Source organism: Elephas maximus, chromosome 11 (assembly GCF_024166365.1).
Source record: "Elephas maximus indicus isolate mEleMax1 chromosome 11, mEleMax1 primary haplotype, whole genome shotgun sequence".
NCBI classification, from domain to species: domain Eukaryota; kingdom Metazoa; phylum Chordata; class Mammalia; order Proboscidea; family Elephantidae; genus Elephas; species Elephas maximus.
The window spans coordinates 2,009,444-2,138,659 of record NC_064829.1 but is presented as its reverse complement, the minus strand read 5'-3'; positions in this window follow the sequence as shown (position 1 = coordinate 2,138,659).

Genomic DNA, 129,216 nt, shown 5'->3' with positions numbered 1-129,216 from the left:
GTTAGTGTTGTTTGTTGTTAGGGTGTTAGGGTTGTTTGTTGTTAGTGGGTTAGGGTTGTTTGTTGTTAGTGGGTTAGTGTTTTTGGTTTTCAGGGGTTAGGGTTGTTTGTTGTTTGGGGGTTAGTGTTTGTTTTTAGGGGGTTAGGGTTGTTTGTTGTTAGGGTGTTAGTGTTCTTTGATGTCAGGGGTTTAGGGTTGTTTGTTGTTAGGGGGTTAGGGTTGTTTGTTGTTAGGGTGTTAGTGTTGTTTGTTGTTAGGGTGTTAGGGTTGTTTGTTGTTAGGGTGTTAGTGTTGTTTGTTGTTAGTGGGTTAGGGTTTTTTGTTGTTTGGTTAGGGTTGTTTGTTGTTAGGGGGTTAGTGTTGTTTGTTGTTAGGGGTTTAGGGTTGTTTCTTGTTGGGGTTTAGTGGTTTTTGTTGTTAGGGTGTTAGTGTTTACTGTGGTTAGGGGGTTAGTGTTGTTGGTTGTTCGGGGGTTAGGATTGTTTGTTGTTGGGTGTTAGGGTTGTTTGTTGTTAGGGGGTTAGTGTTGTTTGTGGTTAGGGTGTTAGGGTTGTTTGTTGTTAGTGGGTTAGGGTTGTTTGTTGTTAGTGGGTTAGTGTTTTTGGTTTTTAGGGGTTACGGTTGTTTGTTGTTTGGGGGTTAGCGTTTGTTGTTAGGGGTTTAGGGTTGTTTGTTGTTAGGGTGTTAGTGTTCTTTGATGTTAGGGGTTTAGGGTTGTTTGTTGTTAGGGGGATAGTGTTGTTTGATGTTAGGGGTTTAGGGTTGTTTGTTGTTAGGGGGTTAGTGTTGTTTGTTGTTAGGGTGTTAGGGTTGTTTGTTGTTAGTGGTTTAGGGTTGTTTGTTGTTAGTGGGTTAGTGTTTTTGGTTTTTAGGGGTTAGGGTTGTTTGTTGTTTGGGGGTTAGTGTTTGTTTTTAGGGGGTTAGTGTTGTTTGTTGTTAGGGTGTTAGTGTTCTTTGATGTTAGGAGTTTAGGGTTGTTTGTTGTTAGGGGGTTAGTGTTGTTTGTTGTTAGGGGGTTAGGGGTGTTTGTTGTTAGGGTGTTAGTGTTGTTTGTTGTTAGTGGGTTAGGTTTGTTTGTTGTTTGCTTAGGGTTGTTTGTTGTTAGGGCGTTAGTGTTGTTTGTTGTTAGGGGTTTAGGGTTGTTTCTTGTTGGAGTTTAGTGGTTTTTGTTGTTAGGGTGTTAGTGTTTACTGTGGTTAGGGGGTTAGTGTTGTTGGTTGTTCGGGGGTTAGGATTGTTTGTTGTTAGGGGGTTAGGGTTGTTTGTTGTTTGGGGGTCAGTGTTGTTTGTTGTTACGGGGTTAGTGTTGTTTGTTGTTACGGGGTTAGGGTAGATTCTTGTTAGGGGTTTAGTGTTGTTTGTTGTTGGGGGTTAGTGTTTGTTGTTAGGGGTTTAGGGTTGTTTCTTGTTGGGGTTTAGTGGTTTTTGTTGTTAGGGTGTTAGTGTTGTTTGTTGTTAGGGTGTTAGTGTTTTGTGTTGTTAGGGGGTTAGTGTTGTTTGGTGTTAGGGGTTTAGGGTTGTTTGTTGTTAGGGGGTTAGGGTTGTTTGTTGTTAGGGGGTTAGTGTTGTTTGTGGTTAGGGTGTTAGGGTTGTTTGTTGTTAGTGGGTTAGGGTTGTTTGTTGTTAGTGGGTTAGTGTTTTTGGTTTTTAGGGGTTACGGTTGTTTGTTGTTTGGGGGTTAGCGTTTGTTGTTAGGGGGTTAGGGTTGTTTGTTGTTAGGGTGTTAGTGTTCTTTGATGTTAGGGGTTTAGGGTTGTTTGTTGTTAGGGGGATAGTGTTGTTTGATGTTAGGGGTTTAGGGTTGTTTGTTGTTAGGGGGTTAGTGTTGTTTGTTGTTAGGGTGTTAGGGTTGTTTGTTGTTAGGGTGTTAGTGTTGTTTGTTGTTAGTGGGTTAGGGTTTTTTGTTGTTTGGTTAGGGTTGTTTGTTGTTAGGGGGTTAGTGTTGTTTGTTGTTAGGGGTTTAGGGTTGTTTCTTGTTGGGGTTTAGTGGTTTTTGTTGTTAGGGTGTTAGTGTTTACTGTGGTTAGGGGGTTAGTGTTGTTGGTTGTTCGGGGGTTAGGATTGTTTGTTGTTGGGTGTTAGGGTTGTTTGTTGCTAGGGGGTTAGTGTTGTTTGTGGTTAGGGTGTTAGGGTTGTTTGTTGTTAGTGGGTTAGGGTTGTTTGTTGTTAGTGGGTTAGTGTTTTTGGTTTTTAGGGGTTACGGTTGTTTGTTGTTTGGGGGTTAGCGTTTGTTGTTAGGGGGTTAGGGTTGTTTGTTGTTAGGGTGTTAGTGTTCTTTGATGTTAGGGGTTTAGGGTTGTTTGTTGTTAGGGGGATAGTGTTGTTTGATGTTAGGGGTTTAGGGTTGTTTGTTGTTAGGGGGTTAGTGTTGTTTGTTGTTAGGGTGTTAGGGTTGTTTGTTGTTAGTGGTTTAGGGTTGTTTGTTGTTAGTGGGTTAGTGTTTTTGGTTTTTAGGGGTTAGGGTTGTTTGTTGTTTGGGGGTTAGTGTTTGTTTTTAGGGGGTTAGTGTTGTTTGTTGTTAGGGTGTTAGTGTTCTTTGATGTTAGGAGTTTAGGGTTGTTTGTTGTTAGGGGGTTAGTGTTGTTTGTTGTTAGGGGGTTAGGGGTGTTTGTTGTTAGGGTGTTAGTGTTGTTTGTTGTTAGTGGGTTAGGTTTGTTTGTTGTTTGCTTAGGGTTGTTTGTTGTTAGGGCGTTAGTGTTGTTTGTTGTTAGGGGTTTAGGGTTGTTTCTTGTTGGAGTTTAGAGGTTTTTGTTGTTAGGGTGTTAGTGTTTACTGTGGTTAGGGGTTTAGTGTTGTTGGTTGTTCGGGGGTTAGGATTGTTTGTTGTTAGGGGGTTAGGGTTGTTTGTTGTTCGGGGGTTAGTGTTGTTTGTGGTTAGGGTGTTAGGGTTGTTTGTTGTTAGTGGGTTAGTGTTGTTTGTTGTTAGTGGGTTAGTGTTTTTGGTTTTTAGGGGTTAGGGTTGTTTGTTGTTAGGGGGTTAGTGTTGTTTGTTGTTAGGGGTTTAGGGTTGTTTCTTGTTGGGGTTTAGTGGTTTTTGTTGTTAGGGTGTTAGTGTTGTTTGTTGTTAGGGTGTTAGTGTTTTGTGTTGTTAGGGGTTTAGTGTTGTTTGTTTTTAGGGTGTTAGGGTTGTTTGTTGTTAGTGGGTTAGGGTTGTTTGTTGTTAGTGGTTTAGTGTTTTTGGTTTTCAGGGGTTAGGGTTGTTTGTTTTTTGTTGGTTAGTGTTTGTTGTTAGGGTGTTAGTGTTGTTTGTTGTTAGGGTGTTAGTGTTCTTTGATGTTAGGGGTTTAGGGTTGTTTGTTGTTAGGGGGTTAGTGTTGTTTGTTAGGGGGTTTGGGTTGTTTGTTGTTAGGGTGTTAGTGTTGTTTGTTGTTTGGGGGTTAGGGTTGTTTGTCGTTAGGGTCTTAGTGTTGTTTCATGTTAGTGGGTTAGGTTTGTTTGTTGTTTGGTTAGGGTTGTTTGTTGTTAGGGGGTTAGTGTTTTTTGTTGTTAGGGGTTTAGGGTTGTTTCTTGTTGGCGTTTAGTGGTTTTTGTTGTTCGGGTGTTAGTGTTTATTTTGGTTAGGGGGTTAGTGTTGTTGGTTGTTCGGGGGTGAGGATTGTTTGTTGTTAGGGGGTTAGGGTTGTTTGTTGTTTGGGGGTTAGGGTTGTTTGTTGTTACGCGGTTAGGGTAGTTTCTTGTTAGGGGTTTAGTGTTGTTTGTTGTTAGGGGGTTAGTGTTTTGTGTTGTTAGGGGTTTAGTGTTGTTTGATGTTAGGGGTTTAGGGTTGTTTGTTGTTAGGGGGTTAGTGTTGTTTGTTGTTAGGGTGTTAGGGTTGTTTGTTGTTAGTGGGTTAGGGTTGTTTGTTTTTAGTGGTGTAGTGTTTTTGGTTTTCAGGGGTTAGGGTTGTTTGTTGTTTGGGGGTTAGTGTTTGTTGTTAGGGGGTTAGGGTTGTTTGTTGTTAGGGTGTTAGTGTTCTTTGATGTTAGGGGTTTAGGGTTGTTTGTTGTTAGGGGGTTAGTGTTGTTTGTTGTTAGGGGGTTAGGGTTGTTTGTTGTTAGGGTGTTAGTGTTGTTTGTTCTTAGGGGGTTAGGGTTGTTTGTTGTTTGGGGGTTAGGGTTGTTTGTTGTTACGGGGTTAGTGTTGTTTGTTGTTACGGGGTTAGGGTAGTTTCTTGTTAGAGGTTTAGTGTTGTTTGTTGTTAGGGGGTTTGTGTTTGTTGTTAGGGGTTTAGGGTTGTTTCTTGTTGGGGTTTAGTGGTTTTTGTTGTTAGGGTGTTAGTGTTGTTTGTTGTTAGGGTGTTAGTGTTTTGTGTTGTTAGGGGGTTAGTGATGTTTGATGTTAGTGGTTTAGGGTTGTTTGTTGTTAGGGGGTTAGTGTTGCTTGTTGTTAGGGTGTTAGGGTTGTTTGTTGTTAGTGGGTTAGGGTTGTTTGTTGAAAAGGGGTTAGGTTTTGTGTTGTTAGGGGTTTAGTATTGTTCGTTGCTGGGGGTTAGTGTTGTTTGTTCTTAGGGCGTTAGTGTTGTTTGTTCTTAGGGGTTAGGGTTGGTTGTTGTTAGGGTGTTAGTGTTTTGTGTTGTTAGGGGGTAGTGTTGTTTGATGTTAGGGGTTTAGGGTTGTTTGTTGTTATTGGGTTAGTGTTTTTTGTTGTTAGGGTGTTAGGGTTGTTTGTTGTTAGTGGGTTAGGGTTGTTTGTTGTTAGGGGGTTAGTTTTGTTTGTGGTTAGGGTGTTAGGGTTGTTTGTTGTTAGTGGGTTAGGGTTGTTTGTTGTTAGTGGGTTAGTGTTTTTGGTTTTTAGGGGTTAGGGTTGTTTGTTGTTTGGGGGTTAGCGTTTGTTGTTAGGGGGTTAGGGTTGTTTGTTGTTAGGGTGTTAGTGTTCTTTGATGTTAGGGGTTTAGGTTTGTTTGTTGTTAGGGGGTTAGTGTTGTTTGATGTTAGGGGTTTAGGGTTCTTTGTTGTTAGGGGGTTAGTGTTGTTTGTTGTTAGGGTGTTAGTGGTTTGTGTTGTTAGGGGGTTAGTGATGTTTGATGTTAGTGGTTTAGGGTTGTTTGTTGTTAGGGGGTTAGTGTTGCTTGTTGTTAGGGTGTTAGGGTTGTTTTTTGTTAGTGGGTTAGGGTTGTTTGTTGATAAGGGTTTAGGTTTTGTGTTGTTAGGGGTTTAGTATTGTTCGTTGCTGGGGGTTAGTGTTGTTTGTTCTTAGGGCGTTAGTGTTGTTTGTTCTTAGGGGTTAGGGTTGGTTGTTGTTAGGGTGTTAGTGTTTTGTGTTGTTAGGGGGTAGTGTTGTTTGATGTTAGGGGTTTAGGGTTGTTTGTTATTAGGGGGTTAGTGTTGTTTGTTGTTAGGGTGTTAGGGTTGTTTGTTGTTAGTGGGTTAGGTTTGTTTGTTGTTAGTGGGTTAGTGTTTTTGGTTTTCAGGGGTTAGGGTTGTTTGTTGTTTGGGGGTTAGTGTTTGTTGTTAGGGGGTTAGGGTTGTTTGTTGTTAGGGTGTTAGTGTTCTTTGATGTCAGGGGTTTAGTGTTGTTTGTTGTTAGGGGGTTAGGGTTGTTTGTTGTTAGGGTGTTAGTGTTGTTTGTTGTTAGGGGGTTAGGGTTGTTTGTTGTTAACGTGTTAGTGCTGTTTGTTGTTAGTGGGTTAGGGTTTTTTGTTGTTTGGTTAGGGTTGTTTGTTGTTAGGGGGTTAGTGTTGTTTGTTGTTAGGGGTTTAGGGTTGTTTCTTGTTGGGGTTTAGTGGTTTCTGTTGTTAGGGTGTTAGTGTTTACTGTGGTTAGGGGGTTAGTGTTGTTGGTTGTTCGGGGGTTAGGATTGTTTGTTGTTAGGGGGTTAGGGTTGTTTGTTGTTTGGGGGTTAGTGTTTGTTGTTAGGGGGTTAGGGTTGTTTGTTGTTAGGGTGTTAGTGTTCTTTGATGTTAGGGGTTTAGGGTTGTTTGTTGTTAGGGAGTTAGTGTTGTTTGTTGTTAGGGGGTTAGTGTTTTGTGTTGTTAGGGGGTTAGTGTTGTTTGATGTTAGGGGTTTAGGGTTGTTTGTTGTTAGGGGGTTACGGTTGTTTGTTGTTAGTGGGTTAGGGTTGTTTGTTGTTAGTAGGTTAGTGTTTTTGGTTTTTAGGGGTTAGGTTTGTTTGTTGTTTGGGGGTTAGTGTTTGTTGTTAGGGGGCTAAGGTTGTTTGTTGTTAGGGTGTTAGTGTTGTTTGTTCTTACGGGATTAGTGTTGTTTGTGGTTGGGGGTTATTGTTGTAGGTTGTTAGAGGGTTAGGATTGTTTGTTGTTAGGGGTTTAGGGGTGTTTGCTGTTAGGGGGTTAAGGTTGTTTGTTGTTAGGGGGTTAGTGTTGTTTGTTGTTAGGGGTTTAGGGTTGTTTCTTGTTGGGGTTTAGTGGTTTTTGTTGTTAGGGTGTTAGTGTTTATTGTGGTTAGGGGGTTAGTGTTGTTGGTTGTTCGGGGGTTAGGATTGTTTGTTGTTAGGGTGTTAGTGTTTTGTTTTGTTAGGGGGTAAGTGTTGTTTGATGTTAGGGGTTTAGGGTTGTTTGTTGTTTGGGGGTTAGTGTTTGTTGTTAGGGGGTTAGGGTTGCTTGTTGTTAGGGGGTTAGGGTTGTTTGATGTTAGGGGTTTAGGGTTGTTTGTTGTTAGGGGGTTAGTGTTGTTTGTTGTTTGGGGGTTAGGGTTGTTTGTTGTTACGGGGTTAGTGTTGTTTGTTGTTACGGGGTTAGGGTAGTTTCTTGTTAGGGGTTTAGTGTTGTTTGTTGTTAGGGGGTTAGTGTTTGTTGTTAGGGGTTTAGGGTTGTTTCTTGTTGGGGTTTAGTGGTTTTTGTTGTTAGGGTGTTAGTGTTTACTGTGGTTAGGGGGTTAGTGTTGTTGGTTGTTCGGGGGTTAGGATTGTTTGTTGTTTTGGGGGTTAGGGTTGTTTGTTGTTAGGGGGTTAGTGTTGTTTGTGGTTAGGGTGTTAGGGTTGTTTGTTGTTAGTGGGTTAGGGTTGTTTGTTGTTAGTGGGTTAGTGTTTTTGGTTTTTAGGGGTTAGGGTTGTTTGTTGTTTGGGGGTTAGTGTTTGTTGTTAGGGGGTTAGGGTTGTTTGTTGTTAGGGTGTTAGTGTTCTTTGATGTTAGGGGTTTAGGGTTGTTTGTTGTTAGGGGGTTACTGTTGTTTGTTGTTAGGGGTTAGGGTTGTTTGTTGTTAGGGTGTTAGTGTTGTTTGTTGTTAGGGGGTTGGGGTGTTTGTTGTTAGGGTGTTAGTGTTGTTTGTTGTTAGTGGGTTAGGTTTGTTTGTTGTTTGCTTAGGGTTGTTTGTTGTTAGGGCGTTAGTGTTGTTTGTTGTTAGGGGTTTAGGGTTGTTTCTTGTTGGAGTTTAGTGGTTTTTGTTGTTAGGGTGTTAGTGTTTACTGTGGTTAGGGGGTTAGTGTTGTTAGTTGTTCGGGGATTAGGATTGTTTGTTGTTAGGGGGTTAGGGTTGTTTGTTGTTTGGAGGTTACTGTTGTTTGTTGTTACGGGGTTAGTGTTGTTTGTTGTTACGGGGTTAGGGTAGTTTCTTGTTAGGGGTTTAGTGTTGTTTTTTGTTAGGGGGTTAGTGTTTGTTGTTGGGGTTTAGGGTTGTTTCTTGTTGGGGTTTAGTGGTTTTTGTTGTTAGGGTGTTAGTGTTGTTTGTTGTTAGGGTGTTAGTGTTTTGTGTTGTTAGGGCGTTAGTGTTGTTTGATGTTAGGGGTTTAGGGTTGTTTGTTGTTTGGGGGTTAGTGTTTGTTGTTAGGGTGTTAGTGTTGTTTGTTGTTAGGGTGTTAGTGTTCTTTGATGTTAGGGGTTTAGGGTTGTTTGTTGTTAGGGGGTTAGTGTTGTTTGTTAGGGGGTTAGGGTTGTTTGTTGTTAGGGTGTTAGTGTTGTTTGTTGTTTGGGGGTTAGGGTTGTTTGTCGTTAGGGTCTTAGTGTTGTTTCATGTTAGTGGGTTAGGTTTGTTTGTTGTTTGGTTAGGGTTGTTTGTTGTTAGGGGGTTAGTGTTTTTTGTTGTAGGGGTTTAGGGTTGTTTCTTGTTGGGGTTTAGTGGTTTTTGTTGTTCGGGTGTTAGTGTTTATTTTGGTTAGGGGGTTAGTGTTGTTGGTTGTTCGGGGGTGAGAATTGTTTGTTGTTAGGGGGTTAGGGTTGTTTGTTGTTTGGCGGTTAGGGTTGTTTGTTGTTACGCGGTTAGGGTAGTTTCTTGTTAGGGGTTTAGTGTTGTTTGTTGTTAGGGGGTTAGTGTTTGTTGTTAGGGGTTTAGGGTTGTTTCTTGTTGGGGTTTAGTGGTTTTTGTTGTTAGGGTGTTAGTGTTTTGTGTTGTTAGGGGGTTAGTGATGTTTGATGTTAGTGGTTTAGGGTTGTTTGTTGTTAGGGGGTTAGTGTTGCTTGTTGTTAGGGTGTTAGGGTTGTGTGTTGTTAGTGGGTTAGGGTTGTTTGTTGATAAGGGGTTAGGTTTTGTGTTGTTAGGGGTTTAGAATTGTTCGTTGCTGGGGGTTAGAGTTGTTTGTTCTTAGGGCGTTAGTGTTGTTTGTTCTTAGGGGTTAGGGTTGGTTGTTGTTAGGGTGCTAGTGTTTTGTGTTGTTAGGGGTTTAGAGTTGTTTGTTGTTAGGGGGTTAGTGTTTGTTGTTAGGGTGTTAGTGTTTTGTGTTCTTAGGGGGTTAGTGTTGTTTGATGTTAGGGGTTTAGGGTTGTTTGTTGTTAGGGGGTTAGTGTTGTTTGTTGTTAGGGTGTTAGGGTTGTTTGTTGTTAGTGGGTTAGGGTTGTTTGTTGTTAGTGGGTTAGTGTTTTTGGTTTTCAGGGGTTAGGGTTATTTGTTGTTTGGGGGTTAGTGTTTGTTGTTAGGGGGTTAGGGTTGTTTGTTGTTAGAATGTTAGTGTTCTTTGATGTTAGAGGTTTAGGGTTGTTTGTTGTTAGGGGGTTAGGGTTGTTTGTTGTTAGGGTGTTAGTGTTGTTTGTTGTTAGGGGGTTAGGGTTGTTTGTTTTTAGGGTGTTAGCGTTGTTTGTTGTTAGTGGGTTAGGGTTTTTTGTTGTTTGGTTAGGGTTGTTTGTTGTTAGGGGGTTAGTGTTGTTTGTTGTTAGGGGTTTAGGGTTGTTTCTTGTTGGGGTTTGGTGGTTTTTGTTGTTAGGGTGTTAGTGTTTACTGTGGTTAGGGGGTTAGTGTTGTTGGTTGTTCGGGGGTTAGGATTGTTTGTTGTTAGGGGGTTAGGGTTGTTTGTTGTTAGGGGGTTAGTGTTGTTTGTGGTTAGGGTGTTACGGTTGTTTGTTGTTAGTGGGTTACGGTTGTTTGTTGTTAGTGGGTTAGTGTTTTTGGTTTTCAGGGGTTAGGGTTGTTTGTTGTTTGGGGGTTAGTGTTTGTTGTTAGGGGGTTAGGGTTGTTTGTTGTTAGGGTGTTAGTGTTCTTTGATGTTAGGGGTTTAGGGCTGTTTGTTGTTAGGGGGTTAGTGTTGTTTCTTGTTAGGGGGTTAGGGTTGTTTGTTGTTAGGGGGTTAGTGTTGTTTGTTGTTAGGGGGTTAGGGTTGTTTGTTGTTAGGGTTTTAGTGTTGTTTGTTGTTAGTGGGTTAGGGTTTTTTGTTGTTTGGTTAGGGTTGCTTGTTGTTAGGGGGTTAGTGTTGTTTTTTGTTAGGGGTTTAGGGTTGTTTCTTGTTGGGGTTTAGTGGTTTTTGTTGTTAGGGTGTTAGTGTTTACTGTGGTTAGGGGGTTAGTGTTGTTGGTTGTTCGGGGGTGAGGATTGTTTGTTGTTAGGGGGTTAGGGTTGTTTGTTGTTAGGGGGTTAGTGTTGTTTGTGGTTAGGGTGTTAGGGTGGTTTGTTGTTAGTGGGTTAGGGTTGTTTGTTGTTAGTGGGTTAGTGTTTTTGGTTTTTAGGGGTTAGGGTTGTTTGTTGTTAGGGGGTTAGTGTTGTTTGTTGTTAGGGCTTTAGGGTTGTTTCTTGTTGGGGTTTAGTGGTTTTTGTTGTTAGGGTGTTAGTGTTGTTTGTTGTTAGGGTGTTAGTGTTTTGTGTTGTTAGGGGTTTAGTGTTGTTTGTTTTTAGGGTGTTAGGGTTGTTTGTTGTTAGTGGGTTAGGGTTGTTTGTTGTTAGTGGTTTAGTGTTTTTGGTTTTCAGGGGTTAGGGTTGTTTGTTGTTTGGGGGTTAGTGTTTGTTGTTAGGGGGTTAGGGTTGTTTGTTGTTAGGGTGTTAGTGTTCTTTGATGTTAGGGGTTTAGGGTTGGTTGTTGTTAGGGTGTTAGTGTTGTTTGTTGTTAGGGGGTTAGTGTTGTTTGTTGTTAGGGGGTTAGTGTTGTTTCTTGTTAGGGGGTTAGTGTTGTTTGTTGTTAGGGGTTTAGGGTTGTTTCTTGTTGGGGTTTAGTGGTTTTTGTTGTTAGGGTGTTAGTGTTGTCTGTTGTTAGGGTGTTAGTGTTTTGTGTTGTTAGGGGGTTAGTGTTGTTTGTTGTTAAGGGGCTAGTGTTGTTTGTTGTTAGGGTGTTAGTGTTCTTTGATGTTAGGGGTTTAGGGTTGTTTGTTGTTAGGGGGTTAGTGTTGTTTGTTGTTAGGGGGTTAGGGTTGTTTGTTGTTAGGGTGTTAGTGTTGTTTGTTCTTAGGGAGTTAGGGTTGTTTGTCGTTAGGGTGTTAGTGTTGTTTGTTGTTAGTGGATTAGGTTTGTTTGTTGTTTGGTTAGGGTTGTTTGTTGTTAGGGGGTTAGTGTTTTTTGTTGTTAGGGGTTTAGGGTTGTTTCTTGTTGGGGTTTAGTGGTTTTTGTTGTTCGGGTGTTAGTGTTTATTGTGGTTAGGGCGTTAGTGTTGTTGGTTGTTCGGGGGTTAGGATTGTTTGTTGTTAGGGGGTTAGGGTTGTTTGTTGTTTGGGGGTTAGGGTTGTTTGTTGTTACGGGGTTAGTGTTGTTTGTTGTTACGGGGTTAGGGTAGTTTCTTGTTAGAGGTTTAGTGTTGTTTGTTGTTAGGGGCTTTGTGTTTGTTGTTAGGGGTTTAGGGTTGTTTCTTGTTGGGGTTTAGTGGTTTTTGTTGTTAGGGTGTTAGTGTTGTTTGTTGTTAGGGTGTTAGTGTTTTGTGTTGTTAGGGGGTTAGTGATGTTTGATGTTAGTGGTTTAGGGTTGTTTGTTGTTAGGGGGTTAGTGTTGCTTGTTGTTAGGGTGTTAGGGTTGTTTGTTGTTAGTGGGTTAGGGTTGTTTGTTGAAAAGGGGTTAGGTTTTGTGTTGTTAGGGGTTTAGTATTGTTCGTTGCTGGGGGTTAGTGTTGTTTGTTCTTAGGGCGTTAGTGTTGTTTGTTCTTAGGGGTTAGGGTTGGTTGTTGTTAGGGTGTTAGTGTTTTGTGTTGTTAGGGGGTAGTGTTGTTTGATGTTAGGGGTTTAGGGTTGTTTGTTGTTAGGGGGTTAGTGTTGTTTGTTGTTAGGGTGTTAGGGTTGTTTGTTGTTAGTGGGTTAGGGTTGTTTGTTGTTAGTGGGTTAGTGTTTTTGGTTTTCAGGGGTTAGGGTTGTTTGTTGTTTGGGGGTTAGTGTTTGTTTTTAGGGGGTTAGGGTTGTTTGTTGTTAGGGTGTTAGTGTTCTTTGATGTCAGGGGTTTAGGGTTGTTTGTTGTTAGGGGGTTAGGGTTGTTTGTTGTTAGGGTGTTAGTGTTGTTTGTTGTTAGGGTGTTAGGGTTGTTTGTTGTTAGGGTGTTAGTGTTGTTTGTTGTTAGTGGGTTAGGGTTTTTTGTTGTTTGGTTAGGGTTGTTTGTTGTTAGGGGGTTAGTGTTGTTTGTTGTTAGGGGTTTAGGGTTGTTTCTTGTTGGGGTTTAGTGGTTTTTGTTGTTAGGGTGTTAGTGTTTACTGTGGTTAGGGGGTTAGTGTTGTTGGTTGTTCGGGGGTTAGGATTGTTTGTTGTTGGGTGTTAGGGTTGTTTGTTGTTAGGGGGTTAGTGTTGTTTGTGGTTATGGTGTTAGGGTTGTTTGTTGTTAGTGGGTTATGGTTGTTTGTTGTTAGTGGGTTAGTGTTTTTGGTTTTTAGGGGTTACGGTTGTTTGTTGTTTGGGGGTTAGCGTTTGTTGTTAGGGGTTTAGGGTTGTTTGTTGTTAGGGTGTTAGTGTTCTTTGATGTTAGGGGTTTAGGGTTGTTTGTTGTTAGGGGGATAGTGTTGTTTGATGTTAGGGGTTTAGGGTTGTTTGTTGTTAGGGGGTTAGTGTTGTTTGTTGTTAGGGTGTTAGGGTTGTTTGTTGTTAGTGGTTTAGGGTTGTTTGTTGTTAGTGGGTTAGTGTTTTTGGTTTTTAGGGGTTAGGGTTGTTTGTTGTTTGGGGGTTAGTGTTTGTTTTTAGGGGGTTAGTGTTGTTTGTTGTTAGGGTGTTAGTGTTCTTTGATGTTAGGAGTTTAGGGTTGTTTGTTGTTAGGGGGTTAGTGTTGTTTGTTGTTAGGGGGTTAGGGGTGTTTGTTGTTAGGGTGTTAGTGTTGTTTGTTGTTAGTGGGTTAGGTTTGTTTGTTGTTTGCTTAGGGTTGTTTGTTGTTAGGGCGTTAGTGTTGTTTGTTGTTAGGGGTTTAGGGTTGTTTCTTGTTGGAGTTTAGTGGTTTTTGTTGTTAGGGTGTTAGTGTTTACTGTGGTTAGGGGGTTAGTGTTGTTGGTTGTTCGGGGGTTAGGATTGTTTGTTGTTAGGGGGTTAGGGTTGTTTGTTGTTTGGGGGTCAGTGTTGATTGTTGTTACGGGGTTAGTGTTGTTTGTTGTTACGGGGTTAGGGTAGATTCTTGTTAGGGGTTTAGTGTTGTTTGTTGTTGGGGGTTAGTGTTTGTTGTTAGGGGTTTAGGGTTGTTTCTTGTTGGGGTTTAGTGGTTTTTGTTGTTAGGGTGTTAGTGTTGTTTGTTGTTAGGGTGTTAGTGTTTTGTGTTGTTAGGGGGTTAGTGTTGTTTGGTGTTAGGGGTTTAGGGTTGTTTGTTGTTAGGGGGTTAGGGTTGTTTGTTGTTAGGGGGTTAGTGTTGTTTGTGGTTAGGGTGTTAGGGTTGTTTGTTGTTAGTGGGTTAGGGTTGTTTGTTGTTAGTGGGTTAGTGTTTTTGGTTTTTAGGGGTTACGGTTGTTTGTTGTTTGGGGGTTAGCGTTTGTTGTTAGGGGGTTAGGGTTGTTTGTTGTTAGGGTGTTAGTGTTCTTTGATGTTAGGGGTTTAGGGTTGTTTGTTGTTAGGGGGATAGTGTTGTTTGATGTTAGGGGTTTAGGGTTGTTTGTTGTTAGGGGGTTAGTGTTGTTTGTTGTTAGGGTGTTAGGGTTGTTTGTTGTTAGGGTGTTAGTGTTGTTTGTTGTTAGTGGGTTAGGGTTTTTTGTTGTTTGGTTAGGGTTGTTTGTTGTTAGGGGGTTAGTGTTGTTTGTTGTTAGGGGTTTAGGGTTGTTTCTTGTTGGGGTTTAGTGGTTTTTGTTGTTAGGGTGTTAGTGTTTACTGTGGTTAGGGGGTTAGTGTTGTTGGTTGTTCGGGGGTTAGGATTGTTTGTTGTTGGGTGTTAGGGTTGTTTGTTGCTAGGGGGTTAGTGTTGTTTGTGGTTAGGGTGTTAGGGTTGTTTGTTGTTAGTGGGTTAGGGTTGTTTGTTGTTAGTGGGTTAGTGTTTTTGGTTTTTAGGGGTTACGGTTGTTTGTTGTTTGGGGGTTAGCGTTTGTTGTTAGGGGGTTAGGGTTGTTTGTTGTTAGGGTGTTAGTGTTCTTTGATGTTAGGGGTTTAGGGTTGTTTGTTGTTAGGGGGATAGTGTTGTTTGATGTTAGGGGTTTAGGGTTGTTTGTTGTTAGGGGGTTAGTGTTGTTTGTTGTTAGGGTGTTAGGGTTGTTTGTTGTTAGTGGTTTAGGGTTGTTTGTTGTTAGTGGGTTAGTGTTTTTGGTTTTTAGGGGTTAGGGTTGTTTGTTGTTTGGGGGTTAGTGTTTGTTTTTAGGGGGTTAGTGTTGTTTGTTGTTAGGGTGTTAGTGTTCTTTGATGTTAGGAGTTTAGGGTTGTTTGTTGTTAGGGGGTTAGTGTTGTTTGTTGTTAGGGGGTTAGGGGTGTTTGTTGTTAGGGTGTTAGTGTTGTTTGTTGTTAGTGGGTTAGGTTTGTTTGTTGTTTGCTTAGGGTTGTTTGTTGTTAGGGCGTTAGTGTTGTTTGTTGTTAGGGGTTTAGGGTTGTTTCTTGTTGGAGTTTAGAGGTTTTTGTTGTTAGGGTGTTAGTGTTTACTGTGGTTAGGGGTTTAGTGTTGTTGGTTGTTCGGGGGTTAGGATTGTTTGTTGTTAGGGGGTTAGGGTTGTTTGTTGTTCGGGGGTTAGTGTTGTTTGTGGTTAGGGTGTTAGGGTTGTTTGTTGTTAGTGGGTTAGTGTTGTTTGTTGTTAGTGGGTTAGTGTTTTTGGTTTTTAGGGGTTAGGGTTGTTTGTTGTTAGGGGGTTAGTGTTGTTTGTTGTTAGGGGTTTAGGGTTGTTTCTTGTTGGGGTTTAGTGGTTTTTGTTGTTAGGGTGTTAGTGTTGTTTGTTGTTAGGGTGTTAGTGTTTTGTGTTGTTAGGGGTTTAGTGTTGTTTGTTTTTAGGGTGTTAGGGTTGTTTGTTGTTAGTGGGTTAGGGTTGTTTGTTGTTAGTGGTTTAGTGTTTTTGGTTTTCAGGGGTTAGGGTTGTTTGTTTTTTGTTGGTTAGTGTTTGTTGTTAGGGTGTTAGTGTTGTTTGTTGTTAGGGTGTTAGTGTTCTTTGATGTTAGGGGTTTAGGGTTGTTTGTTGTTAGGGGGTTAGTGTTGTTTGTTAGGGGGTTTGGGTTGTTTGTTGTTAGGGTGTTAGTGTTGTTTGTTGTTTGGGGGTTAGGGTTGTTTGTCGTTAGGGTCTTAGTGTTGTTTCATGTTAGTGGGTTAGGTTTGTTTGTTGTTTGGTTAGGGTTGTTTGTTGTTAGGGGGTTAGTGTTTTTTGTTGTTAGGGGTTTAGGGTTGTTTCTTGTTGGCGTTTAGTGGTTTTTGTTGTTCGGGTGTTAGTGTTTATTTTGGTTAGGGGGTTAGTGTTGTTGGTTGTTCGGGGGTGAGGATTGTTTGTTGTTAGGGGGTTAGGGTTGTTTGTTGTTTGGGGGTTAGGGTTGTTTGTTGTTACGCGGTTAGGGTAGTTTCTTGTTAGGGGTTTAGTGTTGTTTGTTGTTAGGGGGTTAGTGTTTTGTGTTGTTAGGGGTTTAGTGTTGTTTGATGTTAGGGGTTTAGGGTTGTTTGTTGTTAGGGGGTTAGTGTTGTTTGTTGTTAGGGTGTTAGGGTTGTTTGTTGTTAGTGGGTTAGGGTTGTTTGTTTTTAGTGGTGTAGTGTTTTTGGTTTTCAGGGGTTAGGGTTGTTTGTTGTTTGGGGGTTAGTGTTTGTTGTTAGGGGGTTAGGGTTGTTTGTTGTTAGGGTGTTAGTGTTCTTTGATGTTAGGGGTTTAGGGTTGTTTGTTGTTAGGGGGTTAGTGTTGTTTGTTGTTAGGGGGTTAGGGTTGTTTGTTGTTAGGGTGTTAGTGTTGTTTGTTCTTAGGGGGTTAGGGTTGTTTGTTGTTTGGGGGTTAGGGTTGTTTGTTGTTACGGGGTTAGTGTTGTTTGTTGTTACGGGGTTAGGGTAGTTTCTTGTTAGAGGTTTAGTGTTGTTTGTTGTTAGGGGGTTTGTGTTTGTTGTTAGGGGTTTAGGGTTGTTTCTTGTTGGGGTTTAGTGGTTTTTGTTGTTAGGGTGTTAGTGTTGTTTGTTGTTAGGGTGTTAGTGTTTTGTGTTGTTAGGGGGTTAGTGATGTTTGATGTTAGTGGTTTAGGGTTGTTTGTTGTTAGGGGGTTAGTGTTGCTTGTTGTTAGGGTGTTAGGGTTGTTTGTTGTTAGTGGGTTAGGGTTGTTTGTTGAAAAGGGGTTAGGTTTTGTGTTGTTAGGGGTTTAGTATTGTTCGTTGCTGGGGGTTAGTGTTGTTTGTTCTTAGGGCGTTAGTGTTGTTTGTTCTTAGGGGTTAGGGTTGGTTGTTGTTAGGGTGTTAGTGTTTTGTGTTGTTAGGGGGTAGTGTTGTTTGATGTTAGGGGTTTAGGGTTGTTTGTTGTTATTGGGTTAGTGTTTTTTGTTGTTAGGGTGTTAGGGTTGTTTGTTGTTAGTGGGTTAGGGTTGTTTGTTGTTAGTGGGTTAGTGTTTTTGGTTTTCAGGGGTTAGGTTTGTTTGTTGTTTGGGGGTTAGTGTTTGTTGTTAGGGGGTTAAGGTTGTTTGTTGTTAGGGTGTTAGTGTTCTTTGATGTCAGGGGTTTAGGGTCGTTTGTTGTTAGGGGGTTAGGGTTGTTTGTTGTTAGGGTGTTAGTGTTGTTTGTTGTTAGGGTGTTAGGGTTGTTTGTTGTTAGGGTGTTAGTGTTGTTTGTTGTTAGTGGGTTAGGGTTTTTTCTTGTTTGGTTAGGGTTGTTTGTTGTTAGGGCGTTAGGGTTGTTTGTTGTTAGGGGGTTAGTGTTGTTTGTTGTTAGGGGTTTAGGGTTGTTTCTTGTTGGGGTTTAGTGGTTTTTGTTGTTATGGTGTTAGTGTTTACTGTGGTTAGGGGGTTAGTGTTGTTGGTTGTTCGGGGGTTAGGATTGTTTGTTGTTAGGGGGTTAGGGTTGTTTGTTGTTAGGGGGTTAGTTTTGTTTGTGGTTAGGGTGTTAGGGTTGTTTGTTGTTAGTGGGTTAGGGTTGTTTGTTGTTAGTGGGTTAGTGTTTTTGGTTTTTAGGGGTTAGGGTTGTTTGTTGTTTGGGGGTTAGCGTTTGTTGTTAGGGGGTTAGGGTTGTTTGTTGTTAGGGTGTTAGTGTTCTTTGATGTTAGGGGTTTAGGTTTGTTTGTTGTTAGGGGGTTAGTGTTGTTTGATGTTAGGGGTTTAGGGTTCTTTGTTGTTAGGGGGTTAGTGTTGTTTGTTGTTAGGGTGTTAGTGGTTTGTGTTGTTAGGGGGTTAGTGATGTTTGATGTTAGTGGTTTAGGGTTGTTTGTTGTTAGGGGGTTAGTGTTGCTTGTTGTTAGGGTGTTAGGGTTGTTTTTTGTTAGTGGGTTAGGGTTGTTTGTTGATAAGGGTTTAGGTTTTGTGTTGTTAGGGGTTTAGTATTGTTCGTTGCTGGGGGTTAGTGTTGTTTGTTCTTAGGGCGTTAGTGTTGTTTGTTCTTAGGGGTTAGGGTTGGTTGTTGTTAGGGTGTTAGTGTTTTGTGTTGTTAGGGGGTAGTGTTGTTTGATGTTAGGGGTTTAGGGTTGTTTGTTATTAGGGGGTTAGTGTTGTTTGTTGTTAGGGTGTTAGGGTTGTTTGTTGTTAGTGGGTTAGGTTTGTTTGTTGTTAGTGGGTTAGTGTTTTTGGTTTTCAGGGGTTAGGGTTGTTTGTTGTTTGGGGGTTAGTGTTTGTTGTTAGGGGGTTAGGGTTGTTTGTTGTTAGGGTGTTAGTGTTCTTTGATGTCAGGGGTTTAGTGTTGTTTGTTGTTAGGGGGTTAGGGTTGTTTGTTGTTAGGGTGTTAGTGTTGTTTGTTGTTAGGGGGTTAGGGTTGTTTGTTGTTAACGTGTTAGTGCTGTTTGTTGTTAGTGGGTTAGGGTTTTTTGTTGTTTGGTTAGGGTTGTTTGTTGTTAGGGGGTTAGTGTTGTTTGTTGTTAGGGGTTTAGGGTTGTTTCTTGTTGGGGTTTAGTGGTTTCTGTTGTTAGGGTGTTAGTGTTTACTGTGGTTAGGGGGTTAGTGTTGTTGGTTGTTCGGGGGTTAGGATTGTTTGTTGTTAGGGGGTTAGGGTTGTTTGTTGTTTGGGGGTTAGTGTTTGTTGTTAGGGGGTTAGGGTTGTTTGTTGTTAGGGTGTTAGTGTTCTTTGATGTTAGGGGTTTAGGGTTGTTTGTTGTTAGGGAGTTAGTGTTGTTTGTTGTTAGGGGGTTAGTGTTTTGTGTTGTTAGGGGGTTAGTGTTGTTTGATGTTAGGGGTTTAGGGTTGTTTGTTGTTAGGGGGTTACGGTTGTTTGTTGTTAGTGGGTTAGGGTTGTTTGTTGTTAGTAGGTTAGTGTTTTTGGTTTTTAGGGGTTAGGTTTGTTTGTTGTTTGGGGGTTAGTGTTTGTTGTTAGGGGGCTAAGGTTGTTTGTTGTTAGGGTGTTAGTGTTGTTTGTTCTTACGGGATTAGTGTTGTTTGTGGTTGGGGGTTATTGTTGTAGGTTGTTAGAGGGTTAGGATTGTTTGTTGTTAGGGGTTTAGGGGTGTTTGCTGTTAGGGGGTTAAGGTTGTTTGTTGTTAGGGGGTTAGTGTTGTTTGTTGTTAGGGGTTTAGGGTTGTTTCTTGTTGGGGTTTAGTGGTTTTTGTTGTTAGGGTGTTAGTGTTTATTGTGGTTAGGGGGTTAGTGTTGTTGGTTGTTCGGGGGTTAGGATTGTTTGTTGTTAGGGTGTTAGTGTTTTGTTTTGTTAGGGGGTAAGTGTTGTTTGATGTTAGGGGTTTAGGGTTGTTTGTTGTTTGGGGGTTAGTGTTTGTTGTTAGGGGGTTAGGGTTGCTTGTTGTTAGGGGGTTAGGGTTGTTTGATGTTAGGGGTTTAGGGTTGTTTGTTGTTAGGGGGTTAGTGTTGTTTGTTGTTTGGGGGTTAGGGTTGTTTGTTGTTACGGGGTTAGTGTTGTTTGTTGTTACGGGGTTAGGGTAGTTTCTTGTTAGGGGTTTAGTGTTGTTTGTTGTTAGGGGGTTAGTGTTTGTTGTTAGGGGTTTAGGGTTGTTTCTTGTTGGGGTTTAGTGGTTTTTGTTGTTAGGGTGTTAGTGTTTACTGTGGTTAGGGGGTTAGTGTTGTTGGTTGTTCGGGGGTTAGGATTGTTTGTTGTTTTGGGGGTTAGGGTTGTTTGTTGTTAGGGGGTTAGTGTTGTTTGTGGTTAGGGTGTTAGGGTTGTTTGTTGTTAGTGGGTTAGGGTTGTTTGTTGTTAGTGGGTTAGTGTTTTTGGTTTTTAGGGGTTAGGGTTGTTTGTTGTTTGGGGGTTAGTGTTTGTTGTTAGGGGGTTAGGGTTGTTTGTTGTTAGGGTGTTAGTGTTCTTTGATGTTAGGGGTTTAGGGTTGTTTGTTGTTAGGGGGTTACTGTTGTTTGTTGTTAGGGGTTAGGGTTGTTTGTTGTTAGGGTGTTAGTGTTGTTTGTTGTTAGGGGGTTGGGGTGTTTGTTGTTAGGGTGTTAGTGTTGTTTGTTGTTAGTGGGTTAGGTTTGTTTGTTGTTTGCTTAGGGTTGTTTGTTGTTAGGGCGTTAGTGTTGTTTGTTGTTAGGGGTTTAGGGTTGTTTCTTGTTGGAGTTTAGTGGTTTTTGTTGTTAGGGTGTTAGTGTTTACTGTGGTTAGGGGGTTAGTGTTGTTAGTTGTTCGGGGATTAGGATTGTTTGTTGTTAGGGGGTTAGGGTTGTTTGTTGTTTGGAGGTTACTGTTGTTTGTTGTTACGGGGTTAGTGTTGTTTGTTGTTACGGGGTTAGGGTAGTTTCTTGTTAGGGGTTTAGTGTTGTTTTTTGTTAGGGGGTTAGTGTTTGTTGTTGGGGTTTAGGGTTGTTTCTTGTTGGGGTTTAGTGGTTTTTGTTGTTAGGGTGTTAGTGTTGTTTGTTGTTAGGGTGTTAGTGTTTTGTGTTGTTAGGGCGTTAGTGTTGTTTGATGTTAGGGGTTTAGGGTTGTTTGTTGTTTGGGGGTTAGTGTTTGTTGTGAGGGGGCTAGGGTTGTTTGTTGTTAGGGTGTTAGTGTTCTTTGATGTATAGGGGTTTAGGGTTGTTTGTTGTTAGGGGGTTATTGTTGTTTGTTGTTAGGGTGTTAGGGGTGTTTGTTGTTAGTGGGTTAGGGTTGTTTGTTGACAGGGGGTTAGGTTTTGTGTTGTTAGGGGTTTAGTATTGTTCGTTGCTGGGGGTTAGTGTTGTTTGTTCTTAGGGCGTTAGTGTTGTTTGTTCTTAGGGGTTAGGGTTGGTTGTTGTTAGGGTGTTAGGGTTGTTTATTGTTAGTGGTTTAGGTTTGTTTGTTGTTAGTGGGTTAGTGTTTTTGGTTTTTAGGGGTTAGGGTTGTTTGTTGTTTGGGTGTTAGTGTTTGTTCTTAGGGGGTTAGAGTTGTTTGTTGTTAGGGTGTTAGTGTTCTTTGATGTTAGGGGTTTAGGGCTGTTTGTTGTTAGGGGGTTAGTGTTGTTTGTTGTTAGGGGGTTAGGGTTGTTTGTTGTTAGGGTGTTAGTGTTGTTTGTTGTTAGTGTGTTAGGGTTTTTTGTTGTTTGGTTAGGGTTGCTTGTTGTTAGGGGGTTAGTGTTGTTTTTTGTTAGGGGTTTAGGGTTGTTTCTTGTTGGGGTTTAGTAGTTTTTGTTGTTAGGGTGTTAGTGTTTACTGTGGTTAGGGGGTTAGTGTTGTTGGTTGTTCGGGGGTTAGGATTGTTTGTTGTTTTGGGGGTTAGGGTTGTTTGTTGTTAGGGGGTTAGTGTTGTTTGTGGTTAGGGTGTTAGGGTTGTTTGTTGTTTGTGGGTTAGGGTTGTTTGTTGTTAGTGGGTTAGTGTTTTTGGTTTTTAGGGGTTACGGTTGTTTGTTGTTTGGGGGTTAGCGTTTGTTGTTAGGGGGTTAGGGTTGTTTGTTGTTAGGGTGTTAGTGTTCTTTGATGTTAGGGGTTTAGGGTTGTTTGTTGTTAGGGGGATAGTGTTGTTTGATGTTAGGGGTTTAGGGTTCTTTGTTGTTAGGGGGTTAGTGTTGTTTGTTGTTAGGCTGTTAGGGTTGTTTGTTGTTAGTGGTTTAGGGTTGTTTGTTGTTAGTGGGTTAGTGTTTTTGGTTTTTAGGTGTTAGGGTTGTTTGTTGTTTGGGGGTTAGTGTTTGTTTTTAGGGGGTTAGTGTTGTTTGTTGTTAGGGTGTTAGTGTTCTTTGATGTTAGGAGTTTAGGGTTGTTTGTTGTTAGGGGGTTAGTGTTGTTTGTTGTTAGGGGGTTAGGGGTGTTTGTTGTTAGGGTGTTAGTGTTGTTTGTTGTTAGTGGGTTAGGTTTGTTTGTTGTTTGCTTAGGGTTGTTTGTTGTTAGGGCGTTAGTGTTGTTTGTTGTTAGGGGTTTAGGGTTGTTTCTTGTTGGAGTTTAATGGTTTTTGTTGTTAGGGTGTTAGTGTTTACTGTGGTTAGGGGTTTAGTGTTGTTGGTTGTTCGGGGGTTAGGATTGTTTGTTGTTAGGGGGTTAGGGTTGTTTGTTGTTCGGGGGTTAGTGTTGTTTGTGGTTAGGGTGTTAGGGTTGTTTGTTGTTAGTGGGTTAGGGTTGTTTGTTGTTAGTGGGTTATTGTTTTTGGTTTTTAGGGGTTAGGGTTGTTTGTTGTTAGGGGGTTAGTGTTGTTTGTTGTTAGGGGTTTAGGGTTGTTTCTTGTTGGGGTTTAGTGGTTTTTGTTGTTAGGGTGTTAGTGTTGTTTGTTGTTAGGGTGTTAGTGTTTTGTGTTGTTAGGGGTTTAGTGTTGTTTGTTTTTAGGGTGTTAGTGTAGTTTGTTGTTAAGGTGTTAGTGTTTTGTGTTGTTAGGGGGTTAGTGATGTTTGATGTTAGTGGTTTAGGGTTGTTTGTTGTTAGGGGGTTAGTGTTGCTTGTTGTTAGGGTGTTAGGGTTGTGTGTTGTTAGTGGGTTAGGGTTGTTTGTTGATAAGGGGTTAGGTTTTGTGTTGTTAGGGGTTTAGTATTGTTCGTTGCTGGGGGTTAGAGTTGTTTGTTCTTAGGGCGTTAGTGTTGTTTGTTCTTAGGGGTTAGGGTTGGTTGTTGTTAGGGTGCTAGTGTTTTGTGTTGTTAGGGGGTTAGTGTTGTTTGATGTTAGGGGTTTAGGGTTGTTTGTTGTTAGGGGGTTAGTGTTGTTTGTTGTTAGGGTGTTAGGGTTGTTTGTTGTTAGTGGGTTACGGTTGTTTGTTGTTAGTGGTTTAGTGTTTTTGGTTTTCAGGGGTTAGGGTTGTTTGTTGTTTGGGGGTTAGTGTTTGTTGTTAGGGGGTTAGGGTTGTTTGTTGTTAGGTTGTTAGTGTTCTTTGATGTTAGAGGTTTAGGGTTGTTTGTTGTTAGGGGGTTAGGGTTGTTTGTTGTTAGGGTGTTAGTGTTGTTTGTTGTTAGGGGGTTAGGGTTGTTTGTTTTTAGGGTGTTAGTGTTGTTTGTTGTTAGTGGGTTAGGGTTTTTTGTTGTTTGGTTAGGGTTGTTTGTTGTTAGGGGGTTAGTGTTGTTTCTTGTTAGGGGTTTAGGGTTGTTTCTAGTTGGGGTTTGGTGGTTTTTGTTGTTAGGGTGTTAGTGTTTACTGTGGTTAGGGGGTTAGTGTTGTTGGTTGTTCGGGGGTTAGGATTGTTTGTTGTTAGGGGGTTAGGGTTGTTTGTTGTTAGGGGGTTAGTGTTGTTTGTGGTTAGGGTGTTAGGGTTGTTTGTTGTTAGTGGGTTACGGTTGTTTGTTGTTAGTGGGTTAGTGTTTTTGGTTTTCAGGGGTTAGGGTTGTTTGTTGTTTGGGGGTTAGTGTTTGTTGTTAGGGGGTTAGGGTTGTTTGTTGTTAGGGTGTTAGTGTTCTTTGATGTTAGGGGTTTAGGGCTGTTTGTTGTTAGGGGGTTAGTGTTGTTTCTTGTTAGGGGGTTAGGGTTGTTTGTTGTTAGGGGGTTAGTGTTGTTTGTTGTTAGGGGGTTAGGGTTGTTTGTTGTTAGGGTGTTAGTGTTGTTTGTTGTTAGTGGGTTAGGGTTTTTTGTTGTTTGGTTAGGGTTGCTTGTTGTTAGGGGGTTAGTGTTGTTTTTTGTTAGGGGTTTAGGGTTGTTTCTTGTTGGGGTTTAGTGGTTTTTGTTGTTAGGGTGTTAGTGTTTACTGTGGTTAGGGGGTTAGTGTTGTTGGTTGTTCGGGGGTTAGGATTGTTTGTTGTTAGGGGGTTAGGGTTGTTTGTTGTTAGGGGGTTAGTGTTGTTTGTGGTTAGGGTGTTAGGGTGGTTTGTTGTTAGTGGGTTAGGGTTGTTTGTTGTTAGTGGGTTAGTGTTTTTGGTTTTTAGGGGTTAGGGTTGTTTGTTGTTAGGGGGTTAGTGTTGTTTGTTGTTAGGGGTTTAGGGTTGTTTCTTGTTGGGGTTTAGTGGTTTTTGTTGTTAGGGTGTTAGTGTTGTTTGTTGTTAGGGTGTTAGTGTTTTGTGTTGTTAGGGGTTTAGTGTTGTTTGTTTTTAGGGTGTTAGGGTTGTTTGTTGTTAGTGGGTTAGGGTTGTTTGTTGTTAGTGGTTTAGTGTTTTTGGTTTTCAGGGGTTAGGGTTGTTTGTTGTTTGGGGGTTAGTGTTTGTTGTTAGGGGGTTAGGGTTGTTTGTTGTTAGGGTGTTAGTGTTCTTTGATGTTAGGGGTTTAGGGTTGGTTGTTGTTAGGGTGTTAGTGTTGTTTGTTGTTAGGGGGTTAGTGTTGTTTGTTGTTAGGGGGTTAGTGTTGTTTCTTGTTAGGGGGTTAGTGTTGTTTGTTGTTAGGGGTTTAGGGTTGTTTCTTGTTGGGGTTTAGTGGTTTTTGTTGTTAGGGTGTTAGTGTTGTCTGTTGTTAGGGTGTTAGTGTTTTGTGTTGTTAGGGGGTTAGTGTTGTTTGTTGTTAAGGGGCTAGGGTTGTTTGTTGTTAGGGTGTTAGTGTTCTTTGATGTTAGGGGTTTAGGGTTGTTTGTTGTTAGGGGGTTAGTGTTGTTTGTTGTTAGGGGGTTAGGGTTGTTTGTTGTTAGGGTGTTAGTGTTGTTTGTTCTTAGGGAGTTAGGGTTGTTTGTCGTTAGGGTGTTAGTGTTGTTTGTTGTTAGTGGATTAGGTTTGTTTGTTGTTTGGTTAGGGTTGTTTGTTGTTAGGGGGTTAGTGTTTTTTGTTGTTAGGGGTTTAGGGTTGTTTCTTGTTGGGGTTTAGTGGTTTTTGTTGTTCGGGTGTTAGTGTTTATTGTGGTTAGGGCGTTAGTGTTGTTGGTTGTTCGGGGGTTAGGATTGTTTGTTGTTAGGGGGTTAGGGTTGTTTGTTGTTTGGGGGTTAGGATTGTTTGTTGTTACGGGGTTAGTGTTGTTTGTTGTTACGGGGTTAGTGTAGTTTCTTGTTAGAGGTTTAGTGTTGTTTGTTGTTAGGGGCTTTGTGTTTGTTGTTAGGGGTTTAGGGTTGTTTCTTGTTGGGGTTTAGTGGTTTTTGTTGTTAGGGTGTTAGTGTTGTTTGTTGTTAGGGTGTTAGTGTTTTGTGTTGTTAGGGGGTTAGTGATGTTTGATGTTAGTGGTTTAGGGTTGTTTGTTGTTAGGGGGTTAGTGTTGCTTGTTGTTAGGGTGTTAGGGTTGTTTGTTGTTAGTGGGTTAGGGTTGTTTGTTGAAAAGGGGTTAGGTTTTGTGTTGTTAGGGGTTTAGTATTGTTCGTTGCTGGGGGTTAGTGTTGTTTGTTCTTAGGGCGTTAGTGTTGTTTGTTCTTAGGGGTTAGGGTTGGTTGTTGTTAGGGTGTTAGTGTTTTGTGTTGTTAGGGGGTAGTGTTGTTTGATGTTAGGGGTTTAGGGTTGTTTGTTGTTATTGGGTTAGTGTTTTTTGTTGTTAGGGTGTTAGGGTTGTTTGTTGTTAGTGGGTTAGGGTTGTTTGTTGTTAGTGGGTTAGTGTTTTTGGTTTTCAGGGGTTAGGTTTGTTTGTTGTTTGGGGGTTAGTGTTTGTTGTTAGGGGGTTAGGGTTGTTTGTTGTTAGGGTGTTAGTGTTCTTTGATGTCAGGGGTTTAGGGTTGTTTGTTGTTAGGGGGTTAGGGTTGTTTGTTGTTAGGGTGTTAGTGTTGTTTGTTGTTAGGGTGTTAGGGTTGTTTGTTGTTAGGGTGTTAGTGTTGTTTGTTGTTAGTGGGTTAGGGTTTTTTGTTGTTTGGTTAGGGTTGTTTGTTGTTAGGGGGTTAGTGTTGTTTGTTGTTAGGGGTTTAGGGTTGTTTCTTGTTGGGGTTTAGTGGTTTTTGTTGTCATGGTGTTAGTGTTTACTGTGGTTAGGGGGTTAGTGTTGTTGGTTGTTCGGGGGTTAGGATTGTTTGTTGTTAGGGGGTTAGGGTTGTTTGTTGTTAGGGGGTTAGTTTTGTTTGTGGTTAGGGTGTTAGGGTTGTTTGTTGTTAGTGGGTTAGGGTTGTTTGTTGTTAGTGGGTTAGTGTTTTTGGTTTTTAGGGGTTAGGGTTGTTTGTTGTTTGGGGGTTAGCGTTTGTTGTTAGGGGGTTAGGGTTGTTTGCTGTTAGGGTGTTAGTGTTCTCTGATGTTAGGGGTTTAGGTTTGTTTGTTGTTAGGGGGTTAGTGTTGTTTGATGTTAGGGGTTTAGGGTTCTTTGTTGTTAGGGGGTTAGTGTTGTTTGTTGTTAGGGTGTTAGGGTTGTTTGTTGTTAGTGGTTTAGGGTTGTTTGTTGTTAGTGAGTTAGTGTTTTTGGTTTTTAGGGGTTAGGGTTGTTTGTTGTTTGGGGGTTAGTGTTTGTTTTTAGGGGGTTAGTGTTGTTTGTTGTTAGGGTGTTAGTGTTCTTTGATGTTAGGAGTTTAGGGTTGTTTGTTGTTAGGGGGTTAGTGTTGTTTGTTGTTAGGGGGTTAGGGGTGTTTGTTGTTAGGGTGTTAGTGTTGTTTGTTGTTAGTGGGTTAGGTTTGTTTGTTGTTTTCTTAGGGTTGTTTGTTGTTAGGGCGTTAGTGTTGTTTGTTGTTAGGGGTTTAGGGTTGTTTCTTGTTGGAGTTTAGTGGTTTTTGTTGTTAGGGTGTTAGTGTTTACTGTGGTTAGGGGGTTAGTGTTGTTGGTTGTTCGGGGGTTACGATTTTTTGTTGTTAGGGGGTTAGGGTTGTTTGTTGTTTGGGGGTCAGTGTTGTTTGTTGTTACGGGGTTAGTGTTGTTTGTTGTTACGGGGTTAGGGTAGTTTCTTGTTAGGGGTTTAGTGTTGTTTGTTGTTGGGGGTTAGTGTTTGTTGTTAGGGGTTTAGGGTTGTTTCTTGTTGGGGTTTAGTGGTTTTTGTTGTTAGGGTGTTAGTGTTGTTTGTTGTTAGGGTGTTAGTGTTTTGTGTTGTTAGGGGGTTAGTGTTGTTTGGTGTTAGGGGTTTAGGGTTGTTTGTTGTTAGGGGGTTAGGGTTGTTTGTTGTTAGGGGGTTAGGGTTGTTTGTTGTTAGTGGCTTAGTGTTTTTGGTTTTTAGGGGTTAGGGTTGTTTGTTGTTTGGGGGTTAGTGTTTGTTGTTAGGGGGCTAGGGTTGTTTGTTGTTAGGGTGTTAGTGTTCTTTGATGTATAGGGGTTTAGGGCTGTTTGTTGTTAGGGGGTTAGTGTTGTTTGTTGTTAGGGTGTTAGGGTTGTTTGTTGTTAGTGGGTTAGGGTTGTTTGTTGATAAGGGGTTAGGTTTTGTGTTGTTAGGGGTTTAGTATTGTTCGTTGCTGGGGGTTAGTGTTGTTTGTTCGTAGGGCGTTAGTGTTGTTTGTTCTTAGGGGTTAGGGTTGGTTGTTGTTAGGGTGTTAGTGTTGTTTGTTGTTAGGGGGTTAGGGTTGTTTGTTGTTAGGGTGTTAGTGTTGTTTGTTGTTAGTGGGTTAGGGTTTTTTGTTGTTTGGTTAGGGTTGTTTGTTGTTAGGGGGTTAGTGTTGTTTTTTGTTAGGGGTTTAGGGTTGTTTCTTGTTGGGGTTTAGTGGTTTTTGTTGTTAGGGTGTTAGTGTTTACTGTGGTTAGGGGGTTAGTGTTGTTGGTTGTTCGGGGGTTAGGATTGTTTGTTGTTAGGGGGTTAGGGTTGTTTGTTGTTAGGGGGTTAGTGTTGTTTGTGGTTAGGGTGGTAGAGTTGTTTGTTGTTAGTGTGTTAGGGTTGTTTGTTGTTAGTGGGTTAGTGTTTTTGGTTTTTAGGGGTTAGGGTTGTTTGTTGTTAGGGGGTTAGTGTTGTTTGTTGTTAGGGGTTTAGGGTTGTTTCTTGTTGGGGTTTAGTGGTTTTTGTTGTTAGGGTGTTAGTGTTGTTTGTTGTTAGGGTGTTAGTGTTTTGTGTTGTTAGGGGTTTAGTGTTGTTTGTTTTTAGGGTGTTAGGGTTGTTTGTTGTTAGTGGGTTAGGGTTGTTTGTTGTTAGTGGTTTAGTGTTTTTGGTTTTCAGGGGTTAGGGTTGTTTGTTGTTTGAGGGTTAGTGTTTGTTGTTAGGGGGTTAGGGTTGTTTGTTGTTAGGGTGTTAGTGTTCTTGATGTTAGGGGTTTAGGGTTGTTTGTTGTTAGGGGGTTAGTGTTGTTTGTTAGGGGGTTAGTGTTGTTTGTTAGGGGGTTAGGGTTGTTTGTTGTTAGGGTGTTAGTGTTGTTTGTTGTTAGGGGGTTAGTGTTGTTTGTCGTTAGGGTCTTAGTGTTGTTTGTAGTTAGTGGGTTAGGTTTGTTTGTTGTTTGGTTAGGGTTGTTTGTTGTTAGGGGGTTAGTGTTTTTTGTTGTTAGGGGTTTAGGGTTGTTTCTTGTTGGGGTTTAGTGGTTTTTGTTGTTCGGGTGTTAGTGTTTATTTTGGTTAGGGGGTTAGTGTTGTTGGTTGTTCGGTGGTTAGGATTGTTTGTTGTTAGGGGGTTAGGGTTGTTTGTTGTTTGGGGGTTAGGGTTGTTTGTTGTTACGGGGTTAGGGTAGTTTCTTGTTAGGGGTTTAGTGTTGTTTGTTGTTAGGGGGTTAGTGTTTGTTGTTAGGGGTTTAGGGTTGTTTCTTGTTGGGGTTTAGTGGTTTTTGTTGTTAGGGTGTTTGTGTTGTTTGTTGTTAGGGTGTTAGTGTTTTGTGTTGTTAGGGGGTTAGTGATGTTTGATGTTAGTGGTTTAGGGTTGTTTGTTGTTAGGGGGTTAGTGTTGCTTGTTGTTAGGGTGTTAGGGTTGTTTGTTGTTAGTGGGTTAGGGTTGTTTGTTGCTAAGGGGTTAGGTTTTGTGTTGTTAGGGGTTTAGTATTGTTCGTTGCTGGGGGTTAGTGTTGTTTGTTCTTAGGGCGTTAGTGTTGTTTGTTCTTAGGGGTTAGGGTTTGTTGTTGTTAGGGTGCTAGTGTTTTGTGTTGTTAGGGGGTTAGTGTTGTTTGATGTTAGGGGTTTAGGGTTGTTTGTTGTTAGGGGGTTAGTGTTGTTTGTTGTTAGGGTGTTAGGGTTGTTTGTTGTTAGGGGGTTAGTGTTGTTTGTTGTTAGGGGTTTAGGGTTGTTTCTTGTTGGGGTTTCGTGGTTTTTGTTGTTAGGGTGTTAGTGTTTACTGTGGTTAGGGGGTTAGTGTTGTTGGTTGTTCGGGGGTTAGGATTGTTTGTTGTTAGGGGGTTAGGGTTGTTTGTTGTTAGGGGGTTAGTGTTGTTTGTGGTTAGGGTGTTAGGGTTGTTTGTTGTTAGTGGTTTAGGGTTGTTTGTTGTTAGTGGGTTAGTGTTTTTGGTTTTCAGGGGTTAGGGTTGTTTGTTGTTTGGGGGTTAGTGTTTGTTGTTAGGGGGTTAGGGTTGTTTGTTGTTAGGGTGTTAGTGTTCTTTGATGTCAGGGGTTTAGGGTTGTTTGTTGTTAGGGGGTTAGGGTTGTTTGTTGTTAGGGTGTTAGTGTTGTTTGTTGTTAGGGGGTTAGGGTTGTTTGTTGTTAGGGTGTTAGTGTTGTTTGTTGTTAGTGGGTTAGGGTTTTTTGTTGTTTGGTTAGGGTTGTTTGTTGTTAGGGGGTTAGTGTTGTTTGTTGTTAGGGGTTTAGGGTTGTTTCTTGTTGGGGTTTAGTGGTTTTTGTTGTTAGGGTGTTAGTGTTTACTGTGGTTAGGGGGTTAGTGTTGTTGGTTGTTCGGGGGTTAGGATTGTTTGTTGTTAGGGGGTTAGGGTTGTTTGTTGTTAGGGGGTTAGTGTTGTTTGTGGTTAGGGTGTTAGGGTTGTTTGTTGTTAGTGGGTTAGTGTTTTTGGTTTTTAGGGGTTAGGGTTGTTTGTTTTTTGGGGTTAGCGTTTGTTGTTAGGGGGTTAGGGTTGTTTGTTGTTAGGGTGTTAGTGTTCTTTGATGGCAGGGGTTTAGGCTTGTTTGTTGTTAGGGGGTTAGGGTTGTTTGTTGTTAGGGTGTTAGTGTTATTTGATGTTAGGGGTTTAGTGTTGTTTTTTGTTAGGGGGTTAGTGTTGTTTGTTCTTACGGGATTAGTGTTGTTTGTGGTTGGGGGTTATTGTTGTAGGTTGTTAGAGGGTTAGGATTGTTTGTTGTTAGGGGTTTAGGGGTGTTTGTTGTTAGGGGGTTAAGGTTGTTTGTTGTTAGGAGGTTAGTGCTGTTTGTTGTTATGGGGTTAGGTTAGTTTCTTGTTAGGGGTTTAGTGTTGTTTGTTGTTAGGGGGATAGTGTTTGTTGTTAGGGGTTTAGGGTTTGTTTCTTGTTGGGGTTTAGTGGTTTTTGTTGTTAGGGTGTTAGTGTTGTTGTTAGGGTGTTAGTGTTTTGTGTTGTTAGGGGGTTAGTGTTGTTTGATGTTAGGGGTTTAGGGTTGTTTGTTGTTGAGGTTTAGTGGTTTTTGTTGTTCGGGTGTTACCGTTTATTGTGGTTAAGGGGTTAGTGTTGTTGGTTGTTCGGGGGTTAGGATTGTTTGTTGTTAGGGTGTTAGTGTTTTGTTTTGTTAGGGGGTAAGTGTTGTTTGATGTTAGGGGTTTAGGGTTGTTTGTTGTTTGGGGGTTAGTGTTTGTTGTTAGGGGGTTTGGGTTGTTTGTTGTTAGGGTGTTAGTGTTGTTTGTTGTTAGGGGGTTGGGGTGTTTGTTGTTAGGGTGTTAGTGTTGTTTGTTGTTAGTGGGTTAGGTTTGTTTGTTGTTTGCTTAGGGTTGTTTGTTGTTAGGGCGTTAGTGTTGTTTGTTGTTAGGGGTTTAGGGTTGTTTCTTGTTGGAGTTTAGTGGTTTTTGTTGTTAGGGTGTTAGTGTTTACTGTGGTTAGGGGGTTAGTGTTGTTGGTTGTTCGGGGGTTAGGATTGTTTGTTGTTAGGGCGTTAGGGTTGTTTGTTGTTTGGAGGTTAGTGTTGTTTGTTGTTTCGGGGTTAGTGTTGTTTGTTGTTACGGGGTTAGGGTAGTTTCTTGTTAGGGGTTTAGTGTTGTTTGTTGTTAGGGGGTTAGTGTTTGTTGTTAGGGGTTTAGGGTTGTTTCTTGTTGGGGTTTAGTGGTTTTTGTTGTTAGGGTGTTAGTGTTGTTTGTTGTTAGGGTGTTAGTGTTTTGTGTTGTTAGGTTGTTAGTGTTGTTTGATGTTAGGGGTTTAGGGTTGTTTGTTGTTAGGGGGTTTGGGTTGTTTGTTGTTAGTGGGTTAGGGTTGTTTGTTGTTAGTGAGTTAGTGTTTTTGGTTTTTACGGGTTAGGGTTGTTTGTTGTTTGGGGGTTAGTGTTTGTTGTTAGGGGGCTAGGGTTGTTTGTTGTTAGGGTGTTATTGTTCTTTGATGTATAGGGGTTTAGGGTTGTTTGTTGTTATGGGTTTATTGTTGTTTGTTGTTAGGGTGTTAGGGGTGTTTGTTGTTAGTGGGTTAGGGTTGTTTGTTGATAAGGGGTTAGGTTTTGTGTTGTTAGGGGTTTAGTATTGTTCGTTGCTGGGGGTTAGTGTTGTTTGTTCTTAGGGCGTTAGTGTTGTTTGTTCTTAGGGGTTAGGGTTGGTTGTTGTTAGGTTGTTAGGGTTGTTTATTGCTAGTGGTTTAGGTTTGTTTGTTGTTAGTGGGTTAGTGTTTTTGGTTTTTAGGGGTTAGGGTTGTTTGTTGTTTGGGTGTTAGTGTTTGTTCTTAGGGGGTTAGAGTTGTTTGTTGTTAGGGTGTTAGTGTTCTTTGATGTTAGGGGTTTAGGGCTGTTTGTTGTTAGGGGGTTAGTGTTGTTTCTTGTTAGGGGGTTAGGGTTGTTTGTTTTTAGGGTGTTAGTGTTGTTTGTTTTTAGGGGGTTAGGGTTGTTTGTTGTTAGGGTGTTAGTGTTGTTTGTTGTTAGTGGGTTAGTGTTTTTTGTTGTTTGGTTAGGGTTGCTTGTTGTTAGGGGGTTAGTGTTGTTTTTTGTTAGGGGTTTAGGGTTGTTTCTTGTTGGGGTTTAGTGGTTTTTGTTGTTAGGGTGTTAGTGTTTACTGTGGTTAGGGGGTTAGTGTTGTTGGTTGTTCGGGGGTTAGGATTGTTTGTTGTTAGGGGGTTAGGGTTGTTTGTTGTTAGGGGGTTAGTGTTGTTTGTTGTTAGGGGTTTAGGGTTGTTTCTTGTTGGGGTTTAGTGGTTTTTGTTGTTAGGGTGTTAGTGTTGTTTGTTGTTAGGGTGTTAGTGTTTTGTGTTGTTAGGGGTTTAGTGTTGTTTGATGTTAGGGGTTTAGGGTTGTTTGTTGTTAGGGGGTTAGTGTTGTTTGTTGTTACGGGGTTAGGGTAGTTTCTTGTTAGGGGTTTAGTGTTGTTTGTTGTTAGGGGGTTAGTGTTTGTTGTTAGGGGTTTAGGGTTGTTTCTTGTTGGGGTTTAGTGGTTTTTGTTGTTAGGGTGTTAGTGTTTACTGTGGTTAGGGGGTTAGTGTTGTTGGTTGTTCGGGGGTTAGGATTGTTTGTTGTTTTGGGGGTTAGGGTTGTTTGTTGTTAGGGGGTTAGTGTTGTTTGTGGTTAGGGTGTTAGGGTTGTTTGTTGTTAGTGGGTTAGGGTTGTTTGTTGTTAGTGGGTTAGTGTTTTTGGTTTTTAGGGGTTAGGGTTGTTTGTTGTTTGGGGGTTAGTGTTTGTTGTTAGGGGGTTAGGGTTGTTTGTTGTTAGGGTGTTAGTGTTCTTTGATGTTAGGGGTTTAGGGTTGTTTGTTGTTAGGGGGTTACTGTTGTTTGTTGTTAGGGGTTAGGGTTGTTTGTTGTTAGGGTGTTAGTGTTGTTTGTTGTTAGGGGGTTGGGGTGTTTGTTGTTAGGGTGTTAGTGTTGTTTGTTGTTAGTGGGTTAGGTTTGTTTGTTGTTTGCTTAGGGTTGTTTGTTGTTAGGGCGTTAGTGTTGTTTGTTGTTAGGGGTTTAGGGTTGTTTCTTGTTGGAGTTTAGTGGTTTTTGTTGTTAGGGTGTTAGTGTTTACTGTGGTTAGGGGGTTAGTGTTGTTGGTTGTTCGGGGATTAGGATTGTTTGTTGTTAGGGGGTTAGGGTTGTTTGTTGTTTGGAGGTTACTGTTGTTTGTTGTTACGGGGTTAGTGTTGTTTGTTGTTACGGGGTTAGGGTAGTTTCTTGTTAGGGGTTTAGTGTTGTTTTTTGTTAGGGGGTTAGTGTTTGTTGTTGGGGTTTAGGGTTGTTTCTTGTTGGGGTTTAGTGGTTTTTGTTGTTAGGGTGTTAGTGTTGTTTGTTGTTAGGGTGTTAGTGTTTTGTGTTGTTAGGGCGTTAGTGTTGTTTGATGTTAGGGGTTTAGGGTTGTTTGTTGTTAGGGGGTTAGGGTTGTTTGTTGTTAGTGGGTTAGGGTTGTTTGTTGTTAGTGGGTTAGTGTTTTTGGTTTTTACGGGTTAGGGTGGTTTGTTGTTTGGGGGTTAGTGTTTGTTGTGAGGGGGCTAGGGTTGTTTGTTGTTAGGGTGTTAGTGTTCTTTGATGTATAGGGGTTTAGGGTTGTTTGTTGTTAGGGGGTTATTGTTGTTTGTTGTTAGGGTGTTAGGGGTGTTTGTTGTTAGTGGGTTAGGGTTGTTTGTTGACAGGGGGTTAGGTTTTGTGTTGTTAGGGGTTTAGTATTGTTCGTTGCTGGGGGTTAGTGTTGTTTGTTCTTAGGGTGTTAGTGTTGTTTGTTCTTAGGGGTTAGGGTTGGTTGTTGTTAGGGTGTTAGGGTTGTTTATTGTTAGTGGTTTAGGTTTGTTTGTTGTTAGTGGGTTAGTGTTTTTGGTTTTTAGGGGTTAGTGTTGTTTGTTGTTTGGGTGTTAGTGTTTGTTCTTAGGGGGTTAGAGTTGTTTGTTGTTAGGGTGTTAGTGTTCTTTGATGTTAGGGGTTTAGGGCTGTTTGTTGTTAGGGGGTTAGTGTTGTTTCTTGTTAGGGGGTTAGGGTTGTTTGTTGTTAGGGTGTTAGTGTTTGTTGTTAGGGGGTTAGGGTTGTTTGTTGTTAGGGTGTTATTGTTGTTTGTTGTTAGTGTGTTAGGGTTTTTTGTTGTTTGGTTAGGGTTGCTTGTTGTTAGGGGGTTAGTGTTGTTTTTTGTTAGGGGTTTAGGGTTGTTTCTTGTTGGGGTTTAGTGGTTTTTGTTGTTAGGGTGTTAGTGTTTACTGTGGTTAGGGGGTTAGTGTTGTTGGTTGTTCGGGGGTTAGGATTGTTTGTTGTTAGGGGGTTAGGGTTGTTTGTTGTTAGGGGGTTAGTGTTGTTTGTGGTTAGGGTGTTAGGGTGGTTTGTTGTTAGTGGGTTAGGGTTGTTTGTTGTTAGTGGGTTAGTGTTTTTGGTTTTTAGGGGTTAGGGTTGTTTGTTGTTAGGGGGTTAGTGTTGTTTGTTGTTAGGGGTTTAGGGTTGTTTCTTGTTGGGGTTTAGTGGTTTTTGTTGTTAGGGTGTTAGTGTTGTTTGTTGTTAGGGTGTTAGTGTTTTGTGTTGTTAGGGGTTTAGTGTTTTTTGATGTTAGGGGTTTAGGGTTGTTTGTTGTTAGGGGGTTAGTGTTGTTTGTTGTTAGGGTGTTAGGGTTGTTTGTTGTTAGTGGGTTAGGGTTGTTTGTTTTTAGTGGTGTAGTGTTTTTGGTTTTCAGGGGTTAGGGTTGTTTGTTGTTTGGGGGTTAGTGTTTGTTGTTAGGGGGTTAGGGTTGTTTGTTGTTAGGGTGTTAGTGTTCTTTGATGTTAGGGGTTAGGGTTGTTTGTTGTTAGGGGGTTAGGGTTGTTTGTTGTTAGGGGTTTAGGGTTGTTTCTTGTTGGGGTTTAGTGGTTTTTGTTGTTCGGGTGTTAGTGTTTATTGTGGTTAGGGGGTTAGTGTTGTTGGTTGTTCGGGGGTTAGGATTGTTTGTTGTTAGGGGGTTAGGGTTGTTTGTTGTTTGGGGGTTAGGGTTGTTTGTTGTTACGGGGTTAGTGTTGTTTGTTGTTACGGGGTTAGGGTAGTTTCTTGTTAGAGGTTTAGTGTTGTTTGTTGTTAGGGGCTTTGTGTTTGTTGTTAGGGTTTTAGGGTTGTTTCTTGTTGGGGTTTAGTGGTTTTTGTTGTTAGGGTGTTAGTGTTGTTTGTTGTTAGGGTGTTAGTGTTTTGTGTTGTTAGGGGGTTAGTGATGTTTGATGTTAGTGGTTTAGGGTTGTTTGTTGTTAGGGGGTTAGTGTTGCTTGTTGTTAGGGTGTTAGGGTTGTTTGTTGTTAGTGGGTTAGGGTTGTTTGTTGAAAAGGGGTTAGGTTTTGTGTTGTTAGGGGTTTAGTATTGTTCGTTGCTGGGGGTTAGTGTTGTTTGTTCTTAGGGCGTTAGTGTTGTTTGTTCTTAGGGGCTAGGGTTGGTTGTTGTTAGGGTGCTAGTGTTTTGTGTTGTTAGGGGGTAGTGTTGTTTGATGTTAGGGGTTTAGGGTTGTTTGTTGTTAGGGGGTTAGTGTTGTTTGTTGTTAGGGTGTTAGGGTTGTTTGTTGTTAGTGGGTTAGGGTTGTTTGTTGTTAGTGGGTTAGTGTTTTTGGTTTTCAGGGGTTAGGGTTGTTTCTTGTTTGGGGGTTAGTGTTTGTTTTTAGGGGTTTAGGGTTGTTTGTTGTTAGGGTGTTAGTGTTCTTTGATGTCAGGGGTTTAGTGTTGTTTGTTGTTAGGGGGTTAGGGTTGTTTGTTGTTAGGGTGTTAGTGTTGTTTGTTGTTAGGGTGTTAGGGTTGTTTGTTGTTAGGGTGTTAGTGTTGTTTGTTGTTAGTGGGTTAGGGTTTTTTGTTGTTTGGTTAGGGTTGTTTGTTGTTAGGGGGTTAGTGTTGTTTGTTGTTAGGGGTTTAGGGTTGTTTCTTGTTGGGGTTTAGTGGTTTTTGTTGTTAGGGTGTTAGTGTTTACTGTGGTTAGGGGGTTAGTGTTGTTGGTTGTTCGGGGGTTAGGATTGTTTGTTGTTGGGGGTTAGGGTTGTTTGTTGTTAGGGGGTTAGTGTTGTTTGTGGTTAGGGTGTTAGGGTTGTTTGTTGTTAGTGGGTTAGGGTTGTTTGTTGTTAGTGGGTTAGTGTTTTTGGTTTTTAGGGGTTACGGTTGTTTGTTGTTTGGGGGTTAGCGTTTGTTGTTAGGGGGTTAGGGTTGTTTGTTGTTAGGGTGTTAGTGTTCTTTGATGTTAGGGGTTTAGGGTTGTTTGTTGTTGGGGGATAGTGTTGTTTGATGTTAGGGGTTTAGGGTTGTTTGTTGTTAGGGGGTTAGTGTTGTTTGTTGTTAGGGTGTTAGGGTTGTTTGTTGTTAGTGGTTTAGGGTTGTTTGTTGTTAGTGGGTTAGTGTTTTTGGTTTTTAGGGGTTAGGGTTGTTTGTTGTTTGGGGGTTAGTGTTTGTTTTTAGGGGGTTAGTGTTTTTTGTTGTTAGGGTGTTAGTGTTCTTTGATGTTAGGAGTTTAGGGTTGTTTGTTGTTAGGGGGTTAGTGTTGTTTGTTGTTAGGGGGTTAGGGGTGTTTGTTGTTAGGGTGTTAGTGTTGTTTGTTTTTAGTGGGTTAGGTTTGTTTGTTGTTTGCTTAGGGTTGTTTGTTGTTAGGGCGTTAGTGTTGTTTGTTGTTAGGGGTTTAGGGTTGTTTCTTGTTGGAGTTTAGTGGTTTTTGTTGTTAGGGTGTTAGTGTTTACTGTGGTTAGGGGGTTAGTGTTGTTGGTTGTTCGGGGGTTAGGATTGTTTGTTGTTAGGGGGTTAGGGTTGTTTGTTGTTAGGGGGTTAGTGTTGTTTGTGGTTAGGGTGTTAGGGTTGTTTGTTGTTAGTGGGTTAGGGTTGTTTGTTGTTAGTGGGTTAGTGTTTTTGGTTTTTAGGGGTTAGGGATGTTTGTTGTTAGGGGGTTAGTGTTGTTTGTTGTTAGGGGTTTAGGGTTGTTTCTTGTTGGGGTTTAGTGGTTTTTGTTGTTAGGGTGTTAGTGTTGTTTGTTGTTAGGGTGTTAGTGTTTTGTGTTGTTAGGGGTTTAGTGTTGTTTGTTTTTAGGGTGTTAGGGTTGTTTGTTGTTAGTGGGTTAGGGTTGTTTGTTGTTAGTGGTTTAGTGTTTTTGGTTTTCAGGGGTTAGGGTTGTTTGTTGTTTGGGGGTTAGTGTTTGTTGTTGGGGGTTAGGGTTGTTTGTTGTTAGGGTGTTAGTGTTCTTTGATGTTAGGGGTTTAGGGTTGTTTGTTGTTAGGGGGTTAGTGTTGTTTGTTAGGGGGTTAGGGTTGTTTGTTGTTAGGGTGTTAGTGTTGTTTGTTGTTTGGGGGTTAGGGTTGTTTGTCGTTAGGGTCTTAGTGTTGTTTGATGTTAGTGGGTTAGGTTTGTTTGTTGTTTGGTTAGGGTTGTTTGTTGTTAGGGGGTTAGTGTTTTTTGTTGTTAGGGGTTTAGGGTTGTTTCTTGTTGGGGTTTAGTGGTTTTTGTTGTTCGGGTGTTAGTGTTTATTTTGGTTAGGGGGTTAGTGTTGTTGGTTGTTCGGGGGTTAGGATTGTTTGTTGTTAGGGGGTTAGGGTTGTTTGTTGTTTGGGGGTTAGGGTTGTTTGTTGTTACGGGGTTAGGGTAGTTTCTTGTTAGGGGTTTAGTGTTGTTTGTTGTTAGGGGGTTAGTGTTTGTTGTTAGGGGTTTAGGGTTGTTTCTTGTCGGGGTTTAGTGGTTTTTGTTGTTAGGGTGTTAGTGTTGTTTGTTGTTAGGGTGTTAGTGTTTTGTGCTGTTAGGGGGTTAGTGATGTTTGATGTTAGTGGTTTAGGGTTGTTTGTTGTTAGGGGGTTAGTGTTGCTTGTTGTTAGGGTGTTAGGGTTGTTTGTTGTTAGTGGGTTAGGGTTGTTTGTTGATAAGGGGTTAGGTTTTGTGTTGTTAGGGGTTTAGTATTGTTCGTTGCTGGGGGTTAGTGTTGTTTGTTCTTAGGGCGTTAGTGTTGTTTGTTCTTAGGGGTTAGGGTTGGTTGTTGTTAGGGTGCTAGTGTTTTGTGTTGTTAGGGGGTTAGTGTTGTTTGATGTTAGGGGTTTAGGGTTGTTTGTTGTTAGGGGGTTAGTGTTGTTTGTTGTTAGGGTGTTAGGGTTGTTTGTTGTTAGTGGGTTAGGGTTGTTTGTTGTTAGTGGGTTAGTGTTTTTGGTTTTCAGGGGTTAGGGTTGTTTGTTGTTTGGGAGTTAGTGTTTGTTGTTAGGGGGTTAGGGTTGTTTGTTGTTAGGGTGTTAGTGTTCTTTGATGTTAGAGGTTTAGGGTTGTTTGTTGTTAGGGGGTTAGGGTTGTTTGTTGTTAGGGTGTTAGGGTTGTTTGTTGTTAGGGGGTTAGGGTTGTTTGTTTTTAGGGTGTTAGTGTTGTTTGTTGTTAGCGGGTTAGGGTTTTTTGTTGTTTGGTTAGGGTTGTATGTTGTTAGGGGGTTAGTGTTCTTTGTTGTTAGGGGTTTAGGGTTGTTTCTTGTTGGGGTTTAGTGGTTTTTGTTGTTAGGGTGTTAGTGTTTACTGTGGTTAGGGGGTTAGTGTTGTTGGTTGTTCGGGGGTTAGGATTGTTTGTTGTTGGGGGTTAGGGTTGTTTGTTGTTAGGGGGTTAGTGTTGTTTGTGGTTAGGGTGTTAGGGTTGTTTGTTGTTAGTGGGTTAGGGTTGTTTGTTGTTAGTGGGTTAGTGTTTTTGGTTTTTAGGGGTTACGGTTGTTTGTTGTTTGGGGGTTAGCGTTTGTTGTTAGGGGGTTAGGGTTGTTTGTTGTTAGGGTGTTAGTGTTCTTTGATGTTAGGGGTTTAGGGTTGTTTGTTGTTAGGGGGATAGTGTTGTTTGATGTTAGCGGTTTAGGGTTGTTTGTTGTTAGGGGGTTAGTGTTGTTTGTTGTTAGGGTGTTAGGGTTGTTTGTTGTTAGTGGTTTAGGGTTGTTTGTTGTTAGTGGGTTAGTGTTTTTGGTTTTAGGGGTTAGGGTTGTTTGTTGTTTGGGGGTTAGTGTTTGTTTTTAGGGGGTTAGTGTTTTTTGTTGTTAGGGTGTTAGTGTTCTTTGATGTTAGGAGTTTAGGGTTGTTTGTTGTTAGGGGGTTAGTGTTGTTTGTTGTTAGGGGGTTAGGGGTGTTTGTTGTTAGGGTGTTAGTGTTGTTTGTTTTTAGTGGGTTAGGTTTGTTTGTTGTTTGCTTAGGGTTGTTTGTTGTTAGGGCGTTAGTGTTGTTTGTTGTTAGGGGTTTAGGGTTGTTTCTTGTTGGAGTTTAGTGGTTTTTGTTGTTAGGGTGTTAGTGTTTACTGTGGTTAGGGGGTTAGTGTTGTTGGTTGTTCGGGGGTTAGGATTGTTTGTTGTTAGGGGGTTAGGGTTGTTTGTTGTTAGGGGGTTAGTGTTGTTTGTGGTTAGGGTGTTAGGGTTGTTTGTTGTTAGTGGGTTAGGGTTGTTTGTTGTTAGTGGGTTAGTGTTTTTGGTTTTTAGGGGTTAGGGTTGTTTGTTGTTAGGGGGTTAGTGTTGTTTGTTGCTAGGGGTTTAGGGTTGTTTCTTGTTGGGGTTTAGTGGTTTTTGTTGTTAGGGTGTTGTGTTGTTTGTTGTTAGGGTGTTAGTGTTTTGTGTTGTTAGGGGTTTAGTGTTGTTTGTTTTTAGGGTGTTAGGGTTGTTTGTTGTTAGTGGGTTAGGGTTGTTTGTTGTTAGTGGTTTAGTGTTTTTGGTTTTCAGGGGTTAGGGTTGTTTGTTGTTTGGGGGTTAGTGTTTGTTGTTAGGGGGTTAGGGTTGTTTGTTGTTAGGGTGTTAGTGTTCTTTGATGTTAGGGGTTTAGGGTTGTTTGTTGTTAGGGGGTTAGTGTTGTTTGTTAGGGGGTTAGGGTTGTTTGTTGTTAGGGTGTTAGTGTTGTTTGTTGTTTGGGGGTTAGGGTTGTTTGTCGTTAGGGTCTTAGTGTTGTTTGATGTTAGTGGGTTAGGTTTGTTTGTTGTTTGGTTAGGGTTGTTTGTTGTTAGGGGGTTAGTGTTTTTTGTTGTTAGGGTTTTAGGGTTGTTTCTTGTTGGGGTTTAGTGGTTTTTGTTGTTCGGGTGTTAGTGTTTATTTTGGTTAGGGGGTTAGTGTTGTTGGTTGTTCGGGGGTTAGGATTGTTTGTTGTTAGGGGGTTAGGGTTGTTTGTTGTTTGGGGGTTACGGTTGTTTGTTGTTACGGGGTTAGGGTAGTTTCTTGTTAGGGGTTTAGTGTTGTTTGTTGTTAGGGGGTTAGTGTTTGTTGTTAGGGGTTTAGGGTTGTTTCTTGTCGGGGTTTAGTGGTTTTTGTTGTTAGGGTGTTAGTGTTGTTTGTTGTTAGGGTGTTAGTGTTTTGTGCTGTTAGGGGGTTAGTGATGTTTGATGTTAGTGGTTTAGGGTTGTTTGTTGTTAGGGGGTTAGTGTTGCTTGTTGTTAGGGTGTTAGGGTTGTTTGTTGTTAGTGGGTTAGGGTTGTTTGTTGATAAGGGGTTAGGTTTTGTGTTGTTAGGGGTTTAGTATTGTTCGTTGCTGGGGGTTAGTGTTGTTTGTTCTTAGGGCGTTAGTGTTGTTTGTTCTTAGGGGTTAGGGTTGGTTGTTGTTAGGGTGCTAGTGTTTTGTGTTGTTAGGGGGTTAGTGTTGTTTGATGTTAGGGGTTTAGGGTTGTTTGTTGTTAGGGGGTTAGTGTTGTTTGTTGTTAGGGTGTTAGGGTTGTTTGTTGTTAGTGGGTTAGGGTTGTTTGTTGTTAGTGGGTTAGTGTTTTTGGTTTTCAGGGGTTAGGGTTGTTTGTTGTTTGGGAGTTAGTGTTTGTTGTTAGGGGGTTAGGGTTGTTTGTTGTTAGGGTGTTAGTGTTCTTTGAGGTTAGAGGTTTAGGGTTGTTTGTTGTTAGGGGGTTAGGGTTGTTTGTTGTTAGGGTGTTAGGGTTGTTTGTTGTTAGGGGGTTAGGGTTGTTTGTTTTTAGGGTGTTAGTGTTGTTTGTTGTTAGCGGGTTAGGGTTTTTTGTTGTTTGGTTAGGGTTGTATGTTGTTAGGGGGTTAGTGTTCTTTGTTGTTAGGGGTTTAGGGTTGTTTCTTGTTGGGGTTTAGTGGTTTTTGTTGTTAGGGTGTTAGTGTTTACTGTGGTTAGGGGGTTAGTGTTGTTGGTTGTTCGGGGGTTAGGATTGTTTGTTGTTGGGGGTTAGGGTTGTTTGTTGTTAGGGGGTTAGTGTTGTTTGTGGTTAGGGTGTTAGGGTTGTTTGTTGTTAGTGGGTTAGGGTTGTTTGTTGTTAGTGGGTTAGTGTTTTTGGTTTTTAGGGGTTACGGTTGTTTGTTGTTTGGGGGTTAGCGTTTGTTGTTAGGGGGTTAGGGTTGTTTGTTGTTAGGGTGTTAGTGTTCTTTGATGTTAGGGGTTTAGGGTTGTTTGTTGTTAGGGGGATAGTGTTGTTTGATGTTAGGGGTTTAGGGTTGTTTGTTGTTAGGGGGTTAGTGTTGTTTGTTGTTAGGGTGTTAGGGTTGTTTGTTGTTAGTGGTTTAGGGTTGTTTGTTGTTAGTGGGTTAGTGTTTTTGGTTTTAGGGGTTAGGGTTGTTTGTTGTTTGGGGGTTAGTGTTTGTTTTTAGGGGGTTAGTGTTTTTTGTTGTTAGGGTGTTAGTGTTCTTTGATGTTAGGGGTTTAGGGTTGTTTGTTGTTAGGGGGTTAGTGTTGTTTGTTGTTAGGGGGTTAGGGGTGTTTGTTGTTAGGGTGTTAGTGTTGTTTGTTTTTAGTGGGTTAGGTTTGTTTGTTGTTTGCTTAGGGTTGTTTGTTGTTAGGGCGTTAGTGTTGTTTGTTGTTAGGGGTTTAGGGTTGTTTCTTGTTGGAGTTTAGTGGTTTTTGTTGTTAGGGTGTTAGTGTTTACTGTGGTTAGGGGGTTAGTGTTGTTGGTTGTTCGGGGGTTAGGGTTGTTTGTTGTTAGGGGGTTAGGGTTGTTTGTTGTTAGGGGGTTAGTGTTGTTTGTGGTTAGGGTGTTAGGGTTGTTTGTTGTTAGTGGGTTAGGGTTGTTTGTTGTTAGTGGGTTAGTGTTTTTGGTTTTTAGGGGTTAGGGTTGTTTGTTGTTAGGGGGTTAGTGTTGTTTGTTGCTAGGGGTTTAGGGTTGTTTCTTGTTGGGGTTTAGTGGTTTTTGTTGTTAGGGTGTTGTGTTGTTTGTTGTTAGGGTGTTAGTGTTTTGTGTTGTTAGGGGTTTAGTGTTGTTTGTTTTTAGGGTGTTAGGGTTGTTTGTTGTTAGTGGGTTAGGGTTGTTTGTTGTTAGTGGTTTAGTGTTTTTGGTTTTCAGGGGTTAGGGTTGTTTGTTGTTTGGGGGTTAGTGTTTGTTGTTAGGGGGTTAGGGTTGTTTGTTGTTAGGGTGTTAGTTTTCTTTGATGTTAGGGGTTTAGGGTTGTTTGTTGTTAGGGGGTTAGTGTTGTTTGTTAGGGGGTTAGGGTTGTTTGTTGTTAGGGTGTTAGTGTTGTTTGTTGTTTGGGGGTTAGGGTTGTTTGTCGTTAGGGTCTTAGTGTTGTTTGATGTTAGTGGGTTAGGTTTGTTTGTTGTTTGGTTAGGGTTGTTTGTTGTTAGGGGGTTAGTGTTTTTTGTTGTTGGGGTTTTAGGGTTGTTTCTTGTTGGGGTTTAGTGGTTTTTGTTGTTCGGGTGTTAGTGTTTATTTTGGTTAGGGGGTTAGTGTTGTTGGTTGTTCGGGGGTTAGGATTGTTTGTTGTTAGGGGGTTAGGGTTGTTTGTTGTTTGGGGGTTAGGGTTGTTTGTTGTTACGGGGTTAGGGTAGTTTCTTGTTAAGGGTTCAGTGTTGTTTGTTGTTAGGGGGTTAGTGTTTGTTGTTAGGGGTTTTGGGTTGTTTCTTGTCGGGGTTTAGTGGTTTTTGTTGTTAGGGTGTTAGTGTTGTTTGTTGTTAGGGTGTTAGGGTTGTTTGTTGTTAGTGGGTTAGGGTTGTTTGTTGTTAGTGGGTTAGTGTTTTTGCTTTTCAGGGGTTAGGGTTGTTTGTTGTTTCGGGGTTAGTGTTTGTTGTTAGGGGGTTAGGGTTGTTTGTTGTTAGGGTGTTAGTGTTCTTTGATGTTAGAGGTTTAGGGTTGTTTGTTGTTAGTGGTTTAGTGTTTTTGGTTTTCACGGGTTAGGGTTGTTTGTTGTTTGGGGGTTAGTGTTTGTTTTTAGGGGGTTAGGGTTGTTTGTTGTTAGGGTGTTAGTGTTCTTTGATGTCAGGGGTTTAGTGTTGTTTGTTGTTAGGGGGTTAGGGTTGTTTGTTGTTAGGGTGTTAGTGTTGTTTGTTGTTAGAGTGTTAGGGTTGTTTGTTGTTAGGGTGTTAGTGTTGTTTGTTGTTAGTGGGTTAGGGTTTTTTGTTGTTTGGTTAGGGTTGTTTGTTGTTAGGGGGTTAGTGTTGTTTGTTGTTAGGGGTTTAGGGTTGTTTCTTGTTGGGGTTTAGTGGTTTTTGTTGTTAGGGTGTTAGTGTTTACTCTGGTTAGGGGGTTAGTGTTGTTGGTTGTTCGGGGGTTAGGATTGTTTGTTGTTGGGGGTTAGGGTTGTTTGTTGTTAGGGGGTTAGTGTTGTTTGTGGTTAGGGTGTTAGGGTTGTTTGTTGTTAGTGGGTTAGGGTTGTTTGTTGTTAGTGGGTTAGTGTTTTTGGTTTTTAGGGGTTACGGTTGTTTGTTGTTTGGGGGTTAGCGTTTGTTGTTAGGGGGTTAGGGTTGTTTGTTGTTAGGGTGTTAGTGTTCTTTGATGTTAGGGGTTTAGGGTTGTTTGTTGTTGGGGGATAGTGTTGTTTGATGTTAGGGGTTTAGGGTTGTTTGTTGTTAGGGGGTTAGTGTTGTTTGTTGTTAGGGTGTTAGGGTTGTTTGTTGTTAGTGGTTTAGGGTTGTTTGTTGTTAGTGGGTTAGTGTTTTTGGTTTTTAGGGGTTAGGGTTGTTTGTTGTTTGGGGGTTAGTGTTTGTTTTTAGGGGGTTAGTGTTTTTTGTTGTTAGGGTGTTAGTGTTCTTTGATGTTAGGAGTTTAGGGTTGTTTGTTGTTAGGGGGTTAGTGTTGTTTGTTGTTAGGGGGTTAGGGGTGTTTGTTGTTAGGGTGTTAGTGTTGTTTGTTTTTAGTGGGTTAGGTTTGTTTGTTGTTTGCTCAGGGTTGTTTGTTGTTAGGGCGTTAGTGTTGTTTGTTGTTAGGGGTTTAGGGTTGTTTCTTGTTGGAGTTTAGTGGTTTTTGTTGTTAGGGTGTTAGTGTTTACTGTGGTTAGGGGGTTAGTGTTGTTGGTTGTTCGGGGGTTAGGATTGTTTGTTGTTAGGGGGTTAGGGTTGTTTGTTGTTAGGGGGTTAGTGTTGTTTGTGGTTAGGGTGTTAGGGTTGTTTGTTGTTAGTGGGTTAGGGTTGTTTGTTGTTAGTGGGTTAGTGTTTTTGGTTTTTAGGGGTTAGGGTTGTTTGTTGTTAGGGGGTTAGTGATGTTTGTTGTTAGGGGTTTAGGGTTGTTTCTTGTTGGGGTTTAGTGGTTTTTGTTGTTAGGGTGTTAGTGTTGTTTGTTGTTAGGGTGTTAGTGTTTTGTGTTGTTAGGGGTTTAGTGTTGTTTGTTTTTAGGGTGTTAGGGTTGTTTGTTGTTAGTGGGTTAGGGTTGTTTGTTGTTAGTGGTTTAGTGTTTTTGGTTTTCAGGGGTTAGGGTTGTTTGTTGTTTGGGGGTTAGTGTTTGTTGTTAGGGGGTTAGGGTTGTTTGTTGTTAGGGTGTTAGTGTTTTGTGTTGTTAGGGGGTTAGTGATGTTTGATGTTAGTGGTTTAGGGTTGTTTGTTGTTAGGGGGTTAGTGTTGCTTGTTGTTAGGGCGTTAGTGTTGTTTGTTCTTAGGGGTTAGGGTTGGTTGTTGTTAGGGTGTTAGTGTTTTGTGTTGTTAGGGGGTTAGTGTTGTTTGTTGTTAAGGGGCTAGGGTTGTTTGTTGTTAGGGTGTTAGTGTTCTTTGATGTTAGGGGTTTAGGGTTGTTTGTTGTTAGGGGGTTAGTGTTGTTTGTTGTTAGGGGGTTAGGGTTGTTTGTTGTTAGGGTGTTAGTGTTCTTTGTTCTTAGGGGGTTAGGGTTGTTTGTCGTTAGGGTGTTAGTGTTGTTTGTTGTTAGTGGATTAGGTTTGTTTGTTGTTTGGTTAGGGTTGTTTGTTGTTAGGGGGTTAGTGTTTTTTGTTGTTAGGGGTTTAGGGTTTTTTCTTGTTGGGGTTTAGTGGTTTTTGTTGTTCGGGTGTTAGTGTTTATTGTGGTTAGGGCGTTAGTGTTGTTGGTTGTTCGGGGGTTAGGATTGTTTGTTGTTAGGGGGTTAGGGTTGTTTGTTGTTTGGGGGTTAGGGTTGTTTGTTGTTACGGGGTTAGTGTTGTTTGTTGTTACGGGGTTAGGGTAGTTTCTTGTTAGAGGTTTAGTGTTGTTTGTTGTTAGGGGGTTTGTGTTTGTTGTTAGGGGTTTAGGGTTGTTTCTTGTTGGGGTTTAGTGGTTTTTGTTGTTAGGGTGTTAGTGTTGTTTGTTGTTAGGGTGTTAGTGTTTTGTGTTGTTAGGGGGTTAGTGATGTTTGATGTTAGTGGTTTAGGGTTGTTTGTTGTTAGGGGGTTAGTGTTGCTTGTTGTTAGGGTGTTAGGGTTGTTTGTTGTTAGTGGGTTAGGGTTGTTTGTTGATAAGGGTTTAGGTTTTGTGTTGTTAGGGGTTTAGTATTGTTCGTTGCTGGGGGTTAGTGTTGTTTGTTCTTAGGGCGTTAGTGTTGTTTGTTCTTAGGGGTTAGGGTTGGTTGTTGTTAGGGTGTTAGTGTTTTGTGTTGTTAGGGGTAGTGTTGTTTGATGTTAGGGGTTTAGGGTTGTTTGTTATTAGGGGGTTAGTGTTGTTTGTTGTTAGGGTGTTAGGGTTGTTTGTTGTTAGTGGGTTAGGTTTGTTTGTTGTTAGTGGGTTAGTGTTTTTGGTTTTCAGGGGTTAGGGTTGTTTGTTGTTTGGGGGTTAGTGTTTGTTGTTAGGGGGTTAGGGTTGTTTGTTGTTAGGGTGTTAGTGTTCTTTGATGTCAGGGGTTTAGGGTTGTTTGTTGTTAGGGGGTTAGGGTTGTTTGTTGTTAGGGTGTTAGTGTTGTTTGTTGTTAGGGGGTTAGGGTTGTTTGTTGTTAGGGTGTTAGTGTTGTTTGTTGTTAGTGGGTTAGGGTTTTTTGTTGTTTGGTTAGGGTTGTTTGTTGTTAGGGTATAGTGTTGTTTGTTGTTAGGGGTTTAGGGTTGTTTCTTGTTGGGGTTTAGTGGTTTTTGTTGTTAGGGTGTTAGTGTTTACTGTGGTTAGGAGGTTAGTGTTGTTGGTTGTTCGGGGGTTAGGATTGTTTGTTGTTAGGGGGTTAGGGTTGTTTGTTGTTTGGGGGTTAGTGTTTGTTGTTAGGGGGTTAGGGTTGTTTGTTGTTAGGGGGTTAGTGTTCTTTGATGTTAGGGGTTTAGGATTGTTTGTTGTTAGGGAGTTAGTGTTGTTTGTTGTTAGGGGGTTAGTGTTTTGTGTTGTTAGGGGGTTAGTGTTGTTTGATGTTAGGGGTTTAGGGTTGTTTGTTGTTAGGGGGTTACGGTTGTTTGTTGTTAGTGGGTTAGGGTTGTTTGTTGTTAGTGGGTTAGTGTTTTTGGTTTTTAGGGGTTAGGGTTGTTTGTTGTTTCCGGGTTAGTGTTTGTTGTTAGGGGGCTAAGGTTGTTTGTTGTTAGGGTGTTAGTGTTGTTTGTTCTTACGGGATTAGTGTTGTTTGTGGTTGGGGGTTATTGTTGTAGGTTGTTAGAGGGTTAGGATTGTTTGTTGTTAGGAGTTTAGGGGTGTTTGCTGTTAGGGGGTTAAGGTTGTTTGTTGTTAGGAACTTAGTGTTGTTTGTTGTTACGGGGTTAGGTTAGTTTCTTGTTAGGGGTTTAGTGTTGTTTGTTGTTAGGGGGATAGTGTTTGTTGTTAGGGGTTTAGGGTTTGTTTCTTGTTGGGGTTTAGTGGTTTTTGTTGTTAGGGTGTTAGTGTTGTTTGTTGTTAGGGTGTTAGTGTTTTGTGTTGTTAGGGGGTTAGTGTTGTTTGATGTTAGGGGTTTAGGGTTGTTTGTTGTTGGGGTTTAGTGGTTTTTGTTGTTCGGGTGTTACTGTTTATTGTGGTTAGGGGGTTAGTGTTGTTGGTTGTTCGGGGGTTAGGATTGTTTGTTGTTAGGGTGTTAGTGTTTTGTTTTCTTAGGGGGTAAGTGTTCTTTGATGTTAGGGGTTTAGGGTTGTTTGTTGTTTGGGGGTTAGTGTTTGTTGTTAGGGGGTTAGGGTTGCTTGTTGTTAGGGGGTTAGGGTTGTTTGATGTTAGGGGTTTAGGGTTGTTTTTTGTTAGGGGGTTAGTGTTGTTTGTTGTTTGGGGTTAGGGTTGTTTGTTGTTACGGGGTTAGTGTTGTTTGTTGTTACGGGGTTAGGGTAGTTTCTTGTTAGGGGTTTAGTGTTGTTTGTTGTTAGGGGGTTAGTGTTTGTTGTTAGGGGTTTAGGGTTGTTTCTTGTTGGGGTTTAGTGGTTTTTGTTGTTAGGGTGTTAGTGTTTACTCTGGTTAGGGGGTTAGTGTTGTTGGTTGTTCGGGGGTTAGGATTGTTTGTTGTTTTGAGGGTTAGGGTTGTTTGTTGTTAGGGGGTTAGTGTTGTTTGTTGTTGTGGGGTTAGGTTAGTTTCTTGTTAGGGGTTTAGTGTTGTTTGTTGTTAGGGTGATAGTGTTTGTTGTTAGGGGTTTAGGGTTTGTTTCTTGCTGGGGTTTAGTGGTTTTTGTTGTTAGGGTGTTAGTGTTGTTTGTTGTTAGGGTGTTAGTGTTTTGTGTTGTTAGGGGGTTAGTGTTGTTTGATGTTAGGGGTTTAGGGTTGTTTGTTGTTAGGGGGTTAGTGTTGTTTGTTTTTAGGGTGTTAGGGTTGTTTGTTGTTAGTGGGTTAGGGTTGTTTGTTGTTAGTGGGTTAGTGTTTTTGGTTTTCAGGGGTTAGGGTTTTTGTTGTTTGGGGGTTAGTGTTTGTTTTTAGGGGGTTAGGGTTGTTTGTTGTTAGGGTGTTAGTGTTCTTTGATGTCAGGGGTTTAGTGTTGTTTGTTGTTAGGGGGTTAGGGTTGTTTGTTGTTAGGGTGTTAGTGTTGTTTGTTGTTAGAGTGTTAGGGTTGTTTGTTGTTAGGGTGTTAGTGTTGTTTGTTGTTAGTGGGTTAGGGTTTTTTGTTGTTTGGTTAGGGTTGTTTGTTGTTAGGGGGTTAGTGTTGTTTGTTGTTAGGGGTTTAGGGTTGTTTCTTGTTGGGGTTTAGTGGTTTTTGTTGTTAGGGTGTTAGTGTTTACTGTGGTTAGGGGGTTAGTGTTGTTGGTTGTTCGGGGGTTAGGATTGTTTGTTGTTGGGGGTTAGGGTTGTTTGTTGTTAGGGGGTTAGTGTTGTTTGTGGTTAGGGTGTTAGGGTTGTTTGTTGTTAGTGGGTTAGGGTTGTTTGTTGTTAGTGGGTTAGTGTTTTTGGTTTTTAGGGGTTACGGTTGTTTGTTGTTTGGGGGTTAGCGTTTGTTGTTAGGGGGTTAGGGTTGTTTGTTGTTAGGGTGTTAGTGTTCTTTGATGTTAGGGGTTTAGGGTTGTTTGTTGTTGGGGGATAGTGTTGTTTGATGTTAGGGGTTTAGGGTTGTTTGTTGTTAGGGGGTTAGTGTTGTTTGTTGTTAGGGTGTTAGGGTTGTTTGTTGTTAGTGGTTTAGGGTTGTTTGTTGTTAGTGGGTTAGTGTTTTTGGTTTTTAGGGGTTAGGGTTGTTTGTTGTTTGGGGGTTAGTGTTTGTTTTTAGGGGGTTAGTGTTTTTTGTTGTTAGGGTGTTAGTGTTCTTTGATGTTAGGAGTTTAGGGTTGTTTGTTGTTAGGGGGTTAGTGTTGTTTGTTGTTAGGGGGTTAGGGGTGTTTGTTGTTAGGGTGTTAGTGTTGTTTGTTTTTAGTGGGTTAGGTTTGTTTGTTGTTTGCTCAGGGTTGTTTGTTGTTAGGGCGTTAGTGTTGTTTGTTGTTAGGGGTTTAGGGTTGTTTCTTGTTGGAGTTTAGTGGTTTTTGTTGTTAGGGTGTTAGTGTTTACTGTGGTTAGGGGGTTAGTGTTGTTGGTTGTTCGGGGGTTAGGATTGTTTGTTGTTAGGGGGTTAGGGTTGTTTGTTGTTAGGGGGTTAGTGTTGTTTGTGGTTAGGGTGTTAGGGTTGTTTGTTGTTAGTGGGTTAGGGTTGTTTGTTGTTAGTGGGTTAGTGTTTTTGGTTTTTAGGGGTTAGGGTTGTTTGTTGTTAGGGGGTTAGTGATGTTTGTTGTTAGGGGTTTAGGGTTGTTTCTTGTTGGGGTTTAGTGGTTTTTGTTGTTAGGGTGTTAGTGTTGTTTGTTGTTAGGGTGTTAGTGTTTTGTGTTGTTAGGGGTTTAGTGTTGTTTGTTTTTAGGGTGTTAGGGTTGTTTGTTGTTAGTGGGTTAGGGTTGTTTGTTGTTAGTGGTTTAGTGTTTTTGGTTTTCAGGGGTTAGGGTTGTTTGTTGTTTGGGGGTTAGTGTTTGTTGTTAGGGGGTTAGGGTTGTTTGTTGTTAGGGTGTTAGTGTTTTGTGTTGTTAGGGGGTTAGTGATGTTTGATGTTAGTGGTTTAGGGTTGTTTGTTGTTAGGGGGTTAGTGTTGCTTGTTGTTAGGGCGTTAGTGTTGTTTGTTCTTAGGGGTTAGGGTTGGTTGTTGTTAGGGTGTTAGTGTTTTGTGTTGTTAGGGGGTTAGTGTTGTTTGTTGTTAAGGGGCTAGGGTTGTTTGTTGTTAGGGTGTTAGTGTTCTTTGATGTTAGGGGTTTAGGGTTGTTTGTTGTTAGGGGGTTAGTGTTGTTTGTTGTTAGGGGGTTAGGGTTGTTTGTTGTTAGGGTGTTAGTGTTCTTTGTTCTTAGGGGGTTAGGGTTGTTTGTCGTTAGGGTGTTAGTGTTGTTTGTTGTTAGTGGATTAGGTTTGTTTGTTGTTTGGTTAGGGTTGTTTGTTGTTAGGGGGTTAGTGTTTTTTGTTGTTAGGGGTTTAGGGTTTTTTCTTGTTGGGGTTTAGTGGTTTTTGTTGTTCGGGTGTTAGTGTTTATTGTGGTTAGGGCGTTAGTGTTGTTGGTTGTTCGGGGGTTAGGATTGTTTGTTGTTAGGGGGTTAGGGTTGTTTGTTGTTTGGGGGTTAGGGTTGTTTGTTGTTACGGGGTTAGTGTTGTTTGTTGTTACGGGGTTAGGGTAGTTTCTTGTTAGAGGTTTAGTGTTGTTTGTTGTTAGGGGGTTTGTGTTTGTTGTTAGGGGTTTAGGGTTGTTTCTTGTTGGGGTTTAGTGGTTTTTGTTGTTAGGGTGTTAGTGTTGTTTGTTGTTAGGGTGTTAGTGTTTTGTGTTGTTAGGGGGTTAGTGATGTTTGATGTTAGTGGTTTAGGGTTGTTTGTTGTTAGGGGGTTAGTGTTGCTTGTTGTTAGGGTGTTAGGGTTGTTTGTTGTTAGTGGGTTAGGGTTGTTTGTTGATAAGGGTTTAGGTTTTGTGTTGTTAGGGGTTTAGTATTGTTCGTTGCTGGGGGTTAGTGTTGTTTGTTCTTAGGGCGTTAGTGTTGTTTGTTCTTAGGGGTTAGGGTTGGTTGTTGTTAGGGTGTTAGTGTTTTGTGTTGTTAGGGGTAGTGTTGTTTGATGTTAGGGGTTTAGGGTTGTTTGTTATTAGGGGGTTAGTGTTGTTTGTTGTTAGGGTGTTAGGGTTGTTTGTTGTTAGTGGGTTAGGTTTGTTTGTTGTTAGTGGGTTAGTGTTTTTGGTTTTCAGGGGTTAGGGTTGTTTGTTGTTTGGGGGTTAGTGTTTGTTGTTAGGGGGTTAGGGTTGTTTGTTGTTAGGGTGTTAGTGTTCTTTGATGTCAGGGGTTTAGGGTTGTTTGTTGTTAGGGGGTTAGGGTTGTTTGTTGTTAGGGTGTTAGTGTTGTTTGTTGTTAGGGGGTTAGGGTTGTTTGTTGTTAGGGTGTTAGTGTTGTTTGTTGTTAGTGGGTTAGGGTTTTTTGTTGTTTGGTTAGGGTTGTTTGTTGTTAGGGTATAGTGTTGTTTGTTGTTAGGGGTTTAGGGTTGTTTCTTGTTGGGGTTTAGTGGTTTTTGTTGTTAGGGTGTTAGTGTTTACTGTGGTTAGGGGGTTAGTGTTGTTGGTTGTTCGGGGGTTAGGATTGTTTGTTGTTGGGGGTTAGGGTTGTTTGTTGTTAGGGGGTTAGTGTTGTTTGTGGTTAGGGTGTTAGGGTTGTTTGTTGTTAGTGGGTTAGGGTTGTTTGTTGTTAGTGGGTTAGTGTTTTTGGTTTTTAGGGGTTACGGTTGTTTGTTGTTTGGGGGTTAGCGTTTGTTGTTAGGGGGTTAGGGTTGTTTGTTGTTAGGGTGTTAGTGTTCTTTGATGTTAGGGGTTTAGGGTTGTTTGTTGTTGGGGGATAGTGTTGTTTGATGTTAGGGGTTTAGGGTTGTTTGTTGTTAGGGGGTTAGTGTTGTTTGTTGTTAGGGTGTTAGGGTTGTTTGTTGTTAGTGGTTTAGGGTTGTTTGTTGTTAGTGGGTTAGTGTTTTTGGTTTTTAGGGGTTAGGGTTGTTTGTTGTTTGGGGGTTAGTGTTTGTTTTTAGGGGGTTAGTGTTTTTTGTTGTTAGGGTGTTAGTGTTCTTTGATGTTAGGAGTTTAGGGTTGTTTGTTGTTAGGGGGTTAGTGTTGTTTGTTGTTAGGGGGTTAGGGGTGTTTGTTGTTAGGGTGTTAGTGTTGTTTGTTTTTAGTGGGTTAGGTTTGTTTGTTGTTTGCTCAGGGTTGTTTGTTGTTAGGGCGTTAGTGTTGTTTGTTGTTAGGGGTTTAGGGTTGTTTCTTGTTGGAGTTTAGTGGTTTTTGTTGTTAGGGTGTTAGTGTTTACTGTGGTTAGGGGGTTAGTGTTGTTGGTTGTTCGGGGGTTAGGATTGTTTGTTGTTAGGGGGTTAGGGTTGTTTGTTGTTAGGGGGTTAGTGTTGTTTGTGGTTAGGGTGTTAGGGTTGTTTGTTGTTAGTGGGTTAGGGTTGTTTGTTGTTAGTGGGTTAGTGTTTTTGGTTTTTAGGGGTTAGGGTTGTTTGTTGTTAGGGGGTTAGTGATGTTTGTTGTTAGGGGTTTAGGGTTGTTTCTTGTTGGGGTTTAGTGGTTTTTGTTGTTAGGGTGTTAGTGTTGTTTGTTGTTAGGGTGTTAGTGTTTTGTGTTGTTAGGGGTTTAGTGTTGTTTGTTTTTAGGGTGTTAGGGTTGTTTGTTGTTAGTGGGTTAGGGTTGTTTGTTGTTAGTGGTTTAGTGTTTTTGGTTTTCAGGGGTTAGGGTTGTTTGTTGTTTGGGGGTTAGTGTTTGTTGTTAGGGGGTTAGGGTTGTTTGTTGTTAGGGTGTTAGTGTTTTGTGTTGTTAGGGGGTTAGTGATGTTTGATGTTAGTGGTTTAGGGTTGTTTGTTGTTAGGGGGTTAGTGTTGCTTGTTGTTAGGGCGTTAGTGTTGTTTGTTCTTAGGGGTTAGGGTTGGTTGTTGTTAGGGTGTTAGTGTTTTGTGTTGTTAGGGGGTTAGTGTTGTTTGTTGTTAAGGGGCTAGGGTTGTTTGTTGTTAGGGTGTTAGTGTTCTTTGATGTTAGGGGTTTAGGGTTGTTTGTTGTTAGGGGGTTAGTGTTGTTTGTTGTTAGGGGGTTAGGGTTGTTTGTTGTTAGGGTGTTAGTGTTCTTTGTTCTTAGGGGGTTAGGGTTGTTTGTCGTTAGGGTGTTAGTGTTGTTTGTTGTTAGTGGATTAGGTTTGTTTGTTGTTTGGTTAGGGTTGTTTGTTGTTAGGGGGTTAGTGTTTTTTGTTGTTAGGGGTTTAGGGTTTTTTCTTGTTGGGGTTTAGTGGTTTTTGTTGTTCGGGTGTTAGTGTTTATTGTGGTTAGGGCGTTAGTGTTGTTGGTTGTTCGGGGGTTAGGATTGTTTGTTGTTAGGGGGTTAGGGTTGTTTGTTGTTTGGGGGTTAGGGTTGTTTGTTGTTACGGGGTTAGTGTTGTTTGTTGTTACGGGGTTAGGGTAGTTTCTTGTTAGAGGTTTAGTGTTGTTTGTTGTTAGGGGGTTTGTGTTTGTTGTTAGGGGTTTAGGGTTGTTTCTTGTTGGGGTTTAGTGGTTTTTGTTGTTAGGGTGTTAGTGTTGTTTGTTGTTAGGGTGTTAGTGTTTTGTGTTGTTAGGGGGTTAGTGATGTTTGATGTTAGTGGTTTAGGGTTGTTTGTTGTTAGGGGGTTAGTGTTGCTTGTTGTTAGGGTGTTAGGGTTGTTTGTTGTTAGTGGGTTAGGGTTGTTTGTTGATAAGGGTTTAGGTTTTGTGTTGTTAGGGGTTTAGTATTGTTCGTTGCTGGGGGTTAGTGTTGTTTGTTCTTAGGGCGTTAGTGTTGTTTGTTCTTAGGGGTTAGGGTTGGTTGTTGTTAGGGTGTTAGTGTTTTGTGTTGTTAGGGGTAGTGTTGTTTGATGTTAGGGGTTTAGGGTTGTTTGTTATTAGGGGGTTAGTGTTGTTTGTTGTTAGGGTGTTAGGGTTGTTTGTTGTTAGTGGGTTAGGTTTGTTTGTTGTTAGTGGGTTAGTGTTTTTGGTTTTCAGGGGTTAGGGTTGTTTGTTGTTTGGGGGTTAGTGTTTGTTGTTAGGGGGTTAGGGTTGTTTGTTGTTAGGGTGTTAGTGTTCTTTGATGTCAGGGGTTTAGGGTTGTTTGTTGTTAGGGGGTTAGGGTTGTTTGTTGTTAGGGTGTTAGTGTTGTTTGTTGTTAGGGGGTTAGGGTTGTTTGTTGTTAGGGTGTTAGTGTTGTTTGTTGTTAGTGGGTTAGGGTTTTTTGTTGTTTGGTTAGGGTTGTTTGTTGTTAGGGTATAGTGTTGTTTGTTGTTAGGGGTTTAGGGTTGTTTCTTGTTGGGGTTTAGTGGTTTTTGTTGTTAGGGTGTTAGTGTTTACTGTGGTTAGGAGGTTAGTGTTGTTGGTTGTTCGGGGGTTAGGATTGTTTGTTGTTAGGGGGTTAGGGTTGTTTGTTGTTTGGGGGTTAGTGTTTGTTGTTAGGGGGTTAGGGTTGTTTGTTGTTAGGGGGTTAGTGTTCTTTGATGTTAGGGGTTTAGGATTGTTTGTTGTTAGGGAGTTAGTGTTGTTTGTTGTTAGGGGGTTAGTGTTTTGTGTTGTTAGGGGGTTAGTGTTGTTTGATGTTAGGGGTTTAGGGTTGTTTGTTGTTAGGGGGTTACGGTTGTTTGTTGTTAGTGGGTTAGGGTTGTTTGTTGTTAGTGGGTTAGTGTTTTTGGTTTTTAGGGGTTAGGGTTGTTTGTTGTTTCCGGGTTAGTGTTTGTTGTTAGGGGGCTAAGGTTGTTTGTTGTTAGGGTGTTAGTGTTGTTTGTTCTTACGGGATTAGTGTTGTTTGTGGTTGGGGGTTATTGTTGTAGGTTGTTAGAGGGTTAGGATTGTTTGTTGTTAGGAGTTTAGGGGTGTTTGCTGTTAGGGGGTTAAGGTTGTTTGTTGTTAGGAACTTAGTGTTGTTTGTTGTTACGGGGTTAGGTTAGTTTCTTGTTAGGGGTTTAGTGTTGTTTGTTGTTAGGGGGATAGTGTTTGTTGTTAGGGGTTTAGGGTTTGTTTCTTGTTGGGGTTTAGTGGTTTTTGTTGTTAGGGTGTTAGTGTTGTTTGTTGTTAGGGTGTTAGTGTTTTGTGTTGTTAGGGGGTTAGTGTTGTTTGATGTTAGGGGTTTAGGGTTGTTTGTTGTTGGGGTTTAGTGGTTTTTGTTGTTCGGGTGTTACTGTTTATTGTGGTTAGGGGGTTAGTGTTGTTGGTTGTTCGGGGGTTAGGATTGTTTGTTGTTAGGGTGTTAGTGTTTTGTTTTCTTAGGGGGTAAGTGTTCTTTGATGTTAGGGGTTTAGGGTTGTTTGTTGTTTGGGGGTTAGTGTTTGTTGTTAGGGGGTTAGGGTTGCTTGTTGTTAGGGGGTTAGGGTTGTTTGATGTTAGGGGTTTAGGGTTGTTTTTTGTTAGGGGGTTAGTGTTGTTTGTTGTTTGGGGTTAGGGTTGTTTGTTGTTACGGGGTTAGTGTTGTTTGTTGTTACGGGGTTAGGGTAGTTTCTTGTTAGGGGTTTAGTGTTGTTTGTTGTTAGGGGGTTAGTGTTTGTTGTTAGGGGTTTAGGGTTGTTTCTTGTTGGGGTTTAGTGGTTTTTGTTGTTAGGGTGTTAGTGTTTACTCTGGTTAGGGGGTTAGTGTTGTTGGTTGTTCGGGGGTTAGGATTGTTTGTTGTTTTGAGGGTTAGGGTTGTTTGTTGTTAGGGGGTTAGTGTTGTTTGTTGTTGTGGGGTTAGGTTAGTTTCTTGTTAGGGGTTTAGTGTTGTTTGTTGTTAGGGTGATAGTGTTTGTTGTTAGGGGTTTAGGGTTTGTTTCTTGCTGGGGTTTAGTGGTTTTTGTTGTTAGGGTGTTAGTGTTGTTTGTTGTTAGGGTGTTAGTGTTTTGTGTTGTTAGGGGGTTAGTGTTGTTTGATGTTAGGGGTTTAGGGTTGTTTGTTGTTAGGGGGTTAGTGTTGTTTGTTTTTAGGGTGTTAGGGTTGTTTGTTGTTAGTGGGTTAGGGTTGTTTGTTGTTAGTGGGTTAGTGTTTTTGGTTTTCAGGGGTTAGGGTTTTTGTTGTTTGGGGGTTAGTGTTTGTTGTTAGGGGGTTAGGGTTGTTTGTTGTTAGGGTGTTAGTGTTCTTTGATGTTAGGGGTTTAGGGTTGTTTGTTGTTAGGGAGTTAGTGTTGTTTGTTGTTAGGGGGTTAGGGTTGTTTATTGTTAGGGTGTTAGTGTTGTTTGTTGTTAGAGGGTTAGGGTTGTTTGTTGTTAGGGTGTTAGTGTTGTTTGTTGTTAGTGGGTTAGGTTTGTTTGTTGTTTGGTTAGGGTTTTTTGTTGTTAGGGGGTTAGTGTTGTTTGCTGTTAGGGGTTTAGGGTTGTTTCTTGTTGGGTTTTAGTGATTTTTGTTGTTAGGGTGTTAGTGTTTATTGTGGTTAGGGGGTTAGTGTTGTTGGTTGTTCGGGGGTTAGAATTGTTTGTTGTTAGGGGGTTAGGGTTGTTTTTTATTTGGGTGTTAGGGTTGTTTGTTGTTACGGGGTTAGTGTTGTTTGTTGTTACGGGGTTAGGGTAGTCTCTTGTTGGGGGTTAGTGTTGTTTGTTGTTAGGGGGTTTGTGTTTGTTGTTAGGTGTTTAGGGTTGTTTCTTGTTGGGGTTTAGTGGTTTTTGTTGTTAGGGTGTTAGTGTTGTTTGTTGTTAGGGTGTTAGTGTTTTGTGTTGTTAGGGGGTTAGTGATGTTTGATGTTAGTGGTTTAGGGTTGTTTGTTGTTAGGCGGTTAGTGTTGCTTGTTGTTAGGGTGTTAGGGTTGTTTGTTGTTAGTGGGTTAGGGTTGTTTGTTGATAAGGGTTTAGGTTTTGTGTTGTTTGGGGTTTAGTATTGTTCGTTGCTGGGGGTTAGTGTTGTTTGTTCTTAGGGCGTTAGTGTTGTTTGTTCTTAGGGGTTAGGGTTGGTTGTTGTTAGGGTGTTAGTGTTTTGTGTTGTTAGGGGGTAGTGTTATTTGATGTTAGGGGTTTAGGGTTGTTTGTTATTAGGGGGTTAGTGTTGTTTGTTGTTAGGGTGTTAGGGTTGTTTGTTGTTAGTGGGTTAGGTTTGTTTGTTGTTAGTGGGTTAGTGTTTTTGGTTTTCAGGGGTTAGGGTTGTTTGTTGTTTGGGGGTTAGTGTTTGTTGTTAGGGGGTTAGGGTTGTTTGTTGTTAGGGTGTTAGTGTTCTTTGATGTCAGGGGTTTAGGGTTGTTTGTTGTTAGGGGGTTAGGGTTGTTTGTTGTTAGGGTGTTAGTGTTGTTTGTTGTTAGGGGGTTAGGGTTGTTTGTTGTTAGGGTGTTAGTGTTGTTTGTTGTTAGTGGGTTAGGGTTTTTTGTTGTTTGGTTAGGGTTGTTTGTTGTTAGGGTATAGTGTTGTTTGTTGTTAGGGGTTTAGGGTTGTTTCTTGTTGGGGTTTAGTGGTTTTTGTTGTTAGGGTGTTAGTGTTTACTGTGGTTAGGAGGTTAGTGTTGTTGGTTGTTCGGGGGTTAGGATTGTTTGTTGTTAGGGGGTTAGGGTTGTTTGTTGTTTGGGGGTTAGTGTTTGTTGTTAGGGGGTTAGGGTTGTTTGTTGTTAGGGGGTTAGTGTTCTTTGATGTTAGGGGTTTAGGATTGTTTGTTGTTAGGGAGTTAGTGTTGTTTGTTGTTAGGGGGTTAGTGTTTTGTGTTGTTAGGGGGTTAGTGTTGTTTGATGTTAGGGGTTTAGGGTTGTTTGTTGTTAGGGGGTTACGGTTGTTTGTTGTTAGTGGGTTAGGGTTGTTTGTTGTTAGTGGGTTAGTGTTTTTGGTTTTTAGGGGTTAGGGTTGTTTGTTGTTTGGGGGTTAGTGTTTGTTGTTAGGGGGCTAAGGTTGTTTGTTGTTAGGGTGTTAGTGTTCTTTGATGTTAGGGGTTTAGGGTTGTTTTTTGTTAGGGGGTTAGTGTTGTTTGTTCTTACGGGATTAGTGTTGTTTGTGGTTGGGGGTTATTGTTGTAGGTTGTTAGAGGGTTAGGATTGTTTGTTGTTAGGGGTTTCGTTGTGTTTGTTGTTAGGGGGTTAAGGTTGTTTGTTGTTAGGAGGTTAGTGCTGTTTGTTGTTACGGGGTTAGGTTAGTTTCTTGTTAGGGGTTTAGTGTTGTTTGTTGTTAGGGGGATAGTGTTTGTTGTTAGGGGTTTAGGGTTTGTTTCTTGTTGGGGTTTAGTGGTTTTTGTTGTTAGGGTGTTAGTGTTGTTTGTTGTTAGGGTGTTAGTGTTTTGTGTTGTTAGGGGGTTAGTGTTGTTTGATGTTAGGGGTTTAGGGTTGTTTGTTGTTGGGGTTTAGTGGTTTTTGTTGTTCGGGTGTTACTGTTTATTGTGGTTAGGGGGTTAGTGTTGTTGGTTGTTCGGGGGTTAGGATTGTTTGTTGTTAGGGTGTTAGTGTTTTGTTTTGTTACGGGGTAAGTGTTGTTTGATGTTAGGGGTTTAGGGTTGTTTGTTGTTTGGGGGTTAGTGTTTGTTGTTAGGGGGTTTGGGTTGTTTGTTGTTAGGCGGTTAGTGTTGTTCGTTGTTAGGGTGTTAGGGTTGTTTGTTGTTAGGGGGTTTAGGGTTGTTTGTTGTTAGGGGGTTAGGGTTGTTTGTTGTTAGGGTGTTAGTGTTGTTTGTTGTTAGGGGGTTAGGGTTGTTTGTTGTTAGGGTGTTAGTGTTGTTTGTTGTTAGGGGTTTAGGGTTGTTTCTTGTTGGGGTTTAGTGGTTTTTGTTGTTAGGGTGTTAGTGTTTACTGTGGTTAGGGGGTTAGTGTTGTTGGTTGTTCGGGGGTTAGGATTGTTTGCTGTTGGGTGTTAGGGTTGTTTGTTGTTAGGGGGTTAGTGTTGTTTGTGGTTAGGGTGTTAGGGTTGTTTGTTGTTAGTGGGTTAGGGTTGTTTGTTGTTAGTGGGTTAGTGTTTTTGGTTTTTAGGGGTTACGGTTGTTTGTTGTTTGGGGGTTAGCGTTTGTTGTTAGGGGGTTAGGGTTGTTTGTTGTTAGGGTGTTAGTGTTCTTTGATGTTAGGGGTTTAGGGTTGTTTGTTGTTAGGGGGATAGTGTTGTTTGATGTTAGGGGTTTAGGGTTGTTTGTTGTTAGGGGGTTAGTGTTGTTTGTTGTTAGGGTGTTAGGGTTGTTTGTTGTTAGTGGTTTAGGGTTGTTTGTTGTTAGTGGGTTAGTGTTTTTGGTTTTTAGGGGTTAGGGTTGTTTGTTGTTAGGGGGTTAGTGTTGTTTGTTGTTAGGGGTTTAGGGTTGTTTCTTGTTGGGGTTTAGTGGTTTTTGTTGTTAGGGTGTTAGTGTTGTTTGTTGTTAGGGTGTTAGTGTTTTGTGTTGTTAGGGGTTTAGTGTTGTTTGTTTTTAGGGTGTTAGGGTTGTTTGTTGTTAGTGGGTTAGGGTTGTTTGTTGTTAGTGGTTTAGTGTTTTTGGTTTTCAGGGGTTAGGGTTGTTTGTTTTTTGGGGGTTAGTGTTTGTTGTTAGGGTGTTAGTGTTGTTTGTTGTTAGGGTGTTAGTGTTCTTTGATGTTAGGGGTTTAGGGTTGTTTGTTGTTAGGGGGTTAGTGTTGTTTGTTAGGGGGTTAGGGTTGTTTGTTGTTAGGGTGTTAGTGTTGTTTGTTGTTTGGGGGTTAGGGTTGTTTGTCGTTAGGGTCTTAGTGTTGTTTCATGTTAGTGGGTTAGGTTTGTTTGTTGTTTGGTTAGGGTTGTTTGTTGTTAGGGGGTTAGTGCTTTTTGTTGTTAGGGGTTTAGGGTTGTTTCTTGTTGGGGTTTAGTGGTTTTTGTTGTTAGGGTGTTAGTGTTGTTTGTTGTTAGGGTGTTAGTGTTTTGTGTTGTTAGGGGGTTAGTGATGTTTGATGTTAGTGGTTTAGGGTTGTTTGTTGTTAGGGGGTTAGTGTTGCTTGTTGTTAGGGTGTTAGGGTTGTTTGTTGTTAGTGGGTTAGGGTTGTTTGTTGAAAAGGGGTTAGGTTTTGTGTTGTTAGGGGTTTAGTATTGTTCGTTGCTGGGGGTTAGTGTTGTTTGTTCTTAGGGCGTTAGTGTTGTTTGTTCTTAGGGGTTAGGGTTGGTTGTTGTTAGGGTGTTAGTGTTTTGTGTTGTTAGGGGGTAGTGTTGTTTGATGTTAGGGGTTTAGGGTTGTTTGTTGTTATTGGGTTAGTGTTTTTTGTTGTTAGGGTGTTAGGGTTGTTTGTTGTTAGTGGGTTAGGGTTGTTTGTTGTTAGTGGGTTAGTGTTTTTGGTTTTCAGGGGTTAGGTTTGTTTGTTGTTTGGGGGTTAGTGTTTGTTGTTAGGGGGTTAGGGTTGTTTGTTGTTAGGGTGTTAGTGTTCTTTGATGTCAGGGGTTTAGGGTTGTTTGTTGTTAGGGGGTTAGGGTTGTTTGTTGTTAGGGTGTTAGTGTTGTTTGTTGTTAGGGTGTTAGGGTTGTTTGTTGTTAGGGTGTTAGTGTTGTTTATTGTTAGTGGGTTAGGGTTTTTTGTTGTTTGGTTAGGGTTGTTTGTTGTTAGGGGGTTAGGGTTGTTTGTTGTTAGGGGGTTAGTGTTGTTTGTTGTTAGGGGTTTAGGGTTGCTTCTTGTTGGGGTTTAGTGGTTTTTGTTGTTATGGTGTTAGTGTTTACTGTGGTTAGGGGGTTAGTGTTGTTGGTTGTTCGGGGGTTAGGATTGTTTGTTGTTAGGGGGTTAGGGTTGTTTGTTGTTAGGGGGTTAGTTTTGTTTGTGGTTAGGGTGTTAGGGTTGTTTGTTGTTAGTGGGTTAGGGTTGTTTGTTGTTAGTTGGTTAGTGTTTTTGGTTTTTAGGGGTTAGGGTTGTTTGTTGTTTGGGGGTTAGCGTTTGTTGTTAGGGGGTTAGGGTTGTTTGTTGTTAGGGTGTTAGTGTTCTTTGATGTTAGGGGTTTAGGTTTGTTTGTTGTTAGGGGGTTAGTGTTGTTTGATGTTAGGGGTTTAGGGTTCTTTGTTGTTAGGGGGTTAGTGTTGTTTGTTGTTAGGGTGTTAGGGTTGTTTGTTGTTAGTGGTTTAGGGTTGTTTGTTGTTAGTGGGTTAGTGTTTTTGGTTTTTAGGGGTTAGGGTTGTTTGTTGTTTGGGGGTTAGTGTTTGTTTTTAGGGGGTTAGTGTTGTTTGTTGTTAGGGTGTTAGTGTTCTTTGATGTTAGGAGTTTAGGGTTGTTTGTTGTTAGGGGGTTAGTGTTGTTTGTTGTTAGGGGGTTAGGGGTGTTTGTTGTTAGGGTGTTAGTGTTCTTTGATGTTAGGGGTTTAGGGCTGTTTGTTGTTAGGGGGTTAGGGTTGTTTGTTGTTAGGGTGTTAGTGTTGTTTGTTGTTAGTGGGTTAGGGTTTTTTGTTGTTTGGTTAGGGTTGCTTGTTGTTAGGGGGTTAGTGTTGTTTTTTGTTAGGGGGTTAGGGTTGTTTCTTGTTGGGGTTTAGTGGTTTTTGTTGTTAGGGTGTTAGTGTTTACTGTGGTTAGGGGGTTAGTGTTGTTGGTTGTTCGGGGGTTAGGATTGTTTGTTGTTAGGGGGTTAGGGTTGTTTGTTGTTAGGGGGTTAGTGTTGTTTGTGGTTAGGGTGTTAGGGTGGTTTGTTGTTAGTGGGTTAGGGTTGTTTGTTTTTAGTGGGTTAGTGTTTTTGGTTTTTAGGGGTTAGGGTTGTGTGTTGTTAGGGGGTTAGTGTTGTTTGTTGTTAGGGGTTTAGGGTTGTTTCTTGTTGGGGTTTAGTGGTTTTTGTTGTTAGGGTGTTAGTGTTGTTTGTTGTTAGGGTGTTAGTGTTTTGTGTTGTTAGGGGTTTAGTGTTGTTTGATGTTAGGGGTTTAGGGTTGTTTGTTGTTAGGGGGTTAGTGTTGTTTGTTCTTAGGGTGTTAGGGTTGTTTGTTGTTAGTGGGTTAGGGTTGTTTGTTTTTAGAGGTGTAGTGTTTTTGGTTTTCAGGGGTTAGGGTTGTTTGTTGTTTGGGGGTTAGTGTTTGTTGTTAGGGGGTTAGGGTTGTTTGTTGTTAGGGTGTTAGTGTTCTTTGATGTTAGGGGTTTAGGGTTGTTTGTTGTTGGGGGTTAGTGTTGTTTGTTGTTAGGGGGTTAGGGTTGTTTGTTGTTAGGGTGTTAGTGTTGTTTGTTCTTAGGGGGTTAGTGTTGTTTGTCGTTAAGGTGTTAGTGTTGTTTGTTGTTAGTGGATTAGGTTTGTTTGTTGTTTGGTTAGGGTTGTTTGTTGTTAGGGGGTTAGTGTTTTTTCTTGTTAGGGGTTTAGGGTTGTTTCTTGTTGGGGTTTACTGGTTTTTGTTGTTCGGGTGTTAGTGTTTATTGTGGTTAGGGCGTTAGTGTTGTTGGTTGTTCGGGGGTTAGGATTGTTTGTTGTTAGGGGGTTAGGGTTGTTTGTTGTTTGGGGGTTAGGGTTGTTTGTTGTTACGGGGTTAGTGTTGTTTGTTGTTACGGGGTTAGGGTAGTTTCTTGTTAGAGGTTTAGTGTTGTTTGTTGTTAGGGGGTTAGTGTTTGTTGTTAGGGGTTTAGGGTTGTTTCTTGTTGGGGTTTAGTGGTTTTTGTTGTTAGGGTGTTAGTGTTGTTTGTTGTTAGGGTGTTAGTGTTTTGTGTTGTTAGGGGGTTAGTGATGTTTGATGTTAGTGGTTTAGGGTTGTTTGTTGTTAGGGGGTTAGTGTTGCTTGTTGTTAGGGGGTTAGGGTTGTTTGTTGTTAGGGTGTTAGTGTTCTTTGATGTTAGGGGTATAGGTTTGTTTGTTGTTAGGGGGTTAGTGTTGTTTGATGTTAGGGGTTTAGGGTTCTTTGTTGTTAGGGGGTTAGTGTTGTTTGTTGTTAGGGTGTTAGGGTTGTTTGTTGTTAGTGGTTTAGGGTTGTTTGTTGTTAGTGGGTTAGTGTTTTTGGTTTTTAGGGGTTAGGGTTGTTTGTTGTTTGGGGGTTAGTGTTTGTTTTTAGGGGGTTAGTGTTGTTTGTTGTTAGGGTGTTAGTGTTCTTTGATGTTAGGAGTTTAGGGTTGTTTGTTGTTAGGGGGTTAGTGTTGTTTGTTGTTAGGGGGTTAGGGGTGTTTGTTGTTAGGGTGTTAGTGTTCTTTGATGTTAGGGGTTTAGGGCTGTTTGTTGTTAGGGGGTTAGTGTTGTTTCTTGTTAGGGGGTTAGGGTTGTTTGTTGTTAGGGTGTTTGTGTTGTTTGTTGTTAGGGGGTTAGGGTTGTTTGTTGTTAGGGTGTTAGTGTTGTTTGTTGTTAGTGGGTTAGGGTTTTTTGTTGTTTGGTTAGGGTTGTTTGTTGTTAGGGGGTTAGTGTTTTTTGTTGTTAGGGGTTTAGGGTTGTTTCTTGTTGGGGTTTAGTGGTTTTTGTTGTTCGGGTGTTAGTGTTTATTGTGGTTAGGGCGTTAGTGTTGTTGGTTGTTCGGGGGTTAGGATTGTTTGTTGTTAGGGGGTTAGGGTTGTTTGTTGTTTGGGGGTTAGGGTTGTTTGTTGTTACGGGGTTAGTGTTGTTTGTTGTTACGGGGTTAGGGTAGTTTCTTGTTAGAGGTTTAGTGTTGTTTGTTGTTAGGGGCTTTGTGTTTGTTGTTAGGGGTTTAGGGTTGTTTCTTGTTGGGGTTTAGTGGTTTTTGTTGTTAGGGTGTTAGTGTTGTTTGTTGTTAAGGTGTTAGTGTTTTGTGTTGTTAGGGGGTTAGTGATGTTTGATGTTAGTGGTTTAGGGTTGTTTGTTGTTAGGGGGTTAGTGTTGCTTGTTGTTAGGGTGTTAGGGTTGTTTGTTGTTAGTGGGTTAGGGTTGTTTGTTGAAAAGGGGTTAGGTTTTGTGTTGTTAGGGGTTTAGTATTGTTTGTTGCTGGGGGTTAGTGTTGTTTGTTCTTAGGGCGTTAGTGTTGTTTGTTCTTAGGGGTTAGGGTTGGTTGTTGTTAGGGTGTTAGTGTTTTGTGTTGTTAGGGGGTAGTGTTGTTTGATGTTAGGGGTTTAGGGTTGTTTGTTGTTAGGGGGTTAGTGTTGTTTGTTGTTAGGGTGTTAGGGTTGTTTGCTGTTAGTGGGTTAGGGTTGTTTGTTGTTAGTGGGTTAGTGTTTTTGGTTTTCAGGGGTTAGGGTTGTTTGTTGTTTGGGGGTTAGTGTTTGTTTTTAGGGGGTTAGGGTTGTTTGTTGTTAGGGTGTTAGTGTTCTTTGATGTCAGGGGTTTAGAGTTGTTTGTTGTTAGGGGGTTAGGGTTGTTTGTTGTTAGGGTGTTAGTGTTGTTTGTTGTTAGGGTGTTAGGGTTGTTTGTTGTTAGGGTGTTAGTGTTGTTTGTTGTTAGGGGTTTAGGGTTGTTTCTTGTTGGGGTTTAGTGGTTTTTGTTGTTAGGGTGTTAGTGTTTACTGTGGTTAGGGGGTTAGTGTTGTTGGTTGTTCGGGGGTTAGGATTGTTTGCTGTTGGGTGTTAGGGTTGTTTGTTGTTAGGGGGTTAGTGTTGTTTGTGGTTAGGGTGTTAGGGTTGTTTGTTGTTAGTGGGTTAGGGTTGTTTGTTGTTAGTGGGTTAGTGTTTTTGGTTTTTAGGGGTTACGGTTGTTTGTTGTTTGGGGGTTAGCGTTTGTTGTTAGGGGGTTAGGGTTGTTTGTTGTTAGGGTGTTAGTGTTCTTTGATGTTAGGGGTTTAGGGTTGTTTGTTGTTAGGGGGATAGTGTTGTTTGATGTTAGGGGTTTAGGGTTGTTTGTTGTTAGGGGGTTAGTGTTGTTTGTTGTTAGGGTGTTAGGGTTGTTTGTTGTTAGTGGTTTAGGGTTGTTTGTTGTTAGTGGGTTAGTGTTTTTGGTTTTTAGGGGTTAGGGTTGTTTGTTGTTAGGGGGTTAGTGTTGTTTGTTGTTAGGGGTTTAGGGTTGTTTCTTGTTGGGGTTTAGTGGTTTTTGTTGTTAGGGTGTTAGTGTTGTTTGTTGTTAGGGTGTTAGTGTTTTGTGTTGTTAGGGGTTTAGTGTTGTTTGTTTTTAGGGTGTTAGGGTTGTTTGTTGTTAGTGGGTTAGGGTTGTTTGTTGTTAGTGGTTTAGTGTTTTTGGTTTTCAGGGGTTAGGGTTGTTTGTTTTTTGGGGGTTAGTGTTTGTTGTTAGGGTGTTAGTGTTGTTTGTTGTTAGGGTGTTAGTGTTCTTTGATGTTAGGGGTTTAGGGTTGTTTGTTGTTAGGGGGTTAGTGTTGTTTGTTAGGGGGTTAGGGTTGTTTGTTGTTAGGGTGTTAGTGTTGTTTGTTGTTTGGGGGTTAGGGTTGTTTGTCGTTAGGGTCTTAGTGTTGTTTCATGTTAGTGGGTTAGGTTTGTTTGTTGTTTGGTTAGGGTTGTTTGTTGTTAGGGGGTTAGTGCTTTTTGTTGTTAGGGGTTTAGGGTTGTTTCTTGTTGGGGTTTAGTGGTTTTTGTTGTTAGGGTGTTAGTGTTGTTTGTTGTTAGGGTGTTAGTGTTTTGTGTTGTTAGGGGGTTAGTGATGTTTGATGTTAGTGGTTTAGGGTTGTTTGTTGTTAGGGGGTTAGTGTTGCTTGTTGTTAGGGTGTTAGGGTTGTTTGTTGTTAGTGGGTTAGGGTTGTTTGTTGAAAAGGGGTTAGGTTTTGTGTTGTTAGGGGTTTAGTATTGTTCGTTGCTGGGGGTTAGTGTTGTTTGTTCTTAGGGCGTTAGTGTTGTTTGTTCTTAGGGGTTAGGGTTGGTTGTTGTTAGGGTGTTAGTGTTTTGTGTTGTTAGGGGGTAGTGTTGTTTGATGTTAGGGGTTTAGGGTTGTTTGTTGTTATTGGGTTAGTGTTTTTTGTTGTTAGGGTGTTAGGGTTGTTTGTTGTTAGTGGGTTAGGGTTGTTTGTTGTTAGTGGGTTAGTGTTTTTGGTTTTCAGGGGTTAGGTTTGTTTGTTGTTTGGGGGTTAGTGTTTGTTGTTAGGGGGTTAGGGTTGTTTGTTGTTAGGGTGTTAGTGTTCTTTGATGTCAGGGGTTTAGGGTTGTTTGTTGTTAGGGGGTTAGTGTTGTTTGTTGTTAGGGTGTTAGGGTTGTTTGTTGTTAGGGTGTTAGTGTTGTTTGTTGTTAGTGGGTTAGGGTTTTTTGTTGTTTGGTTAGGGTTGTTTGTTGTTAGGGGGTTAGGGTTGTTTGTTGTTAGGGGGTTAGTGTTGTTTGTTGTTAGGGGTTTAGGGTTGCTTCTTGTTGGGGTTTAGTGGTTTTTGTTGTTATGGTGTTAGTGTTTACTGTGGTTAGGGGGTTAGTGTTGTTGGTTGTTCGGGGGTTAGGATTGTTTGTTGTTAGGGGGTTAGGGTTGTTTGTTGTTAGGGGGTTAGTTTTGTTTGTGGTTAGGGTGTTAGGGTTGTTTGTTGTTAGTGGGTTAGGGTTGTTTGTTGTTAGTGGGTTAGTGTTTTTGGTTTTTAGGGGTTAGGGTTGTTTGTTGTTTGGGGGTTAGCGTTTGTTGTTAGGGGGTTAGGGTTGTTTGTTGTTAGGGTGTTAGTGTTCTTTGATGTTAGGGGTTTAGGTTTGTTTGTTGTTAGGGGGTTAGTGTTGTTTGATGTTAGGGGTTTAGGGTTCTTTGTTGTTAGGGGGTTAGTGTTGTTTGTTGTTAGGGTGTTAGGGTTGTTTGTTGTTAGTGGTTTAGGGTTGTTTGTTGTTAGTGGGTTAGTGTTTTTGGTTTTTAGGGGTTAGGGTTGTTTGTTGTTTGGGGGTTAGTGTTTGTTTTTAGGGGGTTAGTGTTGTTTGTTGTTAGGGTGTTAGTGTTCTTTGATGTTAGGAGTTTAGGGTTGTTTGTTGTTAGGGGGTTAGTGTTGTTTGTTGTTAGGGGGTTAGGGGTGTTTGTTGTTAGGGTGTTAGTGTTCTTTGATGTTAGGGGTTTAGGGCTGTTTGTTGTTAGGGGGTTAGTGTTGTTTCTTGTTAGGGGGTTAGGGTTGTTTGTTGTTAGGGTGTTAGTGTTGTTTGTTGTTAGGGGGTTAGGGTTGTTTGTTGTTAGGGTGTTAGTGTTGTTTGTTGTTAGTGGGTTAGGGTTTTTTGTTGTTTGGTTAGGGTTGCTTGTTGTTAGGGGGTTAGTGTTGTTTTTTGTTAGGGGGTTAGGGTTGTTTCTTGTTGGGGTTTAGTGGTTTTTGTTGTTAGGGTGTTAGTGTTTACTGTGGTTAGGGGGTTAGTGTTGTTGGTTGTTCGGGGGTTAGGATTGTTTGTTGTTAGGGGGTTAGGGTTGTTTGTTGTTAGGGGGTTAGTGTTGTTTGTGGTTAGGGTGTTAGGGTGGTTTGTTGTTAGTGGGTTAGGGTTGTTTGTTGTTAGTGGGTTAGTGTTTTTGGTTTTTAGGGGTTAGGGTTGTTTGTTGTTAGGGGGTTAGTGTTGTTTGTTGTTAGGGGTTTAGGGTTGTTTCTTGTTGGGGTTTAGTGGTTTTTGTTGTTAGGGTGTTAGTGTTGTTTGTTGTTAGGGTGTTAGTGTTTTGTGTTGTCAGGGGTTTAGTGTTGTTTGATGTTAGGGGTTTAGGGTTGTTTGTTGTTAGGGGGTTAGTGTTGTTTGTTCTTAGGGTGTTAGGGTTGTTTGTTGTTAGTGGGTTAGGGTTGTTTGTTTTTAGAGGTGTAGTGTTTTTGGTTTTCAGGGGTTAGGGTTGTTTGTTGTTTGGGGGTTAGTGTTTGTTGTTAGGGGGTTAGGGTTGTTTGTTGTTAGGGTGTTAGTGTTCTTTGATGTTAGGGGTTTAGGGTTGTTTGTTGTTGGGGGTTAGTGTTGTTTGTTGTTAGGGGGTTAGGGTTGTTTGTTGTTAGGGTGTTAGTGTTGTTTGTTCTTAGGGGGTTAGTGTTGTTTGTCGTTAAGGTGTTAGTGTTGTTTGTTGTTAGTGGATTAGGTTTGTTTGTTGTTTGGTTAGGGTTGTTTGTTGTTAGGGGGTTAGTGTTTTTTCTTGTTAGGGGTTTAGGGTTGTTTCTTGTTGGGGTTTACTGGTTTTTGTTGTTCGGGTGTTAGTGTTTATTGTGGTTAGGGCGTTAGTGTTGTTGGTTGTTCGGGGGTTAGGATTGTTTGTTGTTAGGGGGTTAGGGTTGTTTGTTGTTTGGGGGTTAGGGTTGTTTGTTGTTACGGGGTTAGTGTTGTTTGTTGTTACGGGGTTAGGGTAGTTTCTTGTTAGAGGTTTAGTGTTGTTTGTTGTTAGGGGGTTTGTGTTTGTTGTTAGGGGTTTAGGGTTGTTTCTTGTTGGGGTTTAGTGGTTTTTGTTGTTAGGGTGTTAGTGTTGTTTGTTGTTAGGGTGTTAGTGTTTTGTGTTGTTAGGGGGTTAGTGATGTTTGATGTTAGTGGTTTAGGGTTGTTTGTTGTTAGGGGGTTAGTGTTGCTTGTTGTTAGGGGGTTAGGGTTGTTTGTTGTTAGGGTGTTAGTGTTCTTTGATGTTAGGGGTATAGGTTTGTTTGTTGTTAGGGGGTTAGTGTTGTTTGATGTTAGGGGTTTAGGGTTCTTTGTTGTTAGGGGGTTAGTGTTGTTTGTTGTTAGGGTGTTAGGGTTGTTTGTTGTTAGTGGTTTAGGGTTGTTTGTTGTTAGTGGGTTAGTGTTTTTGGTTTTTAGGGGTTAGGGTTGTTTGTTGTTTGGGGGTTAGTGTTTGTTTTTAGGGGGTTAGTGTTGTTTGTTGTTAGGGTGTTAGTGTTCTTTGATGTTAGGAGTTTAGGGTTGTTTGTTGTTAGGGGGTTAGTGTTGTTTGTTGTTAGGGGGTTAGGGGTGTTTGTTGTTAGGGTGTTAGTGTTCTTTGATGTTAGGGGTTTAGGGCTGTTTGTTGTTAGGGGGTTAGTGTTGTTTCTTGTTAGGGGGTTAGGGTTGTTTGTTCTTAGGGTGTTAGTGTTGTTTGTTGTTAGGGGGTTAGGGTTGTTTGTTGTTAGGGTGTTAGTGTTGTTTGTTGTTAGTGGGTTAGGGTTTTTTGTTGTTTGGTTAGGGTTGCTTGTTGTTAGGGGGTTAGTGTTGTTTTTTGTTAGGGGTTTAGGGTTGTTTCTTGTTGGGGTTTAGTGGTTTTTGTTGTTAGGGTGTTAGTGTTTACTGTGGTTAGGGGGTTAGTGTTGTTGGTTGTTCGGGGGTTAGGATTGTTTGTTGTTAGGGGGTTAGGGTTGTTTGTTGTTAGGGGGTTAGTGTTGTTTGTGGTTAGGGTGTTAGGGTGGTTTTTTGTTAGTGGGTTAGGGTTGTTTGTTGTTAGTGGGTTAGTGTTTTTGGTTTTTAGGGGTTAGGGTTGTTTGTTGTTAGGGGGTTAGTGTTGTTTGTTGTTAGGGGTTTAGGGTTGTTTCTTGTTGGGGTTTAGTGGTTTTTGTTGTTAGGGTGTTAGTGTTGTTTGTTGTTAGGGTGTTAGTGTTTTGTGTTGTTAGGGGTTTAGTGTTGTTTGATGTTAGGGGTTTAGGGTTGTTTGTTGTTAGGGGGTTAGTGTTGTTTGTTGTTAGGGTGTTAGGGTTGTTTGTTGTTAGTGGGTTAGGGTTGTTTGTTTTTAGAGGTGTAGTGTTTTTGGTTTTCAGGGGTTAGGGTTGTTTGTTGTTTGGGGGTTAGTGTTTGTTGTTAGGGGGTTAGGGTTGTTTGTTGTTAGGGTGTTAGTGTTCTTTGATGTTAGGGGTTTAGGGTTGTTTGTTGTTAGGGGGTTAGTGTTGTTTGTTGTTAGGGGTTAGGGCTGTTTGTTGTTAGGGTGTTAGTGTTGTTTGTTGTTAGGGGGTTGGGGTGTTTGTTGTTAGCGTGTTAGTGTTGTTTGTTGTTAGTGGGTTAGGTTTGTTTGTTGTTTGCTTAGGGTTGTTTGTTGTTAGGGCGTTAGTGTTGTTTGTTGTTAGGGGTTTATGGTTGTTTCTTGTTGGAGTTTAGTGGTTTTTGTTGTTAGGGTGTTAGTGTTTACTGTGGTTAGGGGGTTAGTGTTGTTGGTTGTTCGGGGGTTAGGATTGTTTGTTGTTAGGGGGTTAGGGTTGTTTGTTGTTTGGAGGTTAGTGTTGTTTGTTGTTTCGGGGTTAGTGTTGTTTGTTGTTACGGGGTTAGGGTAGTTTCTTGTTAGGGGTTTAGTGTTGTTTGTTGTTAGGGGGTTAGGGTTGTTTGTTGTTAGGGTGTTAGTGTTGTTTGTTCTTAGGGGGTTAGGGTTGTTTGTCGTTAAGGTGTTAGTGTTGTTTGTTGTTAGTGGATTAGGTTTGTTTGTTGTTTGGTTAGGGTTGTTTTTTGTTAGGGGGTTAGTGTTTTTTGTTGTTAGGGGTTTAGGGTTGTTTCTTGTTGGGGTTTACTGGTTTTTGTTGTTCGGGTGTTAGTGTTTATTGTGGTTAGGGCGTTAGTGTTCTTGGTTGTTCGGGGGTTAGGATTGTTTGTTGTTAGGGGGTTAGGGTTGTTTGTTGTTTGGGGGTTAGGGTTGTTTGTTGTTACGGGGTTAGTGTTGTTTGTTGTTACGGGGTTAGGGTAGTTTCTTGTTAGAGGTTTAGTGTTGTTTGTTGTTAGGGGGTTTGTGTTTGTTGTTAGGGGTTTAGGGTTGTTTCTTGTTGGGGTTTAGTGGTTTTTGTTGTTAGGGTGTTAGTGTTGTTTGTTGTTAGGGTGTTAGTGTTTTGTGTTGTTAGGGGGTTAGTGATGTTTGATGTTAGTGGTTTAGGGTTGTTTGTTGTTAGGGTGTTAGTGTTGCTTGTTGTTAGGGTGTTAGGGTTGTTTGTTGTTAGTGGGTTAGGGTTGTTTGTTGAAAAGGGGTTAGGTTTTGTGTTGTTAGGGGTTTAGTATTGTTCGTTGCTGGGGGTTAGTGTTGTTTGTTCTTAGGGCGTTAGTGTTGTTTGTTCTTAGGGGTTAGGGTTGGTTGTTGTTAGGGTGTTAGTGTTTTGTGTTGTTAGGGGGTAGTGTTGTTTGATGTTAGGGGTTTAGGGTTGTTTGTTGTTATTGGGTTAGTGTTTTTTGTTGTTAGGGTGTTAGGGTTGTTTGTTGTTAGTGGGTTAGGGTTGTTTGTTGTTAGTGGGTTAGTGTTTTTGGTTTTCAGGGGTTAGGTTTGTTTGTTGTTTGGGGGTTAGTGTTTGTTGTTAGGGGGTTAGGGTTGTTTGTTGTTAGGGTGTTAGTGTTCTTTGATGTCAGGGGTTTAGGGTTGTTTGTTGTTAGGGGGTTAGGGTTGTTTGTTGTTAGGGTGTTAGTGTTGTTTGTTGTTAGGGTGTTAGGGTTGTTTGTTGTTAGGGTGTTAGTGTTGTTTGTTGTTAGTGGGTTAGGGTTTTTTGTTGTTTGGTTAGGGTTGTTTGTTGTTAGGGGGTTAGTGTTGTTTGTTGTTAGGGGTTTAGGGTTGTTTCTTGTTGGGGTTTAGTGGTTTTTGTTGTTATGGTGTTAGTGTTTACTGTGGTTAGGGGGTTAGTGTTGTTGGTTGTTCGGGGGTTAGGATTGTTTGTTGTTAGGGGGTTAGGGTTGTTTGTTGTTAGGGGGTTAGTTTTGTTTGTGGTTAGGGTGTTAGGGTTGTTTGTTGTTAGTGGGTTAGGGTTGTTTGTTGTTAGTGGGTTAGTGTTTTTGGTTTTTAGGGGTTAGGGTTGTTTGTTGTTTGGGGGTTAGCGTTTGTTGTTAGGGGGTTAGGGTTGTTTGTTGTTAGGGTGTTAGTGTTCTTTGATGTTAGGGGTTTAGGTTTGTTTGTTGTTAGGGGGTTAGTGTTGTTTGATGTTAGGGGTTTAGGGTTCTTTGTTGTTAGGGGGTTAGTGTTGTTTGTTGTTAGGGTGTTAGGGTTGTTTGTTGTTAGTGGTTTAGGGTTGTTTGTTGTTAGTGAGTTAGTGTTTTTGGTTTTTAGGGGTTAGGGTTGTTTGTTGTTTGGGGGCTAGTGTTTGTTTTTAGGGGGTTAGTGTTGTTTGTTGTTAGGGTGTTAGTGTTCTTTGATGTTAGGAGTTTAGGGTTGTTTGTTGTTAGGGGGTTAGTGTTGTTTGTTGTTAGGGGGTTAGGGGTGTTTGTTGTTAGGGTGTTAGTGTTGTTTGTTGTTAGTGGGTTAGGTTTGTTTGTTGTTTGCTTAGGGTTGTTTGTTGTTAGGGCGTTAGTGTTGTTTGTTGTTAGGGGTTTAGGGTTGTTTCTTGTTGGAGTTTAGTGGTTTTTGTTGTTAGGGTTTTAGTGTTTACTGTGGTTAGGGGGTTAGTGTTGTTGGTTGTTCGGGGGTTAGGATTGTTTGTTGTTAGGGGGTTAGGGTTGTTTGTTGTTTGGGGGTCAGTGTTGTTTGTTGTTACGGGGTTAGTGTTGTTTGTTGATACGGAGATAGGGTAGTTTCTTGTTAGGGGTTTAGTGTTGTTTGTTGTTGGGGGTTAGTGTTTGTTGTTAGGGGTTTAGGGTTGTTTCTTGTTGGGGTTTAGTGGTTTTTGTTGTTAGGGTGTTAGTGTTGTTTGTTGTTAGGGTGTTAGTGTTTTGTGTTGTTAGGGGGTTAGTGTTGTTTGGTGTTAGGGGTTTAGGGTTGTTTGTTGTTAGTGGGTTAGTGTTTTTGGTTTTCAGGGGTTAGGGTTGTTTGTTGTTTGGGGGTTAGTGTTTGTTTTTAGGGGGTTAGGGTTGTTTGTTGTTAGGGTGTTAGTGTTCTTTGATGTCAGGGGTTTAGAGTTGTTTGTTGTTAGGGGGTTAGGGTTGTTTGTTGTTAGGGTGTTAGTGTTGTTTGTTGTTAGGGTGTTAGGGTTGTTTGTTGTTAGGGTGTTAGTGTTGTTTGTTGTTAGGGGTTTAGGGTTGTTTCTTGTTGGGGTTTAGTGGTTTTTGTTGTTAGGGTGTTAGTGTTTACTGTGGTTAGGGGGTTAGTGTTGTTGGTTGTTCGGGGGTTAGGATTGTTTGCTGTTGGGTGTTAGGGTTGTTTGTTGTTAGGGGGTTAGTGTTGTTTGTGGTTAGGGTGTTAGGGTTGTTTGTTGTTAGTGGGTTAGGGTTGTTTGTTGTTAGTGGGTTAGTGTTTTTGGTTTTTAGGGGTTACGGTTGTTTGTTGTTTGGGGGTTAGCGTTTGTTGTTAGGGGGTTAGGGTTGTTTGTTGTTAGGGTGTTAGTGTTCTTTGATGTTAGGGGTTTAGGGTTGTTTGTTGTTAGGGGGATAGTGTTGTTTGATGTTAGGGGTTTAGGGTTGTTTGTTGTTAGGGGGTTAGTGTTGTTTGTTGTTAGGGTGTTAGGGTTGTTTGTTGTTAGTGGTTTAGGGTTGTTTGTTGTTAGTGGGTTAGTGTTTTTGGTTTTTAGGGGTTAGGGTTGTTTGTTGTTAGGGGGTTAGTGTTGTTTGTTGTTAGGGGTTTAGGGTTGTTTCTTGTTGGGGTTTAGTGGTTTTTGTTGTTAGGGTGTTAGTGTTGTTTGTTGTTAGGGTGTTAGTGTTTTGTGTTGTTAGGGGTTTAGTGTTGTTTGTTTTTAGGGTGTTAGGGTTGTTTGTTGTTAGTGGGTTAGGGTTGTTTGTTGTTAGTGGTTTAGTGTTTTTGGTTTTCAGGGGTTAGGGTTGTTTGTTTTTTGGGGGTTAGTGTTTGTTGTTAGGGTGTTAGTGTTGTTTGTTGTTAGGGTGTTAGTGTTCTTTGATGTTAGGGGTTTAGGGTTGTTTGTTGTTAGGGGGTTAGTGTTGTTTGTTAGGGGGTTAGGGTTGTTTGTTGTTAGGGTGTTAGTGTTGTTTGTTGTTTGGGGGTTAGGGTTGTTTGTCGTTAGGGTCTTAGTGTTGTTTCATGTTAGTGGGTTAGGTTTGTTTGTTGTTTGGTTAGGGTTGTTTGTTGTTAGGGGGTTAGTGCTTTTTGTTGTTAGGGGTTTAGGGTTGTTTCTTGTTGGGGTTTAGTGGTTTTTGTTGTTAGGGTGTTAGTGTTGTTTGTTGTTAGGGTGTTAGTGTTTTGTGTTGTTAGGGGGTTAGTGATGTTTGATGTTAGTGGTTTAGGGTTGTTTGTTGTTAGGGGGTTAGTGTTGCTTGTTGTTAGGGTGTTAGGGTTGTTTGTTGTTAGTGGGTTAGGGTTGTTTGTTGAAAAGGGGTTAGGTTTTGTGTTGTTAGGGGTTTAGTATTGTTCGTTGCTGGGGGTTAGTGTTGTTTGTTCTTAGGGCGTTAGTGTTGTTTGTTCTTAGGGGTTAGGGTTGGTTGTTGTTAGGGTGTTAGTGTTTTGTGTTGTTAGGGGGTAGTGTTGTTTGATGTTAGGGGTTTAGGGTTGTTTGTTGTTATTGGGTTAGTGTTTTTTGTTGTTAGGGTGTTAGGGTTGTTTGTTGTTAGTGGGTTAGGGTTGTTTGTTGTTAGTGGGTTAGTGTTTTTGGTTTTCAGGGGTTAGGTTTGTTTGTTGTTTGGGGGTTAGTGTTTGTTGTTAGGGGGTTAGGGTTGTTTGTTGTTAGGGTGTTAGTGTTCTTTGATGTCAGGGGTTTAGGGTTGTTTGTTGTTAGGGGGTTAGGGTTGTTTGTTGTTAGGGTGTTAGTGTTGTTTGTTGTTAGGGTGTTAGGGTTGTTTGTTGTTAGGGTGTTAGTGTTGTTTATTGTTAGTGGGTTAGGGTTTTTTGTTGTTTGGTTAGGGTTGTTTGTTGTTAGGGGGTTAGGGTTGTTTGTTGTTAGGGGGTTAGTGTTGTTTGTTGTTAGGGGTTTAGGGTTGCTTCTTGTTGGGGTTTAGTGGTTTTTGTTGTTATGGTGTTAGTGTTTACTGTGGTTAGGGGGTTAGTGTTGTTGGTTGTTCGGGGGTTAGGATTGTTTGTTGTTAGGGGGTTAGGGTTGTTTGTTGTTAGGGGGTTAGTTTTGTTTGTGGTTAGGGTGTTAGGGTTGTTTGTTGTTAGTGGGTTAGGGTTGTTTGTTGTTAGTTGGTTAGTGTTTTTGGTTTTTAGGGGTTAGGGTTGTTTGTTGTTTGGGGGTTAGCGTTTGTTGTTAGGGGGTTAGGGTTGTTTGTTGTTAGGGTGTTAGTGTTCTTTGATGTTAGGGGTTTAGGTTTGTTTGTTGTTAGGGGGTTAGTGTTGTTTGATGTTAGGGGTTTAGGGTTCTTTGTTGTTAGGGGGTTAGTGTTGTTTGTTGTTAGGGTGTTAGGGTTGTTTGTTGTTAGTGGTTTAGGGTTGTTTGTTGTTAGTGGGTTAGTGTTTTTGGTTTTTAGGGGTTAGGGTTGTTTGTTGTTTGGGGGTTAGTGTTTGTTTTTAGGGGGTTAGTGTTGTTTGTTGTTAGGGTGTTAGTGTTCTTTGATGTTAGGAGTTTAGGGTTGTTTGTTGTTAGGGGGTTAGTGTTGTTTGTTGTTAGGGGGTTAGGGGTGTTTGTTGTTAGGGTGTTAGTGTTCTTTGATGTTAGGGGTTTAGGGCTGTTTGTTGTTAGGGGGTTAGGGTTGTTTGTTGTTAGGGTGTTAGTGTTGTTTGTTGTTAGTGGGTTAGGGTTTTTTGTTGTTTGGTTAGGGTTGCTTGTTGTTAGGGGGTTAGTGTTGTTTTTTGTTAGGGGGTTAGGGTTGTTTCTTGTTGGGGTTTAGTGGTTTTTGTTGTTAGGGTGTTAGTGTTTACTGTGGTTAGGGGGTTAGTGTTGTTGGTTGTTCGGGGGTTAGGATTGTTTGTTGTTAGGGGGTTAGGGTTGTTTGTTGTTAGGGGGTTAGTGTTGTTTGTGGTTAGGGTGTTAGGGTGGTTTGTTGTTAGTGGGTTAGGGTTGTTTGTTTTTAGTGGGTTAGTGTTTTTGGTTTTTAGGGGTTAGGGTTGTGTGTTGTTAGGGGGTTAGTGTTGTTTGTTGTTAGGGGTTTAGGGTTGTTTCTTGTTGGGGTTTAGTGGTTTTTGTTGTTAGGGTGTTAGTGTTGTTTGTTGTTAGGGTGTTAGTGTTTTGTGTTGTTAGGGGTTTAGTGTTGTTTGATGTTAGGGGTTTAGGGTTGTTTGTTGTTAGGGGGTTAGTGTTGTTTGTTCTTAGGGTGTTAGGGTTGTTTGTTGTTAGTGGGTTAGGGTTGTTTGTTTTTAGAGGTGTAGTGTTTTTGGTTTTCAGGGGTTAGGGTTGTTTGTTGTTTGGGGGTTAGTGTTTGTTGTTAGGGGGTTAGGGTTGTTTGTTGTTAGGGTGTTAGTGTTCTTTGATGTTAGGGGTTTAGGGTTGTTTGTTGTTGGGGGTTAGTGTTGTTTGTTGTTAGGGGGTTAGGGTTGTTTGTTGTTAGGGTGTTAGTGTTGTTTGTTCTTAGGGGGTTAGTGTTGTTTGTCGTTAAGGTGTTAGTGTTGTTTGTTGTTAGTGGATTAGGTTTGTTTGTTGTTTGGTTAGGGTTGTTTGTTGTTAGGGGGTTAGTGTTTTTTCTTGTTAGGGGTTTAGGGTTGTTTCTTGTTGGGGTTTACTGGTTTTTGTTGTTCGGGTGTTAGTGTTTATTGTGGTTAGGGCGTTAGTGTTGTTGGTTGTTCGGGGGTTAGGATTGTTTGTTGTTAGGGGGTTAGGGTTGTTTGTTGTTTGGGGGTTAGGGTTGTTTGTTGTTACGGGGTTAGTGTTGTTTGTTGTTACGGGGTTAGGGTAGTTTCTTGTTAGAGGTTTAGTGTTGTTTGTTGTTAGGGGGTTAGTGTTTGTTGTTAGGGGTTTAGGGTTGTTTCTTGTTGGGGTTTAGTGGTTTTTGTTGTTAGGGTGTTAGTGTTGTTGTTGTTAGGGTGTTAGTGTTTTGTGTTGTTAGGGGGTTAGTGATGTTTGATGTTAGTGGTTTAGGGTTGTTTGTTGTTAGGGGGTTAGTGTTGCTTGTTGTTAGGGGGTTAGGGTTGTTTGTTGTTAGGGTGTTAGTGTTCTTTGATGTTAGGGGTATAGGTTTGTTTGTTGTTAGGGGGTTAGTGTTGTTTGATGTTAGGGGTTTAGGGTTCTTTGTTGTTAGGGGGTTAGTGTTGTTTGTTGTTAGGGGTTTAGGGTTGCTTCTTGTTGGGGTTTAGTGGTTTTTGTTGTTATGGTGTTAGTGTTTACTGTGGTTAGGGGGTTAGTGTTGTTGGTTGTTCGGGGGTTAGGATTGTTTGTTGTTAGGGGGTTAGGGTTGTTTGTTGTTAGGGGGTTAGTTTTGTTTGTGGTTAGGGTGTTAGGGTTGTTTGTTGTTAGTGGGTTAGGGTTGTTTGTTGTTAGTTGGTTAGTGTTTTTGGTTTTTAGGGGTTAGGGTTGTTTGTTGTTTGGGGGTTAGCGTTTGTTGTTAGGGGGTTAGGGTTGTTTGTTGTTAGGGTGTTAGTGTTCTTTGATGTTAGGGGTTTAGGTTTGTTTGTTGTTAGGGGGTTAGTGTTGTTTGATGTTAGGGGTTTAGGGTTCTTTGTTGTTAGGGGGTTAGTGTTGTTTGTTGTTAGGGTGTTAGGGTTGTTTGTTGTTAGTGGTTTAGGGTTGTTTGTTGTTAGTGGGTTAGTGTTTTTGGTTTTTAGGGGTTAGGGTTGTTTGTTGTTTGGGGGTTAGTGTTTGTTTTTAGGGGGTTAGTGTTGTTTGTTGTTAGGGTGTTAGTGTTCTTTGATGTTAGGAGTTTAGGGTTGTTTGTTGTTAGGGGGTTAGTGTTGTTTGTTGTTAGGGGGTTAGGGGTGTTTGTTGTTAGGGTGTTAGTGTTCTTTGATGTTAGGGGTTTAGGGCTGTTTGTTGTTAGGGGGTTAGGGTTGTTTGTTGTTAGGGTGTTAGTGTTGTTTGTTGTTAGTGGGTTAGGGTTTTTTGTTGTTTGGTTAGGGTTGCTTGTTGTTAGGGGGTTAGTGTTGTTTTTTGTTAGGGGGTTAGGGTTGTTTCTTGTTGGGGTTTAGTGGTTTTTGTTGTTAGGGTGTTAGTGTTTACTGTGGTTAGGGGGTTAGTGTTGTTGGTTGTTCGGGGGTTAGGATTGTTTGTTGTTAGGGGGTTAGGGTTGTTTGTTGTTAGGGGGTTAGTGTTGTTTGTGGTTAGGGTGTTAGGGTGGTTTGTTGTTAGTGGGTTAGGGTTGTTTGTTTTTAGTGGGTTAGTGTTTTTGGTTTTTAGGGGTTAGGGTTGTGTGTTGTTAGGGGGTTAGTGTTGTTTGTTGTTAGGGGTTTAGGGTTGTTTCTTGTTGGGGTTTAGTGGTTTTTGTTGTTAGGGTGTTAGTGTTGTTTGTTGTTAGGGTGTTAGTGTTTTGTGTTGTTAGGGGTTTAGTGTTGTTTGATGTTAGGGGTTTAGGGTTGTTTGTTGTTAGGGGGTTAGTGTTGTTTGTTCTTAGGGTGTTAGGGTTGTTTGTTGTTAGTGGGTTAGGGTTGTTTGTTTTTAGAGGTGTAGTGTTTTTGGTTTTCAGGGGTTAGGGTTGTTTGTTGTTTGGGGGTTAGTGTTTGTTGTTAGGGGGTTAGGGTTGTTTGTTGTTAGGGTGTTAGTGTTCTTTGATGTTAGGGGTTTAGGGTTGTTTGTTGTTGGGGGTTAGTGTTGTTTGTTGTTAGGGGGTTAGGGTTGTTTGTTGTTAGGGTGTTAGTGTTGTTTGTTCTTAGGGGGTTAGTGTTGTTTGTCGTTAAGGTGTTAGTGTTGTTTGTTGTTAGTGGATTAGGTTTGTTTGTTGTTTGGTTAGGGTTGTTTGTTGTTAGGGGGTTAGTGTTTTTTCTTGTTAGGGGTTTAGGGTTGTTTCTTGTTGGGGTTTACTGGTTTTTGTTGTTCGGGTGTTAGTGTTTATTGTGGTTAGGGCGTTAGTGTTGTTGGTTGTTCGGGGGTTAGGATTGTTTGTTGTTAGGGGGTTAGGGTTGTTTGTTGTTTGGGGGTTAGGGTTGTTTGTTGTTACGGGGTTAGTGTTGTTTGTTGTTACGGGGTTAGGGTAGTTTCTTGTTAGAGGTTTAGTGTTGTTTGTTGTTAGGGGGTTAGTGTTTGTTGTTAGGGGTTTAGGGTTGTTTCTTGTTGGGGTTTAGTGGTTTTTGTTGTTAGGGTGTTAGTGTTGTTGTTGTTAGGGTGTTAGTGTTTTGTGTTGTTAGGGGGTTAGTGATGTTTGATGTTAGTGGTTTAGGGTTGTTTGTTGTTAGGGGGTTAGTGTTGCTTGTTGTTAGGGGGTTAGGGTTGTTTGTTGTTAGGGTGTTAGTGTTCTTTGATGTTAGGGGTATAGGTTTGTTTGTTGTTAGGGGGTTAGTGTTGTTTGATGTTAGGGGTTTAGGGTTCTTTGTTGTTAGGGGGTTAGTGTTGTTTGTTGTTAGGGTGTTAGGGTTGTTTGTTGTTAGTGGTTTAGGGTTGTTTGTTGTTAGTGGGTTAGTGTTTTTGGTTTTTAGGGGTTAGGGTTGTTTGTTGTTTGGGGGTTAGTGTTTGTTTTTAGGGGGTTAGTGTTGTTTGTAGTTAGGGTGTTAGTGTTCTTTGATGTTAGGAGTTTAGGGTTGTTTGTTGTTAGGGGGTTAGTGTTGTTTGTTGTTAGGGGGTTAGGGGTGTTTGTTGTTAGGGTGTTAGTGTTCTTTGATGTTAGGGGTTTAGGGCTGTTTGTTGTTAGGGGGTTAGTGTTGTTTCTTGTTAGGGGGTTAGGGTTGTTTGTTGTTAGGGTGTTTGTGTTGTTTGTTGTTAGGGGGTTAGGGTTGTTTGTTGTTAGGGTGTTAGTGTTGTTTGTTGTTAGTGGGTTAGGGTTTTTTGTTGTTTGGTTAGGGTTGTTTGTTGTTAGGGGGTTAGTGTTTTTTGTTGTTAGGGGTTTAGGGTTGTTTCTTGTTGGGGTTTAGTGGTTTTTGTTGTTCGGGTGTTAGTGTTTATTGTGGTTAGGGCGTTAGTGTTGTTGGTTGTTCGGGGGTTAGGATTGTTTGTTGTTAGGGGGTTAGGGTTGTTTGTTGTTTGGGGGTTAGGGTTGTTTGTTGTTACGGGGTTAGTGTTGTTTGTTGTTACGGGGTTAGGGTAGTTTCTTGTTAGAGGTTTAGTGTTGTTTGTTGTTAGGGGCTTTGTGTTTGTTGTTAGGGGTTTAGGGTTGTTTCTTGTTGGGGTTTAGTGGTTTTTGTTGTTAGGGTGTTAGTGTTGTTTGTTGTTAAGGTGTTAGTGTTTTGTGTTGTTAGGGGGTTAGTGATGTTTGATGTTAGTGGTTTAGGGTTGTTTGTTGTTAGGGGGTTAGTGTTGCTTGTTGTTAGGGTGTTAGGGTTGTTTGTTGTTAGTGGGTTAGGGTTGTTTGTTGAAAAGGGGTTAGGTTTTGTGTTGTTAGGGGTTTAGTATTGTTTGTTGCTGGGGGTTAGTGTTGTTTGTTCTTAGGGCGTTAGTGTTGTTTGTTCTTAGGGGTTAGGGTTGGTTGTTGTTAGGGTGTTAGTGTTTTGTGTTGTTAGGGGGTAGTGTTGTTTGATGTTAGGGGTTTAGGGTTGTTTGTTGTTAGGGGGTTAGTGTTGTTTGTTGTTAGGGTGTTAGGGTTGTTTGCTGTTAGTGGGTTAGGGTTGTTTGTTGTTAGTGGGTTAGTGTTTTTGGTTTTCAGGGGTTAGGGTTGTTTGTTGTTTGGGGGTTAGTGTTTGTTTTTAGGGGGTTAGGGTTGTTTGTTGTTAGGGTGTTAGTGTTCTTTGATGTCAGGGGTTTAGAGTTGTTTGTTGTTAGGGGGTTAGGGTTGTTTGTTGTTAGGGTGTTAGTGTTGTTTGTTGTTAGGGTGTTAGGGTTGTTTGTTGTTAGGGTGTTAGTGTTGTTTGTTGTTAGGGGTTTAGGGTTGTTTCTTGTTGGGGTTTAGTGGTTTTTGTTGTTAGGGTGTTAGTGTTTACTGTGGTTAGGGGGTTAGTGTTGTTGGTTGTTCGGGGGTTAGGATTGTTTGCTGTTGGGTGTTAGGGTTGTTTGTTGTTAGGGGGTTAGTGTTGTTTGTGGTTAGGGTGTTAGGGTTGTTTGTTGTTAGTGGGTTAGGGTTGTTTGTTGTTAGTGGGTTAGTGTTTTTGGTTTTTAGGGGTTACGGTTGTTTGTTGTTTGGGGGTTAGCGTTTGTTGTTAGGGGGTTAGGGTTGTTTGTTGTTAGGGTGTTAGTGTTCTTTGATGTTAGGGGTTTAGGGTTGTTTGTTGTTAGGGGGATAGTGTTGTTTGATGTTAGGGGTTTAGGGTTGTTTGTTGTTAGGGGGTTAGTGTTGTTTGTTGTTAGGGTGTTAGGGTTGTTTGTTGTTAGTGGTTTAGGGTTGTTTGTTGTTAGTGGGTTAGTGTTTTTGGTTTTTAGGGGTTAGGGTTGTTTGTTGTTAGGGGGTTAGTGTTGTTTGTTGTTAGGGGTTTAGGGTTGTTTCTTGTTGGGGTTTAGTGGTTTTTGTTGTTAGGGTGTTAGTGTTGTTTGTTGTTAGGGTGTTAGTGTTTTGTGTTGTTAGGGGTTTAGTGTTGTTTGTTTTTAGGGTGTTAGGGTTGTTTGTTGTTAGTGGGTTAGGGTTGTTTGTTGTTAGTGGTTTAGTGTTTTTGGTTTTCAGGGGTTAGGGTTGTTTGTTTTTTGGGGGTTAGTGTTTGTTGTTAGGGTGTTAGTGTTGTTTGTTGTTAGGGTGTTAGTGTTCTTTGATGTTAGGGGTTTAGGGTTGTTTGTTGTTAGGGGGTTAGTGTTGTTTGTTAGGGGGTTAGGGTTGTTTGTTGTTAGGGTGTTAGTGTTGTTTGTTGTTTGGGGGTTAGGGTTGTTTGTCGTTAGGGTCTTAGTGTTGTTTCATGTTAGTGGGTTAGGTTTGTTTGTTGTTTGGTTAGGGTTGTTTGTTGTTAGGGGGTTAGTGCTTTTTGTTGTTAGGGGTTTAGGGTTGTTTCTTGTTGGGGTTTAGTGGTTTTTGTTGTTAGGGTGTTAGTGTTGTTTGTTGTTAGGGTGTTAGTGTTTTGTGTTGTTAGGGGGTTAGTGATGTTTGATGTTAGTGGTTTAGGGTTGTTTGTTGTTAGGGGGTTAGTGTTGCTTGTTGTTAGGGTGTTAGGGTTGTTTGTTGTTAGTGGGTTAGGGTTGTTTGTTGAAAAGGGGTTAGGTTTTGTGTTGTTAGGGGTTTAGTATTGTTCGTTGCTGGGGGTTAGTGTTGTTTGTTCTTAGGGCGTTAGTGTTGTTTGTTCTTAGGGGTTAGGGTTGGTTGTTGTTAGGGTGTTAGTGTTTTGTGTTGTTAGGGGGTAGTGTTGTTTGATGTTAGGGGTTTAGGGTTGTTTGTTGTTATTGGGTTAGTGTTTTTTGTTGTTAGGGTGTTAGGGTTGTTTGTTGTTAGTGGGTTAGGGTTGTTTGTTGTTAGTGGGTTAGTGTTTTTGGTTTTCAGGGGTTAGGTTTGTTTGTTGTTTGGGGGTTAGTGTTTGTTGTTAGGGGGTTAGGGTTGTTTGTTGTTAGGGTGTTAGTGTTCTTTGATGTCAGGGGTTTAGGGTTGTTTGTTGTTAGGGGGTTAGTGTTGTTTGTTGTTAGGGTGTTAGGGTTGTTTGTTGTTAGGGTGTTAGTGTTGTTTGTTGTTAGTGGGTTAGGGTTTTTTGTTGTTTGGTTAGGGTTGTTTGTTGTTAGGGGGTTAGGGTTGTTTGTTGATAGGGGGTTAGTGTTGTTTGTTGTTAGGGGTTTAGGGTTGCTTCTTGTTGGGGTTTAGTGGTTTTTGTTGTTATGGTGTTAGTGTTTACTGTGGTTAGGGGGTTAGTGTTGTTGGTTGTTCGGGGGTTAGGATTGTTTGTTGTTAGGGGGTTAGGGTTGTTTGTTGTTAGGGGGTTAGTTTTGTTTGTGGTTAGGGTGTTAGGGTTGTTTGTTGTTAGTGGGTTAGGGTTGTTTGTTGTTAGTGGGTTAGTGTTTTTGGTTTTTAGGGGTTAGGGTTGTTTGTTGTTTGGGGGTTAGCGTTTGTTGTTAGGGGGTTAGGGTTGTTTGTTGTTAGGGTGTTAGTGTTCTTTGATGTTAGGGGTTTAGGTTTGTTTGTTGTTAGGGGGTTAGTGTTGTTTGATGTTAGGGGTTTAGGGTTGTTTGTTGTTAGGGGGTTAGTGTTGTTTGTTGTTAGGGTGTTAGGGTTGTTTGTTGTTAGTGGTTTAGGGTTGTTTGTTGTTAGTGGGTTAGTGTTTTTGGTTTTTAGGGGTTAGGGTTGTTTGTTGTTTGGGGGTTAGTGTTTGTTTTTAGGGGGTTAGTGTTGTTTGTTGTTAGGGTGTTAGTGTTCTTTGATGTTAGGAGTTTAGGGTTGTTTGTTGTTAGGGGGTTAGTGTTGTTTGTTGTTAGGGGGTTAGGGGTGTTTGTTGTTAGGGTGTTAGTGTTCTTTGATGTTAGGGGTTTAGGGCTGTTTGTTGTTAGGGGGTTAGTGTTGTTTCTTGTTAGGGGGTTAGGGTTGTTTGTTGTTAGGGTGTTAGTGTTGATTGTTGTTAGGGGGTTAGGGTTGTTTGTTGTTAGGGTGTTAGTGTTGTTTGTTGTTAGTGGGTTAGGGTTTTTTGTTGTTTGGTTAGGGTTGCTTGTTGTTAGGGGGTTAGTGTTGTTTTTTGTTAGGGGGTTAGGGTTGTTTCTTGTTGGGGTTTAGTGGTTTTTGTTGTTAGGGTGTTAGTGTTTACTGTGGTTAGGGGGTTAGTGTTGTTGGTTGTTCGGGGGTTAGGATTGTTTGTTGTTAGGGGGTTAGGGTTGTTTGTTGTTAGGGGGTTAGTGTTGTTTGTGGTTAGGGTGTTAGGGTGGTTTGTTGTTAGTGGGTTAGGGTTGTTTGTTGTTAGTGGGTTAGTGTTTTTGGTTTTTAGGGGTTAGGGTTGTTTGTTGTTAGGGGGTTAGTGTTGTTTGTTGTTAGGGGTTTAGGGTTGTTTCTTGTTGGGGTTTAGTGGTTTTTGTTGTTAGGGTGTTAGTGTTGTTTGTTGTTAGGGTGTTAGTGTTTTGTGTTGTTAGGGGTTTAGTGTTGTTTGATGTTAGGGGTTTAGGGTTGTTTGTTGTTAGGGGGTTAGTGTTGTTTGTTCTTAGGGTGTTAGGGTTGTTTGTTGTTAGTGGGTTAGGGTTGTTTGTTTTTAGAGGTGTAGTGTTTTTGGTTTTCAGGGGTTAGGGTTGTTTGTTGTTTGGGGGTTAGTGTTTGTTGTTAGGGGGTTAGGGTTGTTTGTTGTTAGGGTGTTAGTGTTCTTTGATGTTAGGGGTTTAGGGTTGTTTGTTGTTGGGGGTTAGTGTTGTTTGTTGTTAGGGGGTTAGGGTTGTTTGTTGTTAGGGTGTTAGTGTTGTTTGTTCTTAGGGGGTTAGTGTTGTTTGTCGTTAAGGTGTTAGTGTTGTTTGTTGTTAGTGGATTAGGTTTGTTTGTTGTTTGGTTAGGGTTGTTTGTTGTTAGGGGGTTAGTGTTTTTTCTTGTTAGGGGTTTAGGGTTGTTTCTTGTTGGGGTTTACTGGTTTTTGTTGTTCGGGTGTTAGTGTTTATTGTGGTTAGGGCGTTAGTGTTGTTGGTTGTTCGGGGGTTAGGATTGTTTGTTGTTAGGGGGTTAGGGTTGTTTGTTGTTTGGGGGTTAGGGTTGTTTGTTGTTACGGGGTTAGTGTTGTTTGTTGTTACGGGGTTAGGGTAGTTTCTTGTTAGAGGTTTAGTGTTGTTTGTTGTTAGGGGGTTTGTGTTTGTTGTTAGGGGTTTAGGGTTGTTTCTTGTTGGGGTTTAGTGGTTTTTGTTGTTAGGGTGTTAGTGTTGTTTGTTGTTAGGGTGTTAGTGTTTTGTGTTGTTAGGGGGTTAGTGATGTTTGATGTTAGTGGTTTAGGGTTGTTTGTTGTTAGGGGGTTAGTGTTGCTTGTTGTTAGGGGGTTAGGGTTGTTTGTTGTTAGGGTGTTAGTGTTCTTTGATGTTAGGGGTATAGGTTTGTTTGTTGTTAGGGGGTTAGTGTTGTTTGATGTTAGGGGTTTAGGGTTCTTTGTTGTTAGGGGGTTAGTGTTGTTTGTTGTTAGGGTGTTAGGGTTGTTTGTTGTTAGTGGTTTAGGGTTGTTTGTTGTTAGTGGGTTAGTGTTTTTGGTTTTTAGGGGTTAGGGTTGTTTGTTGTTTGGGGGTTAGTGTTTGTTTTTAGGGGGTTAGTGTTGTTTGTTGTTAGGGTGTTAGTGTTCTTTGATGTTAGGAGTTTAGGGTTGTTTGTTGTTAGGGGGTTAGTGTTGTTTGTTGTTAGGGGGTTAGGGGTGTTTGTTGTTAGGGTGTTAGTGTTCTTTGATGTTAGGGGTTTAGGGCTGTTTGTTGTTAGGGGGTTAGTGTTGTTTCTTGTTAGGGGGTTAGGGTTGTTTGTTGTTAGGGTGTTAGTGTTGTTTGTTGTTAGGGGGTTAGGGTTGTTTGTTGTTAGGGTGTTAGTGTTGTTTGTTGTTAGTGGGTTAGGGTTTTTTGTTGTTTGGTTAGGGTTGCTTGTTGTTAGGGGGTTAGTGTTGTTTTTTGTTAGGGGTTTAGGGTTGTTTCTTGTTGGGGTTTAGTGGTTTTTGTTGTTAGGGTGTTAGTGTTTACTGTGGTTAGGGGGTTAGTGTTGTTGGTTGTTCGGGGGTTAGGATTGTTTGTTGTTAGGGGGTTAGGGTTGTTTGTTGTTAGGGGGTTAGTGTTGTTTGTGGTTAGGGTGTTAGGGTGGTTTTTTGTTAGTGGGTTAGGGTTGTTTGTTGTTAGTGGGTTAGTGTTTTTGGTTTTTAGGGGTTAGGGTTGTTTGTTGTTAGGGGGTTAGTGTTGTTTGTTGTTAGGGGTTTAGGGTTGTTTCTTGTTGGGGTTTAGTGGTTTTTGTTGTTAGGGTGTTAGTGTTGTTTGTTGTTAGGGTGTTAGTGTTTTGTGTTGTTAGGGGTTTAGTGTTGTTTGATGTTAGGGGTTTAGGGTTGTTTGTTGTTAGGGGGTTAGTGTTGTTTGTTGTTAGGGTGTTAGGGTTGTTTGTTGTTAGTGGGTTAGGGTTGTTTGTTTTTAGAGGTGTAGTGTTTTTGGTTTTCAGGGGTTAGGGTTGTTTGTTGTTTGGGGGTTAGTGTTTGTTGTTAGGGGGTTAGGGTTGTTTGTTGTTAGGGTGTTAGTGTTCTTTGATGTTAGGGGTTTAGGGTTGTTTGTTGTTAGGGGGTTAGTGTTGTTTGTTGTTAGGGGTTAGGGCTGTTTGTTGTTAGGGTGTTAGTGTTGTTTGTTGTTAGGGGGTTGGGGTGTTTGTTGTTAGCGTGTTAGTGTTGTTTGTTGTTAGTGGGTTAGGTTTGTTTGTTGTTTGCTTAGGGTTGTTTGTTGTTAGGGCGTTAGTGTTGTTTGTTGTTAGGGGTTTATGGTTGTTTCTTGTTGGAGTTTAGTGGTTTTTGTTGTTAGGGTGTTAGTGTTTACTGTGGTTAGGGGGTTAGTGTTGTTGGTTGTTCGGGGGTTAGGATTGTTTGTTGTTAGGGGGTTAGGGTTGTTTGTTGTTTGGAGGTTAGTGTTGTTTGTTGTTTCGGGGTTAGTGTTGTTTGTTGTTACGGGGTTAGGGTAGTTTCTTGTTAGGGGTTTAGTGTTGTTTGTTGTTAGGGGGTTATGGTTGTTTGTTGTTAGGGTGTTAGTGTTGTTTGTTCTTAGGGGGTTAGGGTTGTTTGTCGTTAAGGTGTTAGTGTTGTTTGTTGTTAGTGGATTAGGTTTGTTTGTTGTTTGGTTAGGGTTGTTTTTTGTTAGGGGGTTAGTGTTTTTTGTTGTTAGGGGTTTAGGGTTCTTTCTTGTTGGGGTTTACTGGTTTTTGTTGTTCGGGTGTTAGTGTTTATTGTGGTTAGGGCGTTAGTGTTCTTGGTTGTTCGGGGGTTAGGATTGTTTGTTGTTAGGGGGTTAGGGTTGTTTGTTGTTTGGGGGTTAGGGTTGTTTGTTGTTACGGGGTTAGTGTTGTTTGTTGTTACGGGGTTAGGGTAGTTTCTTGTTAGAGGTTTAGTGTTGTTTGTTGTTAGGGGGTTTGTGTTTGTTGTTAGGGGTTTAGGGTTGTTTCTTGTTGGGGTTTAGTGGTTTTTGTTGTTAGGGTGTTAGTGTTGTTTGTTGTTAGGGTGTTAGTGTTTTGTGTTGTTAGGGGGTTAGTGATGTTTGATGTTAGTGGTTTAGGGTTGTTTGTTGTTAGGGGGTTAGTGTTGCTTGTTGTTAGGGTGTTAGGGTTGTTTGTTGTTAGTGGGTTAGGGTTGTTTGTTGAAAAGGGGTTAGGTTTTGTGTTGTTAGGGGTTTAGTATTGTTCGTTGCTGGGGGTTAGTGTTGTTTGTTCTTAGGGCGTTAGTGTTGTTTGTTCTTAGGGGTTAGGGTTGGTTGTTGTTAGGGTGTTAGTGTTTTGTGTTGTTAGGGGGTAGTGTTGTTTGATGTTAGGGGTTTAGGGTTGTTTGTTGTTATTGGGTTAGTGTTTTTTGTTGTTAGGGTGTTAGGGTTGTTTGTTGTTAGTGGGTTAGGGTTGTTTGTTGTTAGTGGGTTAGTGTTTTTGGTTTTCAGGGGTTAGGTTTGTTTGTTGTTTGGGGGTTAGTGTTTGTTGTTAGGGGGTTAGGGTTGTTTGTTGTTAGGGTGTTAGTGTTCTTTGATGTCAGGGGTTTAGGGTTGTTTGTTGTTAGGGGGTTAGGGTTGTTTGTTGTTAGGGTGTTAGTGTTGTTTGTTGTTAGGGTGTTAGGGTTGTTTGTTGTTAGGGTGTTAGTGTTGTTTGTTGTTAGTGGGTTAGGGTTTTTTGTTGTTTGGTTAGGGTTGTTTGTTGTTAGGGGGTTAGTGTTGTTTGTTGTTAGGGGTTTAGGGTTGTTTCTTGTTGGGGTTTAGTGGTTTTTGTTGTTATGGTGTTAGTGTTTACTGTGGTTAGGGGGTTAGTGTTGTTGGTTGTTCGGGGGTTAGGATTGTTTGTTGTTAGGGGGTTAGGGTTGTTTGTTGTTAGGGGGTTAGTTTTGTTTGTGGTTAGGGTGTTAGGGTTGTTTGTTGTTAGTGGGTTAGGGTTGTTTGTTGTTAGTGGGTTAGTGTTTTTGGTTTTTAGGGGTTAGGGTTGTTTGTTGTTTGGGGGTTAGCGTTTGTTGTTAGGGGGTTAGGGTTGTTTGTTGTTAGGGTGTTAGTGTTCTTTGATGTTAGGGGTTTAGGTTTGTTTGTTGTTAGGGGGTTAGTGTTGTTTGATGTTAGGGGTTTAGGGTTCTTTGTTGTTAGGGGGTTAGTGTTGTTTGTTGTTAGGGTGTTAGGGTTGTTTGTTGTTAGTGGTTTAGGGTTGTTTGTTGTTAGTGAGTTAGTGTTTTTGGTTTTTAGGGGTTAGGGTTGTTTGTTGTTTGGGGGCTAGTGTTTGTTTTTAGGGGGTTAGTGTTGTTTGTTGTTAGGGTGTTAGTGTTCTTTGATGTTAGGAGTTTAGGGTTGTTTGTTGTTAGGGGGTTAGTGTTGTTTGTTGTTAGGGGGTTAGGGGTGTTTGTTGTTAGGGTGTTAGTGTTGTTTGTTGTTAGTGGGTTAGGTTTGTTTGTTGTTTGCTTAGGGTTGTTTGTTGTTAGGGCGTTAGTGTTGTTTGTTGTTAGGGGTTTAGGGTTGTTTCTTGTTGGAGTTTAGTGGTTTTTGTTGTTAGGGTTTTAGTGTTTACTGTGGTTAGGGGGTTAGTGTTGTTGGTTGTTCGGGGGTTAGGATTGTTTGTTGTTAGGGGGTTAGGGTTGTTTGTTGTTTGGGGGTCAGTGTTGTTTGTTGTTACGGGGTTAGTGTTGTTTGTTGATACGGAGATAGGGTAGTTTCTTGTTAGGGGTTTAGTGTTGTTTGTTGTTGGGGGTTAGTGTTTGTTGTTAGGGGTTTAGGGTTGTTTCTTGTTGGGGTTTAGTGGTTTTTGTTGTTAGGGTGTTAGTGTTGTTTGTTGTTAGGGTGTTAGTGTTTTGTGTTGTTAGGGGGTTAGTGTTGTTTGGTGTTAGGGGTTTAGGGTTGTTTGTTGTTAGGGGGTTAGGGTTGTTTGTTGTTACGGGGTTAGGGTAGTTTCTTGTTAGGGGTTTAGTGTTGTTTGTTGTTAGGGGGTTAGTGTTTGTTGTTAGGGGTTTAGGGTTGTTTCTTGTTGGGGTTTAGTGGTTTTTGTTGTTAGGGTGTTAGTGTTGTTTGTTGTTAGGGTGTTAGTGTTTTGTGTTGTTAGGGGGTTAGTGATGTTTGATGTTAGTGGTTTAGGGTTGTTTGTTGTTAGGGGGTTAGTGTTGCTTGTTGTTAGGGTGTTAGGGTTGTTTGTTGTTAGTGGGTTAGGGTTGTTTGTTGCTAAGGGGTTAGGTTTTGTGTTGTTAGGGGTTTAGTATTGTTCGTTGCTGGGGGTTAGTGTTGTTTGTTCTTAGGGCGTTAGTGTTGTTTGTTCTTAGGGGTTAGGGTTGGTTGTTGTTAGGGTGCTAGTGTTTTGTGTTGTTAGGGGGTTAGTGTTGTTTGATGTTAGGGGTTTAGGGTTGTTTGTTGTTAGGGGGTTAGTGTTGTTTGTTGTTAGGGTGTTAGGGTTGTTTGTTGTTAGTGGGTTAGGGTTGTTTGTTGTTAGTGGGTTAGTGTTTTTGGTTTTCAGGGGTTAGGGTTGTTTGTTGTTTGGGGGTTAGTGTTTGTTGTTAGGGGGTTAGGGTTGTTTGTTGTTAGATTGTTAGTGTTCTTTGATGTTAGAGGTTTAGGGTTGTTTGTTGTTAGGGGGTTAGGGTTGTTTGTTGTTAGGGTGTTAGTGTTGTTTGTTGTTAGGGGGTTAGGGCTGTTTGTTGTTAGGGTGTTAGTGTTGTTTGTTGTTAGTGGGTTAGGGTTTTTTGTTGTTTGGTTAGGGTTGTTTGTTGTTAGGGGGTTAGTGTTGTTTGTTGTTAGGGGTTTAGGGTTGTTTCTTGTTGGGGTTTAGTGGTTTTTGTTGTTAGGGTGTTAGTGTTTACTGTGGTTAGGGGGTTAGTGTTGTTGGTTGTTCGGGGGTTAGGATTGTTTGTTGTTAGGGGGTTAGGGTTGTTTGTTGTTAGGGGGTTAGTGTTGTTTGTGGTTAGGGTGTTAGGGTTGTTTGTTGTTAGTGGGTTAGTGTTTTTGGTTTTTAGGGGTTAGGGTTGTTTGTTTTTTGGGGTTAGCGTTTGTTGTTAGGGGGTTAGGGTTGTTTGTTGTTAGGGTGTTAGTGTTTTTTGATGGCAGGGGTTTAGGCTTGTTTGTTGTTAGGGGGTTAGGGTTGTTTGTTGTTAGGGTGTTAGTGTTGTTTGTTGTTAGGGGGTTAGGGGTGTTTGTTGTTAGGGTGTTAGTGTTGTTTGTTGTTAGTGGCTTAGGGTTTTTTGTTGTTTGGTTAGGGTTGTTTGTTGTTATGGTATAGTGTTGTTTGTTGTTAGGGGTTTAGGGTTGTTTCTTGTTGGGGTTTAGTGGTTTTTGTTGTTAGGGTGTTAGTGTTTACTGTGGTTAGGGGGTTAGTGTTGTTGGTTGTTCGGGGGTTAGGATTGTTTGTTGTTAGGGGGTTAGGGTTGTTTGTTGTTTGGGGGTTAGTGTTTGTTGTTAGTGGGTTAGGGTTGTTTGTTGTTAGGGGGTTAGTGTTCTTTGATGTTAGGGGTTTAGGATTGTTTGTTGTTAGGGAGTTAGTGTTGTTTCTTGTTAGGGGGTTAGTGTTTTGTGTTGTTAGGGGGTTAGTGTTATTTGATGTTAGGGGTTTAGGGTTGTTTGTTGTTAGGGGGTTACGGTTGTTTGTTGTTAGTGGGTTAGGGTTGTTTGTTGTTAGTGGGTTAGTGTTTTTGGTTTTTAGGGGTTAGGGTTGTTTGTTGTTTGGGGGTTAGTGTTTGTTGTTAGGGGGCTAAGGTTGTTTGTTGTTAGGGTGTTAGTGTTCTTTGATGTTAGGGGTTTAGTGTTGTTTTTTGTTAGGGGGTTAGTGTTGTTTGTTCTTACGGGATTAGTGTTGTTTGTGGTTGGGGGTTATTGTTGTAGGTTGTTAGAGGGTTAGGATTGTTTGTTGTTAGGGGTTTAGGGGTGTTTGTTGTTAGGGGGTTAAGGTTGTTTGTTGTTAGGAGGTTAGTGCTGTTTGTTGTTATGGGGTTAGGTTAGTTTCTTGTTAGGGGTTTAGTGTTGTTTGTTGTTAGGGGGATAGTGTTTGTTGTTAGGGGTTTAGGGTTTGTTTCTTGTTGGGGTTTAGTGGTTTTTGTTGTTAGGGTGTTAGTGTTGTTGTTAGGGTGTTAGTGTTTTGTGTTGTTAGGGGGTTAGTGTTGTTTGATGTGAGGGGTTTAGGGTTGTTTGTTGTTAGGGGGTTAGTGTTGTTTGTTGTTAGGGGTTAGGGCTGTTTGTTGTTAGGGTGTTAGTGTTGTTTGTTGTTAGGGGGTTGGGGTGTTTGTTGTTAGCGTGTTAGTGTTGTTTGTTGTTAGTGGGTTAGGTTTGTTTGTTGTTTGCTTAGGGTTGTTTGTTGTTAGGGCGTTAGTGTTGTTTGTTGTTAGGGGTTTATGGTTGTTTCTTGTTGGAGTTTAGTGGTTTTTGTTGTTAGGGTGTTAGTGTTTACTGTGGTTAGGGGGTTAGTGTTGTTGGTTGTTCGGGGGTTAGGATTGTTTGTTGTTAGGGGGTTAGGGTTGTTTGTTGTTTGGAGGTTAGTGTTGTTTGTTGTTTCGGGGTTAGTGTTGTTTGTTGTTACGGGGTTAGGGTAGTTTCTTGTTAGGGGTTTAGTGTTGTTTGTTGTTAGGGGGTTAGTGTTTGTTGTTAGGGGTTTAGGGTTGTTTCTTGTTGGGGTTTAGTGGTTTTTGTTGTTAGGGTGTTAGTGTTGTTTGTTGTTAGAGTGTTAGTGTTTTGTGTTGTTAGGGGGTTAGTGTTGTTTGATGTTAGGGGTTTAGGGTTGTTTGTTGTTAGGGGGTTTGGGTTGTTTGTTGTTAGTGGGTTAGGGTTGTTTGTTGTTAGTGAGTTAGTGTTTTTGGTTTTTACGGGTTAGGGTTGTTTGTTGTTTGGGGGTTAGTGTTTGTTGTTAGGGGGCTAGGGTTGTTTGTTGTTAGGGTGTTATTGTTCTTTGATGTATAGGGGTTTAGGGTTGTTTGTTGTTAGGGGTTTATTGTTGTTTGTTGTTAGGGTGTTAGGGGTGTTTGTTGTTAGTGGGTTAGGGTTGTTTGTTGATAAGGGGTTAGGTTTTGTGTTGTTAGGGGTTTAGTATTGTTCGTTGCTGGGGGTTAGTGTTGTTTGTTCTTAGGGCGTTAGTGTTGTTTGTTCTTAGGGGTTAGGGTTGGTTGTTGTTAGGTTGTTAGGGTTGTTTATTGCTAGTGGTTTAGGTTTGTTTGTTGTTAGTGGGTTAGTGTTTTTGGTTTTTAGGGGTTAGGGTTGTTTGTTGTTTGGGTGTTAGTGTTTGTTCTTAGGGGGTTAGAGTTGTTTGTTGTTAGGGTGTTAGTGTTCTTTGATGTTAGGGGTTTAGGGCTGTTTGTTGTTAGGGGGTTAGTGTTGTTTCTTGTTAGGGGGTTAAGGTTGTTTGTTTTTAGGGTGTTAGTGTTGTTTGTTGTTAGGGGGTTAGGGTTGTTTGTTGTTAGGGTGTTAGTGTTGTTTGTTGTTAGTGGGTTAGTGTTTTTTGTTGTTTGGTTAGGGTTGCTTGTTGTTAGGGGGTTAGTGTTGTTTTTTGTTAGGGGTTTAGGGTTGTTTCTTGTTGGGGTTTAGTGGTTTTTGTTGTTAGGGTGTTAGTGTTTACTGTGGTTAGGGGGTTAGTGTTGTTGGTTGTTCGGGGGTTAGGATTGTTTGTTGTTAGGGGGTTAGGGTTGTTTGTTGTTAGGGGGTTAGTGTTGTTTGTGGTTAGGGTGTTAGGGTGGTTTGTTGTTAGTGGGTTAGGGTTGTTTGTTTTTAGTGGTTTAGTGTTTTTGGTTTTTAGGGGTTAGGGTTGTTTGTTGTTAGGGGGTTAGTGTTGTTTGTTGTTAGGGGTTTAGGGTTGTTTCTTGTTGGGGTTTAGTGGTTTTTGTTGTTAGGGTGTTAGTGTTGTTTGTTGTTAGGGTGTTAGTGTTTTGTGTTGTTAGGGGTTTAGTGTTGTTTGATGTTAGGGGTTTAGGGTTGTTTGTTGTTAGGGGGTTAGTGTTGTTTGTTGTTAGGGTGTTAGGGTTGTTTGTTGTTAGTGGGTTAGGGTTGTTTATTGTTAGTGGTGTAGTGTTTTTGGTTTTCAGGGGTTAGGGTTGTTTGTTGTTTGGGGGTTAGTGTTTGTTGTTAGGGGGTTATGGTTGTTTGTTGTTAGGGTGTTAGTGTTCTTTGATGTTAGGGGTTTAGGGTTGTTTGTTGTTAGGGGGTTAGTGTTGTTTGTTGTTAGGGGGTTAGGGTTGTTTGTTGTTAGGGGGTTACGGTTGTTTGTTGTTAGGGGGTTAGGGTTGTTTGTCGTTAGGGTGTTAGTGTTGTTTGTTGTTAGTGGGTTAGGTTTGTTTGTTGTTTGGTTAGGTTTGTTTGTTGTTAGGGGGTTAGTGTTTTTTGTTGTTAGGGGTTTAGGGTTGTTTCTTGTTGGGGTTTAGTGGTTTTTGTTGTTCGGGTGTTAGTGTTTATTGTGGTTAGGGGGTTAGTGTTGTTGGTTGTTCGGGGGTTAGGATTGTTTGTTGTTAGGGGGTTAGGGTTGTTTGTTGTTTGGGGGTTAGGGTTGTTTGTTGTTACGGGGTTAGTGTTGTTTGTTGTTACGGGGTTAGGGTAGTTTCTTGTTAGAGGTTTAGTGTTGTTTGTTGTTAGGGGCTTTGTGTTTGTTGTTAGGGGTTTAGGGTTGTTTCTTGTTGGGGTTTAGTGGTTTTTGTTGTTAGGGTGTTAGTGTTGTTTGTTGTTAGGGTGTTAGTGTTTTGTGTTGTTAGGGGGTTAGTGATGTTTGATGTTAGTGGTTTAGGGTTGTTTGTTGTTAGGGGGTTAGTGTTGCTTGTTGTTAGGGTGTTAGGGTTGTTTGTTGTTAGTGGGTTAGGGTTGTTTGTTGAAAAGGGGTTAGGTTTTGTGTTGTTAGGGGTTTAGTATTGTTCGTTGCTGGGGGTTAGTGTTGTTTGTTCTTAGGGCGTTAGTGGTGTTTGTTCTTAGGGGTTAGGGTTGGTTGTTGTTAGGGTGTTAGTGTTTTGTGTTGTTAGGGTGTAGTGTTGTTTGATGTTAGGGGTTTAGGGTAGTTTGTTATTAGGGGGTTAGTGTTGTTTGTTGTTAGGGTGTTAGGGTTGTTTGTTGTTAGTGGGTTAGGTTTGTTTGTTGTTAGTGGGTTAGTGTTTTTGGTTTTCAGGGGTTAGGGTTGTTTGTTGTTTGGGGGTTAGTGTTTGTTGTTAGGGGGTTAGGGTTGTTTGTTGTTAGGGTGTTAGTGTTCTTTGATGTTGGGGTTTAGGGTTGTTTGTTGTTAGGGGGTTAGGGTTGTTTGTTGTTAGGGGTTTAGGGTTGTTTCTTGTTGGGGTTTAGTGGTTTTTGTTGTTCGGGTGTTAGTGTTTATTGTGGTTAGGGCGTTAGTGTTGTTGGTTGTTCGGGGGTTAGGATTGTTTGTTGTTAGGGGGTTAGGGTTGTTTGTTGTTAGTGGGTTAGTGTTTTTGGTTTTTAGGGGTTAGGGTTGTTTGTTGTTAGGGGGTTAGTGTTGTTTGTTGTTAGGGGTTTAGGGTTGTTTCTTGTTGGGGTTTAGTGGTTTTTGTTGTTAGGGTGTTAGTGTTGTTTGTTGTTAGGGTGTTAGTGTTTTGTGTTGTTAGGGGTTTAGTGTTGTTTGTTTTTAGGGTGTTAGGGTTGTTTGTTGTTAGTGGGTTAGGGTTGTTTGTTGTTAGTGGTTTAGTGTTTTTGGTTTTCAGGGGTTAGGGTTGTTTGTTGTTTGAGGGTTAGTGTTTGTTGTTAGGGGGTTAGGGTTGTTTGTTGTTAGGGTGTTAGTGTTCTTTGATGTTAGGGGTTTAGGGTTGTTTGTTGTTAGGGGGTTAGTGTTGTTTGTTAGGGGGTTAGTGTTGTTTGTTAGGGGGTTAGGGTTGTTTGTTGTTAGGGTGTTAGTGTTGTTTGTTGTTAGGGGGTTAGTGTTGTTTGTCGTTAGGGTCTTAGTGTTGTTTGTAGTTAGTGGGTTAGGTTTGTTTGTTGTTTGGTTAGGGTTGTTTGTTGTTAGGGGGTTAGTGTTTTTTGTTGTTAGGGGTTTAGGGTTGTTTCTTGTTGGGGTTTAGTGGTTTTTGTTGTTTGGGTGTTAGTGTTTATTTTGGTTAGGGGGTTAGTGTTGTTGGTTGTTCGGGGGTTAGGATTGTTTGTTGTTAGGGGGTTAGGGTTGTTTGTGGTTTGGGGGTTAGGGTTGTTTGTTGTTACGGGGTTAGGGTAGTTTCTTGTTAGGGGTTTAGTGTTGTTTGTTGTTAGGGGGTGAGTGTTTGTTGTTAGGGGTTTAGGGTTGTTTCTTGTTGGGGTTTAGTGGTTTTTGTTGTTAGGGTGTTAGTGTTGTTTGTTGTTAGGGTGTTAGTGTTTTGTGTTGTTAGGGGGTTAGTGATGTTTGATGTTAGTGGTTTAGGGTTGTTTGTTGTTAGGGGGTTAGTGATGCTTGTTGTTAGGGTGTTAGGGTTGTTTGTTGTTAGTGGGTTAGGGTTGTTTGTTGCTAAGGGGTTAGGTTTTGTGTTGTTAGGGGTTTAGTATTGTTCGTTGCTGGGGGTTAGTGTTGTTTGTTCTTAGGGCGTTAGTGTTGTTTGTTCTTAGGGGTTAGGGTTGGTTGTTGTTAGGGTGCTAGTGTTTTGTGTTGTTAGGGGGTTAGTGTTGTTTGATGTTAGGGGTTTAGGGTTGTTTGTTGTTAGGGGGTTAGTGTTGTTTGTTGTTAGGGTGTTAGGGTTGTTTGTTGTTAGTGGGTTAGGGTTGTTTGTTGTTAGTGGGTTAGTGTTTTTGGTTTTCAGGGGTTAGGGTTGTTTGTTGTTTGGGGGTTAGTGTTTGTTGTTAGGGGGTTAGGGTTGTTTGTTGTTAGGGTGTTAGTGTTCTTTGATGTTAGAGGTTTAGGGTTGTTTGTTGTTAGGGGGTTAGGGTTGTTTGTTGTTAGGGTGTTAGTGTTGTTTGTTGTTAGGGGGTTAGGGCTGTTTGTTGTTAGGGTGTTAGTGTTGTTTGTTGTTAGTGGGTTAGGGTTTTTTGTTGTTTGGTTAGGGTTGTTTGTTGTTAGGGGGTTAGTGTTGTTTGTTGTTAGGGGTTTAGGGTTGTTTCTTGTTGGGGTTTAGTGGTTTTTGTTGTTAGGGTGTTAGTGTTTACTGTGGTTAGGGGGTTAGTGTTGTTGGTTGTTCGGGGGTTAGGATTGTTTGTTGTTAGGGGGTTAGGGTTGTTTGTTGTTAGGGGGTTAGTGTTGTTTGTGGTTAGGGTGTTAGGGTTGTTTGTTGTTAGTGGGTTAGGGTTGTTTGTTGTTAGTGGTTTAGTGTTTTTGGTTTTCAGGGGTTAGGGTTGTTTGTTGTTTGAGGGTTAGTGTTTGTTGTTAGGGGGTTAGGGTTGTTTGTTGTTAGGGTGTTAGTGTTCTTTGATGTTAGGGGTTTAGGGTTGTTTGTTGTTAGGGGGTTAGTGTTGTTTGTTAGGGGGTTAGTGTTGTTTGTTAGGGGGTTAGGGTTGTTTGTTGTTAGGGTGTTAGTGTTGTTTGTTGTTAGGGGGTTAGTGTTGTTTGTCGTTAGGGTCTTAGTGTTGTTTGTAGTTAGTGGGTTAGGTTTGTTTGTTGTTTGGTTAGGGTTGTTTGTTGTTAGGGGGTTAGTGTTTTTTGTTGTTAGGGGTTTAGGGTTGTTTCTTGTTGGGGTTTAGTGGTTTTTGTTGTTTGGGTGTTAGTGTTTATTTTGGTTAGGGGGTTAGTGTTGTTGGTTGTTCGGGGGTTAGGATTGTTTGTTGTTAGGGGGTTAGGGTTGTTTGTGGTTTGGGGGTTAGGGTTGTTTGTTGTTACGGGGTTAGGGTAGTTTCTTGTTAGGGGTTTAGTGTTGTTTGTTGTTAGGGGGTGAGTGTTTGTTGTTAGGGGTTTAGGGTTGTTTCTTGTTGGGGTTTAGTGGTTTTTGTTGTTAGGGTGTTAGTGTTGTTTGTTGTTAGGGTGTTAGTGTTTTGTGTTGTTAGGGGGTTAGTGTTGTTTGATGTTAGGGGTTTAGGGTTGTTTATTGTTAGGGGGTTTGGGTTGTTTGTTGTTAGTGGGTTAGGGTTGTTTGTTGTTAGTGAGTTAGTGTTTTTGGTTTTTACGGGTTAGGGTTGTTTGTTGTTTGGGGGTTAGTGTTTGTTGTTAGGGGGCTAGGGTTGTTTGTTGTTAGGGTGTTATTGTTCTTTGATGTATAGGGGTTTAGGGTTGTTTGTTGTTAGGGGTTTATTGTTGTTTGTTGTTAGGGTGTTAGGGGTGTTTGTTGTTAGTGGGTTAGGGTTGTTTGTTGATAAGGGGTTAGGTTTTGTGTTGTTAGGGGTTTAGTATTGTTCGTTGCTGGGGGTTAGTGTTGTTTGTTCTTAGGGCGTTAGTGTTGTTTGTTCTTAGGGGTTAGGGTTGGTTGTTGTTAGGTTGTTAGGGTTGTTTATTGCTAGTGGTTTAGGTTTGTTTGTTGTTAGTGGGTTAGTGTTTTTGGTTTTTAGGGGTTAGGGTTGTTTGTTGTTTGGGTGTTAGTGTTTGTTCTTAGGGGGTTAGAGTTGTTTGTTGTTAGGGTGTTAGTGTTCTTTGATGTTAGGGGTTTAGGGCTGTTTGTTGTTAGGGGGTTAGTGTTGTTTCTTGTTAGGGGGTTAAGGTTGTTTGTTTTTAGGGTGTTAGTGTTGTTTGTTGTTAGGGGGTTAGGGTTGTTTGTTGTTAGGGTGTTAGTGTTGTTTGTTGTTAGTGGGTTAGTGTTTTTTGTTGTTTGGTTAGGGTTGCTTGTTGTTAGGGGGTTAGTGTTGTTTTTTGTTAGGGGTTTAGGGTTGTTTCTTGTTGGGGTTTAGTGGTTTTTGTTGTTAGGGTGTTAGTGTTTACTGTGGTTAGGGGGTTAGTGTTGTTGGTTGTTCGGGGGTTAGGATTGTTTGTTGTTAGGGGGTTAGGGTTGTTTGTTGTTAGGGGGTTAGTGTTGTTTGTGGTTAGGGTGTTAGGGTGGTTTGTTGTTAGTGGGTTAGGGTTGTTTGTTTTTAGTGGTTTAGTGTTTTTGGTTTTTAGGGGTTAGGGTTGTTTGTTGTTAGGGGGTTAGTGTTGTTTGTTGTTAGGGGTTTAGGGTTGTTTCTTGTTGGGGTTTAGTGGTTTTTGTTGTTAGGGTGTTAGTGTTGTTTGTTGTTAGGGTGTTAGTGTTTTGTGTTGTTAGGGGTTTAGTGTTGTTTGATGTTAGGGGTTTAGGGTTGTTTGTTGTTAGGGGGTTAGTGTTGTTTGTTGTTAGGGTGTTAGGGTTGTTTGTTGTTAGTGGGTTAGGGTTGTTTGTTGTTAGTGGTGTAGTGTTTTTGGTTTTCAGGGGTTAGGGTTGTTTGTTGTTTGGGGGTTAGTGTTTGTTGTTAGGGGGTTATGGTTGTTTGTTGTTAGGGTGTTAGTGTTCTTTGAAGTTAGGGGTTTAGGGTTGTTTGTTGTTAGGGGGTTAGTGTTGTTTGTTGTTAGGGGGTTAGGGTTGTTTGTTGTTAGGGGGTTACGGTTGTTTGTTGTTAGGGGGTTAGGGTTGTTTGTCGTTAGGGTGTTAGTGTTGTTTGATGTTAGTGGGTTAGGTTTGTTTGTTGTTTGGTTAGGTTTGTTTGTTGTTAGGGGGTTAGTGTTTTTTGTTGTTAGGGGTTTAGGGTTGTTTCTTGTTGGGGTTTAGTGGTTTTTGTTGTTCGGGTGTTAGTGTTTATTGTGGTTAGGGGGTTAGTGTTGTTGGTTGTTCGGGGGTTAGGATTGTTTGTTGTTAGGGGGTTAGGGTTGTTTGTTGTTTGGGGGTTAGGGTTGTTTGTTGTTACGGGGTTAGTGTTGTTTGTTGTTACGGGGTTAGGGTAGTTTCTTGTTAGAGGTTTAGTGTTGTTTGTTGTTAGGGGCTTTGTGTTTGTTGTTAGGGGTTTAGGGTTGTTTCTTGTTGGGGTTTAGTGGTTTTTGTTGTTAGGGTGTTAGTGTTGTTTGTTGTTAGAGTGTTAGTGTTTTGTGTTGTTAGGGGGTTAGTGATGTTTGATGTTAGTGGTTTAGGGTTGTTTGTTGTTAGGGGGTTAGTGTTGCTTGTTGTTAGGGTGTTAGGGTTGTTTTTTGTTAGTGGGTTAGGGTTGTTTGTTGATAAGGGTTTAGGTTTTGTGTTGTTAGGGGTTTAGTATTGTTCGTTGCTGGGGGTTAGTGTTGTTTGTTCTTAGGGCGTTAGTGGTGTTTGTTCTTAGGGGTTAGGGTTGGTTGTTGTTAGGGTGTTAGTGTTTTGTGTTGTTAGGGTGTAGTGTTGTTTGATGTTAGGGGTTTAGGGTAGTTTGTTATTAGGGGGTTAGTGTTGTTTGTTGTTAGGGTGTTAGGGTTGTTTGTTGTTAGTGGGTTAGGTTTGTTTGTTGTTAGTGGGTTAGTGTTTTTGGTTTTCAGGGGTTAGGGTTGTTTGTTGTTTGGGGGTTAGTGTTTGTTGTTAGGGGGTTAGGGTTGTTTGTTGTTAGGGTGTTAGTGTTCTTTGATGTCAGGGGTTTAGGGTTGTTTGTTGTTAGGGAGTTAGTGTTGTTTGTTGTTAGGGGGTTAGTGTTTTGTGTTGTTAGGGGGTTAGTGTTGTTTGATGTTAGGGGTTTAGGGTTGTTTGTTGTTAGGGGGTTACGGTTGTTTGTTGTTAGTGGGTTAGGGTTGTTTGTTGTTAGTAGGTTAGTGTTTTTGGTTTTTAGGGGTTAGGGTTGTTTGTTGTTTGGGGGTTAGTGTTTGTTGTTAGGGGGCTAAGGTTGTTTGTTGTTAGGGTGTTAGTGTTGTTTGTTCTTACGGGATTAGTGTTGTTTGTGGTTGGGGGTTATTGTTGTAGGTTGTTAGAGGGTTAGGATTGTTTGTTGTTAGGGGTTTAGGGGTGTTTGCTGTTAGGGGGTTAAGGTTGTTTATTGTTAGGGGGTTAGTGTTGTTTGTTGTTAGGGGTTTAGGGTTGTTTCTTGTTGGGGTTTAGTGGTTTTTGTTGTTAGGGTGTTAGTGTTTATTGTGGTTAGGGGGTTAGTGTTGTTGGTTGTTCGGGGGTTAGGATTGTTTGTTGTTAGGGTGTTAGTGTTTTGTTTTGTTAGGGGGTAAGTGTTGTTTGATGTTAGGGGTTTAGGGTTGTTTGTTGTTTGGGGGTTAGTGTTTGTTGTTAGGGGGTTAGGGTTGCTTGTTGTTAGGGGGTTAGGGTTGTTTGATGTTAGGGGTTTAGGGTTGTTTGTTGTTAGGGGGTTAGTGTTGTTTGTTGTTTGGGGGTTAGGGTTGTTTGTTGTTACGGGGTTAGTGTTGTTTGTTGTTACGGGGTTAGGGTAGTTTCTTGTTAGGGGTTTAGTGTTGTTTGTTGTTAGGGGGTTAGTGTTTGTTGTTAGGGGTTTAGGGTTGTTTCTTGTTGGGGTTTAGTGGTTTTTGTTGTTAGGGTGTTAGTGTTTACTGTGGTTAGGGGGTTAGTGTTGTTGGTTGTTCGGGGGTTAGGATTGTTTGTTGTTTTGGGGGTTAGGGTTGTTTGTTGTTAGGGGGTTAGTGTTGTTTGTTGTTAGGGGGTTGGGGTGTTTGTTGTTAGGGTGTTAGTGTTGTTTGTTGTTAGTGGGTTAGGTTTGTTTGTTGTTTGCTTAGGGTTGTTTGTTGTTAGGGCGTTAGTGTTGTTTGTTGTTAGGGGTTTAGGGTTGTTTCTTGTTGGAGTTTAGTGGTTTTTGTTGTTAGGGTGTTAGTGTTTACTGTGGTTAGGGGGTTAGTGTTGTTGGTTGTTCGGGGATTAGGATTGTTTGTTGTTAGGGGGTTAGGGTTGTTTGTTGTTTGGAGGTTACTGTTGTTTGTTGTTACGGGGTTAGTGTTGTTTGTTGTTACGGGGTTAGGGTAGTTTCTTGTTAGGGGTTTAGTGTTGTTTTTTGTTAGGGGGTTAGTGTTTGTTGTTGGGGTTTAGGGTTCTTTCTTGTTGGGGTTTAGTGGTTTTTGTTGTTAGGGTGTTAGTGTTGTTTGTTGTTAGGGTGTTAGTGTTTTGTGTTGTTAGGGCGTTAGTGTTGTTTGATGTTAGGGGTTTAGGGTTGTTTGTTGTTAGGGGATTAGGGTTGTTTGTTGTTAGTGGGTTAGAGTTGTTTGTTGTTAGTGGGTTAGTGTTTTTGGTTTTTACGGGTTAGGGTGGTTTGTTGTTTGGGGGTTAGTGTTTGTTGTGAGGGGGCTAGGGTTGTTTGTTGTTAGGGTGTTAGTGTTCTTTGATGTATAGGGGTTTAGGATTGTTTGTTGTTAGGGGGTTATTGTTGTTTGTTGTTAGGGTGTTAGGGGTGTTTGTTGTTAGTGGGTTAGGGTTGTTTGTTGACAGGGGGTTAGGTTTTGTGTTGTTAGGGGTTTAGTATTGTTCGTTGCTGGGGGTTAGTGTTGTTTGTTCTTAGGGCGTTAGTGTTGTTTGTTCTTAGGGGTTAGGGTTGGTTGTTGTTAGGGTGTTAGGGTTGTTTATTGTTAGTGGTTTAGGTTTGTTTGTTGTTAGTGGGTTAGTGTTTTTGGTTTTTAGGGGTTAGGGTTGTTTGTTGTTTGGGTGTTAGTGTTTGTTCTTAGGGGGTTAGAGTTGTTTGTTGTTAGGGTGTTAGTGTTCTTTGATGTTAGGGGTTTAGGGCTGTTTGTTGTTAGGGGGTTAGTGTTGTTTCTTGTTAGGGGGTTAGGGTTGTATGTTGTTAGGGTGTTAGTGTTTGTTGTTAGGGGGTTAGGGTTGTTTGTTGTTAGGGTGTTAGTGTTGTTTGTTGTTAGTGTGTTAGGGTTTTTTGTTGTTTGGTTAGGGTTGCTTGTTGTTAGGGGGTTAGTGTTGTTTTTTGTTAGGGGTTTAGGGTTGTTTCTTGTTGGGGTTTAGTGGTTTTTGTTGTTAGGGTGTTAGTGTTTACTGTGGTTAGGGGGTTAGTGTTGTTGGTTGTTCGGGGGTTAGGATTGTTTGTTGTTAGGGGGTTAGGGTTGTTTGTTGTTAGGGGGTTAGTGTTGTTTGTGGTTAGGGTGTTAGGGTGGTTTGTTGTTAGTGGGTTAGGGTTGTTTGTTGTTAGTGGGTTAGTGTTTTTGGTTTTTAGGGGTTAGGGTTGTTTGTTGTTAGGGGGTTAGTGTTGTTTGTTGTTAGGGGTTTAGGGTTGTTTCTTGTTGGGGTTTAGTGGTTTTTGTTGTTAGGGTGTTAGTGTTGTTTGTTGTTAGGGTGTTAGTGTTTTGTGTTGTTAGGGGTTTAGTGTTTTTTGATGTTAGGGGTTTAGGGTTGTTTGTTGTTAGGGGGTTAGTGTTGTTTGTTGTTAGGGTGTTAGGGTTGTTTGTTGTTAGTGGGTTAGGGTTGTTTGTTTTTAGTGGTGTAGTGTTTTTGGTTTTCAGGGGTTAGGGTTGTTTGTTGTTTGGGGGTTAGTGTTTGTTGTTAGGGGGTTAGGGTTGTTTGTTGTTAGGGTGTTAGTGTTCTTTGATGTTAGGGGTTAGGGTTGTTTGTTGTTAGGGGGTTAGGGTTGTTTGTTGTTAGGGGTTTAGGGTTGTTTCTTGTTGGGGTTTAGTGGTTTTTGTTGTTCGGGTGTTAGTGTTTATTGTGGTTAGGGCGTTAGTGTTGTTGGTTGTTCGGGGGTTAGGATTGTTTGTTGTTAGGGGGTTAGGGTTGTTTGTTGTTTGGGGGTTAGGGTTGTTTGTTGTTACGGGGTTAGTGTTGTTTGTTGTTACGGGGTTAGGGTAGTTTCTTGTTAGAGGTTTAGTGTTGTTTGTTGTTAGGGGCTTTGTGTTTGTTGTTAGGGGTTTAGGGTTGTTTCTTGTTGGGGTTTAGTGGTTTTTGTTGTTAGGGTGTTAGTGTTGTTTGTTGTTAGGGTGTTAGTGTTTTGTGTTGTTAGGGGGTTAGTGATGTTTGATGTTAGTGGTTTCGGGTTGTTTGTTGTTAGGGGGTTAGTGTTGCTTGTTGTTAGGGTGTTAGGGTTGTTTGTTGTTAGTGGGTTAGGGTTGTTTGTTGAAAAGGGGTTAGGTTTTGTGTTGTTAGGGGTTTAGTATTGTTCGTTGCTGGGGGTTAGTGTTGTTTGTTCTTAGGGCGTTAGTGTTGTTTGTTCTTAGGGGTTAGGGTTGGTTGTTGTTAGGGTGCTAGTGTTTTGTGTTGTTAGGGGGTACTGTTGTTTGATGTTAGGGGTTTAGGGTTGTTTGTTGTTAGGGGGTTAGTGTTGTTTGTTGTTAGGGTGTTAGGGTTGTTTGTTGTTAGTGGGTTAGGGTTGTTTGTTGTTAGTGGGTTAGTGTTTTTGGTTTTCAGGGGTTAGGGTTGTTTGTTGTTTGGGGGTTAGTGTTTGTTTTTAGGGGGTTAGGGTTGTTTGTTGTTAGGGTGTTAGTGTTCTTTGATGTCAGGGGTTTAGTGTTGTTTGTTGTTAGGGGGTTAGTGTTGTTTGATGTTAGGGGTTTAGGGTTGTTTGTTGTTAGGGGGTTAGGGTTGTTTGTTGTTAGGGTGTTAGTGTTGTTTGTTGTTTGGGGGTTAGGGTTGTTTGTCGTTAGGGTCTTAGTGTTGTTTGATGTTAGTGGGTTAGGTTTGTTTGTTGTTTGGTTACGGTTGTTTGTTGTTAGGGGGTTAGTGTTTTTTGTTGTTAGGGGTTTAGGGTTGTTTCTTGTTGGGGTGTTAGTGTTCTTTGATGTTAGGGGTTTAGGGTTGTTTGTTGTTAGGGGGATAGTGTTGTTTGATGTTAGGGGTTTAGGGTTGTTTGTTGTTAGGGGGTTAGTGTTGTTTGTTGTTAGGGTGTTAGGGTTGTTTGTTGTTAGTGGTTTAGGGTTGTTTGTTGTTAGTGGGTTAGTGTTTTTGGTTTTTAGGGGTTAGGGTTGTTTGTTGTTTGGGGCTTAGTGTTTGTTTTTAGGGGGTTAGTGTTTTTTGTTGTTAGGGTGTTAGTGTTCTTTGATGTTAGGAGTTTAGGGTTGTTTGTTGTTAGGGGGTTAGTGTTGTTTGTTGTTAGGGGGTTAGGGGTGTTTGTTGTTAGGGTGTTAGTGTTGTTTGTTTTTAGTGGGTTAGGTTTGTTTGTTGTTTGCTTAGGGTTGTTTGTTGTTAGGGCGTTAGTGTTGTTTGTTGTTAGGGGTTTAGGGTTGTTTCTTGTTGGAGTTTAGTGGTTTTTGTTGTTAGGGTGTTAGTGTTTACTGTGGTTAGGGGGTTAGTGTTGTTGGTTGTTCGGGGGTTAGGATTGTTTGTTGTTAGGGGGTTAGGGTTGTTTGTTGTTAGGGGGTTAGTGTTGTTTGTGGTTAGAGTGTTAGGGTTGTTTGTTGTTAGTGGGTTAGGGTTGTTTGTTGTTAGTGGGTTAGTGTTTTTGGTTTTTAGGGGTTAGGGTTGTTTGTTGTTAGGGGGTTAGTGTTGTCTGTTGTTAGGGGTTTAGGGTTGTTTCTTGTTGGGGTTTAGTGGTTTTTGTTGTTAGGGTGTTAGTGTTGTTTGTTGTTAGGGTGTTAGTGTTTTGTGTTGTTAGGGGTTTAGTGTTGTGTGTTTTTAGGGTGTTAGGGTTGTTTGTTGTTAGTGGGTTAGGGTTGTTTGTTGTTAGTGGTTTAGTGTTTTTGGTTTTCAGGGGTTAGGGTTGTTTGTTGTTTGGGGGTTAGTGTTTGTTGTTAGGGGGTTAGGGTTGTTTGTTGTTAGGGTGTTAGTGTTCTTTGATGTTAGGGGTTTAGGGTTGTTTGTTGTTAGGGGGTTAGTGTTGTTTGTTAGGGGGTTAGGGTTGTTTGTTGTTAGGGTGTTAGTGTTGTTTGTTGTTTGGGGGTTAGGGTTGTTTGTCGTTAGGGTCTTAGTGTTGTTTGATGTTAGTGGGTTAGGTTTGTTTGTTGTTTGGTTAGGGTTGTTTGTTGTTAGGGGGTTAGTGTTTTTTGTTGTTAGGGGTTTAGGGTTGTTTCTTGTTGGGGTTTAGTGGTTTTTGTTGTTCGGGTGTTAGTGTTTATTTTGGTTAGGGGGTTAGTGTTGTTGGTTGTTCGGGGGTTAGGATTGTTTGTTGTTAGGGGGTTAGGGTTGTTTGTTGTTTGGAGGTTACTGTTGTTTGTTGTTACGGGGTTAGTGTTGTTTGTTGTTACGGGGTTAGGGTAGTTTCTTGTTAGGGGTTTAGTGTTGTTTTTTGTTAGGGGGTTAGTGTTTGTTGTTGGGGTTTAGGGTTGTTTCTTGTTGGGGTTTAGTGGTTTTTGTTGTTAGGGTGTTAGTGTTGTTTGTTGTTAGGGTGTTAGTGTTTTGTGTTGTTAGGGCGTTAGTGTTGTTTGATGTTAGGGGTTTAGGGTTGTTTGTTGTTAGGGGGTTAGGGTTGTTTGTTGTTAGTATGTTAGGTTTGTTTGTTGTTAGTGGGTTAGTGTTTTTGGTTTTTACGGGTTAGGGTGGTTTGTTGTTTGGGGGTTAGTGTTTGTTGTGAGGGGGCTAGGGTTGTTTGTTGTTAGGGTGTTAGTGTTTTGTGTTGTTAGGGGGTTAGTGATGTTTGATGTTAGTGGTTTAGGGTTGTTTGTTGTTAGGGGGTTAGTGTTGCTTGTTGTTAGGGTGTTAGGGTTGTTTGTTGTTAGTGGGTTAGGGTTGTTTGTTGATAAGGGGTTAGGTTTTGTGTTGTTAGGGGTTTAGTATTGTTCGTTGCTGGGGGTTAGTGTTGTTTGTTCTTAGGGCGTTAGTGTTGTTTGTTCTTAGGGGTTAGGGTTGGTTGTTGTTAGGGTGCTAGTGTTTTGTGTTGTTAGGGGGTTAGTGTTGTTTGATGTTAGGGGTTTAGGGTTGTTTGTTGTTAGGGGGTTAGTGTTGTTTGTTGTTAGGGTGTTAGGGTTGTTTGTTGTTAGTGGGTTAGGGTTGTTTGTTGTTAGTGGGTTAGTGTTTTTGGTTTTCAGGGGTTAGGGTTGTTTGTTGTTTGGGAGTTAGTGTTTGTTGTTAGGGGGTTAGGGTTGTTTGTTGTTAGGGTGTTAGTGTTCTTTGATGTTAGAGGTTTAGGGTTGTTTGTTGTTAGGGGGTTAAGGTTGTTTGTTGTTAGGGTGTTAGTGTTGTTTGTTGTTAGGGGGTTAGGGTTGTTTGTTTTTAGGGTGTTAGTGTTGTTTGTTGTTAGTGGGTTAGGGTTTTTTGTTGTTTGGTTAGGGTTGTTTGTTGTTAGGGGGTTAGTGTTGTTTGTTGTTAGGGGTTTAGGGTTGTTTCTTGTTGGGGTTTAGTGGTTTTTGTTGTTAGGGTGTTAGTGTTTACTGTGGTTAGGGGGTTAGTGTTGTTGGTTGTTCGGGGGTTAGGATTGTTTGTTGTTAGGGGGTTAGGGTTGTTTGTTGTTAGGGGGTTAGTGTTGTTTGTGGTTAGGGTGTTAGGGTTGTTTGTTGTTAGTGGGTTAGGGTTGTTTGTTGTTAGTGGTTTAGTGTTTTTGGTTTTCAGGGGTTAGGGTTGTTTGTTGTTTGAGGGTTAGTGTTTGTTGTTAGGGGGTTAGGGTTGTTTGTTGTTAGGGTGTTAGTGTTCTTTGATGTTAGGGGTTTAGGGTTGTTTGTTGTTAGGGGGTTAGTGTTGTTTGTTAGGGGGTTAGTGTTGTTTGTTAGGGGGTTAGGGTTGTTTGTTGTTAGGGTGTTAGTGTTGTTTGTTGTTAGGGGGTTAGTGTTGTTTGTCGTTAGGGTCTTAGTGTTGTTTGTAGTTAGTGGGTTAGGTTTGTTTGTTGTTTGGTTAGGGTTGTTTGTTGTTAGGGGGTTAGTGTTTTTTGTTGTTAGGGGTTTAGGGTTGTTTCTTGTTGGGGTTTAGTGGTTTTTGTTGTTTGGGTGTTAGTGTTTATTTTGGTTAGGGGGTTAGTGTTGTTGGTTGTTCGGGGGTTAGGATTGTTTGTTGTTAGGGGGTTAGGGTTGTTTGTGGTTTGGGGGTTAGGGTTGTTTGTTGTTACGGGGTTAGGGTAGTTTCTTGTTAGGGGTTTAGTGTTGTTTGTTGTTAGGGGGTGAGTGTTTGTTGTTAGGGGTTTAGGGTTGTTTCTTGTTGGGGTTTAGTGGTTTTTGTTGTTAGGGTGTTAGTGTTGTTTGTTGTTAGGGTGTTAGTGTTTTGTGTTGTTAGGGGGTTAGTGTTGTTTGATGTTAGGGGTTTAGGGTTGTTTATTGTTAGGGGGTTTGGGTTGTTTGTTGTTAGTGGGTTAGGGTTGTTTGTTGTTAGTGAGTTAGTGTTTTTGGTTTTTACGGGTTAGGGTTGTTTGTTGTTTGGGGGTTAGTGTTTGTTGTTAGGGGGCTAGGGTTGTTTGTTGTTAGGGTGTTATTGTTCTTTGATGTATAGGGGTTTAGGGTTGTTTGTTGTTAGGGGTTTATTGTTGTTTGTTGTTAGGGTGTTAGGGGTGTTTGTTGTTAGTGGGTTAGGGTTGTTTGTTGATAAGGGGTTAGGTTTTGTGTTGTTAGGGGTTTAGTATTGTTCGTTGCTGGGGGTTAGTGTTGTTTGTTCTTAGGGCGTTAGTGTTGTTTGTTCTTAGGGGTTAGGGTTGGTTGTTGTTAGGTTGTTAGGGTTGTTTATTGCTAGTGGTTTAGGTTTGTTTGTTGTTAGTGGGTTAGTGTTTTTGGTTTTTAGGGGTTAGGGTTGTTTGTTGTTTGGGTGTTAGTGTTTGTTCTTAGGGGGTTAGAGTTGTTTGTTGTTAGGGTGTTAGTGTTCTTTGATGTTAGGGGTTTAGGGCTGTTTGTTGTTAGGGGGTTAGTGTTGTTTCTTGTTAGGGGGTTAAGGTTGTTTGTTTTTAGGGTGTTAGTGTTGTTTGTTGTTAGGGGGTTAGGGTTGTTTGTTGTTAGGGTGTTAGTGTTGTTTGTTGTTAGTGGGTTAGTGTTTTTTGTTGTTTGGTTAGGGTTGCTTGTTGTTAGGGGGTTAGTGTTGTTTTTTGTTAGGGGTTTAGGGTTGTTTCTTGTTGGGGTTTAGTGGTTTTTGTTGTTAGGGTGTTAGTGTTTACTGTGGTTAGGGGGTTAGTGTTGTTGGTTGTTCGGGGGTTAGGATTGTTTGTTGTTAGGGGGTTAGGGTTGTTTGTTGTTAGGGGGTTAGTGTTGTTTGTGGTTAGGGTGTTAGGGTGGTTTGTTGTTAGTGGGTTAGGGTTGTTTGTTTTTAGTGGTTTAGTGTTTTTGGTTTTTAGGGGTTAGGGTTGTTTGTTGTTAGGGGGTTAGTGTTGTTTGTTGTTAGGGGTTTAGGGTTGTTTCTTGTTGGGGTTTAGTGGTTTTTGTTGTTAGGGTGTTAGTGTTGTTTGTTGTTAGGGTGTTAGTGTTTTGTGTTGTTAGGGGTTTAGTGTTGTTTGATGTTAGGGGTTTAGGGTTGTTTGTTGTTAGGGGGTTAGTGTTGTTTGTTGTTAGGGTGTTAGGGTTGTTTGTTGTTAGTGGGTTAGGGTTGTTTGTTGTTAGTGGTGTAGTGTTTTTGGTTTTCAGGGGTTAGGGTTGTTTGTTGTTTGGGGGTTAGTGTTTGTTGTTAGGGGGTTATGGTTGTTTGTTGTTAGGGTGTTAGTGTTCTTTGAAGTTAGGGGTTTAGGGTTGTTTGTTGTTAGGGGGTTAGTGTTGTTTGTTGTTAGGGGGTTAGGGTTGTTTGTTGTTAGGGGGTTACGGTTGTTTGTTGTTAGGGGGTTAGGGTTGTTTGTCGTTAGGGTGTTAGTGTTGTTTGATGTTAGTGGGTTAGGTTTGTTTGTTGTTTGGTTAGGTTTGTTTGTTGTTAGGGGGTTAGTGTTTTTTGTTGTTAGGGGTTTAGGGTTGTTTCTTGTTGGGGTTTAGTGGTTTTTGTTGTTCGGGTGTTAGTGTTTATTGTGGTTAGGGGGTTAGTGTTGTTGGTTGTTCGGGGGTTAGGATTGTTTGTTGTTAGGGGGTTAGGGTTGTTTGTTGTTTGGGGGTTAGGGTTGTTTGTTGTTACGGGGTTAGTGTTGTTTGTTGTTACGGGGTTAGGGTAGTTTCTTGTTAGAGGTTTAGTGTTGTTTGTTGTTAGGGGCTTTGTGTTTGTTGTTAGGGGTTTAGGGTTGTTTCTTGTTGGGGTTTAGTGGTTTTTGTTGTTAGGGTGTTAGTGTTGTTTGTTGTTAGAGTGTTAGTGTTTTGTGTTGTTAGGGGGTTAGTGATGTTTGATGTTAGTGGTTTAGGGTTGTTTGTTGTTAGGGGGTTAGTGTTGCTTGTTGTTAGGGTGTTAGGGTTGTTTTTTGTTAGTGGGTTAGGGTTGTTTGTTGATAAGGGTTTAGGTTTTGTGTTGTTAGGGGTTTAGTATTGTTCGTTGCTGGGGGTTAGTGTTGTTTGTTCTTAGGGCGTTAGTGGTGTTTGTTCTTAGGGGTTAGGGTTGGTTGTTGTTAGGGTGTTAGTGTTTTGTGTTGTTAGGGTGTAGTGTTGTTTGATGTTAGGGGTTTAGGGTAGTTTGTTATTAGGGGGTTAGTGTTGTTTGTTGTTAGGGTGTTAGGGTTGTTTGTTGTTAGTGGGTTAGGTTTGTTTGTTGTTAGTGGGTTAGTGTTTTTGGTTTTCAGGGGTTAGGGTTGTTTGTTGTTTGGGGGTTAGTGTTTGTTGTTAGGGGGTTAGGGTTGTTTGTTGTTAGGGTGTTAGTGTTCTTTGATGTCAGGGGTTTAGGGTTGTTTGTTGTTAGGGAGTTAGTGTTGTTTGTTGTTAGGGGGTTAGTGTTTTGTGTTGTTAGGGGGTTAGTGTTGTTTGATGTTAGGGGTTTAGGGTTGTTTGTTGTTAGGGGGTTACGGTTGTTTGTTGTTAGTGGGTTAGGGTTGTTTGTTGTTAGTAGGTTAGTGTTTTTGGTTTTTAGGGGTTAGGGTTGTTTGTTGTTTGGGGGTTAGTGTTTGTTGTTAGGGGGCTAAGGTTGTTTGTTGTTAGGGTGTTAGTGTTGTTTGTTCTTACGGGATTAGTGTTGTTTGTGGTTGGGGGTTATTGTTGTAGGTTGTTAGAGGGTTAGGATTGTTTGTTGTTAGGGGTTTAGGGGTGTTTGCTGTTAGGGGGTTAAGGTTGTTTATTGTTAGGGGGTTAGTGTTGTTTGTTGTTAGGGGTTTAGGGTTGTTTCTTGTTGGGGTTTAGTGGTTTTTGTTGTTAGGGTGTTAGTGTTTATTGTGGTTAGGGGGTTAGTGTTGTTGGTTGTTCGGGGGTTAGGATTGTTTGTTGTTAGGGTGTTAGTGTTTTGTTTTGTTAGGGGGTAAGTGTTGTTTGATGTTAGGGGTTTAGGGTTGTTTGTTGTTTGGGGGTTAGTGTTTGTTGTTAGGGGGTTAGGGTTGCTTGTTGTTAGGGGGTTAGGGTTGTTTGATGTTAGGGGTTTAGGGTTGTTTGTTGTTAGGGGGTTAGTGTTGTTTGTTGTTTGGGGGTTAGGGTTGTTTGTTGTTACGGGGTTAGTGTTGTTTGTTGTTACGGGGTTAGGGTAGTTTCTTGTTAGGGGTTTAGTGTTGTTTGTTGTTAGGGGGTTAGTGTTTGTTGTTAGGGGTTTAGGGTTGTTTCTTGTTGGGGTTTAGTGGTTTTTGTTGTTAGGGTGTTAGTGTTTACTGTGGTTAGGGGGTTAGTGTTGTTGGTTGTTCGGGGGTTAGGATTGTTTGTTGTTTTGGGGGTTAGGGTTGTTTGTTGTTAGGGGGTTAGTGTTGTTTGTTGTTAGGGGGTTGGGGTGTTTGTTGTTAGGGTGTTAGTGTTGTTTGTTGTTAGTGGGTTAGGTTTGTTTGTTGTTTGCTTAGGGTTGTTTGTTGTTAGGGCGTTAGTGTTGTTTGTTGTTAGGGGTTTAGGGTTGTTTCTTGTTGGAGTTTAGTGGTTTTTGTTGTTAGGGTGTTAGTGTTTACTGTGGTTAGGGGGTTAGTGTTGTTGGTTGTTCGGGGATTAGGATTGTTTGTTGTTAGGGGGTTAGGGTTGTTTGTTGTTTGGAGGTTACTGTTGTTTGTTGTTACGGGGTTAGTGTTGTTTGTTGTTACGGGGTTAGGGTAGTTTCTTGTTAGGGGTTTAGTGTTGTTTTTTGTTAGGGGGTTAGTGTTTGTTGTTGGGGTTTAGGGTTCTTTCTTGTTGGGGTTTAGTGGTTTTTGTTGTTAGGGTGTTAGTGTTGTTTGTTGTTAGGGTGTTAGTGTTTTGTGTTGTTAGGGCGTTAGTGTTGTTTGATGTTAGGGGTTTAGGGTTGTTTGTTGTTAGGGGATTAGGGTTGTTTGTTGTTAGTGGGTTAGAGTTGTTTGTTGTTAGTGGGTTAGTGTTTTTGGTTTTTACGGGTTAGGGTGGTTTGTTGTTTGGGGGTTAGTGTTTGTTGTGAGGGGGCTAGGGTTGTTTGTTGTTAGGGTGTTAGTGTTCTTTGATGTATAGGGGTTTAGGATTGTTTGTTGTTAGGGGGTTATTGTTGTTTGTTGTTAGGGTGTTAGGGGTGTTTGTTGTTAGTGGGTTAGGGTTGTTTGTTGACAGGGGGTTAGGTTTTGTGTTGTTAGGGGTTTAGTATTGTTCGTTGCTGGGGGTTAGTGTTGTTTGTTCTTAGGGCGTTAGTGTTGTTTGTTCTTAGGGGTTAGGGTTGGTTGTTGTTAGGGTGTTAGGGTTGTTTATTGTTAGTGGTTTAGGTTTGTTTGTTGTTAGTGGGTTAGTGTTTTTGGTTTTTAGGGGTTAGGGTTGTTTGTTGTTTGGGTGTTAGTGTTTGTTCTTAGGGGGTTAGAGTTGTTTGTTGTTAGGGTGTTAGTGTTCTTTGATGTTAGGGGTTTAGGGCTGTTTGTTGTTAGGGGGTTAGTGTTGTTTCTTGTTAGGGGGTTAGGGTTGTATGTTGTTAGGGTGTTAGTGTTTGTTGTTAGGGGGTTAGGGTTGTTTGTTGTTAGGGTGTTAGTGTTGTTTGTTGTTAGTGTGTTAGGGTTTTTTGTTGTTTGGTTAGGGTTGCTTGTTGTTAGGGGGTTAGTGTTGTTTTTTGTTAGGGGTTTAGGGTTGTTTCTTGTTGGGGTTTAGTGGTTTTTGTTGTTAGGGTGTTAGTGTTTACTGTGGTTAGGGGGTTAGTGTTGTTGGTTGTTCGGGGGTTAGGATTGTTTGTTGTTAGGGGGTTAGGGTTGTTTGTTGTTAGGGGGTTAGTGTTGTTTGTGGTTAGGGTGTTAGGGTGGTTTGTTGTTAGTGGGTTAGGGTTGTTTGTTGTTAGTGGGTTAGTGTTTTTGGTTTTTAGGGGTTAGGGTTGTTTGTTGTTAGGGGGTTAGTGTTGTTTGTTGTTAGGGGTTTAGGGTTGTTTCTTGTTGGGGTTTAGTGGTTTTTGTTGTTAGGGTGTTAGTGTTGTTTGTTGTTAGGGTGTTAGTGTTTTGTGTTGTTAGGGGTTTAGTGTTTTTTGATGTTAGGGGTTTAGGGTTGTTTGTTGTTAGGGGGTTAGTGTTGTTTGTTGTTAGGGTGTTAGGGTTGTTTGTTGTTAGTGGGTTAGGGTTGTTTGTTTTTAGTGGTGTAGTGTTTTTGGTTTTCAGGGGTTAGGGTTGTTTGTTGTTTGGGGGTTAGTGTTTGTTGTTAGGGGGTTAGGGTTGTTTGTTGTTAGGGTGTTAGTGTTCTTTGATGTTAGGGGTTAGGGTTGTTTGTTGTTAGGGGGTTAGGGTTGTTTGTTGTTAGGGGTTTAGGGTTGTTTCTTGTTGGGGTTTAGTGGTTTTTGTTGTTCGGGTGTTAGTGTTTATTGTGGTTAGGGCGTTAGTGTTGTTGGTTGTTCGGGGGTTAGGATTGTTTGTTGTTAGGGGGTTAGGGTTGTTTGTTGTTTGGGGGTTAGGGTTGTTTGTTGTTACGGGGTTAGTGTTGTTTGTTGTTACGGGGTTAGGGTAGTTTCTTGTTAGAGGTTTAGTGTTGTTTGTTGTTAGGGGCTTTGTGTTTGTTGTTAGGGGTTTAGGGTTGTTTCTTGTTGGGGTTTAGTGGTTTTTGTTGTTAGGGTGTTAGTGTTGTTTGTTGTTAGGGTGTTAGTGTTTTGTGTTGTTAGGGGGTTAGTGATGTTTGATGTTAGTGGTTTCGGGTTGTTTGTTGTTAGGGGGTTAGTGTTGCTTGTTGTTAGGGTGTTAGGGTTGTTTGTTGTTAGTGGGTTAGGGTTGTTTGTTGAAAAGGGGTTAGGTTTTGTGTTGTTAGGGGTTTAGTATTGTTCGTTGCTGGGGGTTAGTGTTGTTTGTTCTTAGGGCGTTAGTGTTGTTTGTTCTTAGGGGTTAGGGTTGGTTGTTGTTAGGGTGCTAGTGTTTTGTGTTGTTAGGGGGTACTGTTGTTTGATGTTAGGGGTTTAGGGTTGTTTGTTGTTAGGGGGTTAGTGTTGTTTGTTGTTAGGGTGTTAGGGTTGTTTGTTGTTAGTGGGTTAGGGTTGTTTGTTGTTAGTGGGTTAGTGTTTTTGGTTTTCAGGGGTTAGGGTTGTTTGTTGTTTGGGGGTTAGTGTTTGTTTTTAGGGGGTTAGGGTTGTTTGTTGTTAGGGTGTTAGTGTTCTTTGATGTCAGGGGTTTAGTGTTGTTTGTTGTTAGGGGGTTAGTGTTGTTTGATGTTAGGGGTTTAGGGTTGTTTGTTGTTAGGGGGTTAGGGTTGTTTGTTGTTAGGGTGTTAGTGTTGTTTGTTGTTTGGGGGTTAGGGTTGTTTGTCGTTAGGGTCTTAGTGTTGTTTGATGTTAGTGGGTTAGGTTTGTTTGTTGTTTGGTTACGGTTGTTTGTTGTTAGGGGGTTAGTGTTTTTTGTTGTTAGGGGTTTAGGGTTGTTTCTTGTTGGGGTGTTAGTGTTCTTTGATGTTAGGGGTTTAGGGTTGTTTGTTGTTAGGGGGATAGTGTTGTTTGATGTTAGGGGTTTAGGGTTGTTTGTTGTTAGGGGGTTAGTGTTGTTTGTTGTTAGGGTGTTAGGGTTGTTTGTTGTTAGTGGTTTAGGGTTGTTTGTTGTTAGTGGGTTAGTGTTTTTGGTTTTTAGGGGTTAGGGTTGTTTGTTGTTTGGGGCTTAGTGTTTGTTTTTAGGGGGTTAGTGTTTTTTGTTGTTAGGGTGTTAGTGTTCTTTGATGTTAGGAGTTTAGGGTTGTTTGTTGTTAGGGGGTTAGTGTTGTTTGTTGTTAGGGGGTTAGGGGTGTTTGTTGTTAGGGTGTTAGTGTTGTTTGTTTTTAGTGGGTTAGGTTTGTTTGTTGTTTGCTTAGGGTTGTTTGTTGTTAGGGCGTTAGTGTTGTTTGTTGTTAGGGGTTTAGGGTTGTTTCTTGTTGGAGTTTAGTGGTTTTTGTTGTTAGGGTGTTAGTGTTTACTGTGGTTAGGGGGTTAGTGTTGTTGGTTGTTCGGGGGTTAGGATTGTTTGTTGTTAGGGGGTTAGGGTTGTTTGTTGTTAGGGGGTTAGTGTTGTTTGTGGTTAGAGTGTTAGGGTTGTTTGTTGTTAGTGGGTTAGGGTTGTTTGTTGTTAGTGGGTTAGTGTTTTTGGTTTTTAGGGGTTAGGGTTGTTTGTTGTTAGGGGGTTAGTGTTGTCTGTTGTTAGGGGTTTAGGGTTGTTTCTTGTTGGGGTTTAGTGGTTTTTGTTGTTAGGGTGTTAGTGTTGTTTGTTGTTAGGGTGTTAGTGTTTTGTGTTGTTAGGGGTTTAGTGTTGTGTGTTTTTAGGGTGTTAGGGTTGTTTGTTGTTAGTGGGTTAGGGTTGTTTGTTGTTAGTGGTTTAGTGTTTTTGGTTTTCAGGGGTTAGGGTTGTTTGTTGTTTGGGGGTTAGTGTTTGTTGTTAGGGGGTTAGGGTTGTTTGTTGTTAGGGTGTTAGTGTTCTTTGATGTTAGGGGTTTAGGGTTGTTTGTTGTTAGGGGGTTAGTGTTGTTTGTTAGGGGGTTAGGGTTGTTTGTTGTTAGGGTGTTAGTGTTGTTTGTTGTTTGGGGGTTAGGGTTGTTTGTCGTTAGGGTCTTAGTGTTGTTTGATGTTAGTGGGTTAGGTTTGTTTGTTGTTTGGTTAGGGTTGTTTGTTGTTAGGGGGTTAGTGTTTTTTGTTGTTAGGGGTTTAGGGTTGTTTCTTGTTGGGGTTTAGTGGTTTTTGTTGTTCGGGTGTTAGTGTTTATTTTGGTTAGGGGGTTAGTGTTGTTGGTTGTTCGGGGGTTAGGATTGTTTGTTGTTAGGGGGTTAGGGTTGTTTGTTGTTTGGAGGTTACTGTTGTTTGTTGTTACGGGGTTAGTGTTGTTTGTTGTTACGGGGTTAGGGTAGTTTCTTGTTAGGGGTTTAGTGTTGTTTTTTGTTAGGGGGTTAGTGTTTGTTGTTGGGGTTTAGGGTTGTTTCTTGTTGGGGTTTAGTGGTTTTTGTTGTTAGGGTGTTAGTGTTGTTTGTTGTTAGGGTGTTAGTGTTTTGTGTTGTTAGGGCGTTAGTGTTGTTTGATGTTAGGGGTTTAGGGTTGTTTGTTGTTAGGGGGTTAGGGTTGTTTGTTGTTAGTATGTTAGGTTTGTTTGTTGTTAGTGGGTTAGTGTTTTTGGTTTTTACGGGTTAGGGTGGTTTGTTGTTTGGGGGTTAGTGTTTGTTGTGAGGGGGCTAGGGTTGTTTGTTGTTAGGGTGTTAGTGTTTTGTGTTGTTAGGGGGTTAGTGATGTTTGATGTTAGTGGTTTAGGGTTGTTTGTTGTTAGGGGGTTAGTGTTGCTTGTTGTTAGGGTGTTAGGGTTGTTTGTTGTTAGTGGGTTAGGGTTGTTTGTTGATAAGGGGTTAGGTTTTGTGTTGTTAGGGGTTTAGTATTGTTCGTTGCTGGGGGTTAGTGTTGTTTGTTCTTAGGGCGTTAGTGTTGTTTGTTCTTAGGGGTTAGGGTTGGTTGTTGTTAGGGTGCTAGTGTTTTGTGTTGTTAGGGGGTTAGTGTTGTTTGATGTTAGGGGTTTAGGGTTGTTTGTTGTTAGGGGGTTAGTGTTGTTTGTTGTTAGGGTGTTAGGGTTGTTTGTTGTTAGTGGGTTAGGGTTGTTTGTTGTTAGTGGGTTAGTGTTTTTGGTTTTCAGGGGTTAGGGTTGTTTGTTGTTTGGGAGTTAGTGTTTGTTGTTAGGGGGTTAGGGTTGTTTGTTGTTAGGGTGTTAGTGTTCTTTGATGTTAGAGGTTTAGGGTTGTTTGTTGTTAGGGGGTTAAGGTTGTTTGTTGTTAGGGTGTTAGTGTTGTTTGTTGTTAGGGGGTTAGGGTTGTTTGTTTTTAGGGTGTTAGTGTTGTTTGTTGTTAGCGGGTTAGGGTTTTTTGTTGTTTGGTTAGGGTTGTATGTTGTTAGGGGGTTAGTGTTGTTTGTTGTTAGGGGTTTAGGGTTGTTTCTTGTTGGGGTTTAGTGGTTTTTGTTGTTAGGGTGTTAGTGTTTACTGTGGTTAGGGGGTTAGTGTTGTTGGTTGTTCGGGGGTTAGGATTGTTTGTTGTTGGGGGTTAGGGTTGTTTGTTGTTAGGGGGTTAGTGTTGTTTGTGGTTAGGGTGTTAGGGTTGTTTGTTGTTAGTGGGTTAGGGTTGTTTGTTGTTAGTGGGTTAGTGTTTTTGGTTTTTAGGGGTTACGGTTGTTTGTTGTTTGGGGGTTAGCGTTTGTTGTTAGGGGGTTAGGGTTGTTTGTTGTTAGGGTGTTAGTGTTCTTTGATGTTAGGGGTTTAGGGTTGTTTGTTGTTAGGGGGATAGTGTTGTTTGATGTTAGGGGTTTAGGGTTGTTTGTTGTTAGGGGGTTAGTGTTGTTTGTTGTTAGGGTGTTAGGGTTGTTTGTTGTTAGTGGTTTAGGGTTGTTTGTTGTTAGTGGGTTAGTGTTTTTGGTTTTTAGGGGTTAGGGTTGTTTGTTGTTTGGGGCTTAGTGTTTGTTTTTAGGGGGTTAGTGTTTTTTGTTGTTAGGGTGTTAGTGTTCTTTGATGTTAGGAGTTTAGGGTTGTTTGTTGTTAGGGGGTTAGTGTTGTTTGTTGTTAGGGGGTTAGGGGTGTTTGTTGTTAGGGTGTTAGTGTTGTTTGTTTTTAGTGGGTTAGGTTTGTTTGTTGTTTGCTTAGGGTTGTTTGTTGTTAGGGCGTTAGTGTTGTTTGTTGTTAGGGGTTTAGGGTTGTTTCTTGTTGGAGTTTAGTGGTTTTTGTTGTTAGGGTGTTAGTGTTTACTGTGGTTAGGGGGTTAGTGTTGTTGGTTGTTCGGGGGTTAGGATTGTTTGTTGTTAGGGGGTTAGGGTTGTTTGTTGTTAGGGGGTTAGTGTTGTTTGTGGTTAGGGTGTTAGGGTTGTTTGTTGTTAGTGGGTTAGGGTTGTTTGTTGTTAGTGGGTTAGTGTTTTTGGTTTTTAGGGGTTAGGGTTGTTTGTTGTTAGGGGGTTAGTGTTGTCTGTTGTTAGGGGTTTAGGGTTGTTTCTTGTTGGGGTTTAGTGGTTTTTGTTGTTAGGGTGTTAGTGTTGTTTGTTGTTAGGGTGTTAGTGTTTTGTGTTGTTAGGGGTTTAGTGTTGTGTGTTTTTAGGGTGTTAGGGTTGTTTGTTGTTAGTGGGTTAGGGTTGTTTGTTGTTAGTGGTTTAGTGTTTTTGGTTTTCAGGGGTTAGGGTTGTTTGTTGTTTGGGGGTTAGTGTTTGTTGTTAGGGGGTTAGGGTTGTTTGTTGTTAGGGTGTTAGTGTTCTTTGATGTTAGGGGTTTAGGGTTGTTTGTTGTTAGGGGGTTAGTGTTGTTTGTTAGGGGGTTAGGGTTGTTTGTTGTTAGGGTGTTAGTGTTGTTTGTTGTTTGGGGGTTAGGGTTGTTTGTCGTTAGGGTCTTAGTGTTGTTTGATGTTAGTGGGTTAGGTTTGTTTGTTGTTTGGTTAGGGTTGTTTGTTGTTAGGGGGTTAGTGTTTTTTGTTGTTAGGGGTTTAGGGTTGTTTCTTGTTGGGGTTTAGTGGTTTTTGTTGTTCGGGTGTTAGTGTTTATTTTGGTTAGGGGGTTAGTGTTGTTGGTTGTTCGGGGGTTAGGATTGTTTGTTGTTAGGGGGTTAGGGTTGTTTGTTGTTTGGGGGTTAGGGTTGTTTGTTGTTACGGGGTTAGGGTAGTTTCTTGTTAGGGGTTTAGTGTTGTTTGTTGTTAGGGGGTTAGTGTTTGTTGTTAGGGGTTTTGGGTTGTTTCTTGTCGGGGTTTAGTGGTTTTTGTTGTTGGGGTGTTAGTGTTGTTTGTTGTTAGGGTGTTAGGGTTGTTTGTTGTTCGTGGGTTAGGGTTGTTTGTTGTTAGTGGGTTAGTGTTTTTGGTTTTCAGGGGTTATTGTTGTTTGTTGTTTGGGGGTTAGTGTTTGTTTTTAGGGGGTTAGGGTTGTTTGTTGTTAGGGTGTTAGTGTTCTTTGATGTCAGGGGTTTAGTGTTGTTTGTTGTTAGGGGGTTAGGGTTGTTTGTTGTTAGGGTGTTAGTGTTGTTTGTTGTTAGGGTGTTAGGGTTGTTTGTTGTTAGGTTGTTAGTGTTGTTTGTTGTTAGTGGGTTAGGGTTTTTTGTTGTTTGGTTAGGGTTGTTTGTTGTTAGGGTATAGTGTTGTTTGTTGTTAGGGGTTTAGGGTTGTTTCTTGTTGGGGTTTAGTGGTTTTTGTTGTTAGGGTGTTAGTGTTTACTGTGGTTAGGGGGTTAGTGTTGTTGGTTGTTCGGGGGTTAGGATTGTTTGTTGTTGGGGGTTAGGGTTGTTTGTTGTTAGGGGGTTAGTGTTGTTTGTGGTTAGGGTGTTAGGGTTGTTTGTTGTTAGTGGGTTAGGGTTGTTTGTTGTTAGTGGGTTAGTGTTTTTGGTTTTCAGGGGTTAGGGTTGTTTGTTGTTTGGGGGTTAGTGTTTGTTGTTAGGGGTTTAGGGTTGTTTGTTGTTAGGGTGTTAGTGTTCTTTGATGTTAGGGGTTTAGGGTTGTTTGTTGTTAGGGAGTTAGTGTTGTTTGTTGTTAGGGGGTTAGTGTTTTGTGTTGTTAGGGGGTTAGTGTTGTTTGATGTTAGGGGTTTAGGGTTGTTTGTTGTTAGGGGGTTACGGTTGTTTGTTGTTAGTGGGTTAGGGTTGTTTGTTGTTAGTAGGTTAGTGTTTTTGGTTTTTAGGGGTTAGGGTTGTTTGTTGTTTGGGGGTTAGTGTTTGTTGTTAGGGGGCTAAGGTTGTTTGTTGTTAGGGGGTTAGTGTTGTTTGTTGTTTGGGGGTTAGGGTTGTTTGTTGTTACGGGGTTAGTGTTGTTTGTTGTTACGGTGTTAGGGTAGTTTCTTGTTAGGGGTTTAGTGTTGTTTGTTGTTAGGGGGTTAGTGTTTGTTTTTAGGGGTTTAGGGTTGTTTCTTGTTGGGGTTTAGTGGTTTTTGTTGTTAGGGTGTTAGTGTTTACTGTGGTTAGGGGGTTAGTGTTGTTGGTTGTTCGGGGGTTAGGATTGTTTGTTGTTTTGGGGGTTAGGGTTGTTTGTTGTTAGGGGGTTAGTGTTGTTTGTGGTTAGGGTGTTAGGGTTGTTTGTTGTTAGTGGGTTAGGGTTGTTTGTTGTTAGTGGGTTAGTGTTTTTGGTTTTTAGGGGTTAGGGTTGTTTGTTGTTTGGGGGTTAGTGTTTGTTGTTAGGGGGTTAGGGTTGTTTGTTGTTAGGGTGTTAGTGTTCTTTGATGTTAGGGGTTTAGGGTTGTTTGTTGTTAGGGGGTTAGTGTTGTTTGTTGTTAGGGGTTAGGGTTGTTTGTTGTTAGGGTGTTAGTGTTGTTTGTTGTTAGGGGGTTGGGGTGTTTGTTGTTAGGGTGTTAGTGTTGTTTGTTGTTAGTGGGTTAGGTTTGTTTGTTGTTTGCTTAGGGTTGTTTGTTGTTAGGGCGTTAGTGTTGTTTGTTGTTAGGGGTTTAGGGTTGTTTCTTGTTGGAGTTTAGTGGTTTTTGTTGTTAGGGTGTTAGTGTTTACTGTGGTTAGGGGGTTAGTGTTGTTGGTTGTTCGGGGATTAGGATTGTTTGTTGTTAGGGGGTTAGGGTTGTTTGTTGTTTGGAGGTTACTGTTGTTTGTTGTTACGGGGTTAGTGTTGTTTGTTGTTACGGGGTTAGGGTAGTTTCTTGTTAGGGGTTTAGTGTTGTTTTTTGTTAGGGGGTTAGTGTTTGTTGTTGGGGTTTAGGGTTGTTTCTTGTTGGGGTTTAGTGGTTTTTGTTGTTAGGGTGTTAGTGTTGTTTGTTGTTAGGGTGTTAGTGTTTTGTGTTGTTAGGGCGTTAGTGTTGTTTGATGTTAGGCGTTTAGGGTTGTTTGTTGTTAGGGGGTTAGGGTTGTTTGTTGTTAGTGGGTTAGGGTTGTTTGTTGTTAGTGGGTTAGTGTTTTTGGTTTTTACGGGTTAGGGTGGTTTGTTGTTTGGGGGTTAGTGTTTGTTGTGAGGGGGCTAGGGTTGTTTGTTGTTAGGGTGTTAGTGTTCTTTGATGTATAGGGGTTTAGGGTTGTTTGTTGTTAGGGGGTTATTGTTGTTTGTTGTTAGGGTGTTAGGGGTGTTTGTTGTTAGTGGGTTAGGGTTGTTTGTTGACAGGGGGTTAGGTTTTGTGTTGTTAGGGGTTTAGTATTGTTCGTTGCTGGGGGTTAGTGTTGTTTGTTCTTAGGGCGTTAGTGTTGTTTGTTCTTAGGGGTTAGGGTTGGTTGTTGTTAGGGTGTTAGGGTTGTTTATTGTTAGTGGTTTAGGTTTGTTTGTTGTTAGGGGGTTAGTGTTTTTTGTTGTTAGGGGTTTAGGGTTGTTTCTTGTTGGGGTGTTAGTGTTCTTTGATGTTAGGGGTTTAGGGTTGTTTGTTGTTAGGGGGATAGTGTTGTTTGATGTTAGGGGTTTAGGGTTGTTTGTTGTTAGGGGGTTAGTGTTGTTTGTTGTTAGGGTGTTAGGGTTGTTTGTTGTTAGTGGTTTAGGGTTGTTTGTTGTTAGTGGGTTAGTGTTTTTGGTTTTTAGGGGTTAGGGTTGTTTGTTGTTTGGGGCTTAGTGTTTGTTTTTAGGGGGTTAGTGTTTTTTGTTGTTAGGGTGTTAGTGTTCTTTGATGTTAGGAGTTTAGGGTTGTTTGTTGTTAGGGGGTTAGTGTTGTTTGTTGTTAGGGGGTTAGGGGTGTTTGTTGTTAGGGTGTTAGTGTTGTTTGTTTTTAGTGGGTTAGGTTTGTTTGTTGTTTGCTTAGGGTTGTTTGTTGTTAGGGCGTTAGTGTTGTTTGTTGTTAGGGGTTTAGGGTTGTTTCTTGTTGGAGTTTAGTGGTTTTTGTTGTTAGGGTGTTAGTGTTTACTGTGGTTAGGGGGTTAGTGTTGTTGGTTGTTCGGGGGTTAGGATTGTTTGTTGTTAGGGGGTTAGGGTTGTTTGTTGTTAGGGGGTTAGTGTTGTTTGTGGTTAGAGTGTTAGGGTTGTTTGTTGTTAGTGGGTTAGGGTTGTTTGTTGTTAGTGGGTTAGTGTTTTTGGTTTTTAGGGGTTAGGGTTGTTTGTTGTTAGGGGGTTAGTGTTGTCTGTTGTTAGGGGTTTAGGGTTGTTTCTTGTTGGGGTTTAGTGGTTTTTGTTGTTAGGGTGTTAGTGTTGTTTGTTGTTAGGGTGTTAGTGTTTTGTGTTGTTAGGGGTTTAGTGTTGTGTGTTTTTAGGGTGTTAGGGTTGTTTGTTGTTAGTGGGTTAGGGTTGTTTGTTGTTAGTGGTTTAGTGTTTTTGGTTTTCAGGGGTTAGGGTTGTTTGTTGTTTGGGGGTTAGTGTTTGTTGTTAGGGGGTTAGGGTTGTTTGTTGTTAGGGTGTTAGTGTTCTTTGATGTTAGGGGTTTAGGGTTGTTTGTTGTTAGGGGGTTAGTGTTGTTTGTTAGGGGGTTAGGGTTGTTTGTTGTTAGGGTGTTAGTGTTGTTTGTTGTTTGGGGGTTAGGGTTGTTTGTCGTTAGGGTCTTAGTGTTGTTTGATGTTAGTGGGTTAGGTTTGTTTGTTGTTTGGTTAGGGTTGTTTGTTGTTAGGGGGTTAGTGTTTTTTGTTGTTAGGGGTTTAGGGTTGTTTCTTGTTGGGGTTTAGTGGTTTTTGTTGTTCGGGTGTTAGTGTTTATTTTGGTTAGGGGGTTAGTGTTGTTGGTTGTTCGGGGGTTAGGATTGTTTGTTGTTAGGGGGTTAGGGTTGTTTGTTGTTTGGAGGTTACTGTTGTTTGTTGTTACGGGGTTAGTGTTGTTTGTTGTTACGGGGTTAGGGTAGTTTCTTGTTAGGGGTTTAGTGTTGTTTTTTGTTAGGGGGTTAGTGTTTGTTGTTGGGGTTTAGGGTTGTTTCTTGTTGGGGTTTAGTGGTTTTTGTTGTTAGGGTGTTAGTGTTGTTTGTTGTTAGGGTGTTAGTGTTTTGTGTTGTTAGGGCGTTAGTGTTGTTTGATGTTAGGGGTTTAGGGTTGTTTGTTGTTAGGGGGTTAGGGTTGTTTGTTGTTAGTATGTTAGGTTTGTTTGTTGTTAGTGGGTTAGTGTTTTTGGTTTTTACGGGTTAGGGTGGTTTGTTGTTTGGGGGTTAGTGTTTGTTGTGAGGGGGCTAGGGTTGTTTGTTGTTAGGGTGTTAGTGTTTTGTGTTGTTAGGGGGTTAGTGATGTTTGATGTTAGTGGTTTAGGGTTGTTTGTTGTTAGGGGGTTAGTGTTGCTTGTTGTTAGGGTGTTAGGGTTGTTTGTTGTTAGTGGGTTAGGGTTGTTTGTTGATAAGGGGTTAGGTTTTGTGTTGTTAGGGGTTTAGTATTGTTCGTTGCTGGGGGTTAGTGTTGTTTGTTCTTAGGGCGTTAGTGTTGTTTGTTCTTAGGGGTTAGGGTTGGTTGTTGTTAGGGTGCTAGTGTTTTGTGTTGTTAGGGGGTTAGTGTTGTTTGATGTTAGGGGTTTAGGGTTGTTTGTTGTTAGGGGGTTAGTGTTGTTTGTTGTTAGGGTGTTAGGGTTGTTTGTTGTTAGTGGGTTAGGGTTGTTTGTTGTTAGTGGGTTAGTGTTTTTGGTTTTCAGGGGTTAGGGTTGTTTGTTGTTTGGGAGTTAGTGTTTGTTGTTAGGGGGTTAGGGTTGTTTGTTGTTAGGGTGTTAGTGTTCTTTGATGTTAGAGGTTTAGGGTTGTTTGTTGTTAGGGGGTTAAGGTTGTTTGTTGTTAGGGTGTTAGTGTTGTTTGTTGTTAGGGGGTTAGGGTTGTTTGTTTTTAGGGTGTTAGTGTTGTTTGTTGTTAGCGGGTTAGGGTTTTTTGTTGTTTGGTTAGGGTTGTATGTTGTTAGGGGGTTAGTGTTGTTTGTTGTTAGGGGTTTAGGGTTGTTTCTTGTTGGGGTTTAGTGGTTTTTGTTGTTAGGGTGTTAGTGTTTACTGTGGTTAGGGGGTTAGTGTTGTTGGTTGTTCGGGGGTTAGGATTGTTTGTTGTTGGGGGTTAGGGTTGTTTGTTGTTAGGGGGTTAGTGTTGTTTGTGGTTAGGGTGTTAGGGTTGTTTGTTGTTAGTGGGTTAGGGTTGTTTGTTGTTAGTGGGTTAGTGTTTTTGGTTTTTAGGGGTTACGGTTGTTTGTTGTTTGGGGGTTAGCGTTTGTTGTTAGGGGGTTAGGGTTGTTTGTTGTTAGGGTGTTAGTGTTCTTTGATGTTAGGGGTTTAGGGTTGTTTGTTGTTAGGGGGATAGTGTTGTTTGATGTTAGGGGTTTAGGGTTGTTTGTTGTTAGGGGGTTAGTGTTGTTTGTTGTTAGGGTGTTAGGGTTGTTTGTTGTTAGTGGTTTAGGGTTGTTTGTTGTTAGTGGGTTAGTGTTTTTGGTTTTTAGGGGTTAGGGTTGTTTGTTGTTTGGGGCTTAGTGTTTGTTTTTAGGGGGTTAGTGTTTTTTGTTGTTAGGGTGTTAGTGTTCTTTGATGTTAGGAGTTTAGGGTTGTTTGTTGTTAGGGGGTTAGTGTTGTTTGTTGTTAGGGGGTTAGGGGTGTTTGTTGTTAGGGTGTTAGTGTTGTTTGTTTTTAGTGGGTTAGGTTTGTTTGTTGTTTGCTTAGGGTTGTTTGTTGTTAGGGCGTTAGTGTTGTTTGTTGTTAGGGGTTTAGGGTTGTTTCTTGTTGGAGTTTAGTGGTTTTTGTTGTTAGGGTGTTAGTGTTTACTGTGGTTAGGGGGTTAGTGTTGTTGGTTGTTCGGGGGTTAGGATTGTTTGTTGTTAGGGGGTTAGGGTTGTTTGTTGTTAGGGGGTTAGTGTTGTTTGTGGTTAGGGTGTTAGGGTTGTTTGTTGTTAGTGGGTTAGGGTTGTTTGTTGTTAGTGGGTTAGTGTTTTTGGTTTTTAGGGGTTAGGGTTGTTTGTTGTTAGGGGGTTAGTGTTGTCTGTTGTTAGGGGTTTAGGGTTGTTTCTTGTTGGGGTTTAGTGGTTTTTGTTGTTAGGGTGTTAGTGTTGTTTGTTGTTAGGGTGTTAGTGTTTTGTGTTGTTAGGGGTTTAGTGTTGTGTGTTTTTAGGGTGTTAGGGTTGTTTGTTGTTAGTGGGTTAGGGTTGTTTGTTGTTAGTGGTTTAGTGTTTTTGGTTTTCAGGGGTTAGGGTTGTTTGTTGTTTGGGGGTTAGTGTTTGTTGTTAGGGGGTTAGGGTTGTTTGTTGTTAGGGTGTTAGTGTTCTTTGATGTTAGGGGTTTAGGGTTGTTTGTTGTTAGGGGGTTAGTGTTGTTTGTTAGGGGGTTAGGGTTGTTTGTTGTTAGGGTGTTAGTGTTGTTTGTTGTTTGGGGGTTAGGGTTGTTTGTCGTTAGGGTCTTAGTGTTGTTTGATGTTAGTGGGTTAGGTTTGTTTGTTGTTTGGTTAGGGTTGTTTGTTGTTAGGGGGTTAGTGTTTTTTGTTGTTAGGGGTTTAGGGTTGTTTCTTGTTGGGGTTTAGTGGTTTTTGTTGTTCGGGTGTTAGTGTTTATTTTGGTTAGGGGGTTAGTGTTGTTGGTTGTTCGGGGGTTAGGATTGTTTGTTGTTAGGGGGTTAGGGTTGTTTGTTGTTTGGAGGTTACTGTTGTTTGTTGTTACGGGGTTAGTGTTGTTTGTTGTTACGGGGTTAGGGTAGTTTCTTGTTAGGGGTTTAGTGTTGTTTTTTGTTAGGGGGTTAGTGTTTGTTGTTGGGGTTTAGGGTTGTTTCTTGTTGGGGTTTAGTGGTTTTTGTTGTTAGGGTGTTAGTGTTGTTTGTTGTTAGGGTGTTAGTGTTTTGTGTTGTTAGGGCGTTAGTGTTGTTTGATGTTAGGGGTTTAGGGTTGTTTGTTGTTAGGGGGTTAGGGTTGTTTGTTGTTAGTATGTTAGGTTTGTTTGTTGTTAGTGGGTTAGTGTTTTTGGTTTTTACGGGTTAGGGTGGTTTGTTGTTTGGGGGTTAGTGTTTGTTGTGAGGGGGCTAGGGTTGTTTGTTGTTAGGGTGTTAGTGTTTTGTGTTGTTAGGGGGTTAGTGATGTTTGATGTTAGTGGTTTAGGGTTGTTTGTTGTTAGGGGGTTAGTGTTGCTTGTTGTTAGGGTGTTAGGGTTGTTTGTTGTTAGTGGGTTAGGGTTGTTTGTTGATAAGGGGTTAGGTTTTGTGTTGTTAGGGGTTTAGTATTGTTCGTTGCTGGGGGTTAGTGTTGTTTGTTCTTAGGGCGTTAGTGTTGTTTGTTCTTAGGGGTTAGGGTTGGTTGTTGTTAGGGTGCTAGTGTTTTGTGTTGTTAGGGGGTTAGTGTTGTTTGATGTTAGGGGTTTAGGGTTGTTTGTTGTTAGGGGGTTAGTGTTGTTTGTTGTTAGGGTGTTAGGGTTGTTTGTTGTTAGTGGGTTAGGGTTGTTTGTTGTTAGTGGGTTAGTGTTTTTGGTTTTCAGGGGTTAGGGTTGTTTGTTGTTTGGGAGTTAGTGTTTGTTGTTAGGGGGTTAGGGTTGTTTGTTGTTAGGGTGTTAGTGTTCTTTGATGTTAGAGGTTTAGGGTTGTTTGTTGTTAGGGGGTTAAGGTTGTTTGTTGTTAGGGTGTTAGTGTTGTTTGTTGTTAGGGGGTTAGGGTTGTTTGTTTTTAGGGTGTTAGTGTTGTTTGTTGTTAGCGGGTTAGGGTTTTTTGTTGTTTGGTTAGGGTTGTATGTTGTTAGGGGGTTAGTGTTGTTTGTTGTTAGGGGTTTAGGGTTGTTTCTTGTTGGGGTTTAGTGGTTTTTGTTGTTAGGGTGTTAGTGTTTACTGTGGTTAGGGGGTTAGTGTTGTTGGTTGTTCGGGGGTTAGGATTGTTTGTTGTTGGGGGTTAGGGTTGTTTGTTGTTAGGGGGTTAGTGTTGTTTGTGGTTAGGGTGTTAGGGTTGTTTGTTGTTAGTGGGTTAGGGTTGTTTGTTGTTAGTGGGTTAGTGTTTTTGGTTTTTAGGGGTTACGGTTGTTTGTTGTTTGGGGGTTAGCGTTTGTTGTTAGGGGGTTAGGGTTGTTTGTTGTTAGGGTGTTAGTGTTCTTTGATGTTAGGGGTTTAGGGTTGTTTGTTGTTAGGGGGATAGTGTTGTTTGATGTTAGGGGTTTAGGGTTGTTTGTTGTTAGGGGGTTAGTGTTGTTTGTTGTTAGGGTGTTAGGGTTGTTTGTTGTTAGTGGTTTAGGGTTGTTTGTTGTTAGTGGGTTAGTGTTTTTGGTTTTTAGGGGTTAGGGTTGTTTGTTGTTTGGGGCTTAGTGTTTGTTTTTAGGGGGTTAGTGTTTTTTGTTGTTAGGGTGTTAGTGTTCTTTGATGTTAGGAGTTTAGGGTTGTTTGTTGTTAGGGGGTTAGTGTTGTTTGTTGTTAGGGGGTTAGGGGTGTTTGTTGTTAGGGTGTTAGTGTTGTTTGTTTTTAGTGGGTTAGGTTTGTTTGTTGTTTGCTTAGGGTTGTTTGTTGTTAGGGCGTTAGTGTTGTTTGTTGTTAGGGGTTTAGGGTTGTTTCTTGTTGGAGTTTAGTGGTTTTTGTTGTTAGGGTGTTAGTGTTTACTGTGGTTAGGGGGTTAGTGTTGTTGGTTGTTCGGGGGTTAGGATTGTTTGTTGTTAGGGGGTTAGGGTTGTTTGTTGTTAGGGGGTTAGTGTTGTTTGTGGTTAGGGTGTTAGGGTTGTTTGTTGTTAGTGGGTTAGGGTTGTTTGTTGTTAGTGGGTTAGTGTTTTTGGTTTTTAGGGGTTAGGGTTGTTTGTTGTTAGGGGGTTAGTGTTGTCTGTTGTTAGGGGTTTAGGGTTGTTTCTTGTTGGGGTTTAGTGGTTTTTGTTGTTAGGGTGTTAGTGTTGTTTGTTGTTAGGGTGTTAGTGTTTTGTGTTGTTAGGGGTTTAGTGTTGTGTGTTTTTAGGGTGTTAGGGTTGTTTGTTGTTAGTGGGTTAGGGTTGTTTGTTGTTAGTGGTTTAGTGTTTTTGGTTTTCAGGGGTTAGGGTTGTTTGTTGTTTGGGGGTTAGTGTTTGTTGTTAGGGGGTTAGGGTTGTTTGTTGTTAGGGTGTTAGTGTTCTTTGATGTTAGGGGTTTAGGGTTGTTTGTTGTTAGGGGGTTAGTGTTGTTTGTTAGGGGGTTAGGGTTGTTTGTTGTTAGGGTGTTAGTGTTGTTTGTTGTTTGGGGGTTAGGGTTGTTTGTCGTTAGGGTCTTAGTGTTGTTTGATGTTAGTGGGTTAGGTTTGTTTGTTGTTTGGTTAGGGTTGTTTGTTGTTAGGGGGTTAGTGTTTTTTGTTGTTAGGGGTTTAGGGTTGTTTCTTGTTGGGGTTTAGTGGTTTTTGTTGTTCGGGTGTTAGTGTTTATTTTGGTTAGGGGGTTAGTGTTGTTGGTTGTTCGGGGGTTAGGATTGTTTGTTGTTAGGGGGTTAGGGTTGTTTGTTGTTTGGGGGTTAGGGTTGTTTGTTGTTACGGGGTTAGGGTAGTTTCTTGTTAGGGGTTTAGTGTTGTTTGTTGTTAGGGGGTTAGTGTTTGTTGTTAGGGGTTTTGGGTTGTTTCTTGTCGGGGTTTAGTGGTTTTTGTTGTTGGGGTGTTAGTGTTGTTTGTTGTTAGGGTGTTAGGGTTGTTTGTTGTTCGTGGGTTAGGGTTGTTTGTTGTTAGTGGGTTAGTGTTTTTGGTTTTCAGGGGTTATTGTTGTTTGTTGTTTGGGGGTTAGTGTTTGTTTTTAGGGGGTTAGGGTTGTTTGTTGTTAGGGTGTTAGTGTTCTTTGATGTCAGGGGTTTAGTGTTGTTTGTTGTTAGGGGGTTAGGGTTGTTTGTTGTTAGGGTGTTAGTGTTGTTTGTTGTTAGGGTGTTAGGGTTGTTTGTTGTTAGGTTGTTAGTGTTGTTTGTTGTTAGTGGGTTAGGGTTTTTTGTTGTTTGGTTAGGGTTGTTTGTTGTTAGGGTATAGTGTTGTTTGTTGTTAGGGGTTTAGGGTTGTTTCTTGTTGGGGTTTAGTGGTTTTTGTTGTTAGGGTGTTAGTGTTTACTGTGGTTAGGGGGTTAGTGTTGTTGGTTGTTCGGGGGTTAGGATTGTTTGTTGTTGGGGGTTAGGGTTGTTTGTTGTTAGGGGGTTAGTGTTGTTTGTGGTTAGGGTGTTAGGGTTGTTTGTTGTTAGTGGGTTAGGGTTGTTTGTTGTTAGTGGGTTAGTGTTTTTGGTTTTCAGGGGTTAGGGTTGTTTGTTGTTTGGGGGTTAGTGTTTGTTGTTAGGGGTTTAGGGTTGTTTGTTGTTAGGGTGTTAGTGTTCTTTGATGTTAGGGGTTTAGGGTTGTTTGTTGTTAGGGAGTTAGTGTTGTTTGTTGTTAGGGGGTTAGTGTTTTGTGTTGTTAGGGGGTTAGTGTTGTTTGATGTTAGGGGTTTAGGGTTGTTTGTTGTTAGGGGGTTACGGTTGTTTGTTGTTAGTGGGTTAGGGTTGTTTGTTGTTAGTAGGTTAGTGTTTTTGGTTTTTAGGGGTTAGGGTTGTTTGTTGTTTGGGGGTTAGTGTTTGTTGTTAGGGGGCTAAGGTTGTTTGTTGTTAGGGGGTTAGTGTTGTTTGTTGTTTGGGGGTTAGGGTTGTTTGTTGTTACGGGGTTAGTGTTGTTTGTTGTTACGGTGTTAGGGTAGTTTCTTGTTAGGGGTTTAGTGTTGTTTGTTGTTAGGGGGTTAGTGTTTGTTTTTAGGGGTTTAGGGTTGTTTCTTGTTGGGGTTTAGTGGTTTTTGTTGTTAGGGTGTTAGTGTTTACTGTGGTTAGGGGGTTAGTGTTGTTGGTTGTTCGGGGGTTAGGATTGTTTGTTGTTTTGGGGGTTAGGGTTGTTTGTTGTTAGGGGGTTAGTGTTGTTTGTGGTTAGGGTGTTAGGGTTGTTTGTTGTTAGTGGGTTAGGGTTGTTTGTTGTTAGTGGGTTAGTGTTTTTGGTTTTTAGGGGTTAGGGTTGTTTGTTGTTTGGGGGTTAGTGTTTGTTGTTAGGGGGTTAGGGTTGTTTGTTGTTAGGGTGTTAGTGTTCTTTGATGTTAGGGGTTTAGGGTTGTTTGTTGTTAGGGGGTTAGTGTTGTTTGTTGTTAGGGGTTAGGGTTGTTTGTTGTTAGGGTGTTAGTGTTGTTTGTTGTTAGGGGGTTGGGGTGTTTGTTGTTAGGGTGTTAGTGTTGTTTGTTGTTAGTGGGTTAGGTTTGTTTGTTGTTTGCTTAGGGTTGTTTGTTGTTAGGGCGTTAGTGTTGTTTGTTGTTAGGGGTTTAGGGTTGTTTCTTGTTGGAGTTTAGTGGTTTTTGTTGTTAGGGTGTTAGTGTTTACTGTGGTTAGGGGGTTAGTGTTGTTGGTTGTTCGGGGATTAGGATTGTTTGTTGTTAGGGGGTTAGGGTTGTTTGTTGTTTGGAGGTTACTGTTGTTTGTTGTTACGGGGTTAGTGTTGTTTGTTGTTACGGGGTTAGGGTAGTTTCTTGTTAGGGGTTTAGTGTTGTTTTTTGTTAGGGGGTTAGTGTTTGTTGTTGGGGTTTAGGGTTGTTTCTTGTTGGGGTTTAGTGGTTTTTGTTGTTAGGGTGTTAGTGTTGTTTGTTGTTAGGGTGTTAGTGTTTTGTGTTGTTAGGGCGTTAGTGTTGTTTGATGTTAGGGGTTTAGGGTTGTTTGTTGTTAGGGGGTTAGGGTTGTTTGTTGTTAGTGGGTTAGGGTTGTTTGTTGTTAGTGGGTTAGTGTTTTTGGTTTTTACGGGTTAGGGTGGTTTGTTGTTTGGGGGTTAGTGTTTGTTGTGAGGGGGCTAGGGTTGTTTGTTGTTAGGGTGTTAGTGTTCTTTGATGTATAGGGGTTTAGGGTTGTTTGTTGTTAGGGGGTTATTGTTGTTTGTTGTTAGGGTGTTAGGGGTGTTTGTTGTTAGTGGGTTAGGGTTGTTTGTTGACAGGGGGTTAGGTTTTGTGTTGTTAGGGGTTTAGTATTGTTCGTTGCTGGGGGTTAGTGTTGTTTGTTCTTAGGGCGTTAGTGTTGTTTGTTCTTAGGGGTTAGGGTTGGTTGTTGTTAGGGTGTTAGGGTTGTTTATTGTTAGTGGTTTAGGTTTGTTTGTTGTTAGTGGGTTAGTGTTTTTGGTTTTTAGGGGTTAGGGTTGTTTGTTGTTTGGGTGTTAGTGTTTGTTCTTAGGGGGTTAGAGTTGTTTGTTGTTAGGGTGTTAGTGTTCTTTGATGTTAGGGGTTTAGGGCTGTTTGTTGTTAGGGGGTTAGTGTTGTTTCTTGTTAGGGGGTTAGGGTTGTTTGTTGTTAGGGTGTTAGTGTTGTTTGTTGTTAGGGGGTTAGGGTTGTTTGTTGTTAGGGTGTTAGTGTTGTTTGTTGTTAGTGTGTTAGTGTTTTTTGTTGTTTGGTTAGGGTTGCTTGTTGTTAGGGGGTTAGTGTTGTTTTTTGTTAGGGGTTTAGGGTTGTTTCTTGTTGGGGTTTAGTGGTTTTTGTTGTTAGGGTGTTAGTGTTTACTGTGGTTAGGGGGTTAGTGTTGTTGGTTGTTCGGGGGTTAGGATTGTTTGTTGTTTTGGGGGTTAGGGTTGTTTGTTGTTAGGGGGTTAGTGTTGTTTGTGGTTAGGGTGTTAGGGTTGTTTGTTGTTAGTGGGTTAGGGTTGTTTGTTGTTAGTGGGTTAGTGTTTTTGGTTTTTAGGAGTTACGGTTGTTTGTTGTTTGGGGGTTAGCGTTTGTTGTTAGGGGGTTAGGGTTGTTTGTTGTTAGGGTGTTAGTGTTCTTTGATGTTAGGGGTTTAGGGTTGTTTGTTGTTAGGGGGACAGTGTTGTTTGATGTTAGGGGTTTAGGGTTGTTTGTTGTTAGGGGGTTAGTGTTGTTTGTTGTTAGGCTGTTAGGGTTGTTTGTTGTTAGTGGTTTAGGGTTGTTTGTTGTTAGTGGGTTAGTGTTTTTGGTTTTTAGGGGTTAGGGTTGTTTGTTGTTTGGGGGTTAGTGTTTGTTTTTAGGGGGTTAGTGTTGTTTGTTGTTAGGGTGTTAGTGTTCTTTGATGTTAGGAGTTTAGGGTTGTTTGTTGTTAGGGGGTTAGTGTTGTTTGTTGTTAGGGGGTTAGGGGTGTTTGTTGTTAGGGTGTTAGTGTTGTTTGTTGTTAGTGGGTTAGGTTTGTTTGTTGTTTGCTTAGGGTTGTTTGTTGTTAGGGCGTTAGTGTTGTTTGTTGTTAGGGGTTTAGGGTTGTTTCTTGTTGGAGTTTAGTGGTTTTTGTTGTTAGGGTGTTAGTGTTTACTGTGGTTAGGGGTTTAGTGTTGTTGGTTGTTCGGGGGTTAGGATTGTTTGTTGTTAGGGGGTTAGGGTTGTTTGTTGTTAGTGGGTTAGGGTTGTTTGTTGTTAGTGGGTTAGTGTTTTTGGTTTTTAGGGGTTAGGGTTGTTTGTTGTTAGGGGGTTAGTGTTGTTTGTTGTTAGGGGTTTAGGGTTGTTTCTTGTTGGGGTTTAGTGGTTTTTGTTGTTAGGGTGTTAGTGTTGTTTGTTGTTAGGGTGTTAGTGTTTTGTGTTGTTAGGGGTTTAGTGTTGTTTGTTTTTAGGGTGTTAGGGTTGTTTGTTGTTAGTGGGTTAGGGTTGTGTGTTGTTAGTGGTTTAGTGTTTTTGGTTTTCAGGGGTTAGGGTTGTTTGTTTTTTGGGGGTTAGTGTTTGTTGTTAGGGTGTTAGTGTTGTTTGTTGTTAGGGTGTTAGTGTTCTTTGATGTTAGGGGTTTAGGGTTGTTTGGTGTTAGGGGGTTAGTGTTGTTTGTTAGGGGGTTAGGGTTGTTTGTTGTTAGGGTGTTAGTGTTGTTTGTTGTTTGGGGGTTAGGGTTGTTTGTCGTTAGGGTCTTAGTGTTGTTTCATGTTAGTGGGTTAGGTTTGTTTGTTGTTTGGTTAGGGTTGTTTGTTGTTAGGGGGTTACAGTTTTTTGTTGTTAGGGGTTTAGGGTTGTTTCTTGTTGGGGTTTAGTGGTTTTTGTTGTTCGGGTGTTAGTGTTTATTTTGGTTAGGGGGTTAGTGTTGTTGGTTGTTCGGGGGTGAGGATTGTTTGTTGTTAGGGGGTTAGGGTTGTTTGTTGTTTGGGGGTTAGGGTTGTTTGTTGTTACGCGGTTAGGGTAGTTTCTTGTTAGGGGTTTAGTGTTGTTTGTTGTTAGGGGGTTAGTGTTTGTTGTTAGGGGTTTAGGGTTGTTTCTTGTTGGGGTTTAGTGGTTTTTGTTGTTAGGGTGTTAGTGTTGTTTGTTGTTAGGGTGTTAGTGTTTTGTGTTGTTAGGGGGTTAGTGATGTTTGATGTTAGTGGTTTAGGGTTGTTTGTTGTTAGGGGGTTAGTGTTGCTTGTTGTTAGGGTGTTAGGGTTGTGTGTTGTTAGTGGGTTAGGGTTGTTTGTTGATAAGGGGTTAGGTTTTGTG